The sequence below is a fragment of the Oncorhynchus clarkii genome, chromosome 25 (genome assembly GCF_045791955.1).
Source record: "Oncorhynchus clarkii lewisi isolate Uvic-CL-2024 chromosome 25, UVic_Ocla_1.0, whole genome shotgun sequence".
Taxonomy (NCBI): domain Eukaryota; kingdom Metazoa; phylum Chordata; class Actinopteri; order Salmoniformes; family Salmonidae; genus Oncorhynchus; species Oncorhynchus clarkii.
In genome coordinates, this window is record NC_092171.1 from 45,361,597 (window position 1) to 45,505,775 (window position 144,179).

At 43.7% G+C, this 144,179-nt stretch overlaps 4 protein-coding genes across 4 annotated transcripts; 1 reads left to right on the forward strand and 3 right to left on the reverse strand.

Annotated features, from left to right (window-relative positions):
* Positions 1 to 3,722: 3,722 nt before the first annotated feature.
* Positions 3,723 to 22,462, reverse strand: LOC139383456 (pantothenate kinase 2). The gene is made up of 8 exons (XM_071128003.1): positions 22,001 to 22,462; positions 21,310 to 21,456; positions 14,794 to 14,999; positions 12,993 to 13,243; positions 10,425 to 10,601; positions 9,812 to 9,935; positions 8,631 to 8,756; positions 3,723 to 5,778 (listed from the first exon to the last, which is right to left on the reverse strand). The coding sequence occupies exons 1-8, from the start codon at positions 22,242 to 22,244 to the stop codon at positions 5,728 to 5,730; spliced, it is 1,326 nt and encodes a 441-aa protein (XP_070984104.1). The 5' UTR covers positions 22,245 to 22,462; the 3' UTR covers positions 3,723 to 5,727.
* Positions 22,463 to 27,489: 5,027 nt separating this feature from the next.
* Positions 27,490 to 43,642, reverse strand: LOC139383457 (proline-rich protein 36-like). Its single transcript, XM_071128004.1, has 5 exons — positions 43,498 to 43,642; positions 34,332 to 34,542; positions 30,433 to 31,043; positions 28,038 to 30,320; positions 27,490 to 27,999 (listed from the first exon to the last, which is right to left on the reverse strand). The coding sequence occupies exons 2-4, from the start codon at positions 34,492 to 34,494 to the stop codon at positions 28,758 to 28,760; spliced, it is 2,337 nt and encodes a 778-aa protein (XP_070984105.1). The 5' UTR covers positions 34,495 to 34,542; positions 43,498 to 43,642; the 3' UTR covers positions 27,490 to 27,999; positions 28,038 to 28,757.
* An 11,780-nt stretch (positions 43,643 to 55,422) lies between these two features.
* LOC139383923 (osteoclast stimulatory transmembrane protein-like) lies at positions 55,423 to 82,257 on the forward strand. Its single transcript, XM_071128536.1, has 11 exons — positions 55,423 to 55,471; positions 55,762 to 55,824; positions 60,830 to 61,124; positions 70,018 to 70,130; positions 73,473 to 73,671; positions 74,104 to 74,198; positions 74,381 to 74,479; positions 74,596 to 74,803; positions 80,587 to 80,766; positions 81,042 to 81,173; positions 81,302 to 82,257. The coding sequence occupies exons 2-10, from the start codon at positions 55,781 to 55,783 to the stop codon at positions 81,165 to 81,167; spliced, it is 1,359 nt and encodes a 452-aa protein (XP_070984637.1). The 5' UTR covers positions 55,423 to 55,471; positions 55,762 to 55,780; the 3' UTR covers positions 81,168 to 81,173; positions 81,302 to 82,257.
* Positions 82,258 to 84,399: 2,142 nt separating this feature from the next.
* On the reverse strand, positions 84,400 to 85,608 carry LOC139383356 (G-protein coupled receptor 151-like). Its single transcript, XM_071127862.1, has one exon. It carries the CDS (start codon positions 85,606 to 85,608, stop codon positions 84,400 to 84,402), a length of 1,209 nt encoding a protein of 402 aa, XP_070983963.1.
* Between the last annotated feature and the right edge of the window lie 58,571 nt (positions 85,609 to 144,179).

A 144,179-nucleotide genomic window follows, 5' to 3' on the forward strand; every position in this document is an offset into this window, starting at 1 on the left:
ACACTTTCAATATTTAAATCATATATTGTTCCATTGTGTTTATGTTGGCAGATGGACTGATTTCCACGTTTTTTTTAAAAAATTGAGTGATGAGAAGAGAATCGTCCAACCTATCGAGTATGAATACTTTCTGAAGGCACTGGACCTGACCTCCGGGGGGACCTGACCTTTTGGGGCCCCTAACCTCCGGGGTTCCCTGACCTCCGGGGGGCCCTGACCTCCGGGGGGACCTGACCTTTTGGGGCCCTAACCTCCAGGGGGCCCTCTATAGAGTTACGTATTGATTTGTCCATGCCATTTGACTTTCCACACAAGGTCAGAACAGAATATTGACTGCATGACAACTCATGTATGAAGAACTTTATGTAGATTCAACTCTGATTGTGTAACAGTATAACTTTAAACCGTCCCCTCACCCATACCCGGGCGCGAACATCAACACACATCAACAACAGTCACCCACGAAGCATCGTTACCCATCACTCCACAAAAGCCGCGGCCCTTGCAGAGCAAAGGGGAACTACTACTTCAAGGTCTCAGAGCAAGTGACGTCACCGATTGAAACACTATTTAGCGCGAACACCGTTAACTAAGCTAGCCATTTCACATCCGTTACACTTGCACGGCAAAATGTGTAGAATGGCTGGAAGTTAACTTTAAACTTAAACATTTTGCCGTCAAGAGGGGGCGGGGGGGGGGGTCATGTTTTGCCCGCGAGTTGGGGGGGTCCTCAGCCAAATCTCACTTAGGGCCACCAAAAGGCTAGAACTGGCCCTGCTTTAGATGTTTCTTTGCTGCAAGACTTTATTTCTGACCTATTTCAAAACATCCGAAATTCAATCATAGTTATGTGGAATGTAAAACCACCGAAGAGGGTCTAACAAAACTACTGGGAGATGCTTCCATGTTCTATGTGTGTTGCTACCGAAACTAAACAAAAAAAAGTCAAAAAAAAAAAAAAGTCAAAACAATTTGCCTCACTTTTTGAATGACGTTACTGGGTATAAACATGTCACATCATAACACATTCACTAAATCTGTTAAGAAGAGGTTCGGAGATTAGAGCTGATCTCCTATAGACATTAATGGAGCGTTCAGTACAACTAAAAACTGGGAAATCTCAGACTTCAGTGGGTTCAAGACACTGGGAACTCTGGGGAAAAATAGACTTGCTCCGACTAGGAAGAATCGTTTTGAACGGTCATCCAACTCGGGAAAACTCTGGCATCTTTCTAGAGCTCCGAATACCGACCTGAAGAGCACTGACGTCATTGGTTTTCCAATGGAAAACTCCCGATTGCACATGAAGCCGGAAGTATTTATTGTGTTACTTTTTATTTTCTACTTTCGTTGATTTAGTAAAGATTTTCATAACTCTATTTATTGAACTGCATTGTTGGTTAAGGGCTTGTAAGTAAGCATTCCACGGCAAGGTCTACCTACACCAGCTGTATTCGGCCCATGTAAGAAATAACATCTGATTTGATGGGAGTTGCTTCCTGTCAGATTGACGTGTGCTTACTGTGACCCTGATATTGGCTACTAGGTAGCCCGCGTCGTTGCCGGACAGTAGTGCTTTTCAAACGGGAGCGAAGGGCACTGTGTCCTGGTGTTGTCGCCTTTCACGCCCTCCCCATTGAGTAGTAGACTATGTATCAAGGTGACATCTAAATGGTTATCAATATTAGTTATTTCCTGTATAGGCTATCCTACTTGAAATAAAATAACGTGAGAGAAGAAAATGGCCATGTTAGCTACCGCCGGGGACGACCCTGATACCCAGTATGAAGCGCAGGCATATGTAGCGTGGTTCGTTCTGCGTTGTGTACTTTCAACTAGGATGCTGCCACAACTGGAGGTCTGCTAGTTGAATTATTATTTTATTTTCTCTGCACACGAAGAGACAACACACATTATGTTAACCCTTGGCGCAGTCATAGCTCTCAGGCACCTCGCTATGCCGAAGGTCAGGCAAAAGAGAACTATAAGGGGTTACGGAAATACAGATAACCTGCGATGGGCCAAACCAAAATATACTAAACATGTACAATATTGATATGAAAAAGTGTTTGTACACCAAAGAATAACATTCGCTATGCAGCTGTAATTAAATTTTAAAAACCATACTGAATTATCATCATCCCCTCTTGACCTGGCCTATTTGAATTGATCCTGGTGTGCAACTTGGTGCATAATCTTGGGGAACAACATCACACCGCTACACATACAACGCAAGAAACAACAGAAAACCCATCGGCAATACTTTCAATCAAGAACAAACAACCGTCCCTTTTATACCATAGTCCGGTCGCTATATTTGGATGTAGAAACCCTCCTTATTTGAATGGCACCAAAATAATCGCTAAGGATAATGTTGAAAGTGACCATAACTAACAAACTATTAGCAAAGTATCAAGTCAATTTTAATGTCTATGGAATGAGAGAGGGTGAGCCTGCCGGCCCCTGATTGGTCTGTTTCAACACGTGGTACTGTGTGACGACAAAATGTAGGAGTCAGAATGGGATCACTATTTCGTTTAAATCATTTATTTAAAAAAATACAAAAATCTCTCGATTTGCAGCGAACGTTAAAATAATTCATCGTGGGGATCAAATTTGATCATAAACTAATTTTAAAACCCAAAACAAAACAGCCATCTAATATTTTTTTTGGTGCCTCCGGCAATAGCAATTTATGTAGGCTTTCTTGGACAGACCAGGGTTTTTGGCACCGCTAGGTTGCTATACAGTAACCGACTTCACGCTTGAAACTGGGGGTCTGTTCTCTCCGGTCAAGCTTATTCCGCGTGTGACAGCATGGGCAGCGCCATTGAGGCCATCTCCATTTTAAAGTAGTCAATTTTCTTCTTGATTTCTTCTTGGCTGATTGCTCCCAACTCATAGGAATCCCCGCCCAGTTGACTACTTTAAAATTGTGGAAGCCCTCAATGGCAATTCCGAAGATACTTCCATGAGTCATATATATATATATATATATATATATATATATATATATATATATATATATGACAACAGGCACAACTTCGATAAAAATGTTTTTTTATCTTCTTCAAGTTGCCGAAATGCCACGTTCGTCCACGTGTGTCAGTACATAACCTAGCCACTACGAAACTTATATTTGAAGTTTACATGTTGCAAATGACCAATTACATTTTTGGATTAACAAAATTCAACACGCTCTTATTGACCTCAATACAAAAATACCTCACTTCGTGGACACATTTTGGCCTGAATAAAACCTCTCACTTCGCCTCCTCCTTTCTGGTTTAACCCAAAAGACTCAAGACTTTTCCGTTTCCATCTCCGCAGGCCGGAACTACTCTCTCATTGAGCCATGGCTCCGGCAGACCTGCCCTCCCGTGGGACCAAAGCCAGACGACTGGTACTTATCAACCAGCATTCACACAATGGCCAACTGTAGGAGCTATGGACACAGAATCACATTAGGTTTAACATTAAAATAAAATACATTAACATAAACCACCTGCGAAACTGTTGTGGACGTTAAGTCTCATTGGAAATGCGACATTAGAATTTGTCCGCTTTCTTAGTGCAAACCTAGCACTTATATAATAACGTCAATAAAAATGTAAACAATAATTCAACATAAATAGGATCTAAGTCCTTCTATTTCCAAAAAGATACAGCCCAGAAAAAAAGTATCTGACTCCATGACCAAGTTATAACAGCTTCCAAAATTATTTTTTAAAATACATTTTTATTCCTCTTATTTTATGTCGAAATCTTGCATATCGAAAAACACATATCTTGTAGATTTCCATTGCAGAATTTGCTATTATCAAATAAATAAGCATCACATCAGAAAATGATATTCAAATAATTTATGACAACATTTATTACAAATATTTAGTAATAATACAAAACATAAAGTATATTGTACATCACCAACAGAGAGAGAACTTGGTGTATGGAGTCAAAGACAGGTCTGATTTCTAAAAAAGCATGTCTTCATACAATTGTCTGTATTTCTACCTTTCCTAGACTACAACATACCAGGCACTTAACAGAATTTATTTAGCTGAACGTGAAGCACTAGTATATATACAGCTGATTTGATGAGACTGAACACAACCAACTTGTGTACGTTACTTGCCTTTGGGATAGGACTAAAGCATGTATATGATTACAGGCTGGTGGCGGTGGTGTAATGGTGTGGATAATGTTTTCCTTGATACCAATTAAGCAACGTTTCCATGCCTCGAAGAATTCAGGGTGTTCTGGAGGCAAAGGGGAGTCCGACCCAGGACTCCCCTTTAAAACCCCTATACTGAACAAATACAGCAGATCCAGATCCCTGAAAGTGTTGTGTTGTCTACTACCGTGTCTTATTTAAACTGTAATGTATTTTTAGTTATGTGTATGGACTCCAGGAAGAGTACCTGTTGGCATAGTGATCTGAATAAAAAGTAGTTACAGTAGGCCTAATAATGACAACAGTTGAAACTAGTATGGGGGGGAGAAGAGACAGACAGCAAGACAGAGCGAAACAGCGAGAGACAGACAGAGAGAGAGAGAGACAGAGGGAGAGACAGAGACAGACGGAGAGACAGAGAGAGAGCAAGACAGAGGGAGAGCGAGAGAGACAGAGGGAGACAGAGGGAGAGAGACAGACAGAGAGCAAGACAGAGAGACGGAGAGAGAGAGAGAGCAAGACAGAGACAGACGGAGAGACAGAGAGAGAGCAAGACAGATCCAGACGGAGAGACAGAGAGAGACAGAGACAGAGAGACAGAGCAAGACAGAGCGAAACAGAGACAGAGCGAGAGAGACAGAGGGAGACAGAGGGAGAGAGAGAGAGACAGAGAGAGATGGAGACAGAGAGAGGATAGATTGTCTCAAGGTAGAATAAAGACTAAATGTTTAACTATCATGCAAAGTTGAATAAGAGTCAGATTCGTTGGTAACAGTTCATTCAGGTGAAAAACTTAACATTTATGTCCAAAACAGACCCACAAATATTCCATTTGCCATTATCAGATATCAATCAAAACCTCTTCCATCAATATGTAGCAATTACTTTGCAGCTGAGCTGAAAAACGTCACAGTAAACAATAGTAAAAAATACAAAATAAATTTTACGTAACAGTAAATCAGGGTTGAGATCAATTCCATTACAAATCCTGTCAATTCAGAAAGTAAACCAAATTCCACATTTTCCTAAATGAAAAGCATTGAAGAGAATCGGAACGTCAATGTACTTCCTGTATTGGCTGGAATGAACCCTGACGCGAGTGCCAGTAGAATGCCCATTGGGCCCCAGCCATGGAGCCTTCTATGGAGGTCAACATCTAGAGCTGAGCCATCGGCTGCTGATGGCGACAGAGCAATCAAGCAATTATATTAAACATGTCAAACAGACATGTGATTATCCAGCAGTTAAGGCAACATCGGTGGTCGTTCCTGGTGGGATTCATATTCCTGTCAAACGTATGCAGACGGACCAGGCTACTTGTCTACTATACAGCCCACCTACCTGGCTACCTACCTGGCTACTTGTACAGGCTACCTACCTGGCTACTTGTACAGGCTACCTACCTGGCTACTTGTACAGGCACACCAATAGAGTGTGGATAAAGGTGTAAAGGTCCTGCTGGACGGACGGTCTTTGGTTTAACAGTCTTAGTGCGAGTCTGGCTTTGGGTGAGAGCAGTCCTTGGGTCTTAACCTTCAGGGCCACCGTAGCAATCAGGATGGATCCAGGAGTTCCAGCAAAGCCCCGACTGATCCGAAGTAGCCCTGACGACAACAACAACAACAAAAACTATAATGTTAGTTTAGTTTACTGCAGATCTCTCACTTTCTCACGGTGTTTTGAAATACAAACTGAGCAGATATACAAGAGAATACGTTGTTCCGTTCCATCCTTTTACTTTGTCTGAAGGATTGATCAAGGAAGAGCTTTACCTCGTCTTACTGCGCTACTTTAGTCCCTCTTCCCATGGCGTTTACCAGTATGTGTATCTACAGGGCCTTCACAAAGTATTCACACCCTTTCTACACATTTTGTTGTTACACTGGTCACTGGTTGTGTTACTGGTCTACACTCCTGGACTTTTTACACATTTTGTTGTTATGCACATGGATTTAGTTGTAGATATGCGGTAGTAGAGTAGTGGCCTGAGGGCCTATGTTGTGAAATGTATTGTAATGTTTTTCCAATTGTATAACTATGATTCAAAAAAGGCATTCGATGCCTGAATTTAAAATGTATTAAATTGAGATGTTGTGTCACTGGTCTACACACAATAACCCCATAATGTCCAAGTGGAATTATGTTTGTAGAATTATTTGACAAATTAATAAAAAATGAAAACCTGAAATGTCTCGAGTCTTAAAGAATTCAACCCGTTTGTTTACGGCAAACCTGATTAAAACGTGCTTAACAAGTCACATAATAAGTGCCATGGACTGTCTGCAATAAGTGTTGAGCATTAATTACACTTTGGATGATGTATCAATACACCCAGTCACTACAAAGATACAGGCGTACTTCTTAACTCAGTTGCCGGAGAGGAAGGAAACCGCTCAGGGATTTCACCATGGAGGTCAATGGTGACTTTAAAACAGTTACAGAGTTTAACAGCTGTGATGGGAGAACACTGAGGATGGATCAACAACATGGTAGTTACTCCACAATACTAACCTAAATGACAAGAGTGAAAAGAAGGAAGCCTGTACAGAATAAAAATATTCCTTAAAACGCATCCTGTTTGCAACAAGGCACTAAAGTAAAACTGCTAAAAAAAAATTGGCAAAGAAATTAACTTTGTGTCCTGAATACAAAGTGTTATGTTTGGGGCAAATCTAAGACAACATCACTTAGTACCACTCAATATTTTCAAGCATAGTGGTTGCTGCTATGAAAAGCCAACTGACATTTACTCCTGAGGTGCTGACTTGTTCCTCGACAACCACTGTGATTATTATTATCTGACCATGCTGGTCATTTATGAACATTTTAACATCTTGAAGAACAATCTGGCCTAAATTGCCATGTACTCTTATAAATCTCCACCAATTTGACATTGAAAAACAATGTACTCTTATAAATTTCCACCAGGCACAGCCAATAGCGGACCGGCCACCCCCCAGAGCCTGGTTCCTCTCTAGGTTTCTTCCTAGGTTTTGGCCTTTCAAGGGAGTTTTTTTTCCAAGCCACCGTGCTTCTACACCTGCATTGCTTGGTGTTTGGAGTTTTAGATTGTGTTTCTGTACAGCACTTTGTGACATCTGCAGATGTAAAAAGGGCTCTATGAATACATTTGATTGATTATGTTATGGGTATCCTTGTCATCGGCAAGGATTGGGGAGTTTTTTTAGGATAAAAAGAAATGGACTAGAGCTAAGCACAGCCAAAATCCCAGAGGAAAACCTGGTTCAGTCTGCTTTCCAACAGACACTGGGAAACAAATTCACCTTTCAGCAGGACAATAACCAAAAACACAAAGCCAAATCTACACTGGAGTTGCTTCCCAAGACGACATTGAATGTTCCTGAGTGGCCTAGTTACAGTTTTGACTTAAATTGGCTTGAAAATATATGGCAAGACTTGAAAATGGCTGTCTAGCACTGATCAACAACCAATTTTTAAAATAATAATTTTCAAATATTGTACAATCCAGGTGTGCAAAGCTCTTAAGAGAATTATCCAGAAAGACTCATAGCTCTTAGAGACTTATCCAGAAAGACTCATAGCTCCTAGAGACGTATCCAGAAAGACTCATAGCTCCTAGAGAATTATCCAGAAAGACTCATAGCTCCTAGAGAATTATCCAGAAAGACTCATATCTCCTAGAGAATTATCCAGAAAGACTCATAGCTCCTAGAGAATTATCCAGAAAGATTCATAGCTATAGTTACTGCCAAAAGTGATTCTAATATGTATTGACTCAGGGGGTTGAATACTGATGTAATCAAGATAGTGTTTTATTTTACATTGTTTTACAAATGTTCAAAATGTTCTTAACCTTTGACAAAAGTATTTTGTGTAGAAAATGATTATTAGACCACCTTGTAACGTAACAAAATGTGGAAAAAGTCAAGAGGTGTGAATATTTTCTGAAGGTACTGTACAGACTGAACCAAGCAGATACATCGTCAAGGGACATTTAAAAAATATATATTATACTCCATCACACTAGGGCTTTACTACAGGTTGACTGAATACCTTACCTCGTGTCTGAGGAACAGGGCTTTACTACAGGTTGACTGAATACCTTACCTCGTGTCTGAGGAACAGGGCTTTACTACAGGTTGACTGAATACCTTACCTCGTGTCTGAGGAACAGGGCTTTCAGACCAGTAGACAGTCTTACCTCGTGTCTGAGGAACAGGGCTTTCAGACCAGTAGACAGTCTTACCTCGTGTCTGAGGAACAGGGCTTTCAGCTGGCCTTTAGACCAGTAATCCATGGCGTAGGCCAGTAGACAGTCTTACCTCGTGTCTGAGGAACAGGGCTTTCAGCTGGCCTTTAGACCAGTAATCCATGGCGTAGGCCAGTGGACAGTCTTACCTCGTGTCTGAGGAACAGGGCTTTCAGCTGGCCTTTAGACCAGTAATCCATGGCGTAGGCCAGTAGACAGTCTTACCTCGTGTCTGAGGAACAGGGCTTTCAGCTGGCCTTTAGACCAGTAATCCATGGCGTAGGCCAACAGCTTCATGGACAGGGTGTTCACCCTCAGGAAGTTCCCTACGAACACCACCCTCTCAATGTTCTGAACAGAAACACAAACAGGGGGGGGGGGGGGGGGGGGGGGGGGTACAGGTCATTAGGAACACTTATTTTTCTTATCACCTCATGGTTGTAAAACGGATGATTACAAATGGGTCATTTCAACCTGATATTCATTTAAATATTTTAAGATTAAGTTACATTTCTCAAATCAATAACAGACATGAAAAATAAAACAAGTTCCAATGCAGACTGGAGCAGAGTGGCTGAAGCAGAGCCCAGTGCCTTCATAGCCCTGTACAATGCTGCTTGATCCAGATTCCACAAGGCAGCATCATAAAGAGGCTGAAGGCAAAGAGAGAACATCCAGCTCTCCCCTGAACATCCAGCTCTCCCCTGAACATCCAGCTCTCCCCTGAACACCCAGCTCTCCCCTGAACACCCAGCTCTCCCCTGAACACCCAGCTCTCCCCTGAACACCCAGCTCTCCCCTGAACACCCAGCTCTCCCCTGAACATCTCCCCTGAACATCCAGCTCTCCCCTGAACACCCAGCTCTCCCCTGAACATCTCCCCTGAACATCCAGCTTTCCCCTGAACATCTCCCCTGAACACCCAGCTCTCCCCTGAACATCCAGCTCTCCCCTGAACATCCAGCTCTCCCCTGAACATCCAGCGCCCCCCTGAACATCCAGCGCCCCCCTGAACATCCCCCCTGAACATCCAGCTCTCCCCTGAACATGCAGCTCTCCCCTGAACATGCAGCTCTCCCCTGAACATCCCCCCTGAACACATCTCTGGGTGATGTTTCCTGCCTGAAACGGCAGCCTGTTTGCTGTCTGAAATTGCAGCCTGTTTGCTGTCTGAAACGGCAGCCTGTTTGCTGTCTGAAATTGCAGCCTGTTTGCTGTCTGAAACGGCAGCCTGTTTGCTGTCTGAAACGGCAGCCTGTTTCCTATATTTATTACCGCTATATTTATTCACAATTTCAAATTGTACAAATACACTACGGCAGTTTAGATATAGTGCACTACTATTGACCAGGGCCCTGGTGATGCACTATATAGGGAATAGGGTGCATTGTGAAGTAGTGAAGTACCTCGTTGAGCGCAACCATCCTGGTGATGGAGCCGATGTTGTTGGTGATGGAGACCAGGGTGGCTCTGGCTAGGTCCTCTTTAGAGATGGACTCCCGCTTCTCTTTACACACCATGTTCCCAAAACTACAAGGCAGAAATACATCATGTTCCTAAAACTACATCATGTTCCCAAAACTACAAGACGGAACAACATCATGTTCCTAAAACTACAAGACAGAAATACATCATGTTCCTAAAACTACAAGACAGAAATACATCATGTTCCTAAAACTACAAGGCAGAAATACATCATGTTCCTAAAACTACAAGGCAGAAATACATCATGTTCCCAAAACTACAAGGCAGAAATACATCATGTTCCTAAAACTACATCATGTTCCTAAAACTACAAGGCAGAAATACATGATGTCCAGAGCTACTTACAAGAGCAATTAGGTTTAAGTGCCTTGCTCAACGGCACAGACAGATTCTTCAGTTAGTCGGCTCAGAGATTCGAACCAGCGACCTTTCCATTACTGACCAAACATTCTTAAAACGCTAGGCTACCTGTTGCAAAACATTTTGCTACGATGTGCACTAATGAATACACCCCGGGTATTGCTAACGGTTTACCTGGAGGCCACAGCCCAGCCTGGGAGGCCGAAGCGCTCGTAGTCCCCTCCGTAGATGTCCCGTACTAGCTTATCCACGTGCGTGCTCTCCCCCTGCGACGCCATCTCCAGAGCCTCCTCAAAGCTGGAGCAGCCAGTCAGTAAACAGCACAGCCCCAGGAATGTCCCTCCACCCAGACTGCATGGGGAAACACAGAACACGGTTATAACCTGTAGTAACCTACCACCATATTCTTAGAAATCACTCGAAAATGTTCCAGGCTCCTCCTTCCTAGGCTCCAAGGGGGGGGGGGGGGGGGGGTACAGAGGTACAGGTCTAGGTACAGATCTAGGATCAGCTTCCTGTCTCCAAATCCTAAACCTTAACGAATGGTGGTGGAAATTCAACATCTGTCCTGAGATCAGAATCTAAAGGAAACCGCTCCGTGTCCCCTCCTGCCTCTAGCCATGCAGCACACAGGACCATTATGACAGACAGGGCCCGAGCAGTCATGTGCCAGACCGGAAATCTACCAAGGACAACAAACAGAGGCAAGGGGAGCTCCCAAAGCCTGGCTACCAGTCTGGTTGAGCAACCACGGCCTGGCTACCAGTCTGGTTGAGCAACCACGGCCTGGCTACCAGTCTGGTTGAGCAACCACGGCCTGGCTACCAGTCTGGTTGAGCAACCACGGCCTGGCTACCAGTCTGGTTGAGCAACCACGGCCTGGCTACCAGTCTGGTTGAGCTCCCACGGCCTGGGTACCAGTCTGGTTGAGCTCCCACGGCCTGGGTACCAGTCTGGTTGAGCTCCCACGGCCTGGGTACCAGTCTGGTTGAGCTCCCACGGCCTGGCTACCAGTCTGGTTGAGCTCCCACGGCCTGGCTACCAGTCTGGTTGAGCTCCCACGGCCTGGGTACCAGTCTGGTTGAGCTCCCACGGCCTGGGTACCAGTCTGGTTGAGCTCCCACAGCCTGGGTACCAGTCTGGTTGAGCTCCCATAGCCTGGGTACCAGTCTGGTTGAGCTCCCATAGCCTGGGTACCAGACAGAAATAAATCATTTTCAGCGCAACCTGGGTACCAGTCTGGTTGAGCTCCCATAGCCTGGGTACCAGTTTGGTTGAGCTCCCATAGCCCGGGTACCAGTCTGGTTGAGCTCCCATAGCCCGGGTACCAGTCTGGTTGAGCTCCCATAGCCCGGGTACCAGTCTGGTTGAGCTCCCATAGCCTGGGTACCAGTCTGGTTGAGCAACCATAGCCTGTGTACCAGTCTGGTTGAGCAACCATAGCCTGTGTACCAGTCTGGTTGAGCTCCCATAGCATGGCTACCAGTCTGGCTGAGCTCCCATAGCATGGCTACCAGTCTGGCTGAGCTCCCATAGACTGGCTACCAGTCTGGTTGAGCCACCAAAGCCCGGCTACCAGTCTGGTTGAGCTAGAATTCCATTTCTTGTCAGAACACAAGGAGTGGAATGTAAGCACAAAAACAGGTTCTGGATTTCAGGCTAGGACAACCATCAGTCAGTGGAGGAAAAGCTAGCAGATAATCAGAGATCCTATTAAATTACTAGAGGTTATATGTCATAAAACCCTCAAAGTTCAAAAACAGGGCCAAATGGCAGCCATCTTGGTAATGGAGAAATCCAAAACGAGTCAATTGGAATGAATGGCAGTAGAGGTGATGCATTCCCTGTTTTTACTAATGCAGGAAAACAAAAGTAAAGCATGTGATGTATCAGAAATGTTGCAAAGGAAATAATGTCACCCACAAATATTGTTGAATAATTATAAAAATAGTTTATATGGGTTATATACCAATTTTCTGTATAAATAGCCTCTAAAATATATGCAGGAAATCACGGACTACAAAAAGAAATCCAGACACGTCACGGACACCGACGTCACGCTTCCAGACAAACTAAACACCTTCTTTGCCCACTTTGAGGATAATTCAATGCCACCGTCGCGGCCCGCTAACAAGTACTGCACCCCCCCCACCCCCCCTCTCCTTCTCAGTGGCTGACGTGAGAAAAACATTTAAACGTGTTAACCCTCGCAAGGCTGCTGGCCCAGACAGCATCCCTAGCCGTGTCCTCAGAGCATGCGCAGACCAGCTGGCCGGTGTGTTTACGGACATATTCAATCTCTCTCCCTATCCCAGTCTGCTGTTCCCACATGCCTCAAGATGTCAACCATTGTTCCTGTACTGTACTGAAGCCTGAAATGTGGCAAAAGGTCGCAAAGTTCAAGGGGGCCGAATACTTTCGCAAGGCACTGTACATTGATGTTTTGCTGTGTCGGTAAGTCAGTTCAAAACGCTTAACCATTTCACAGGTTCAAGGTTCAACTTGGCCCCTTTTCAACATGTAGAGAAAACCATCTCTGAAAAGGAAGTGCTTCACTTTTATCCCCCTTCGGCCTAGGCTACATGACACACAAAAAAAAACAGTGAAGTGATGTAAAACAGGAAATTAAATCACAGCAGGAAATAGAACACAAATGTATGTCTACATCTTTTTTTGGAAGGGTGGGGTGGGGGGTTGAATGTGGTTAATAGACTCAGGTGACAGACTCGACCACCCACTGACCTGGTCCCGGTTACTCGTTTGTAGTTGTTCTTGGAGTAGACGGCCAGAATGCTGACGCCAGAGCCGATGTTGACCAGCAGTAGAGGGTAAGGGTTCTCCAGAGTGAAGGGTTTCTGGACACAGTGTTCAGGGTCTGTAGGGTTCTCATAGTAGTAACACTCTGAAGGATTGGACACCACTGAGTCTATGTAGAGTACACCCCGTATCAGACAGTCCAGCTCATCTAGCTTCAGCAGCTGGAGGTCAGCCATCTGAGGGGAGAGGAGAGGAGGTCAGCCATCTGAGGAGAGGACAGGAGGTCAGCCATCTGAGGAGAGGACAGGAGGTCAGCCATCTGAGGAGAGGACAGGAGGTCAGCCATCTGAGGAGAGGAGAGAGGAGAGAAGGTCAGCCATTGAGGAGAAGAGAGGAGGTCAGCCATCTGAGGAGAGAAGAGAGGAGAGAAGGTCAGCCATTGAGGAGAAGAGAGGACAGAAGGTCAGCCATTGAAGAGAAGAGAGAGGACAGGAGGTCAGCCATCTGAGGAGAAGAGAGAGGACAGGAGGTCAGCCATCTGAGGAGAAGAGAGAGGACAGGAGGTCAGCCATCTGAGGAGAGAAGAGAGGAGAGGAGGTTAGCCATCTGAGGAGAAGAGAGGAGGTCAGCCATCTGAGGAGAAGAGAGGAGAGGAGGTCAGCCATCTGAGGAGAAGAGAGAGGACAGGAGGTCAGCCATCTGAGGAGAAGAGAGGAGAGGAGGTCAGCCATCTGAGGAGAAGAGAGAGGACAGGAGGTCAGCCATCTGAGGAGAAGAGAGAGGACAGGAGGTCAGCCATCTGAGGAGAAGAGAGGAGAGGAGGTCAGCCATCTGAGGAGAAGAGAGAGGACAGGAGGTCAGCCATCTGAGGAGAAGAGAGAGGACAGGAGGTCAGCCATCTGAGGAGAAGAGAGAGGACAGGAGGTCAGCCATCTGAGGAGAAGAGAGAGGACAGGAGGTCAGCCATCTGAGGAGAAGAGAGAGGACAGGAGGTCAGCCATCTGAGGAGAAGAGAGAGGACAGGAGGTCAGCCATCTGAGGAGAGAGGACAGGAGGTCAGCCATCTGAGAACGGGAAGTTATTTTCCTCAATTCACCATATAACAGCATTTAAAAAATAGTTGAAATTGTCTAATACATTTACTGACTATACTAAACATTAGGAACACCTTCCCCTTTTGCCCTCGGAACAGCCTTAATTCGTCAGGACATGGACTCTACAAGGTGTCTAAAGCGTTCCACAGGGATTCTGGTCCATGTCGACTCCAAGGCTTCCCACAGTCGTGTCAAATTGGCTGGATGTCCTTTGGGTGGGTGGACCATTCTTGATACACACAGGAAACTGTTGAGTGACCACTCTGAGGAGCTGCCTCCAGAACAACATTCAGGATGAGAAACGCTAGCCTGCTAGTGACCACTCTGAGGAGCTGCCTCCAGAACAACATTCAGGATGAGAAACGCTAACCTGCTAGTGACCACTCTGAGGAGCTGCCTCCAGAACAACATTCAGGATGAGAAACGCTAACCTGCTAGTGACCACTCTGAGGAGCTGCCTCCAGAACAACATTCAGGATGAGAAACGCTAACCTGCTAGTGACCACTCTGAGGAGCTGCCTCCAGAACAACATTCAGGATGAGAAACGCTAGCCTGCTAGTGACCACTCTGAGGAGCTGCCTCCAGAACAACATTCAGGATGAGAAACGCTAACCTGCAAAACATTACAGTAACTAGGAAGGATGGTCGCTCTCTTTCCCGCTAAAATCTTTTCCCGGTTTACTGTACCCACCTGGCGGAAGTCAAACTCAAACTTGTAGGCACCCCCTCCGGTGGCACAGAGGGTGGTGTGGAGGCTGGAGAAGTGTTTGTTGCGTGCCATCTGTAGGAAGGCCGGCAGATCCTGGGTGGGGAAGCGGATGAAGTGGAGGTTCCCTGTGCGTCCGCATATCGTCAGGTCCTTCATCTCCAGGTGAACATCTCTGATCCCCGTCTTACCTAGCAGATTCACCGTCAGAAGGAATACTCGTCTTAGTCCATATTGTTTTTACCCACACACCCCCCCCTCCCTTCAGATACACACACACACCCTCAGATACAGATCCCATGAGCTTAGGGTTAATGAATGTTGCTGCACGGATATCGAGAAGGGTGCAACTGCAGACCGCAATTCAGGGCATTCAAGCATCTGGGCATTCTAGCATCTAACTACTTCTACTGGGGGGGGGGGGTTCCTGGGAATGACCACATGACGGAACGCCCACGAATTGCGGTCTGCAGTTGCACCCTTCTCGATATCCGTGCAGCAACATTCATTAACCCTAAACTCCACCTTGCCGGAAAGGGGGATTGAAAAAGTGACCTTTCTTAGACGCTAGGCTACCAGGATTTGGGATTTTCGTTGAGGTTTGCGTCATATAGAAATGGTAAATATAGCTTTACTGCGTTAGCTAGCTAGCTAGCTAGTTAGTAGTGCATAAGTAAACAACCTTCTCAAAGACAATAAGTTAACTAGCAAGCTAGCTATATGCCTTGCCCTTACTAGCAGGCTAGCTATATGCCTTGCCCTTACTAGCAGGCTAGCTGTATGCCTTGCCCGTACTAGCAGGCTAGCTATATGCCTTGCCCTTACTAGCAGGCTAGCTATATGCCTTGCCCGTACTAGCAGGCTAGCTATATGCCTTGCCCTTACTAGCAGGCTAGCTATATGCCTTGCCCTTACTAGCAGGCTAGCTATATGCCTTGCCCTTACTAGCAGGCTAGCTGTATGCCTTGCCCGTACTAGCAGGCTAGCTATATGCCTTGCCCTTACTAGCAGGCTAGCTGTATGCCTTGCCCTTACTAGCAGGCTAGCTATATGCCTTGCCCTTACTAGCAGGCTAGCTATATGCCTTGCCCTTGCGCTAACTAGCAAGATAGCTATATGCCTTGCCCTATCTAGCTATATGCCTTGTCCTTACTAGCAACAACTATTTTATCTAGAAACACATCCTATTATTAAACTTTTTGATTAAGACTCATTGTTGGATCTTATCTTCTTTCAACCACGAGGGTGCAAAAGAGGAGGCAACCTTCAGAGAGAGGACTCCGATCCATTGCCAAACAGGGTGAGGATCCATTACCAAACAGGGAGAGGATCCATTACCAAACAGGGAGAGGATCCATTACCAAACAGGGAGAGGATCCATTACCAAACAGGGAGATGATCCATTACCAAACAGGGAGAGGGATCCATTACCAAACAGGGAGAGGATCCATTACCAAACAGGGAGAGGATCCATTACCAAACAGGGAGAGGGATCCATTACCAAACAGGGAGAGGGATCCATTACCAAACAGGGAGAGGGATCCATTACCAAACAGGGAGAGGATCCATTACCAAACAGGGAGAGGATCCATTACCAAACAGGGAGAGGATCCATTACCAAACAGGGAGAGGATCCATTACCAAACAGGGAGAGGATCCATTACCAAACAGGGAGAGGATCCATTACCAAACAGGGAGAGGATCCATTGCCAAATTGCCAAACAGGGAGAGGATCCATTACCAAACAGGGAGAGTAAACATGGTCACCGAATGAAACCAGTGCCAGTTCATAGGCCCATAGTCATCAAGCGTCTTACAGTATGAGTTCTTATCAAGGATCAGGTCCCACCTGTTTGTAACGTGCTAAATATGAGCCCTGGTAATGTTCACTTCCTTCTCAACCCTATCCCGTAGCCCTCACATTCAAGTAGGAGGCATAACCCCTGCTGATTGGCCATCACTTAACAGGACATCATCTCTACGTTATGCTGGGTGGAGAGCCTCTGTGAGTGGCATGCAAGAACACAGTCATGTGTAGTTTTGATAGTGTATGCTAATTACCAATATCATACATGCTTCACATACCTCCAACCCTATGTAAAACAACTATTATATCTAGAAACACAGCAGCATTTTTCCACCCCCTTTTTAAACAACTATTATATCTAGAAACAGCAGTGTTCATATAACTGCTTTGTAGACGTCTTCCCGAGTGGCACAGTGCTCTGAAGCACTGCATCACTGGTGTTACGTCACTACAGCCCGGGGTTCGATCCGGGGCTGTATCACAACCAGCCGTGACCGGGAGCCCCATAAGGCGGGGCACAATTGGCCCAGCGTCGTCCGGGTTAGGGGAGGGTTTGGCCAGGGGCGGGCTTTACTTGGCTCGTCGCCCTCTAGCGACCCCTTGTGGCAGGCCGTGCACCTGCAAGCTGACTCCGGTCATCAGTTGACACATTGGTGCTGCTGGCTTCCGGGTTATGCGCGCAGGTGTTAAGAAGCGCGGTTAGGCGGGTTATGTTTCGGGGGACGCATGACTCGACTTTCGCCTCTCCCGAGCTCGTTGGGGAGTTGCAGCGATGAGACAAGATAGTACTTGTCCGGTTTAGGGGAGGGTTCTTTAGGGTGGCTTCCATCCATCACCATCCCCATCCATGGCAGCCTCTCACTCATAATTGGAGTTCATGAAATTGGGGAGAAAAAGGGGGCCAAAAATATAAAAACTGCTTTGTAAATGTTGAGCTGATATTTCCCATTGTAATTGTTCTTTAGGGTGGCTTCCATCCATCCATCACCATCCATCCATCCCCACCCATGGCAGCCTCTCACTCAGCACCACCTTGTCGTCAGAGAACACTCATCCACATCCATCCCCACCCATCCATCCATCACCATCCATCCCCACCCATCCATCCATCCATCCCCACCCATCCATCCATCCATCCCCATCCCATCCATCCATATCCATCCATCCATCCATCCATCACCATCCATCCCCACCCATCCATCACCATCCATCCATCCCCATCAGTCACCATCCATCCATCCCCATCCATCCATCCCCATCAGTCACCATCCATCCATCCCCATCCCCATCCATCCATCCATCCATCCCCATCCATCCCCATCCATCACCATCCACATCCATCCATCCCCATCCATCCATCCACATCCATCCCCATCCATCCACATCCATCCCCATCCATCACCATCCATCCATCCATCCCCATTCATGGCAGCCTCTCACTCAGCACCACCTTGTCGTCAGTGAACACTCATCCCCAGTCTAAGTACTATACATGGAACATCTGTGTCTTCTGGAGCGTTACGGTACATTTTATAGTTATGCTCTGCTACAAACCGATGGAGAATCCTTTAACACTTACATCAAAGTTATAATGTTGCCACCTATAACATTTTATAATAGGTCACTGTTTTTAAATTAGGTTTGATTATGTTCAAATGACAGTTCAATCATTTTTAAAAACACATTTTCACTTAAGTCATTACGGGATATTGTGTGTAGAGTTTTTATTTTTATTTTTTTTAATCCATTTGAATTCAGGCTGTAACAACAAAATGTGGAAAAAAGTCAAGGGGTCTGAAGACTTTCTGAGCTGTATAGAGAGCCTTCGTAAAGTATTCAGACCCCTTGACTTTTCCCCACATTTGGCTACTTCACAGCCTTATTCTAAAATGGATGACATTTCGGTCTCATAGCAAAGGGTCTGAATAGTTACGTAAAATAAGGTATTGTTTTTTAAATATTTTTAATACATTTGCACACATTTCTAAAAACCTGTTTTCACTGTCATTATGGGGTATTGTGTGAAGATTAGAGGATTTTTAATTTAATTTTTAAAATACATTATCGAATGGATATTTTTTTAATTTATTTTTTTACATTTCCATATTGATTAGTACAACCCCCCCCCCTAAAAAAAAAGTAGCCTATGCCTGAAGGGCAGAATCAGGATTATTTGCATCAATCCAGTGGCCATTTTGTTTTGAAACTTCCATCACAAAAGTGCACTACAAAACTGCTACCCAAACACAGTCTGGCTGCGCCGGAATTATTAAAGGGTACTACACTAAAATTATCTACATTTCTCAAATGGTACCCTGATGTGGTTTAAGCACTTGTTGTCGACTTAGAAAATTAACAAAATGGGATGTTCTATGAAAAAAAAAGTGGCTTTTGAGAGCAAAAACCTGGCGAAAAACAAAACAAAAAAATGGGTGAAATCAGTCTGTTTTTTTTTGCCTTGGTATTGTTTTGGTATCAAGTATTGTTTAAAACAAAAGTTATTCTGCCCTCTAGAGGACTTTGCAGAAAAGAACATTCGGCACTTTGAAAATCAGCAATAAACACAGATTTATAACAGTCTATTTTCTTTTTCAGTAAATCTATCCAAATCAGCATAAGAACACAAGGGCAGCTAATTTAAAAAGATGGCTAGTCATTATTAGCCTGCTTCTGTATGGAATGCAGGTGCATTATGGGACACAGGCATTATTGATTAACTTAGGTAGGACCAAATCATGTGCTGGTGCCACCAAGTGAAATAGTTAGTAGCGCCAGTGCCACCAGAGGAAAGAGTTAGAACCCTGCAGGTATGGTTCCAGCCCTACATAGAACATCAGCTCTTACCCAGGTAATGGAATACAGTGCAGGGCCACTGGAGAATGTGACAACACTGGTTACCGGTACTTCTTGACAGACAGCATTTTGTGATTATTATTTTTTGACCCTGTTGGTCATCTATAAACGTTTGAACATCTTGAAGAACGATCTGGCCTTAACTGGCCATGTCCTCTTATAATCTCCACCTGGGACAGTCAGAAGAGGACTGCCCCCCCCCCCCCCCCACACACACACACACACACACACACATCTAAATAGTTGCACTTGGGGGAAAGAACATCTTAAAGTAGAAATATAATGAAAGAAACAGGCTTTCTATTTTTGCTCTATTATAGTGGCCACGACAGACATCGATCAAGTGCACAAGGCTACGTGTGTGCAAAAATAACATTCAATGAGCAACAAAAAGTATCAGCCTTCTAGATGGACTGACTTGTCAGCCTTCTAGATGGACTGACTTGTCAGCCTTCTAGATGGACTGACTTGTCAGCCTTCTAGATGGACTGACTTGTCAGCCTTCTAGATGGACTGACTTGTCAGCCTTCTAGATGGACTGACTTGTCAGCCTTCTAGATGGACTGACTTGTCAGCCTTCTAGATGGACTGACTTGTCAGCCTTCTAGATGGACTGACTTGTCAGCCTTCTAGATGGACTGACTTGTCAGCCTTCTAGATGGACTGTCTGTCAGCCTTCTAGATGGACTGACTGTCAGCCTTCTAGATGGACTGACTGTCAGCCTTCTAGATGGACTGTCTGTCAGCCTTCTAGATGGACTGTCTGTCAGCCTTCTAGATGGACTGTCTGTCCGCCTTCTAGATGGACTGTCTGTCAGCCTTCTAGATGGACTGACTGTCAGCCTTCTAGATGGACTGTCTGTCAGCCTTCTAGATGGACTGACTGTCAGCCTTCTAGATGGACTGACTGTCAGCCTTCTAGATGGACTGACTGTCAGCCTTCTAGATGGACTGACTGTCAGCCTTCTAGATGGACTGACTGTCAGCCTTCTAGATGGACTGACTTGTCAGCCTTCTAGATGGACTGACTTGTCAGCCTTCTAGATGGACTGACTGTCAGCCTTCTAGATGGACTGACTGTCAGCCTTCTAGATGGACTGACTGTCAGCCTTCTAGATGGACTGACTGTCAGCCTGATAATGGAAACCTCATCTATAGGAACTTTTCTCCAGAGGTGTTTTAACATTCTGTAGGCTATACCTGTTCCCTGTGAACACCTGTAATGGACAATCAATACAATTGAAAATTACTGGGCATGTGAGGTCTTACCATAGGCTGTGTTAGGTCTATAGTCTGGGCCAGGTGAGGTCTTACCGTAGGCTGTGTTAGGTCTATAGTCTGGGCCAGGTGAGGTCTTACCGTAGGCTGTGTTAGGTCTATAGTCTGGGCCAGGTGAGGTCTTACCATAGGTAAGCTGGGACCAGGAGACTGAAAAATAGCTTCTATCTCAAGGCCATCAGACTGCTAAACAGCCGTCACTAGCACAGAGAGGCTGCTGCCTACATTGAGACCTAATCACTGGACACTTTAATAAATGGATCACTGGCCACTTTAATAATGTTTACATATCTTACATTACTCATGTCATATGTACATACTGTATTTTATAACATCTACTGCACCTTGCCTATACCGCTCGGACATCGCTCATCCATATACTTATATGCACATCTTCTCATTCACCCCTTTAGATGTGTGTGTATGAGGTGGTTGTTGGGGAATTGTTAGATTACTTGTTAGATATTACTGCAGTGTCGGATCTAGAAGCACAAGCATTATGCTACACTCGCATTAACTAACCATGTGTATATGTGACTAATAAAATGTGATTCGATTCTTACCGTAGGCTATGTTGGAGGTCAGGTAGCGCCGGATGCTCTTTAGGTTCTCTACCTCCTCCTGCTCCTCCTCGGCTGTGATATCTTTGGGCTCAAAGTAGACCAGCTTCACCAGGGTGCCACCGATGTCCATCCCAAACCATGGGAAGGCTGTACAGACACAGAGACCAAACAGAAAGAGGAAACAAGTCTTTGTTAATCAAAATGTCAGCAACAGTACATACAAATAGAGCTGCTGCATAGAGACAGGTCTGGAAGTGATTAGGAGGGACGGTGAACAGCAAATCAAAATGTCAACAACACACTACACAATGAGTTATCATTGACAGCACTGGGGTTACTGCGCAATCCCAACTCATCTGTAAAGTTTGGCATCAAATAACACTACAGTATATATATTAAAAATGTGTCAACTGTTTCTTAAAAATGTCGGGGAATCGTGACACAAAAGCTTATTGAACGATTTTCTTGAAATACAACGCTAATAAATATGAGAATAACAGTAGACCGCTGTGTAAACACGGTGCTCCTCTAGGGCAGTGTGCACTGAGACGCCATCTTGTCTGTCTGCTGGAGAAACATACAGTCACATTGTAGAACTGGAAATGACAGGGTCGCATCTATTATGCTACCGTTAAACTAACATTAACAAAATAGGTTAAAACATTAAATATAATTTACTGGTTCGACATACGTGGCCTGATTTTTCCCAGGGAGTCAATCTTTTGCCTCGACGAATAGTTGGATGTAGATGTGCGTCGTTCGTCGGTAGTGGCACAACCCCCGGTCGTGGTCGTCTCCGTGTTGTTACCGTCTAATATAAAAATATTCGACTCGTCACTCCTTGAACACGACTGTTTCGGTGGAGCAGGCGCCGTTTCTTCGTTTTCCCCGGTCTCCGGTTCATTCTCGCCGTGGTGGCCATTCCGTTTTTCCATTGAATACAATTGAAGAATGACGTCTTGATATACAATTAGTATTAAATTCTGCGTTCCGACTGAGATAATATCTCAAGCTGACAAGATAGTTAAATGAAAATGGATCTGTTTTGGCTATAATTGAGTTAGTTTTTTTGATGTCATTTCGTTTTCACAACAAGATGATGCTGAAGAGTGACAGGAGCTCTGAGCCAATTCCTTCTAACCTAAACGTCCCTTCAACAACATGTTCCAGTCGGTCAAATTAACGTCAAAAAGTATAATTTTTGTTGTTGTTGTTGTTGCATTTAATCTAACTCTAAACCATTGTCATAACATTAACCTAATGATCCTGTTACGATAATTCGAAAAATTAATATGTGACATTTTATTTTTTGTTTTTTTACAAAAGCTGGATCCCTTCTAGCCATGACCGTTCTAGTCATGTCATTGGACAATATTGGTTCCGCGTTCAATAGAAGGTGGGGAGTACAGCGCCAAGAGTTTACGTTTAGGTCATTTAGCACAGTGGTTTACCAACCGTTTTCAGTTAATGTACCACCAAACTGATTTTTGCTTTCCCCTCATGTGCATTTTACCAAAGGGCTCTGGTTTCATCAAGTACCCCCTATAGATAGGCCAAGTACCCCCAGGAGTGCTAGGATCCACTGATTTAGCAGACACTCTTATGCAGAGCAACTTACAGGAGCAATTAGGGTTAAGTACCTTGCTCAAGGGCACAGAGAAATGTTACACCTAGTCAGCTCAGGGATTCGAACCAGCAACCTTTCAGTTATTGGCCCAACCACTAGGTTACCTGCAACCCTCGTAAAGATACATTTACAATGTACATTTATTTTCACAACCTCTTGAGAGGAATTTGGTGAATTGCTCACTGTTTAGACATAATTTATAGAATAGATAATGAAACTCCCATATCTATTGGGTGAAATAACACAGTGTGACATCACAGCAGAAAGATTTCAGGCCTGTTGCCACGAGAAAAGGGCAACCATTGAAGAACGAACACTTATGGAAAATACAATGCATATTTATTTATTTTCCCTTTTGCAGTTTAACTATTTGCACATCGTTACAACACTGTATATGACATTTGAAATGCCTCTATTCCTTTGGAACTTTTGTGAGTGTAATGTTTACTGTTCATTTCACTTGTTCTGGCAATGTTACCATATGTTTTGGCACATATTTTATTTAACTAGGCAAGTAGGTCAAGAACAAAATCTTATTTACAACGATAGCCTAGGAACAGTGGGTTAACTGCCTTGTTCAGGGGCAAAATAAGAGATTTTTACTTTGTCAGCTCAGGGATTGAATCTAGAAACCTTTTGGTTACTGGCCCCACGGTCTAACCACTAGGCTACCTGCCACCCCACAATAAACCCCTTTGAATTGAATTAATCATGAGTGAGCAGCAGAATTGTATTGATTGTCCATTACAGGTGTACACAGGGAACATGTATAGCCTACAGAATGTTAAAACACCTCTGGAGAAAAGTTCCTATAGATGAGGTTTACATTATCAGGCTGACAGTCAGTCCATCTAGAAGGCTGACAGACAGTCCATCTAGAAGGCTGACAGTCAGTCCATTAGAAGGCTGACAGACAGTCCATCTAGAAGGCTGACAGTCAGTCCATTAGAAGGCTGACAGACAGTCCATCTAGAAGGCTGACAGACAGTCCATCTAGAAGGCTGACAGTCAGTCCATTAGAAGGCTGACAGACAGTCCATCTAGAAGGCTGACGGTCAGCCCATCTAGAAGGCTAACAGTCAGTCCATCTAGAAGGCTGACAGACAGTCCATCTAGAAGATTCACTAAAGCCTGGGGTGGCAGGGTAGCCTAGTGGTTAGAGCATTGGACTAGTAACCAAAATGGTTGCAAGTTCATATCCCCAAGCTGACAAGGTACAAATCTGTCGTTCTGCCCCTGAACAACCCACTGTTCCTAGGCCGTCATTGATATATAAGAATATTATTGCCTGCTGGACCCCAAACCATCACACTACCACCACCACGCTGGTCTGTGAGCTGATGCTGAAGCACAGCTGTGTGTCATGCAGCAAGACAACGATCTAAAACAAACAATCAAGCTGTCGTGTCTTTGGCTATACCGGATTAAATGATATGACATGCTATTCTATAAAATCATTTCTCTGTAATTAATATTACCTGATTGAGCTACTCAGGTAAATAATTAAACTAGAAAGTCGGTGCACCATGAAAGAATGTTTATAGAGCTGTTATCTTCCAAGTAAACTCTTAAAGACCTGGTCATCTTTTACATCAGTAGCAGTCAATATTTAATCCTCACCTTATTTAGTCTCAACCAAGAATTTACAACTTTCAGATATCTTCACGAACCCTGGCTAACAAGTTGAATCAGCAATACAACATTTGGTTTAATTATTTATTTACTAAATACCTAACTAATCACGCAGAATTACATATACACAGAATGAATCATACATTGATGGACCTGGTGAACAGAGCCGATATAGAGGCTGGTTACACAAAGAAAACGGGCTGGGTTTGAGTGAAAGAGCGGGAAGACTGAGGAACAAAGGGAGAAGCGATGTCTCTATCATAAATACAGTATCTTATGCATTCTAAATTACCACCCATATGAAAAAGGAGAATGCAATAAATATTTATTCTGAGCTGCGCTTCGGTAGATTGGTCGTCAATGGAAGGCCGGTTTGTCCTTTGAAGAATGTCTCTTGGTGAACTGGAGCGTGGTAGAATGGATACTCTGTCCGTCCTCTCCTAGCCCACATTTAGCGACTGCTGCTAACTCAACGGCTAGGAGGTATCACTTCTGGAGTGAATAAGAGTTCAAAGTTCATACCAAGTTGCCATACTTTTAAGCTCATGGTATATTCTGGCCGGTATAGTCGAAATTCATCCTTTCGGCGTGTAGGTCATCACCTTCACATTGAAATTTGATGCCAATTGCGTTAGGTTCTTGCTGATGTTGGCTTAATTCTGTAGGTGGTGTTTGTCCTTTCAACGTGGAGATGGTAAGTCCTCACGTCCTTAGAACAGGTTATTATCTGAGCCCTTTTAACGTAGGACCGTCGCCCTAACGTCCTCGGAATAGAAAGTTACATTTTCGTCAAGGGGTTTATATAGGATTGGGAGAGAGGGCCGTGTTTCATAGTTGACAACCCAGGTCTGTTCACTTGGGCGGGGCCTCTGAGTGAGCAGAGTGGTGTTCTCCTGACAAACCGTTCTTTCATTAAGAAGCTAAAAATTACATTTAATCTTCTCACAAATAGTTTCATATTGCACAACAATTCCATGTGAATCTGATAACTAGAATGTGTAGATTTTCCGAGATACAGTTTATTTCGTCCTATCATCAGTAATCATGTCTCAGACATCAACTGAACTGACATCATATTCATTAAGTCCCAACGCATATTTTCAACTGGTTGGATTACCCAAATATGGTTCCGTTTCCCACCTTCTGATGTCACCAGACTCTCTACGTTAACAAAATGGATTTTCAATAGTCACATCGGTAGAGTAGAGAGAGGAAAAAGGTATTTATGGGGGTCATAAACCTCCCCCTCAGGCCAACATCATGACAAAGTCTACATGAAAATGTCTAAGAAAGCAACAAATTGGAAGTTTTGGAAAGTCAAAGTTGGTATGTATCGTCAAGTGAACATATATTTACAGTTAAACATAGATGGGGCCTGAGATCCTAGTGAACATATATTTACAGTAAAGATCCTAGTGAACATATATTTACAGTAAAGATCCTAGTGAACCTATATTTACAGTAAACATAGATGGGCCTGAGATCCTAGTGAACATATATTTACAGTTAAACATAGATGGGCCTGAGATCCTAGTGAACATATATTTACAGTAAAGATCCTAGTGAACCTATATTTACAGTAAACATAGATGGGCCTGAGATCCTAGTGAACATATATTTACAGTTAAACATAGATGGAGCCTGAGATCCTAATGAACATATATTGACAGTTAAACATAGATGGAGCCTGAGATCCTAATGAACATATATTTACAGTAAACATAGATGGGCCTGAGATCCTAGTGAACATATATTTACAGTAAAGATCCTAGTGAACCTATATTTACAGTAAACATAGATGGGCCTGAGATCCTAGTGAACATATATTTACAGTTAAACATAGATGGAGCCTGAGATCCTAGTGAACATATATTTACAGTTAAACATAGATGGGCCTGAGATCCTAGTGAACATATATTTACAGTTAAACATAGATGGAGCCTGAGATCCTAATGAACATATATTGACAGTTAAACATAGATGGAGCCTGAGATCCTAGTGAACATATATTTACAGTAAAGATCCTAGTGAACTTGTTCTTTAGGAGTGCACAATACACACTAGTATGGGTAGATTTCCTGGACAGATGAATCAAAGTCCTATTAGTTCATTTGTGTCCAGGAAAACAGGCCTATAAGTATATGGTATCTGTTGCTTTAAGTCATCATGACAGAGAAAGGTATGTCAACTTGGATAGAGACATACTATATCATGCTACTAATGATCCATCGACTTAGACCAGAGGTCGGTCATACTGTTCCTGTAGTGCCTCGGGTACTGCAGGAGTTTGTTCCAACTAGGCAAAACACCTGACCAATAGAGCTAATTGATTGGTTCGGGTGACCGCCTAAACTCAACACATCTACCTGGTCTTCCTGGTTGGTTAAATCAGAAACATGAAGTGGATCCAGGATCAGGTTTGCCTAGCGCTGTTTTCACTGTCTTTTCACTGTTGTTTTTATTTCTTTACTAACCTGTTGTTCCCCTAATACCTTTTTTTTCTCTAGCACTATTGGTTAGAGCCTGTAAGTCAGCATTTCAATGTGAGGTCTACTACACCTGTTGTATTCAGCATTTCACTGTAAGGTCTACTACACCTGTTGTATTCAGCATTTCACTGTCAGGTGTACTACACCTGTTGTATTCAGCATTTCACTGTAAGGTCTACTACACCTGTTGTATTCAGCATTTCACTGTGAGGTCTACTACACCTGTTGTATTCTGCATTTCACTGTGAGGTCTACTACACCTGTTGTATTCAGCATTTCACTGTGAGGTCTACTACACCTGTTATATTCAGCATTTCACTGTGAGGTCTACTACACCTGTTGTATTCTGCATTTCACAGTGAGGTCTAGTACATGTCGTGGAAATTTCCTGTATTTACCAAATCATGAGAGCAAACCACACACAAGTCAGAGTTAGTTATCACAAAGTCCATCTTTAATTATATGAGCTCCATCACAACCCTGTGACTCTCAGATCAATTCAGTGTCTATAAATTAATTCTTTGAGAGTACCTTACACATTGCAACTGAGATCCTTTATAGCAAAGACACACACATAGCCAGACCGCATAGGCCATAATCTATCGTTCAGCTTTGTCTCCTAAACTATGTTATTTTCTCAAACTCAGAACCATAAAACAAAACCTCACCAACAGGCATATATCAAATCCACCCCTCATTGACAAGATCACAGAGACACATTGACTGGCACATAGACATTGTGGAGCCAAGAGATACACGCTTGACCTCTCCCCTCTCTGCGGCCCAAGCAACTTAGTCCTGACAGAGAACAGATGACTGCAACCCGGCCACAGTATTATACAAAAACAAACGTTCTGATGAGAAGTAACTTACACACATATAATGAATATAAAACATCTTACCTATGTTACCAACTAATTCTGATTATTTCCCAACATACACCTGTTATATTCAGCATTTCACTGTAAGGTCTCCTACACCTGTTGTATTCAGCATTTCACTGTAAGGTCTACTACACCTGTTGTATTCAGCATTTCACTGTAAGGTCTACTACACCTGTTGTATTCAGCATTTCACTGTAAGGTCTACTACACCTGTTGTATTCAGCATTTCACTGTAAGGTCTACTACACCTGTTGTATTCAGCATTTCACTGTAAGGTCTACTACACCTGTTGTATTTAGCATTTCACTGTAAGGTCTACTACACCTGTTGTATTCAGCATTTCACTGTAAGGTCTACTACACCTGTTGTATTCAGCATTTCACTGTAAGGTCTACTACACCTGTTGTATTCAGCATTTCACTGTGAGGTCTACTACACCTGTTGTATTCAGTGCATGTGACAAATAAACTTTGATTTGATTTATACTGTCGATCAAAGTCTTGGATAAGTGCTGCTATCGGTCACCTATAAATACTTAATTTCAGCACCTTCATTATTAACAACACAATAAAGCACTGTGCCAATAATCTCTTAAAATCTTGAACCACAATCTTCCCTTCTTTTCACAGCAATTCAGCTATTTCTCCATTAATCTCTCTTTGATTTGCACATCCTCTCTCCTCACCTTCTCAAATCTCATTGCAGAAGAAAATAAGAGGAGAGGGACCTCTCTTCCAATAAGGCTGATCAGGAGGCAAGGAGATAGAATCACAGACAGACTAACTTCAGACACAACATCCTTCTTTCCCAAAACCCTTAATTCTTCCTTCTCCAGGCTACGAACAGGGCCGAGACACCCAGGACAGCAGCCCCCAGGAAGTGGTATCCCCCAGGAAGTGGTATCCCCCAGGAAGTGGTATCCCCCAGGAAGTGGTATCCCCCTCCTCTTCTGGCTCCCTCCCCCTCCTGTTTCTGCTTCAGCTCAGGGACAACGCTAGCCATCATGGCCTTGAGCATGACCTCTGCCTCCACAGCCTCCGGGAGAGGACAGTTATCAGTGGAGGAGCCGTTGACGATGGTGACAGAAGGAGAAGTGGCTGGAGGTGGAGGATCAGGATGTTTGGTTGATGGGCTTGCGGCTTGGCCGTTGATGATGGTGACAGAAGGAGAAGTGGCTGGAGGTGGAGGATCAGGATGTTTGGTTGAGGGGCTGGCGGCTTGGCCGTTGACGATGGTGACAGAAGGAGAAGTGGCTGGAGGTGGAGGATCAGGATGTTTGGTTGAGGGGCTGGCGGCTTGGCCGTTGACGATGGTGACAGAAGGAGAAGTGGCTGGAGGTGGAGGATCAGGATGTTTGGTTGAGGGGCTGGCGGCTTGGCCGTTGACGATGGTGACAGAAGGAGAAGTGGCTGGAGGTGGAGGATCAGGATGTTTGGTTGAGGGGCTGGCGGCTTGGCCGTTAACGATCATAATCAGATCCCGAGAGTCGTCAGACTTACTAACTGCTTTCCCCAGACTGTCCTCAGCTTGGTCGTGCCGGTTCGGACCAGACGACAGCTCAAGTTCTGTAGATCCAGAGAGAGGTGTGATCTGCGATCGGCTGTTGTGGTTCTGAACTGGTGGGAGGGTTTCAGACACACCTGCATCCTTATTACCCAGCATGCTCTGTGTTTGGCCTTCCTGATTCTGGATGTACGCGTCCTCAGACACATGAATTACATTGATCAGCACCTCCTGGTACGTGTCCTCCTCAGGCTCGTTACGGGACACGTGTTCCTCATGCTCCTGACATGGCAGAGGCGTTACACTAGTCAGAGGGCCTGGAACACTAGACAAGTGGTCTAGGACCACAGCAGGACAAGTCACAGCAGCAGGACAAGTCACAGCAGCAGGACAGATCACAGCAGCAGGACTCGTCACAGCAGTAGGACAGGTCACAGCAGCAGGACAGGTCACAGGAGCAGGACTCGTCACAGCAGCAGGACTCGTCACAGCAGTAGGACTTGTCACAGCAGCATGACAGGTCACAGCAGCAGGACAGGTCACAGCAGCAGGACAGGTCACAGCAGCAGGACAGGTCACAGGAGCAGGACTCGTCACAGCAGCCGGCTCAGGGTCCAACACTGACCGGCTATCCATCTGCAGAAGCCATGAGCCTCCTGAGTATGGCTGGTTCTCACTGAGGAGAACGTCAGGCTTGCTGAGCTCCCAGTTATCCTCATCCATGAAGGTATGCCCCGGGGACGAGGCTGGTGTCGTGACCGGGGAGAAGTGACGGCTCTCGGGGGGGCTCTGAGGCGGCACGGCGTGCTGGTCGTCTGCAGTCACCTGGAGGAGAGCTTTAAGTTCCCACTTCCCGTCAATGTTTTCAACTCTTCGCTGAAAATTCAAAACGTAGATGTGGTCAACAGATTTCATTTCATTAGTAAGATAAACTGAATTTAACTCTATCTAGTCAGTAAACATACAAAATCTAAAATCTACTATTCACCTGAGTTGCAGTTGGATCAGAGTCCTCTACTGGCCTCTGGTGGAAGGAGATCACTTTGGCTGTTGGTGGCGTGGCGTCCTGAACTGGACCTTTCTCAGGGGCCTGGACCGAGGCAGGGGCAGCAGCGGTGGGGGTGTATTCAGTTTGGGACAGGGTTGGCTTTAGATCTGACACAGGCAAGGTGAGAGTGGTTTCAGACAGGACTATATGAGATGGGTTATCCTCCAGAGATCCCGTTTCTACAGGACCAGGCTGGGAGGAGGCAGCGTTATCGGAGTGAGAGAGTGGAGGCTGTGGTTCAGAGACCACTGTGGGCTCCACTTTCACTGAGACAGGCAAAGGTGCTGCCTGGGTGGCTGTGACAGGTTTTACTGCTGCTTCGAGAGCCTGTGGAACTGGCTCTGGAGAGGCACCAGCGATGGGAGCCTCAACAACTGAACTTGTGGGGACTATTGGCTGGCCACCATCCTCCGGACAGGCAGCAATCTCAGGGCTGAGTGACTCTGAAGGTGGTGCTGGCTGAGCTGGGAGGACCATAGAAGATGTAGAGTCATCAGAGCTCTCTGAGATGGGCAGAGATGGGCTGGTAGGAGGAGCAGCAGGAGAACGATCTGGAGAAACAAAAGCAGATTGGACTTTTAAAAAGGAAACGAGTTGTGGTATATAAGAATAAGGCACATCAACATCGCCAACAGATTTACCCTCCATGTTATGTCTAAGATTTATCGTAATGGTGAAACCTGGTGGAAAATGTCCTGAGATGAATCAAGTGGACCAGTCGTTTACAGCATTTAATCAATTATATTATTTTAACTAGGCAAGTCAGTTAAAAACAAATTCTTATTTACAATGACGGCCTAGGAACAGTTGGGTAACTGCCTTGTTCAGGGGGCAGAACAATAGATGTTTACCTTGTCAGCTCAGGGATTCGATCTAGCAATCTTTCAGTTACTCTAACCACTAGGCTACCTGCCACCCCTAATAAATTCTGGCTCTGGGGAGCTTATAAAGCCCTTTATCCATCACCCTTATAAAGCCCTTTATACATCACCCTTATAAAGCCCTTTATACATCACCCTTATAAAGCCCTTTATACATCACCCTTATAAAGCCCTTTATACACCACCCTTATAAAGCCCTGTATACATCACCCTTATAAAGCCCTTTATACACCACCCTTATAAAGCCCTTTATACACCACCCTTATAAAGCCCTGTATACATCACCCTTATAAAGCCCTTTATACACCACCCTTATAAAGCCCTTTATACACCACCCTTATAAAGCCCTTTATACACCACCCTTATAAAACCCTTTATACATCACCCTTATAAAGCCCTTTATACACCACCCTTATAAAGCCCTGTATACATCACCCTTATAAAGCCCTTTATACACCACCCTTATAAAACCCTTTATACATCACCCTTATAAAGCCCTTTATACACCACCCTTATAAAGCCCTTTATACATCACCCTTATAAAGCCCTTTATCCATCACCCTTATAAAGCCCTTTATACATCACCCTTATAAAGCCCTTTATCCACCACCCTTATAAACCCCTTTATCCATCACCCTTATAAAGCTCTTTATACACCACCCTTATAAAACCCTTTATACATCACCCTTATAAAGCCCTTTATACATCACCCTTATAAAGCCCTTTATACATCACCCTTATAAAACCCTTTATCCATCACCCTTATAAAGCCCTTTATACACCACCCTTATAAAGCCTTTTATACACCACCCTTATAAAGCCCTTTATACACCACCCTTATAAAGCCCTTTATTCATCACCCTTATAAAGCCCTTTATACACCACCCTTATAAACCCCTTTATCCATCACCTTTATAAAGCCCTTTATCCATCACCCTTATAAAGCCCTTTATACATCACCCTTATAAAGCCCTTTATCCATCACCCTTATAAAGCCCTTTATACATCACCCTTATAAAACCCTTTATACATCACCCTTATAAACCCCTTTATCCATCACCTTTATAAAGCCCTTTATACACCACCCTTATAAAGCCCTTTATTCATCACCCTTATAAAGCCCTTTATACACCACCCTTATAAAGCCTTTTATACACCACCCTTATAAAGCCCTTTATACACCACCCTTATAAAGCCCTTTATTCATCACCCTTATAAAGCCCTTTATACACCACCCTTATAAACCCCTTTATCCATCACCCTTATAAAGCCCTTTATCCATCACCCTTATAAAGCCCTGTATACATCACCCTTATAAAGCCTTTTATACATCACCCTTATAAAGCCCTGTATACATCACCCTTATGAAGCCCTGTATACATCACCCTTATAAAGCCCTTTATCCATCACCCTTATAAAGCCCTGTATACATCACCCTTATAAAGCCCTGTATACACCACCCTTATAAAGCCCTTTATTCATCACCCTTATAAAGCCTTTTATACATCACCTTTATAAAGCCTTTTATACAACACCCTTATAAAGCCCTTTATACAACACCCTTATATAGCCCTTTATTCATCACCCTTATAAAGCCCTTTATACATCACCCTTATAAAGCCTTTTATACAACACCCTTATAAAGCCCTTTATACACCACCCTTATGAAGCCCTTTATTCATCACCCTTATAAAGCCTTTTATACATCACCCTTATGAAGCCCTTTATACATCACCCTTATAAAGCCCTGTATACATCACCCTTATAAAGCCCTGTGTACATCACCCTTATAAAGCCCTTTATACATCACCCTTATAAAGCCCTGTATACATCACCCTTATAAAGCCCTGTGTACATCACCCTTATAAAGCCCTGTATTCAGTGCTGTAAAGAGACCCAGTTTAAAACCCCAAAGAGTGAGAAATGCTGGTGCAGAGGCACAGTGGCTAGGAAAAACTCCCTAGAAAGGCAGGACCCTAGGAAGAAACCTAAAGAGGAACCGGGCTCAGAGAGGTTGAACAGTACCAACAAAAAAAGTAACTTTCACCTCTCGTCATATCCACAATTTTGAACGGAGTCACAGACAAAGGTACTAGTGTCCAGTGATGTTTTATCACAGACAAAGGTACTAGTGTCCAGTGATGTTTTATCACAGACAAAGGTACTAGTGGGGTGTCCTCGGATGGGGCCACAGTGTCTCCTGACCCCTCCTGTCTCAGCCTCCAGTATTTATGCTGCAGTAGTTTATGTGTCGGGGGGCTAGGGTCAGTTTGTTATATCTGGAGTACTTCTCCTGTCCTATTCGGTGTCCTGTGTGAATCTAAGTGTGCGTTCTCTAATTCTCTCCTTCTCTCTTTCTTTCTCTTTCTCGGAGGACCTGAGCCCTAGGACCATGCCTCAGGACTACCTGACATGATGACTCCTTGCTGTCCCCAGTCCACCTGGCCGTGCTGCTGCTCCAGTTTCAACTGTTCTGCCTTATTATTATTCGACCATGCTGGTCATTTATGAACATTTGAACATCTTGGCCATGTTCTGTTATAATCTCCACCCGGCACAGCCAGAAGAGGACTGGCCACCCCACATAGCCTGGTTCCTCTCTAGGTTTCTTCCTAGGTTTTGGCCTTTCTAGGTAGTTTTTCCTAGCCACCGTGCTTCTACACCTGCATTGCTTGCTGTTTGGGGTTTTAGGCTGGGTTTCTGTTCAGCACTTTGAGATATCATCTGATGTACGAAGGGCTATATAAATACATTTGATTTGATTTGATGTTTTATCACAGACAAAGGTACTAGTGTCCAGTGATGTTTTATCACAGACAAAGGTACTAGTGTCCAGTGATGTTTTATCACAGACAAAGGTCAGAGTGTCCAGTGTTGTTTCACTGTAAAGTCTGTTTTTTATTTGATTTTTACAACACACTTTAAAATAAAGTTTGATTTAATTTAATGGTGACTTACTGGTCTGGTTGTGCTTGGTCCACTCTGCCCTCAGTTCATCAGCCAGGTCCTGATGCTCCACCACCTCCAGAGCTAATATCAACTCTTCTGGCCAGTTCATTCTCTTCTGTACATAGTCCAGCAGGATCTGCATTGCAGCTGAGTTACCGACACAATTTTTCATGGCCTGGATCTCCTCCTAAGAATATGATGAATGAGAATATTTGAAAAACTAGAACTGCGCCACCCGGGAGGCTTTTTGTGGTCTTCCAAAAATCGGTATCTGCGTTGAAAAATCGTAATCGGTCGACCTGTAGTCCATACAGAAATGGTTTGTCGAGATCAATATGTAAGAACTTGACTGGCCTGCAAAGAGCCCTGACCTCAACCCCATCAAACTCCTTTGGGATGAATTGGAACGCCAACTGCGAACCAGGCCTAATCGCCCAACATCAGTGTCCGACCTCACTAATGCTTTTGTGGCTGAATGGAAGCAAAACCCTGCAGTAATGTTCCAACATCTAGTGGAAAGCTGTCATAGCAGTGAAGGGGGGACCAACTCCATATTAATCCCCATGATTTTGGAATCAGATATTGTCCACATACTTTTGGTCATGTAGTGTACCTGACTATACACAGCCATAACCAACCCATACCTGACTATACACAGCCATAACCAACCCTAACCCATACCTGACTAGACACAGCCATAACCAACCCTAACCCATACCTGACTATACACAGCCATAACTAACCCACACCCGAATAGACACAGCCATAACCAACCCATACCTGACTAGACACAGCCATAACCAACCCATACCTGACTAGACACAGCCATAACCAACCCATACCTGACTATTCACAGCCATAACCAACCCTAACCCATACCTGACTATACACAGCCATAACTAACCCATACCTGACTATACACAGCCATAACCAACCCTAACCCATACCTGACTAGACACAGCCATAACCAACCCTAACCCATACCTGACTAGACACAGCCATAACCAACCCACACCCGAATAGACACAGCCATAACCAACCCATACCTGACTAGACTCAGCCATAACCAACCCATACCTGACTAGACACAGCCATAACCAACCCATACCTGACTATTCACAGCCATAACCAACCCTAACCCATACCTGACTATACACAGCCATAACTAACCCATACCTGACTATACACAGCCATAACCAACCCTAACCCATACCTGACTATACACAGGCATAACCAACCCTAACCCATACCTGACTAGACACAGCCATAACCAACCCTAACCCATACCTGACTATACACAGCCATAACCAACCCTAACCCATACCTGACTAGACACAGCCATAACCAACCCTAACCCATACCTGACTATACACAGCCATAACTAACCCATACCTGACTATACACAGCCATAACCAACCCTAACCCATACCTGACTATACACAGGCATAACCAACCCTAACCCATACCTGACTAGACACAGCCATAACCAACCCTAACCCATACCTGACTATACACAGCCATAACCAACCCTAACCCATACCTGACTATACACAGGCATAACCAACCCTAACCCATACCTGACTATACACAGCCATAACCAACCCATACCTGACTAGACACAGCCATAACCAACCATTACCATGTATGTTAATAACCTGGTTTGCTAGAGGTTCCCAGGTCATTTGTTTTGGGGGGGGGGGGGTTCTTTAACCTGTATTTCCAGAAAATCATAGGAAATGTTCTTTAGTTGATGCATACAGTCTCTAAACAATCCATGTCTGGTTGGAAAAGTGTTTTTTGGAACGGGAAATCGCCTATTGCAGAGGCATTCAACTTTGACCCTAAGAGGTCCGGAACCAGCTGATTTTCTGTTCTACCTGATAAGTAATTGCACCCACCTGGTGTCCCAGGTCTAAATCAGTCCCTGATTAGAGGGGAATCACCCACCTGGTGTCCCAGGTCTAAATCAGTCCCTGATTAGAGGGGAATCACCCACCTGGTGTCCCAGGTCTAAACCAGTCCCTGATTAGAGGGGAATCACCCACCTGGTGTCCCAGGTCTAAACCAGTCCCTGATTAGAGGGGAATCACCCACCTGGTGTCCCAGGTCTAAATCAGTCCCTGATTAGAGGGGAATCACCCACCTGGTGTCCCAGGTCTAAATCAGTCCCTGATTGGAGGAGGAACACTGAAAAAATGCAGTGGAACTGGCTTCGAGGTCCAGAGTTCAGTTAGAGGGTCCTAAAACTTTGCGTATGCTTCCCAGTCGAAGCAGTTTGCTCATTCACTGAACAAAAATATAAACGCAACATGTAAAGTGTTGTTTCATGAGCTGAAATAAAAGATCCCAGAAATGTTCCATATACATAAAAAGCTTATTTCTCTCAAATGTTGTGCACGGATTTGTCATCCAAAACGACTGGCCCTAATCATGACATCCAAAACAACTGGCCCTAATCATGTCATCCAAAACAACTGGCCCTAATGTCATCCAAACAAGGATAATATCTTGCATTGAAGAAAGGGTAAATGCTAAGTGGGATTATTGGCACGTCAAACTGTGACATCACCCCATTGAAGTTAAAATCTTAAAATGGTTAAAGTAAGAGTTAAGGTCTGTCACGGCTTTCTTCTGTTGAAGGAGAGGCGGACCAAAACGCAGCGTGGTTATTTTGATACATCTTTAATAAAGATGAAAATAGAACAATATACAAAAACAAGAACCGTGAAAAAACAAAAACAGCCCTATCTGGTGTAACAAACACAAAGACAGGAACAATCACCCACAAAACCCAACACAAAACAGGCTACCTAAATATGGCTCCCAATCAGAGACAATGACTAACACCTGCCTCTGATTGAGAACCATATCAGGCCCAAACACAAAAACAGACAAACAAGACATCCAACATAGAATGCCCACTCAGATCACACCCTGACCAAACAAAACATAGAAACATACAAAGCAAACTATGGTCAGGGTGTGACAGTACCCCCCCCCCCCCCCCCCTCCCCAAGGTGCGGACTCCGGCCGCAAAACCTGAACCTATTGGAGAGGGTCTGAGTGGGCATCTGTCCGCGGCGGCGGCTCTGGTGCTGGACGTGGCCCCCACTTCACCATAGTCTTAGTCCGCCCCATTGTCCGCTTCCGTGGCCTCCTAACCACGGCGACCCTTCTAAATGAACCCACTAGACTGAGGGGCAGCTCGGGACAGAGGGGCAGCTCGGGACAGAGGGGCAGCTCGGGACAGAGGGGCAGCTCGGGACAGAGGGGCAGCTCGGGACAGAGGGGCAGCTCGGGACAGAGGGGCGGAAGCTCTGGCGCCTCTGGGCTGAGGGTCAGCTCGGGACAGAGGGGCGGAAGCTCTGGCGCCTCTGGGCTGAGGGGCTCTGGCGCCTCTGGGCTGAGGGGCTCTGGCGCCTCTGGGCTGAGGGGCTCTGGTGCCTCTGGGCTGAGGGGCTCTGGCGCCTCTGGGCTGAGGGGCTCTGGCGCCTCAGACTCCGGCAGTGCCGGACAGGCGGGAGACTCCGGCAGCGCCGGACAGGCGGGAGACTCCGGCAGCGCCGGACAGGCGGGAGACTCCGGCAGCGCCGGACAGGCGGGAGCACCTGTAGGAATGAGACGGAGAGACAGCCTGGTGCGGGGGGCTGCCACCGGAGGGCTGGTGCGTGGAGGTGGTACCGGATAGACTGGACTGTGCAGGCGCACTGGAGCTCTTGAGCACCGAGCCTGCCCAACCTTACCTGGTTGAATGCTCCCGGTCGCCCTGCCAGTGCGGCGAGGTGGAATAGCACGCACTGGGCTATGCAGGCGAACCGGGGACACCATGCACAAGGCTGGTGCCATGTAAGCCGGCCCAAGGAGACGCACTGGAGACCAGATGCGTAGAGCCGGCTTCATGGCACTTGGCTCGATGCCCACTCTAGCCCGGCCGATACGCGGAGCTGGTATGTACCGCACCGGGCTATGCACCCGCACTGGGGACACCGTGCGCTCCACAGCATAACACGGTGCCTGCCCGGTCACTCTCGCCCCCCGGTAAGCACAGGAAGTTGGTGCAGGTCTCCTACCTGGCTTCGCCACACTTCCTGTGTGCCAAACCCCCAATACATTTTTGGGGCTGCCTCTCGGGCTTCCAGCCGCTCTGCCGTGCTAGCTCCTCATAGTGCCGCCTCTCTGCTTTACCTGCCTCCAGCTCGGCTTTGGGGCGGCAATATTCCCCTGGCTCTGCCTTCCTTTCCCGTCTAGGATCTCCTCCCAAGTCCATTTCTCCAAATAGTGCAGCCTCTCCCACTGCTGCACCTGCCTCTGTTGCTTCTCCTGCTGCCTCTGTTTACCACGCCGCTTGGTTCTTGGTTGGTGGGTGATTCTGTCACGGCTTTCTTCTGTTGAAGGAGAGGCGGACCAAAACGCAGCGTGGTTATTTTGATACATCTTTAATAAAGATGAAAATAGAACAATATACAAAAACAAGAACCGTGAAAAAACAAAAACAGCCCTATCTGGTGTAACAAACACAAAGACAGGAACAATCACCCACAAAACCCAACACAAAACAGGCTACCTAAATATGGCTCCCAATCAGAGACAATGACTAACACCTGCCTCTGATTGAGAACCATATCAGGCCCAAACACAAAAACAGACAAACAAGACATCCAACATAGAATGCCCACTCAGATCACACCCTGACCAAACAAAACATAGAAACATACAAAGCAAACTATGGTCAGGGTGTGACAGTACCCCCCCCCCCAAGGTGTGAACTCCGGCCGCAAAACCTGAACCTATTGGGGAGGGTCTGGGTGGGCATCTGTCCGCGGTGGCAGCTCTGGTGCTGGACGTGGCCCCCACTTCACCATAGTCTTAGTCCGCCCCATTGTCCGCTTACGTGGCCTCCTAACCACGGCGACCCTTCTAAATGAACCCACTGGACTGAGTGGCAGCTCGGGACAGAGGGGCAGCTCGGGACAGAGGGGCAGCTCGGGACAGAGGGGCAGCTCGGGACAGAGGGGCAGCTCGGGACAGAGGGGCGGAAGCTCTGGTGCCTCTGGGCTGAGGGGCAGCTCGGGACAGAGGGGCGGAAGCTCTGGCGCCTCTGGGCTGAGGGGCCCTGGCGCCTCTGGGCTGAGGGGCAGCTCGGGACAGAGGGGCGGAAGCTCTGGCGCCTCTGGGCTGAGGGGCCCTGGCGCCTCTGGGCTGAGGGGCCCTGGCGCCTCTGGGCTGAGGGGCTCTGGCGCCTCTGGGCTGAGGGGCTCTGGTGCCTCAGACTCCGGCAGCGCCGGACAGGCGGGAGACTCCGGCAGCGCCGGACAGGCGGGAGACTCCGGCAGCGCCGGACAGGCGGGAGACTCCGGCAGCGCCGGACAGGCGGGAGACTCCGGCAGCGCCGGACAGGCGGGAGCACCTGTAGGGATGAGACGGAGAGACAGCCTGGTGCGGGGGGCTGCCACCGGAGGGCTGGTGCGTGGAGGTGGTACCGGATAGACCGGACTGTGCAGGCGCACTGGAGCTCTTGAGCACCGAGCCTGCCCAACCTTACCTGGTTGAATGCTCCCGGTCGCCCTGCCAGTGCGGCGAGGTGGAATAGCCCGCACTGGGCTATGCAGGCGAACCGGGGACACCATGCGCAAGACTGGTGCCATGTAAGCCGGCCCAAGGAGACGCACTGGAGACCAGATGCGTAGAGCCGGCTTCATGGCACTTGGCTCGATGCCCACTCTAGCCCGGCCGATACGCGGAGCTGGTATGTACCGCACCGGGCTATGCACCCGCACTGCGGACAAAGTGCGCTCCACAGCATAACACGGTGCCTGCCCGTGTACGTACTATTTATGTAGGTCTACATGTCTACGTAGGTCTACGTAGGCTTATAGACTACTAGAGCTATCCTCGTGTTATAGTTGACAGCTGCTATCTGTCTATCTTGTTGTTTGAACTTCAGATCGACCCTTTAAAGTTGACAGTCAAATCTATCTACCAGGTGGATTTAATCCCCAGAGTGTCTGAGCGAGGAGACGCACAAGGGACAGGAGTCCTGAGCAGAAGAAGGAATAGGAGTCCTGAGCAGCAGAATGGACAGGAGTCCTGAGCAGCAGAATGGACAGGAGTCCTGAGCAGCAGAATGGATAGGAGTCCTGAGCAGCAGAATGGATAGGAGTCTCTGCTTAAACTGCCACACACCAGCACTGTCACACACACACACACACACACACACACACACACACACACACACACACACACACACACACACACACACACACACACACACACACACACACACACACACACACACACACACACACACACACACACACACACACACACACACCTCTGTGGCCATTGTTGGGTGGTCAAAACCTTTACAACGTATGTAGAAATACAAGTTTCCAGAGTTAAGAAGCAGGAATGTGTCTGTCAGGAGCAACAAAGGCAGAGTTCTTTCAGGAGAAACAAAGGCAGATTTCTGTCAGGACAAACTAAGGTAGAGCTCTGTCAGGAGAAACAAAGGCAGAGCTCTGTCAGGAGAAACAAAGGCAGAGCTCTGTCAGGAGAAAGGCAGAGCTCTGTCAGGAGAAACAAAGGCTGAGCTCTGTCAGGAGAATGTCCTCTATTCTAAAACACGAGGTCATCACAACCCTGGATCACCTAGTTCCCTGTTCAGGTGTGTAAGGGACATTACTGTTTAGAAGAGCCACAATACATGATTGATAAGGCCTACAATATTGTCTGAGTAAATAGTCATTATGCCAAGTTCCTCGGCGTACACATCACGGACAAACTGAATTGGTCCACCCACACAGACAGCTTTGTGAAGGAGGCGCAGCGGGCGCCTCTTCAACATCAGGAGGCTGAAGAAATTCGGCTGGTCACCAAAAACACTCACAAACTTCTACAGATGCACAATCGAGAGCATCCTGTCGGGCTGTATCACCGCCTGGTACGGCAACTGCTCCGCCCACAACCGTAAGGCTCTCCAGAGGGTAGTGAGGTCTGCACAACGCATCACCGGGGGCAAACTACCTGCCCTCCAGGACACCAACACCACCCGATGTCACAGGAAGGCCATAAAGATCATCAAGGACAACAACCACCCGAGCCACTGCCTGTTCACCCCACTATCATCCAGAAGGCGAGGTCAGTACAGGTGCATCAAAGCTGGGACCGAGAGACTGAAAAACAGCTTCTATCTCAAGGCCATCAGACTGTTAAACAGCCATCACTAACATTGAGTGGCTGCTGCCAACATACAGACGCAACTCCAGCCACTTTAATAATGGAAATTTATATTTAAAAAATTATCACTAGCCACTTTAAACAATGCCACTTAATATAATGTTTACATACCCTACATTACTCATCTCATCTGTATATACTGTACTCTATACCATCTACTGCATCTTGCCTATGTCGTTCTGTACAATCACTCATTCATATATCTGTACATATTCTTTATCCCTTAACACTTGTGTGTATAAGGTAGTAGTTTTGGAATTGTTAGTTAGATTACTTGTTGGTTATTACTGCATTGTCGGAACTAGAAGCACAAGCATTTCGCTACACTCACATTAACATCTGCTAACCATGTGTATGTGACAAATAAAATTGGATTTGATTTGAAAGAGTAGACTAGTCTTATTGAGGTGGCAGGTAGCCTAGTGGTTAGAGTGTAGAGGTGGCAGGTAGTCTAGTGGTTAGAGTGTAGAGAAGGCAGGTAGTCTAGTGGTTAGAGTGTAGAGGAGGCAGGTAGACTAGTGGTTTGAGTGTAGGGGATGCAGGTAGCCTAGTGGTTAGAGTGTAGAGGTGGCAGGTAGCCTAGTGGTTAGAGTGTAGAGGTGGCAGGTAGCCTAGTGGTTAGAGTGTAGAGGTGGCAGGTAGCCTAGTGGTTAGAGTGTAGAGGTGGCAGGTAGCCTAGTGGTTAGAGTGTAGGGGAGGTAGGTAGCCTAGTGGTTAGAGTGTAGAGGAGGCAGGTAGCCTAGTGGTTAGAGTGTAGAGGTGGCAGGGTAGCCTAGTGGTTAGAGTGTAGAGGTGGCAGGTAGCCTAGTGGTTAGAGTGTAGAGGAGGCAGGGTAGCCTAGTGGTTAGAGTGTAGAGGTGGCAGGTAGCCTAGTGGTTAGAGTGTAGAGGAGGCAGGTAGCCTAGTGGTTAGAGTGTAGAGGTGGCAGGTAGCCTAGTGGTTAGAGTGTAGAGGTGGCATGTAGCCTAGTGGTTAGAGTGTAGAGGTGGCAGGTAGCCTAGTGGTTAGAGTGTAGAGGAGGCAGGTAGCCTAGTGGTTAGAGTGTAGAGGAGGCAGGTAGCCTAGTGGTTAGAGTGTAGAGGTGGCAGGTAGCCTAGTGGTTAGAGTGTAGAGGAGGCAGGGTAGCCTAGTGGTTAGAGTGTAGAGGAGGCAGGTAGACTAGTGGTTAGAGCATTGGACTAGGAACCTGAATGGTTGCCAGATCGAATCCCTGAGCTGACACGGTAAAAAGCTGTCGTTCTGCCCCCTGAACAAGGCAGTTAATTTAGATATCTTCTCTACTGTTCCTAGGCCGTCATTGAAAATAAGAATTTGTTCTTAAACGGGTCGGCCCATCTCTGGTCTTTTCAACGAACTCACTGTGAACATGGACTGATTATTATCCTTCAAATCTATGTTTATTATTTAGTCAGGGATATATTGAAAATGTTTCACGACATTTAGGCTGCAATGAATTATCTCTCTGACTGTTACCTTTATGTAATTATGCAAGTCAGTTAATGTGGACTGTTGGTGTATTGGATGTTGTTATTTCATTTTTTTGTCAGTAGCACTTTTGTTAACTGTGGAGCTGAAGAAAAATTAACTGCATTTTATAGTGCCTGAAGATATGCATTTCAGTAAAAAAAAATTAAAAACTAAACGTAAACAAAGCCTAAATTGAGATCGGGTAGATTTCCCGGCAACAATGTATACTTTAGAGGTAATAATGTATTTAGCAGAATTGTAATGAAACAGCAAGGAGCAGGTCGCGAACCCTCAACCTTCTGGCCCGAAGTCCAGCTCGCTATCGACTGTGCCCCAAAAGCATCGAGTCGATACCCCCGCTAAAAATAAACCCAGGGTCGTTACAGTATGTATCCCAGTGACTGACTACTATGGCGTTCTTTTCTCTTGAATTCTTTCCTCGTTCAGCTTTCTGCCCAAATCCAGGAAATACCGTGTCGACAATTGCGCTCCATTCAACGATGGAGAACTGTAAAAACAATGCTGGATATTGTGACAGTGAGAAATATACAACTGTCTTACCTTTCGGTGGCAGAAGTTCGGCATCGGCAAATACTTCTTCTACTTCGGTGGGGTCTATCGGCGGTTGGCATCCAACGTTATGGTGCATGACCGCCACCTACTGTACTGGAGTGTGGGCCAGAGACATGGAGGAACGACATCCTACCTGCCAGCCCCGTGCTCACCTCTTCATCAAACCCTTTTCCTCCCCCAATTATCTCCTAAAATGACATACCCAAATCTAACTACCTGTAGCTCAGGAACAGAAGCAAGGATATGCATGTTTGTGGAAATGTGAAATTAATGTTGGAGAATATTACACAATAGATCTGGTAAAAGATAATGCAAAGAAAAAAACTATTTTTTTTGTTTTGTTCCATCATCCTTGAAATGCCAGAGAAAGGCAATAATGTATTTTAGCAATTTAGGGGCAATTTAGATGTTGGTGTCTAGATGGCAGTAGTGTATGTGCAAAGTTTTAGACTGATCCAATTAACCATTGCATTAATATTCAAAATGTTGTATCAAGTCTGCCCAAATGTGCCTAATTGGTTAATTGATACATGTTCAAGTACATAACTGTGCACTCTCCTCAAACAATAGCATGTTATTATTTCACTGTAATAGCTACTGTAAATTGGACAGTGCAGTTAGATTAACAATAATTGAAGCTCCCAGCCTTAATCTACTGGCTGTGTCCCACCCTTAATCTACTGGCTGTGTATCAGCCCTTAATCTACTGGCTGTGTCCCACCCTTAATCTACTGGCTGTGTCCCAGCCTTAATCTACTGGCTGTGTCCCACCCTTAATCTACTGGATGTGTCCCACCCTTAATCTACTGGCTGTGTCCCACCCTTAATCTACTGGCTGTGTCCCAGCCCTTAATCTACTGGCTGTGTCCCAGCCTTAATCTACTAGCTGTGTCCCACCCTTAATCTACTGGCTGTGTCCCAGCCTTAATCTACTGGCTGTGTCCCACCCTTAATCTACTGGCTGTGTCCCACCCTTAATCTATTGGCTGTGTCCCTACTTGCTGTGTCCCACCCTTAATCTATTGGCTGTGTCCTACCCTTAATCTACTGGCTGTGTCCCAGCCTTAATCTACTGGCTGTAGCCTACCCTTAATCTATTGGCTGTGTCCCTACTGGCTGTGTCCTACCCTTAATCTACTGGCTGTGTCCCAGCCTTAATCTACTGGCTGTGTCCCACCCTTAATATATTGGCTGTGTCCCACCTTTAATCTACTGGCTGTGTCCCACCCTTAATCTACTGGCTGTGTCCCAGCCTTAATCATCTGACTGTGTCCCACCCTTAATCTATTGGCTGTGTCCCTACTGGCTGTGTCCTACCCTTAATCTACAGGCTGTGTCCCACCCTTCATCAACTGGCTGTGTCCCAGCCTTAATCTACTGGCTGTGTCCCACCCTTAATCTACTGGCTGTGTCCCACCCTTAATCTATTGGCTGTGTCCCTACTTGCTGTGTCCCACCCTTAATCTACTGGCTGTGTCCCTATTGGCTGTGTCCTACCCTTAATCTACTGGCTGTGTCCCAGCCTTAATCTACTGGCTGTGTCCCACCCTTAATCTACTGGCTGTGGCCTACCCTTAATATATTGGCTGTGTCCCTACTGGCTGTGTCCTACCCTTAATCTACTGGCTGTGTCCCAGCCTTAATCTACTGCCTGTGTCCCACCCTTAATATATTGGCTGTGTCCCACCTTTAATCTACTGGCTGTGTCCCACCCTTAATCTACTGGCTGTGTCCCAGCCTTAATCATCTGACTGTGTCCCACCCTTAATCTATTGGCTGTGTCCCTACTGGCTGTGTCCTACCCTTAATCTACAGGCTGTGTCCCACCCTTCATCAACTGGCTGTGTCCCACCCTTAATCTACTGGCTGTGTCCCACCCTTAATCTACTGGCTGTGTCCCACCCTTAATCTACTGGCTGTGTCCCACCCTTCATCAACTGGCTGTGTCCCACCCTTAATCTACTGGCTGTGTCCCACCCTTAATCTACTGGCTGTGTCCTAGCCTTAATCTATTGGCTGTGTCCCTACTGGCTGTGTCCCAGCCTTAATCAACTGGCTGTGTCCCACCCTTAATCTACTGGCTGTGTCCCAATCTTAATCTACTGGCTGTGTCCCACCCTTAATCTACTGGCTGTGTCCCACCCTTAATCTACTGGCTGTGTCCCAGCCTTAATCTACTGGCTGTGTCCCACCCTTAATCTACTGGCTGTGTCCCAGCCTTAATCTACTGGCTGTGTCCCAGCCTTAATCTACTGGCTGTGTCCCACCCTTAATCTACTGGCTGTGTCCCAACCTTAATCTACTGGCTGTGTCCCACCCTTAATCTACTGGCTGTGTCCCACCCTTAATCTACTGGCTGTGTCCCACCCTTAATCTACTGGCTGTGTCCCACCCTTAATCTACTGGCTGTGTCCCAACCTTAATCTACTGGCTGTGTCCCAGCCTTAATCTACTGGCTGTGTCCCACCCTTAATCTACTGGCTGTGTTCCACCCTTAATCTACTGGCTGTGTCCCAGCCTTAATCTACTGGCTGTGTCCTAGCCTTAATCTACTGACCGTGTCCCACCCTTAATCTACTGGCTGTGTCCCAACCTTAATCTACTGGCTGTGTCCCACCCTTAATCTACTGGCTGTGCCCTAACCTTAATCTACTGGCTGTGTCCCAGCCTTAATCTACTGACTGTGTCCCACCCTTAATCTACTGTCTGTGTCCCACCCTTAATCTACTGGCTGTGTCCCACCCTTAATCTACTGGCTGTGTCCCAGCCTTAATCTACTGGCTGTGTCCCACCCTTAATCTATTGGCTGTGTCCCACCCTTAATCTACTGGCTGTGTCCCTCCCTTAATCTACTGTCTGTGTCCCACCCTTAATCTACTGGCTGTGTCCTACCCTTAATCTACTGGCTGTGTCCCACCCTTAATCTACTGGCTGTGGCCTACCCTTCATCTTGTAAAAATAGCCTCCTCTCTTCTGTCCCTTCTTGCCATCCTCCCCTCCTTGACTCTCATCTGTACTTCAAAAATAAATGCCTGCCCTTTGTATGTCTGTTCCACTGCTCCTGCCATCTCTGCACCATCACTGTCCATATCAGGCTACTCTGTCTGACTACTCTGTCTACCTTGACTTCCTCGACCCACTGCAAGGCCAACAGTATGGCCATCAACTCCGTCATATATACAGTCAGATGATCTGTACATCAGAGGGATATCACACTTCTGTGAGCTGAAGTAGCTACCTTCTTCTTCTTCTTCTTCTTCTTCTTCTTCTTCTTTTTCTTCTTTTTTAAAGTTTTATTGACCGACTACATCCAACAAATGTGTATTGTCGCCACCTACTGGGTAAAAACGGAGATATAAAAAATAAAAAATCTATAATATTACAAAAAATATTTACAAAAGTCAATGTACTCCTTCACTTGGTCAAATGTACACTTATCTCTACAGACTCTGGGGTCTGATCCCTACAGACTCTGGGGTCTAATCCCTACAGGCTCCTGGGTCTGATCCCTACAGGCTCTGGGGTATGATCCCTACAGGCTCTGGGGCCTCATCCCTACAGGCTCTGGGGTCTGATCTCTACAGGCTCTGGGGTCTGATCCCTACAGGCTATGGGGTCTGATCCCTACAGGCTCTGGGGTCTGATCTCTACAGGTTCTGGGGTCTGATCCCTACAGGCTCTGGGGCCTGATCCCTACAGGCTCTGGGGTCTGATCCCTACAGGCTCTGTGGTCTGATCCCTACAGGCTCTGGGGTATGATCCCTACAGGCTCTGGGGCCTGATCCCTACAGGCTCTGGGGTCTGATCCCTACAGGCTCCTGGGTCTGATCCCTACAGGCTCTGGGGCCTGATCCCTACAGTCTCTGAGGCCTGATCCCTACAGACTCTGGGGCATGATCCATACAGTCTCTGATTCTGGGGTCTGATCCTGACAGGCTCTGGGGTCTGATCCCTACAAGCTCTGGGGTCTGATGCCTACAGGCTCTGGGGTCTGATCCCTACAGTCTCTGATTCCTGACCAATACAGGCTATGGGGTCTAATCCCTACAGACTCTGTGGTTTGGTCCCTAGAGGCTCTGGGGTCTGATCCCTACAGGCACTGTGGTTTGATCCCTACAGGTTCTGGGGTCTGATCCCTACAGTCTCTGATTCCTGACCCCTACAGGCTCTGGGGTCTAATCCCTACAGGCTCCTGGGTCTGATCCCTACAGGCTCTGGGGTATGATCCCTACAGGCTCTGGGGTATGATCCCTAAAGTCTCTGAGGCCTGATCCCTACAGACTCTGGAGCCTGATCCCTACAGACTCTGGGGTCTGATCCCTACAGGCTCTGTGGTTTGATCCCTACAGGCTCTGGGGTCTAATCTCTACAGGCTCTGGGGTCTGATCCCTAAAGTCTCTGATTACTGATCCCTACAGGCTCTGTGATTTGATCCCTACAGGCTCTGAGGCCTGATCCCTACAGTCTCTGGGGTCTGATCCCTACAGATTATGTGGTCTAATCCCTACAGGCTCTGATGTCTGATCCCTACAGGCTCTGGGGTCTGATCCCTACAGTCTCTGATTCCTGATCCCTATTGGCTCAATGGGTTGATCCCTACAGTCTCTGGGGTCTGATCCCTACAGGCTCTGTGGTCTAATCCCTACAGGCTCTGGGGTCTAATCCCTACAGGCTCTGAGGTCTGATCCCTACAGGCTCTGGGGTCTGATCCCTACAGGCTATTGGGCCTGATCCCTACAGGCTCTGGGGTCTGATCCCTACAGGCACTGTGGTCTAATCCCTACAGGCTCTGGGGTCTGATCCCTACAGGCTCTGGGGTCTGATCCTTACAGGCTCTGGGGTCTGATCCTTACAGGCTCTGTGGTCTGATCCGTACAGGCTCTGGGGTCTGATCCCTACAGGCTCTGGGGTCTGATCCATTGAGTGGCTGCTGCCAACAAACTGACTCAACTCCATCCACTTTAATAATGGAAATTGATGGAAATTGATGTAATAAATGTATCACTAGCCACTTTAATTAAACAATGCCACTTAATATAATGTTTACATACCCTACATTACTCATCTCATATGCATATACTGTACTCTATATCATCTACTGCATCTTTATGTAATACATGTATCGCTAGCCACTTTAAACTATGCCACTTTGTTTACATACCCTACATTACTCATCTCATATGTAATACTGTACTCGATACCATCTACTGCATCTTGCCTATGCCGTTCTGTACCATCACTCATTCATATCTTTATGTACATACTCTTCATCCCTTTACACTTGTGTGTACAAGGTAATAGTTTTGGAATTGTTAGGTTAGATTACTTGTTGGTTATTACTGCAAGGAGCTGAGCATGCACCCCTGTGGGACTCCTATGTTGAGGGTCAGCGTAGGGGATGTGCAGTTGCCTACCCTCACCATCTGGGGGTGCCCCATCATGAAGTCCAGGATCCAGTGGCAGGGCAATGGCAATTGTGTTGTCCTTGGATCTGTTGGGTGGTAAGGAAATTGGAATTGGTCTAGGGAGTCAGGTAAGGTGGAGGTGATATGATCCTTAACATGTCTCTCAAAGCACTTCATGATGATAGAAGTGAGTGCTATGGGGTGATAGTCATTTAGTTCAGTTACCTTCACTTTCATGGGTACAGGAGCAATGGTGGACATCTTGGAGCAAGTGGGGACAACAGACTGGGATAGGGAGAGATGAAATATGTCCATAAATACTAAATACTGCAAAGTTAGCTAGGACCTGGAAACAGTGAGACTGTGTCTGTCAGTGCCATCTTGTCACTTCTGCTGCCTGTCAGTGTCAACCATCAAACCAGCTAGCTAGGTAGATAGCTGGTACTAGCTACAGTTGAAGTCAGAAGTTTACATACACCTTAGCCAAATACATTTAAACTCAGTTTTTCACAATTCTTAGGTCAGTTAAGATCACCACTTTATTTTACGAATGTGAAATGTCAGAATAATAGTAGAGAGAATGATTTATTTGAGCTTTTACATCGTTCATCACATTCCCAGTGGGTCAGAAGTTTACAATACACTCAATTAGTATTTGGTAGCGTTGCCTTTAAATTGTCACGAGAATTTTCAATAACTAACAATTATTAAAGCTTTGACTAATCCCCGAGGTTTGTAAGACCCTGGGTTTAAAAATAACTAGGCAAAGACTCAGCTTATGCTGAAAGGTCCGTAGAGTTTATTCACGAGAACGTTATAAAGTCAAAATACAAAGAACATGTCATTTTATTACTTACGTTGGAGTCATTAAAACTCGTTTTTCAACCACTCCACAAATGTTTTGTTAACAAACTATAGTTTTGGCAAGTTGGTTAGGACATCTACTTTGTGCATGAAACAAGTTATTTTTCCAACAATTGTTTACAGACAAGATTATTTCACTTATAATTCGCTGTATCACAATTCGAGTGGGTCAGAGGTTTACATACACTAAGTTGACTGTGCCTTTAAACAGCTTGGAAAATTCCCCAAAATTATGTCATGGCTTCAGAAGCTTCTGATAGGCTAATTGACATCATTTGAGTCAATTGGAGGTGTACCTGTGGATGTATTTCAAGGTCTACCTTCAAACTCAGTGCCTCTTTGCTTGATATCATAGGAAAATCAAAAGAAATAAGCCAAGACCTCAGAAAAAAAATTGTAGACCTCCACAAGTCTGATTCATCCTTGGGAGCAATTTCCAAATGCCTGAAGGTACCACGTTCATCTGTACAAACAATAGTGCGCAAGTATAAACACCATGGGACCACGCAGCCGTCTTACTGCTCAGGAAGGAGATGCGTTCTGTCACCTAGAAATTAACGTACTTTAGTTTGAAAAGTGCGACTCAATCACAGAACAGCAGCAAAGGACCTTGTGAAGATACTGGAGGAAACAGGTACAAAAGTACCTATATCCACAGTAAAATGAGTCCTATATTGACATAACCTGAAAGGCCCCTCAGCAAGGAAGAAGTCACTGCTCCAAAACTGCCATAAAAAGCCAGACTACGGTTTGCAACTGCACATGGGGACAAAGATCGTACTTTTTGGAAACAACAATGAAACAATGAAACAAAAATAGAACTGTTTGGCCAGAACGACCATCGTTATGTTTGGAGGAAGAAGGGGGAGGCTTGCAAGCCGGAAAACATCATCCCAACCTTGAAGCACGGGGGTGGCAGCATCATGTTGTGGGGGTGCTTTAATGCAGGAGGGACTGGTGCACTTCCTAAAACAGATGGCATCATGAGGGTGGAAAATTATGTGGATATATTGAAGCAACATCTCAAGACACCAGTCAGGAAGTTAAAGCTTGGTCACAAAAGGGTCTTCCATTTGACCCCAAGCATACCCCAAGCATACTTACAAAGTTGTGGCAACATGGCTTAAGGACAACAAAGTCAAGGTATTGGAGTGGCCATCACAAAGCCTTGACCTCAATCCTATAGAAAATTTGTGGGCAGAACTGAAAACGTGTTTGCGAGCAAGGATGCCTACAAACCTGACTCAGTTACACCAGCTCTGTCGGGAAGAATGGGCCAACATTCACCCAACATATTGTGGGAAGCTTGTGGAAGGCTACCTGACACGTTTGACCCAAGTTAAACAATTTAAAGGCAATGCTACCAAATACTAATTGATTGTATGGTAAACTTCTAACCCACTGGAAATGTGATGAAAGAAATAAAAGCTGAAATAAATGATTCTCTCTAATACACCTCTATAATACTCTATATAATTAACCTATATAGCACACAATATAATACAATATATAATACATTATCCACTATGTAATATACCTATATAATACACTGTATAATATACTATATAATATACTATATAATATACTATATAATACACTGTATAATATACCTATATAATACACTATATAACACACTATATAATATACTATATAATATACTATATAATACACTATATAATACACCTTTATAATACATTATCCACTATGTAATATACCTATATAATACACTGTATAATATACTATATAATATACTATATAATATACTATATAATACACTGTATAATATACCTATATAATACACTATATAACACACTATATAATATACTATATAATATACTATATAATACACTATATAATACACCTTTATAATACATTATCCACTATGTAATATACCTATATAATACACTGTATAATATACCTATATAATACACTATATAACACACTATATAATATACTATATAATATACTATATAATACACTGTATAATATACCTATATAATACACTATATAACACACTATATAATATACTATATAATATACTATATAATACACTGTATAATATACTATATAATATACTATATAATACACCTTTATAATACATTATCCACTATGTAATATACCTATATAATACACTGTATAATATACCTATATAATACACTATATAACACACTATATAATATACTACATAATATACTATATAATACACTGTATAAAACACCTATATAATACACTGTATAATATACCTATATAATACACTATATAACACACTATATAATATACTATATAATATACTATGTATTACACTACATAATACACCTATATAGTAGATTATATAATACACTATATAACACTATATAATACACCTATATAATACACTATATAACACACTATATAATATACTATATAATATACTATATAATACACTGTATAATATACCTATATAATACATTATCCACTATGTAATATACCTATATAATACACTGTATAATATACCTATATAATACACTATTTAATATACCTTTTTAATACACTATATAACACACTATATAGCACACTATATAATACACCTTTATAATACATTATCCACTATGTAATATACCTATATAATACACTATTTAATATACCTTTTTAATACACTATAAAACACACTATATAACACACTGTATAATATACTATATAATACACTGTATAACACACTATATAATATACTATATAATATACTACGTAATACACCTTTATAATACATTATCCACTATGTAATATACCTATATAATACACTATATAATATACCTTTTTAATACACTATATAACACACTATATAATACACTGTATAATATACCTATATAATACACTATATAACATACTATATAATATACTATAATATACTATGTAATACACTACATAATACACCTATATAGTAGATTATATAATACACCTATATAATACACTATATAATATACTACACAATACACCTATATAATACACTATATAATACACTATATAATACACTATATAACACTATATAATACACCTATATAATACACTATGTAACATACTATATAATATACTATATAATATACTATATAATACACTACATAATACACCTATATAGTAGATTATATAATACACTATATAATATACCTTTTTAATACACTATATAACACACTATATAATACACTGTATAATATACCTATATAATACACTATATAACATACTATATAATATACTATATAATATACTATATAATACACTACATAATACACCTATATAGTAGATTATATAATACACCTATATAATACACTATATAATATACTACACAATACACCTATATAATACACTATATAATACACTATATAATACACTATATAACACTATATAATACACCTATATAATACACTATGTAACACACTATATAATATACTATATAATATACTATATAATACACTACACAATACACCTATATAGTAGATTATATAATACACCTATATAATATACTATATAATATACTACACAATACACCTATATAATACACTATATAATACACTATATAGTAGATTATATAATATACTATATAATACACCAATATAATACACCTATATAATATACTATATAATATACTACACAATACACCTATATAATACACTATATAATACACTATATAGTAGATTATATAATACACCTATATAATACACCTATGTAATAGACTTACAGTTCTGTGAACAAGTATTTTTATGTTTTTGTATATTTCCAACACTGAATGTTTCTAGATCTTCACCTCAAACCTAATATTAGATGAAAGGAACCCGAGGGAACAAATAACACAACATTTTGATAATTATTTCGTTTTATAAACAAAGTTATGCAACACCCAATGCCCCTGTGTGAAAAAGTAATTGGCCCCTTAAGCTCAATAACTGGTTGTGCCACCTTTAGTAATGACCACAACCAAACACTTCCTGCAGTTGTTGATCAGCCTCATGTGGTTTATTCCCCTTCGGCCTGTACAAGTATTGAAAAGAACAACACATTCAGATCTTTCTGCCACAAATAAAAAATACACCGTCAATAGATTCATCGCCTGTGGATCTAACAATGTAGTGCATCTACTGTCTTGCAAAACACACAGACAACTACGGGTTACGCATCAACGAGCATCGCAGTGCCAATCCTCTAGAAAGGCCCTGAAATCACCAGACACTTTCATGAGGCTAATCATACTGTGACTGATCTTAAGTTCTGTGACATTGACCATGTTTTCTCAAACCGCAGATGGTACGGATGAGTTCCTTCTCCATATGGTACGGATGAGTTCCTTCTCCAGATGGTACGGATGAGTTCCTTCTCCGGATGGTACGGATGAGTTCCTTCTCCGGATGGTACGGATGAGTTCCTTCTCCGGATGGTACGGATGAGTTCCTTCTCCGGATGGTACGGATGAGTTCCTTCTCCAGATGGTACGGATGAGTTCCTTCTCCAGATGGTACGGATGAGTTCCTTCTCCAGATGGTACGGATGGCTCTTCCACTTAAAAACTCTACTCCCCCAAGGGGTTAATGAGGAATTGGACTTTGTTGGACTTTGTTTCTTGTAGTGTTGTCCACACACATCAGCTGTCCCTTACACTTTAACGTTTTGTACTGTTTCCTGTCATGGTTTTGAGTGTGAGTACTTTTTGAGCTCTACAGATGTTTTCTCTCCCACGCACCAGCCGCCTTTCATTCTAGCCTGAGCACTAACCCTCATACAGGCTTTCTACGGCTGCCTTTCATTCTAGCCTGAGTGCTAACCCTCATACAGGCTTTCTACGGCTGCCTTTCATTCTAGCCTGAGTGCTAACCCTCATACAGGCTTTCTACGGCCGCCTTTCATTCTAGCCTGAGTGCTAACCCTCGTACTGTCTTTCTACGGCAGTCTTTCATTCTAGCCTGAGTGCTAACCCTCGCACTGGCTTTCTACGGCAGTCTTTCATTCTAGCCTGAGTGCTAACCCTCGTACTGTCTTTCTACGGCAGTCTTTCATTCTAGCCTGAGTGCTAACCCTCGTACTGGCTTTCTACGGCCGCCATTCATTCTAGCCTGAGTGCTAACCCTCGTGCTGGCTTTCTACGGCAGTCTTTCATTCTAGCCTGAGTGCTAACCCTCGTGCTGGCTTTCTACTGCAGTCTTTCATTCTAGCCTGAGTGCTAACCCTCGTACTGGCTTTCTACGGCAGTCTTTCATTCTAGCCTGAGTGCTAACCCTCGTACTGGCTTTCTACGGCCGCCATTCATTCTAGCCTGAGTGCTAACCCTCGTACTGGCTTTCTACGGCAGTCTTTCATTCTAGCCTGAGTGCTAACCCTTATACAGGCTTTCTACTACCGCCTTATTACACAGTAATACCAGTTAATGTCTGACACACAGGACATCTGAAGTTCCATTTCAACACAGTAGAAATGAATTTTTTCAGACCCTGTATTTATCAACATATTACGTAAGTGTTTTCAGCCTGTCCATGGCCAGAAAAGAGGAACCCCTCAGGGCTGTATATAAATCAATCGGTCTCTTGAGTTGGACTACCAAGGGCATTTCTACACTCAACACAGCACTGTGCCAGAGAACTGAAGGTAGGTCATAAACTATGATTCATAAATTCTACACTCAACCCAGCACTGTGCCAGAGAACTGAAGGTAGGTTATAAACTAGAATTTATATGAATATCTGTAGACATAATAGCAGAACTAATTGTTAAAATGTTATATTGGCTGAACCAATTCTGTTTTAATTAAAACACAGAAAACACCATTGTTCAATATTTACGTTTAGATGTTTATTTTTATTTTTTTAATTTAAAAAATAAAATTGTACCAATTTGTGAATATTTCACCCATTATGTTGTTGTTAATTTAATCCCAGTCATTGAAGTCCATACGTCATGGAGGATGTCTCCAGCGGTCCACACCGAGCCTCGGGATTCCTGTGAGTCCAGAGTTAATAATCACACCTAAGTTCAACTACACGTGGATTTGATTATTTGTTATGGAAATAACTACTTTCTGTTTATTTGATTATTAGCAAATAAATGTGGCCAAAATGAACTACTTTTATTGGAGATACTTGAAATTATTTTCAAATTATTTCCTCGAAGTCGTCTACAATTTGAAAATATTTTCAAGTACTTATTTCCAAATACATTATTTTAAATACTCCTAGGACCTGGGTTCCAATGCATGGGGGTATTTATTTGTATTTGAAAATAATCTGTGTATTTGAGTAAATACATCCCAATACTTCCCAAATACATTCCAATATTCAACTGCTTTTATTTTCAAATAGAAAATATCTGATTATTTAATTTAAAATGTATGTGAAAGAAATTGAAATAATTGAAATAGTATTTGAACCCAGGTCTGATATACAGTGTATTAATTATTTACCATTATATAATATGCTTCATGTAATTGTTACAAAACCGATTAACTAGACTGCTAATATTATTGCCCTCGAGTGGTCGAGGGGTCGAGGGGTCTTAGGCCCAGTTCACTGTGTGTAACCTGATTTGACGCATTAAAATGAGAAGTAAGAGTATGCAACCAGGTGTTGAAAGTACATGGATGGACAGAGGAGCGAGCCACCTTACCTTCCAGGGTCACCTTACCTTCCAGGGCCACCTTACCTTCCAGGGCCACCTTACCTTCCAGGGCCACCTTACCTTCCAGGGCCACCTTACCTTCCAGGGCCACCTTACCTTCCAGGGCCACCTTACCTTCCAGGGCCACCTTACCTTCCAGGGCCACCTTACCTTCCAGGGTCACCTTACCTTCCAGGGCCACCTTACCTTCCAGGGCCACCTTACCTTCCAGGGTCACCTTACCTTCCAGGGCCACCTTACCTTCCAGGGTCACCTTACCTTCCAGGGTCACCTTACCTTCCAGGGTCACCTTACCTTCCAGGGCCACCTTACCTTCCAGGGCCACCTTACCTTCCAGGGTCACCTTACCTTCCAGGGCCACCTTACCTTCCAGGGTCACCTTACCTTCCAGGGCCACCTTACCTTCCAGGGCCACCTTACCTTCCAGGGCCATCTTACCTTCCAGGGCCACCTTACCTTCCAGGGTCACCTTACCTTCCAGGGTCACCTTACCTTCCAGGGCCACCTTACCTTCCAGGGCCACCTTACCTTCCAGGGCCACCTTACCTTCCAGGGCCACCTTACCTTCCAGGGTCACCTTACCTTCCAGGGCCACCTTACCTTCCAGGGCCACCATACCTTCCAGGGCCACCTTACCTTCCAGGGCCATCTTACCTTCCAGGGCCACCTTACCTTCCAGGGCCACCATACCTTCCAGGGCCACCTTACCTTCCAGGGCCACCATACCTTCCAGGGCCACCTTACCTTCCAGGGTCACCTTACCTTCCAGGGTCACCTTACCTTCCAGGGCCACCATACCTTCCAGGGCCACCTTACCTTCCAGGGCCACCTTACCTTCCAGGGCCACCTTACCTTCCAGGGCCACCTTACCTTCCAGGGCCACCTTACCTTCCAGGGTCACCTTACCTTCTAGGGCCACCTTACCTTCCAGGGACACCTTACCTTCCAGGGCCACCTTACCTTCCAGGGCCACCTTACCTTCTAGGGCCACCTTACCTTCCAGGGCCACCATACCTTCCAGGGCCACCTTACCTTCCAGGGTCACCTTACCTTCCAGGGTCACCTTACCTTCCAGGGCCACCATACCTTCCAGGGCCACCTTACCTTCCAGGGCCACCTTACCTTCCAGGGCCACCTTACCTTCCAGGGCCACCTTACCTTCCAGGGCCACCTTACCTTCCAGGGTCACCTTACCTTCCAGGGCCACCTTACCTTCCAGGGACACCTTACCTTCCAGGGCCACCTTACCTTCCAGGGACACCTTACCTTCTAGGGCCACCTTACCTTCCAGGGCCACCTTACCTTCCATGGCCACCTTACCTTCCAGGGACACCTTACCTTCCAGGGCCACCTTACCTTCCAGGGCCACCTTACCTTCCAGGGCCACCTTACCTTCCAGGGCCACCTTACCTTCCAGGGCCACCTTACCTTCCAGGGCCACCTTACCTTCCAGGGCCACCTTACCTTCCAGGGCCACCTTACCTTCCAGGGCCACCTTACCTTCCAGGGCCACCTTACCTTCCAGGGTCACCTTACCTTCCAGGGCCAGCTCCTTCTTGACCACTGGGTCGATCAGTCAAAGTGGATTATTATTTGCTCAGATAGTGACGAAACAGAAAAAATACCAAAAGAATGTACAAACTTAAAATTCCTCACCAAACAAAGGGCTTCAAGGCCATCCAAACCAACCAGCAGCCCCACGGCTTGTCAGCTGGGACACTGACTGACCACCACCTTAATGAGTCTATTGACCTTCACCTTAATGAGTCTATTGACCATCACCTTAATGAGTCTATTGACCAGCCAGGACACTGACTGACCATTTCCTTAATGAGTCTATTGACCATCCAGCCGGGACACTGACTGACCATCTCCTTAATGAGTCTATTGACCATCCAGCCGGGACACTGACTGACCATCTCCTTAATGAGTCTATTGACCATCCAGCCGGGACACTGACTGACCATCTCCTTAATGAGTCTATTGACCATCCAGCCGGGACACTGACTGACCATCTCCTTAATGAGTCTATTGACCATCCAGCCGGGACACTGACTGACCATCTCCTTAATGAGTCTATTGACCATCCAGCCGGGACACTGACTGACCATCTCCTTAATGAGTCTATTGACCATCCAGCCGGGACACTGACTGACCATCTCCTTAATCCTTAAGAGTATATTGATGCACCCATGCGTCAATCTAAGTAACATAATAAAAAATCCCCATCAAAATCCGTTGCTTTAAGCTAGAGATATCAGCCTTCTGCATTGGTGGTGGAAAGTGGCTGAGCTACAGCGGTGTTTGTCAGACCACGAGACATCCAGGAAATCTGTCTTCTCAAGAAAACATCTATAGCGTCCGAACGGTTTGAGCTAAAACTAATATGACCCACTATCGAAAGGGCAGACTCATGAACGAAATGGTGTTCTTTTTGCTCCATGACCCCAACAAGTGTCACAGAACTCGTCTGAGGGTAACCAATACAAATGAAGGGGAGGTTTTGTGTCAACAAAATAAAGGACTTAAATACAGTTGAAGTTGGAAGTTTACATACACTTAGGTTCGAGGTATTAAAACTCGTTTTTCAACCACTCCACAAATGATCTTGTTTTAACAAACTATAGTTTTGGCAAGTCGGTCAGGACATCTACTTTCTGCATGACACAAGTCATTTTCACAACAATTGTTTGCAGACAGATTATTTCACTTAGAATTCACTGTATCACAATTCCAGTGGGTCAGAAGTTTACATACACTAAGTTGTCTGTGCCTTTAAACAGCTTGGAAATTTCCAGAAAATGATGTCATGGCTTTAGAAGTTTCAGATGGGCTAATTGACATAATTTGAGTCAATTGGAGGAGTACCTGTGGATGTATTTCAAGGCCTACCTTCAAACTCAGTGCCTCTTTGCTTGACATCATGGGAAAATCGAAAGAAATCAGCCAAGAGAAAAAAAATGGTAGATTTCCACAGGTCTGGTTCATCTTTGGGAGCATTGTCCAAACGCCTGAAGGGACCACGTTCATCTGTAAAAATAATAGTAAGCAAGTATAAACACCATGGGACCACGCAGCCGTCACACCGCTCAGGAAGGAGACTCGTTCTGTCTCCTAAAGATGAACGTACTTTCGTGCGAAAAGTACAAATCAATCCCAGAACAACAGCAAAGGACCTTGTGAAGATGCTGGAGGAAACAGGTACAAAAGTATCTATATCCACAGTAAAACGAGTCCTATATTGACATAACCTGAAAGGCCACTCAACAAGGAAGAAGCCACCGCTCCAAAACCGCCATAAAGACGCCAGACTACAAATTGCAACTGTACATGGGAACAAAGATCGTACCTTTTGGAGAAATGTCCTCTGGTCTGAAAAAATATATAACTGTTTGGCCATCATGACCATCATTGTGTTTGGAGGAAAAAGGGGAAGGCTTGCAAGCCGAAGAACACCATCCCAACCGTGAAGCACGGGGGTGGCTGCATCATATTGTGGGGGTGCTTTGCTGCAGGAGGGACTGGTGCACATCACAAAATAGATGGCATCATGAGGTAGGAAAATTATGTGGATATATTGAAGCAACATCTCAAGACATCAGTCAGGAAGTTAAAGCTTGGTCACAAAAGGGTCTTCCAAATGGACAATGAACCCAAGCATACTTCCAAAGTTGTAACAAAATGGTTTAAGGACAACAAAGTCAAGGTATTGGAGTGGGCCAAAATTCACCCAACTTATTGTGGGAAGCTTGTGGAAGGCTACCCGACACGTTTGACCCAAGTTAAACAATTTAAAGGCAATGCTACAAAATAGTAGGTGAGTGTAAGTAAACTTCTGACCCACTGGGATTGTGATGAAAGAAATACAAGTTTAAATAAATCATTCTCTCTACTATTATTCTGACATTTCACATTCTTAAAATAAACTGGTGATCCTAACTGACCATAAGACAGGGAATTTTTACTAAGATGAAATGTCAGGAGTTGTGGAAAAACTGAGTTTAAATGTATTCGACTGAGGTGTAAAACTTCCCGACTTCAGCTGCATGTGTGCAAAAATTCACAAACAATCTCCTAGATATAGTACAGACACATCAAAACCTTGTTTCATATTATATATCCTAGATTCAGTGCTGCCACCTGGGGCATGGAGTGTGGAAGTATATCCTGGTAGAGTGTGTTTCCTACCCCCCCCCCCACCACAATGTGTTAAGTCGTATCATAATATAACATCTAATTAAAAGACCAGGATGGTAGAACACTGTCCAAGAAGATGATCAACGAAATGACAAAAAATATATACTTTTTTGTTTTTTTGTTTTGAATCTATAGATCATCTTTTAAAAGAAGACTATCTTCCACGTTGACGTTCCAATGGGGTGTATATTCCAAACCTTCCCCGGCGAACACGTTAGAGGTCTTCATCCTCTTCTGTTTCTGTCTCATCATCGGTGCAGCGATAGGAGGTCTTCTACACGTCTGGATGGTCTACAGTCTGAACTACCAGCCCTTTCCGTCAATGGTGGTGTCCAGTACCTGGGGCTGTATAGTAGTCCTGCTGTTGCTCCTCCTCCACCCCGTCCGCTGTGTCCTCTCTATCTCAGTGCCCTCCCTGGGAACCAAACAGGTAGAGTTGTCATTAGGGTTTCATATTAGGGTTTCATATTAGGGTTTCACATTAGGGTTTCATTAGGGTTTCACATTAGGGTTTCATTAGGGTTTCACATTAGGGTTTCATTAGGATTTCACATTAGGGTTTCATTAGGGTTTCATTAGGGTTTCACATTAGGGTTTCATTAGGGTTTCACATTAGGGTTTCACTAGGGTTTCACATTAGGGTTTCACATTAGGGTTTCACATTAGGGTTTCATTAGGGTTTCATTAGGGTTTCACATTAGGGTTTCATTAGGGTTTCACATTAGGGTTTCACATTAGGGTTTCATATTAGGGTTTCACATTAAATCAAATCAAATCAAATCAAATCAAATTTTATTTGTCACATACACATGGTTAGCAGATGTTAATGCGAGTGTAGCGAAATGCTTGTGCTTCTAGTTCCGACAATGCAGTAATAACCAACAAGTAATCTAACTAACAATTCCAAAACTACTGTCTTGTACACAGTGTGAGGGGATAAAGAATATGTACATAAGGATATATGAATGAGTGATGGTACAGAGCAGCATAGGCAGATACAGTAGATGGTATCGAGTACAGTATATACATATGAGATGAGTATGTAAACAAAGTGGCATAGTTAAAGTGGCTAGTGATACATGTATTACATAAGGATACAGTCGATGATATAGAGTACAGTATATACGTATGCATATGAGATGAATAATGTAGGGTAAGTAACATTATATAAGGTAGCATTGTTTAAAGTGGCTAGTGATATATTTACATCATTTCCCATCAATTCCCATTATTAAAGTGGCTGGAGTTGAGTCAGTGTCAGTGTGTTGGCAGCAGCCACTCAATGTTAGTGGTGGCTGTTTAACAGTCTGATAGCCTTGAGATAGAAGCTGTTTTTCAGTCTCTCGGTCCCAGCTTTGATGCACCTGTACTGACCTCGCCTTCTGGATGATAGCGGGGTGAACAGGCAGTGGCTCGGGTGGTTGATGTCCTTGATGATCTTTATGGCCTTCCTGTGACATCGGGTGGTGTAGGTGTCCTGGAGGGCAGGTAGTTTGCCCCCGGTGATGCGTTGTGCAGACCTCACTACCCTCTGGAGAGCCTTACGGTTGAGGGCGGAGCAGTTGCCGTACCAGGCGGTGATACAGCCCGCCAGGATGCTCTCGATTGTGCATCTGTAGAAGTTTGTGAGTGCTTTTGGTGACAAGCCGAATTTCTTCAGCCTCCTGAGGTTGAAGAGGCGCTGCTGCGCCTTCTTCACAATGCTGTCTGTGTGAGTGGACCAATTCAGTTTGTCTGTGATGTGTATGCCGAGGAACTTAAAACTTGCTACCCTCTCCACTACTGTTCCATCGATGTGGATAGGGGGGTGTTCCCTCTGCTGTTTCCTGAAGTCCACAATCATCTCCTTAGTTTTGTTGACGTTGAGTGTGAGGTTATTTTCCTGACACCACACTCCGAGGGCCCTCACCTCCTCCCTGTAGGCCGTCTCGTCGTTGTTGGTAATCAAGCCTACCACTGTTGTGTTGTCCGCAAGGGTTTCACATTAGGGTTTCATATTAGGGTTTCACATTAGGGTTTCACATTAGGGTTTCACATTAGGGTTTCACATTAGGGTTTCATTAGGGTTTCACATTAGGGTTTCACATTAGGGTTTCATTAGGGTTTCATTAGGGTTTCACATTAGGGTTTCATATTAGGGTTTCACATTAGGGTTTCACATTAGGGTTTCACATTAGGGTTTCATTAGGGTTTCACATTAGGGTTTCATATTAGGGTTTCATATTAGGGTTTCACATTAGGGTTTCACATTAGGGTTTCACATTAGGGTTTCACATTAGGGTTTCATATTAGGGTTTCACATTAGGGTTTCATATTAGGGTTTCACATTAGGGTTTCACATTAGGGTTTCACATTAGGGTTTCATTAGGGTTTCATATTAGGGTTTCATTAGGGTTTCACATTAGGGTTTCATTAGGGTTTCACATTAGGGTTTCATTAGGGTTTCATATTAGGGTTTCATTAGGGTTTCATTAGGGTTTCATATTAGGGTTTCACATTAGGGTTTCACATTAGGGTTTCACATTAGGGTTTCATTAGGGTTTCATTAGGCTTTCTTTAGGATTTCACATTAGGGTTTCACATTAGGGTTTCATTAGGGTTTCACATTAGGGTTTCATTAGGGTTTCATATTAGGGTTTCATTAGGGTTTCATTAGGGTTTCATTAGGATTTCACATTAGGGTTTCACATTAGGGTTTCATTAGGGTTTCACATTAGGGTTTCATATTAGGGTTTCATTAGGGTTTCATTAGGGTTTCATATTAGGGTTTCATTAGGGTTTCATTAGGGTTTCATTAGGATTTCACATTAGGGTTTCACATTAGGGTTTCATTAGGGTTTCACATTAGGGTTTCATATTAGGGTTTCATTAGGGTTTCATATTAGGGTTTCACATTAGGGTTTCATTAGGGTTTCACATTAGGGTTTCATATTAGGGTTTCATTAGGGTTTCACATTAGGGTTTCACATTAGGGTTTCACATTAGGGTTTCATTAGGGTTTCACATTAGGGTTTCATATTAGGGTTTCATTAGGGTTTCATATTAGGGTTTCACATTAGGGTTTCATTAGGGTTTCACATTAGGGTTTCATATTAGGGTTTCATTAGGGTTTCATTAGGGTTTCATTAGGGTTTCATATTAGGGTTTCACATTAGGGTTTCACATTAGGGTTTCACATTAGGGTTTCATTAGGGTTTCACATTAGGGTTTCATATTAGGGTTTCATATTAGGGTTTCATATTAGGGTTTCACATTAGGGTTTCATATTAGGGTTTCATTAGGGTTTCACATTAGGGTTTCCTTAGGGTTTCACATTAGGGTTTCATATTAGGGTTTCATTAGGGTTTCATATTAGGGTTTCACATTAGGGTTTCATTAGGGTTTCACATTAGGGTTTCATATTAGGGTTTCATTAGGGTTTCATTAGGGTTTCATATTAGGGTTTCATATTAGGGTTTCACATTAGGGTTTCACATTAGGGTTTCACATTAGGGTTTCATTAGGGTTTCACATTAGGGTTTCATATTAGGGTTTCATATTAGGGTTTCATATTAGGGTTTCACATTAGGGTTTCATATTAGGGTTTCATTAGGGTTTCACATTAGGGTTTCATTAGGGTTTCATATTAGGGTTTCACATTAGGGTTTCACATTAGGGTTTCATTAGGGTTTCATATTAGGGTTTCACATTAGGGTTTCACATTAGGGTTTCATATTAGGGTTTCATATTAGGGTTTCACATTAGGGTTTCATTAGGGTTTCATATTAGGGTTTCACATTAGGGTTTCACATTAGGGTTTCATATTAGGGTTTCACATTAGGGTTTCATTAGGGTTTCATATTAGGGTTTCATTAGGGTTTCATTAGGGTTTCATATTAGGGTTTCACATTAGGGTTTCACATTAGGGTTTCATATTAGGGTTTCACATTAGGGTTTCATATTAGGGTTTCACATTAGGGTTTCACATTAGGGTTTCATATTAGGGTTTCATTAGGGTTTCACATTAGGGTTTCATTAGGGTTTCATATTAGGGTTTCACATTAGGGTTTCATTAGGGTTTCATATTAGGGTTTCACATTAGGGTTTCACATTAGGGTTTCATTAGGGTTTCATATTAGGGTTTCATATTAGGGTTTCATATTAGGGTTTCATTAGGGTTTCACATTAGGGTTTCATATTAGGGTTTCATATTAGGGTTTCATATTAGGGTTTCATATTAGGGTTTCATTAGGGTTTCATATTAGGGTTTCATTAGGGTTTCATTAGGGTTTCATTAGGGTTTCATTAGGGTTTCATTAGGGTTTCACATTAGGGTTTCATATTAGGGTTTCATTAGGGTTTCATATTAGGGTTTCATATTAGGGTTTCATATTAGGGTTTCATATTAGGGTTTCATATTAGGGTTTCATTAGGGTTTCATTAGGGTTTCATATTAGGGTTTCATATTAGGGTTTCATATTAGGGTTTCACATTAGGGTTTCATTAGGGTTTCATTAGGGTTTCATATTAGGGTTTCATTAGGGTTTCATTAGGGTTTCACATTAGGGTTTCATATTAGGGTTTCATATTAGGGTTTCATATTAGGGTTTCATATTAGGGTTTCATTAGGGTTTCATTAGGGTTTCATATTAGGGTTTCATTAGGGTTTCATTAGGGTTTCATTAGGGTTTCACATTAGGGTTTCATTAGGGTTTCATTAGGGTTTCACATTAGGGTTTCATTAGGGTTTCATTAGGGTTTCACATTAGGGTTTCACATTAGGGTTTCACATTAGGGTTTCATATTAGGGTTTCATATTAGGGTTTCATATTAGGGTTTCACATTAGGGTTTCATATTAGGGTTTCACATTAGGGTTTCACATTAGGGTTTCACATTAGGGTTTCATATTAGGGTTTCATATTAGGGTTTCACATTAGGGTTTCATATTAGGGTTTCATATTAGGGTTTCATATTAGGGTTTCACATTAGGGTTTCACATTAGGGTTTCACATTAGGGTTTCACATTAGGGTTTCATATTAGGGTTTCATATTAGGGTTTCACATTAGGGTTTCATATTAGGGTTTCATATTAGGGTTTCATATTAGGGTTTCATTAGGGTTTCACATTAGGGTTTCACATTAGGGTTTCATATTAGGGTTTCATATTAGGGTTTCATATTAGGGTTTCACATTAGGGTTTCATATTAGGGTTTCATATTAGGGTTTCACATTAGGGTTTCATATTAGGGTTTCATATTAGGGTTTCACATTAGGGTTTCACATTAGGGTTTCATATTAGGGTTTCATATTAGGGTTTCACATTAGGGTTTCATATTAGGGTTTCATATTAGGGTTTCACATTAGGGTTTCATATTAGGGTTTCATATTAGGGTTTCACATTAGGGTTTCACATTAGGGTTTCATATTAGGGTTTCATATTAGGGTTTCATATTAGGGTTTCATATTAGGGTTTCATATTAGGGTTTCATATTAGGGTTTCACATTAGGGTTTCACATTAGGGTTTCATATTAGGGTTTCACATTAGGGTTTCATATTAGGGTTTCATATTAGGGTTTCATATTAGGGTTTCATATTAGGGTTTCATATTAGGGTTTCATATTAGGGTTTCATATTAGGGTTTCATATTAGGGTTTCATATTAGGGTTTCATATTAGGGTTTCACATTAGGGTTTCATATTAGGGTTTCATATTAGGGTTTCACATTAGGGTTTCACATTAGGGTTTCATATTAGGGTTTCATATTAGGGTTTCATATTAGGGTTTCATATTAGGGTTTCATATTAGGGTTTCATATTAGGGTTTCATATTAGGGTTTCACATTAGGGTTTCACATTAGGGTTTCATATTAGGGTTTCACATTAGGGTTTCATATTAGGGTTTCATATTAGGGTTTCATATTAGGGTTTCATATTAGGGTTTCATATTAGGGTTTCATATTAGGGTTTCATATTAGGGTTTCATATTAGGGTTTCATATTAGGGTTTCACATTAGGGTTTCATTAGGGTTTCACATTAGGGTTTCATTAGGGTTTCATATTAGGGTTTCACATTAGGGTTTCATTAGGGTTTCATTAGGGTTTCACATTAGGGTTTCATTAGGGTTTCATATTAGGGTTTCACATTAGGGTTTCATTAGGGTTTCACATTAGGGTTTCATTAGGGTTTCATATTAGGGTTTCACATTAGGGTTTCACATTAGGGTTTCACATTAGGGTTTCATTAGGGTTTCATATTAGGGTTTCATATTAGGGTTTCACATTAGGGTTTCACATTAGGGTTTCATTAGGGTTTCATATTAGGGTTTCATTAGGGTTTCATATTAGGGTTTCATATTAGGGTTTCATTAGGGTTTCATATTAGGGTTTCATATTAGGGTTTCATATTAGGGTTTCATATTAGGGTTTCATTAGGGTTTCATATTAGGGTTTCATATTAGGGTTTCATATTAGGGTTTCATTAGGGTTTCATATTAGGGTTTCATATTAGGGTTTCATATTAGGGTTTCATTAGGGTTTCACATTAGGGTTTCATATTAGGGTTTCATTAGGGTTTCATATTAGGGTTTCATATTAGGGTTTCATATTAGGGTTTCATATTAGGGTTTCATTAGGGTTTCATATTAGGGTTTCATTAGGGTTTCATATTAGGGTTTCATATTAGGGTTTCATATTAGGGTTTCATATTAGGGTTTCATATTAGGGTTTCATATTAGGGTTTCATATTAGGGTTTCATTAGGGTTTCATATTAGGGTTTCATATTAGGGTTTCATATTAGGGTTTCATATTAGGGTTTCATATTAGGGTTTCATTAGGGTTTCATATTAGGGTTTCATATTAGGGTTTCATTAGGGTTTCATTAGGGTTTCATATTAGGGTTTCATATTAGGGTTTCATTAGGGTTTCATTAGGGTTTCATATTAGGGTTTCATATTAGGGTTTCATATTAGGGTTTCACATTAGGGTTTCATATTAGGGTTTCATATTAGGGTTTCATATTAGGGTTTCATATTAGGGTTTCATATTTCATGGCAAAAAAAAGAAAGTACGATGCAGAGTAAACTCTTTAGTCCTTTAACCTGTTGCGACGACCAAACCCGGATCCGGGATTCTATTTATAGACCTAAGCTCATTACCATAACGCAACGTTAACTATTCATGAAAATCGCAAATGAAATGAAATAAATATGCTAGCTCTCAAGCTTAGCCTTTTGTTAACAACACTGTCATCTCAGATTTTCAAAATATGCTTTTCAACCATAGGAAAACAATCATTTGTGTAACAGTATCTAGCTAGCGTAGCATTTAGCGTTAGCATTAGCGTTAGCATTAGCGTTAGCATTTAGCAGGCAACTATCACAAAAACAAGTAAAGCCTTCAAATAAAATAACTTACCTTTGAAGAACTTCTGATGTTTTCAATGAGGAGACTCTCAGTTAGATAGCAGATGCTCCGTTTTTCCAAAAAGATTCTTTGTGTATTAGAAATAGCTCCGTTTTGTACATCACATTTGGCTACCAAAAAAAAAAAAAAAAAAAAAAAAAAAAACGAAAATTCAGCTCTCAAAACGCGAACTTTTTTCCAAATTAACTCCATAATATCGACTGAAACATGGCAAACGTGGTTTAGAATCAATCCTCAAGGTGTTTTTCCACATATCTCTTCAATGATATATCCTTCGTGGAAGCCTGGTTTCTCCTTGCTCTCAAATGGAAAAATAATTGCACCTGGCTTTACGCTCCAATTTCGACGCAGGGACACCAGGCGGACACTTGGAAAATGTAGTCTCTTATGGTCAATCTTCCAATGATATGCCTACAAATACGTCACAATGCTGCTAACACTTTGGGGGAACGACAGAAAGTGTAGGCTCATTCCTTGCGCAATCACAGCCATATAAGGAGACAATGGAAAACAGAGCTTCAGAAATTCTGCTCATTTCCTGGTTGATGCATCATCTTGGTTTCGCCTGTAGAATGAGTTCTGGGCACTTACAGACAATATCTTTGCAGATTCTGAAACTTCAGAGTGTTTTCTTTCAAAAACTGTCAAGAATATGCATAGTCGAGCATCTTTTCGTGACAAAATATCGCGCTTAAAACGGGAACGTTTTTTATCCAAAAATGAAATAGCGCCCCTAGAGATCAAAGAGGTTAAGAACCTGCTTTATGTCAAACACTTGGAAAATAAAACCTGTGGCTCATAACAGAACAACATAAGCTAAGGACGACAAGGAAAAGCTCAAACCAAACGTATTCAACTCCACTGGGTCATACAGCTGCAAATATTTGTTTTGCACATGATCAAACAGGCATTTATATGTCAAGATCAGATTAGGGGTGTAATTTCTCAGAACTGTTATCTGTTGCCCGATATACTGCCTAAATTTTGCGGTGTTGTCTTTTGCGGTCATGTACTCTGTTCCCCTTTTCTCTCACAGTAACTTGTAGTCAGTAACTTTCCACACCCCTAGTTCCTCTTTATTCCTTATACACGTGAAGAAAACAATACATTCTAGTATGGTAACATGAATAAGTACATTTCAAGCTAGAATCCAACAGTGTCTAATGGTAGGACTGTCTTCTAATAGTAGGACTGTCTTCATCAGGACTCTGTGATAGACTAGTAGTGTTTCTAATGGTAGGACTGTCTTCATCAGGACTCTGTGATAGACTAGTAGTGTTTCTAATGGTAGGACTGTCTTCATCAGGACTCTGTGATAGACTAGTAGTGTTTCTAATGGTAGGACTGTCTTCATCAGGACTCTGTGATAGACTAGTAGTGTTTCTAATGGTAGGACTGTCTTCCTCAGGAGCCTGTGATAGTCTAGCGTCAAGTCCAGGGGATGTACTGGGACATCAAGCTGTCTAGGCTCCTGCTCCTTATGAGCCGTTGGTTCCTGCTCCTATGAGCCGTTGGTTCCTGCTCCTATGAGCCGTTGGTTCCTGCTCCTATGAGCCGTTGGTTCCTGCTCCTATGAGCCGTCGGTTCCTGCTCCTATGAGCCGTCGGTTCCTGCTCCTATGAGCCGTCGGTTCCTGCTCCTATGAGCCGTCGGTTCCTGCTCCTATGAGCCGTCGGTTCCTGCTCCTATGAGCCGTCGGTTCCTGCTCCTATGAGCCGTCGGTTCCTGCTCCTATGAGCCGTTGGTTCCTGCTCCTATGAGCCGTTGCTGGTTGTGGCTCGAACAAGGCTATTTACTTCTTTCCTCAGGATATTGAATCCAGCTTCATGTTTTGTTTCCTTGCCATGGTACTTCCTGGTACGGCGATACTTCCTGGTACGGTGATACTTCCTGGTGACATCATTGCAACCCTACAAACAGGGCAGGAAGATCCTCATCTCCACTGCCCTGGTTATTGTGGTGACCAGCTGCATCCCCAACATGACCAGGAACTTGAGCCGCTCTGTTGACATGATCAAGTGCTCCTCCCACAGGTGAGCCCCTCCGTTGATATGATCAAGTGCTCCTCCCACAGGTGAGGCCCTCTGTTGATATGATCAAGTGCTCCTCCCACAGCTGCGGTGCCATCGGCCCGTGATAGCCCTCCCAGCTCCATGCACATTCGGGACTCACCCCTGGGAGTCGTGCTACCTTCTCATTTGGAATATCTCATTTGCATACTCCTTGCATCCTCTCTTTCCTCATCTCTGTCTCAATACCCATTGGATGAGAAAGCCAAAGGTCCCTCCCCTCTGACCTTCTCCTCCAATGAGTTTTTGAGAAGGAGACGAGGAGAGAGAGGACACGAGGAGTATGTGTAGGACCTGACTGACTACATATTTTAGTTATAAGACTACAATTACCAATGTTCATATTAAGGTAAGTGTTTTGCAGTCACAAATGCCAAACTCCACACAGTTGTCACTAACAAGTTGGATATTCATTTCCCACTGAGCAAACCATTTCTGTACTTATGGTATTTATATACCGTACCAGTCAACAGTTCGGACACACCTAGTCATTCAAGGGTTTTTCTTTATTTGTACTATTTTCTACATTGTAGAATAATAGTGAAGACATTAAAACTATGATATAACACATATGGAATCATATAGCAAGCAAAAAAGTGTTAAACAAATCAAAATATATTTTAGATTTGAGATTCTTCAAATTGCCATCCTTTGCCTTGATGACAGCTTTGCACACTCTTGGCATTCTCCCAACCAGCTTCATGAGGTAGTCACCTGGAATGCACTTCCATAAACAAGTGGGCCTTCTTAAAAGTTAATTTGTGGAATTTATTTCCTTGTGTGTTTGAGCCAATCAGTTGCGTAAAACGCTCTACATCAAAGCTTTCTCTGCCAAGTACGTGGGAGTATGTCTAGACGGTACACTGTCCTTATCTCAGCACATATCAAAGCTGCAGGCTAAAGTTAAATCTAGACTTGGCTTCCTCTATCGTAATCACTCCTCTTTCACCCCAGCTGCCAAACTAACCCTGATTCAGATGACCATCCTACCCATGCTAGATTACGGAGACCTAATTTATAGATGTTTTTTACCATTCGGCCATCAGATTTGCCACCAATGCTCCTTATAGGACACATCACTGCACTCTATACTCCTCTGTAAACTGCTCATCTCTGTATAGCTGACGCAAGACCCACTGGTTGATGCTTATTCATAAACCTCTCTCATGCCTCACTCCCCCCCATCTGAGATACCTACTGCAGCCCTCATCCTCCACATACAACACCCGTTCCGCCAGTCACATTCTGTTAAAGGTTCCCAAAGCACACACATCCCTGGGTCGCTCTTCTTTTCAGTTCGCTGCAGCTACCGACTGGAACGAGCTGCAACAAACAGTCAAACTGGACCGTTCTATCTCCACACTCTTACTGACGGTTGTGGCTGCTTGGCGTGATGTATTGTTGTCTCTACCTTCTTTCCCCATGTTGTGTTGCTACCATGTTGTGTAGCTGCCATGTTGTGTTGCTACCATATTGTTGTCATGTGGTGTTGCTACCATGTTGTGCTGTCATGTGTTGCTGCCTTGCTATGTTGTTGTCTTAGGTCTCTCTTTATGTAGTGTTGTGCTGTCTCTCTTGTCGTGATGTGTGTTTTGTACTATAATTTTTTTTTTTTTATCCCAGCTACATCCATGCAGGATGACTTTTGTCTTTTGGTAGGCTGTCATTGTAAATAAGAATTTCTCCTTAACTGACTTGCCTAGTTAAATAAAGGCTAAATAAACAAAATGAGTAAAAATTTTAAACGGGAGAAGCTTCCAGAAGGACAACCTTCTCTGCAGCACTCCACCAATCAGGTCTTTGTGGTAGAGTGGCCAGACGGAAGCCACTCATCAGTAAAAGGCACATGACAGCCCGCATGGAGTTTGCCAAAAGGCACCTAAAGACTCTCATACCTTGAGAAAGAATATTCTCTGGTCTGACGAAATCAACATTGAACTCTTTGGCCTGAATGCGAAGCGTCACGTCTGGAGGAAACCTGGCACCATCCCTACGGTGAAGCATGGTGGTGGCAGCATCATGCTGTGGGATGTTTTTCAGTGGCAGAGACTGGGAGACTAGTCAGGATCATGGCAAAGATGAACAGAGCAAAGTACAGAGAGATCCTTAATGAAAACCTGCTCCAGAGCACTCAGGACCTCAGACTGGGGCGAAGGTTCACCTTCCAACAGGACAACGACCCTAAGCACACAGCCAAGACAACGTATGAGTGGCTTTGGGACAAGAATCTGAACGTCCTTGGCTGGCCCCGCCAGAGCCCAGACTTGAACCCGATCGAACATCTCTTAAGAGACCTGGAAATAGCTGTGCAGCAACGCTCACCTTCCAACCTGAATGAGCTTGAGAGAATATGCAGAGAAGAATGGGATTAACTCCCCAAATACAGGTGTGCCAAGCTTGTAGCGTCATACCCAAGAAGACTCGAGGCTGTAATTGCTGCCAAAAGTGCTTTGGTCTAAGGCACTGTGTCTCAGTGCTAGGGGCGTCACTACAGCCACCCTGGTTTGTATCCAGGCTGTATCACAACCGGACGGGATTGGGAGCCCCATATGGCGGTGCACAATTGGCCCTGCGTCGCCCGGGTTTGGCCGGTCTAGGGCCGTCATTGTAAATAAGAACTTGTTAAATAAAGGTAAAAAAAAAAACACAAATAAGTACTGAGTAAAAGGTCTGAATATTCATGTAAATGTGATACTTCAGTTTCTTATTTTAATAAAATCCTGTTTTTGCTTTCTTATTATGCAGTATTGTGTGTAGATTGATGAGGGGGAAAAAGATATGATCAATGTTAGAATATGTCTGTAACCATATTATATATATATATATATATATATATGATATAATATATAATAAGAAAATGTGGAAAAAGGGTTCTGAATACTTTCCGAAGGCAGATCTCTCTGTTCAACATCACTTACCCTTCCATTTCTTGACCAATTTGTTGGCAAGCTCTCTGAGTTGAGTTCATATGCATGACTCATTGCAAGAATCCTATACCTATTACGCATTAAAAACGGAGAACATGTAATCATCATTTGTATGGATATAGTGGCCATTGACTCAACTTAGCCTTTGGCCTTTTGGCTCCAGCCATTAGCACGAGCCCATCCTCCTCAATTAAGGTGCCACCAACCGCCTGTGCTGAACTTACCCCACTCTCCCCTGAAGCATGAAGGAGAGATGTTATTTAATCAAGAAGCAGACTCAACTCTTTAGGAACCAGCTGTATGGAAAAAAGTGTGTGCTATATCATGGAAAATAAATAAATGTGACTCCATGTAACACACTTTTAAATGGGTCCTACAGCACCGCCGAGAGAATCCTGGCCTCCACCAGTCAAGTAAACAACGCCCTACACGACATGAAGAATTTCATCGGAAGCATACCGAGAATTGTGAACAGCAACCAGTTCTTGCAGATCGAGCAGAAAGTGGATGTCGAGGAGATGAAGATGGGTATCAGAAACGCCTCGGCCAGACTGAAGGCTGAGTTCAAAGCCATGCAGGTGAGGTGTATCGTGTTATTGGAAACTCACGTTGTTCTGCGGGGCTGCCGGTTTTGACTAGATGGGGAGTACGGCAGACATAATTCTTTTAAGCAGGTTAGGAGAACTTAATCAGAAGGTTAAAATAATTAACATAGCAGGTTAGGAGAATTAGGTTGAGTTTAGGAAAGGGTTATTGTCGTAGTTTGCAACAAAAAAAAATTCCTGACGCTATTTGAACACAAGCGATAGTCTTTGTTTTCAGCAATTCTGCTTCAGGTGAAACCAACATCATTGTGTTGCTAACAGCTTCACTTCATCAGTCTGATCGCGAACTCCACCGCCCTCTTTGAAAACATACCAAGCAGTTGTGCCACCAAAAAAATTTATATTTTCGATGGCACCATTGGAGAGATTTTCAGCTTAAGGCAAATTCTTAACTCCCTTACACAGGATACTCTGGAGGTCACAGGTCAGGTGGCCCAGAAGGTCATCGCCTCCTCCTTCATCATGCTGCTGCTTGGGAGTTCTGCCAGTTACCTGGTCAGGTAATCTACCCAATACAGCTGAAGAGGACACCCCTCTGAGTTCCTCTCTGGGTTTATTTCTAGGTTCCTGCCTAACTACTGTAGGTCCCCTTCCTCTAGGGAGGCTTGCTCTTTAGGGTGGTTCCAGCCTACCTTTTTATATGTTTAGACTAGAGGAGTTAGAGTTCTCTTCTTTTCCTCAGGTATCTCACAGACCTAAAGCACGACAATGTGTGTCAGACAGGCCGACTACAGGAGTTACTGAGGACCCGGGGGGTGGAGGAGCTCCCAGAGGCCTACAGGTGGGAAACCTGTAGGTCTCTCTCTTCAGATCCAGGCTGGGTATCTGTAGAGCACTTTGTGCCAACTACTGATGTAAAAAGGAATTTATAAAGTACATTTGATTGATTGATTACAGAAAGAGGCTGGTGAGGACCAGGGGCTGGAGGATGACACAGAGGGAGCTGAGACGATGCCTGTGGGGAGGCACCATCCTGGGCTTCTACTGCCTGGTATGTGCCCTGGTCCTAGGGCTCGACCACCTCATCTACTCTGTCCTGCAGACGTCTCTGAGCTGGGCACAGGACATTCCTGAGGTGAAAACTACCATCTCACTCCAAATGAAGGTTAGTATATTCAACAAAGACTTTTCTTTAATGAGTCGGACGGGAAGGATTTACTCCAGACACCCGACGAGGCACCCCCCCCCCCCCAAATAAAAGATGGAGATATCGCGGAAGGAGATTGGGTGCCTTGTAAGGATCCGGTGACGAGTGGAAAATCTGCGGTTATTCATTGACTCTGGTACCCCGTGTATATATTATATATATATCGTTACTCATTGACTCTGGTACCCCGTGTATATATTATATATATATATATATATCGTTACTCATTGACTCTGGTACCCCGTGTATATATTATATATATATCGTTACTCATTGACTCTGGTACCCCGTGTATATATTATATTTATATATCGTTACTCATTGACTCTGGTACCCCGTGTATATATTATATATATATCGTTACTCATTGACTCTGGTACCCTGTGTATATATTATATATATATCGTTACTCATTGACTCTGGTACCCTGTGCATATATTATATACATATATCGTTACTCATTGACTCAGTACTGGTACCCTGTGTATATATTATATATATATCGTTACTCATTGACTCAGTACTGGTACCCGTGTATATATTATATATATATCGTTACTCATTGACTCTGGTACCCTGTGTATATATTATATATATATCATTACTCATTGACTCAGTACTGGTACCCCGTGTATATATTATATATATATCGTTACTCATTGACTCTGGTACCCCGTGTATATATTATATATATATCATTACTCATTGACTCTGGTACCCCGTGTATATATTATATATATATCGTTACTCATTGACTCTGGTACCCCGTGTATACATTATATATATATCATTACTCATTGACTCTGGTACCCCGTGTATATATTATATATATATCGTTACTCATTGACTCTGGTACCCTGTGTATATATTATATATATATCGTTACTCATTGACTCTGGTACCCCGTGTACATATTATATATATATCGTTACTCATTGACTCTGGTACCCTGTGTATATATTATATATATATCGTTACTCATTGACTCTGGTACCCCGTGTATACATTATATATATATCGTTACTCATTGACTCTGGTACCCCGTGTATATATTATATTTATATCGTTACTCATTGACTCTGGTACCCCGTGTATATATTATATATATATCGTTACTCATTGACTCAGTACTGGTACCCCGTGTATATATTATATATATATCGTTACTCATTGACTCTGGTACCCCGTGTATATATTATATTTATATCGTTACTCATTGACTCTGGTACCCCGTGTATATATTATATATATATCGTTACTCATTGACTCAGTACTGGTACCCCGTGTATATATTATATATATATCGTTACTCATTGACTCTGGTACCCCGTGTATACATTATATATATATCGTTACTCAATGACTCTGGTACCCCGTGTATATATTATATATATATCGTTACTCATTGACTCTGGTACCCCGTGTATATATTATATATATATCGTTACTCATTGACTCTGGTACCCCGTGTATACATTATATATATATCGTTACTCATTGACTAAGTACTGGTACCCCGTGTATATATTATATATATATATCGTTACTCATTGACTCAGTACTGTTACCCCGTGTATATATTATATATATATTGTTACTCATTGACTCTGGTACCCCGTGTATACATTATATATATATCGTTACTCATTGACTCTGGTACCCCGTGTATATATTATTTTTATATCATTACTCATTGACTCTGGTACCCCGTGTATATATTATATATATATCGTTACTCATTGACTCTGGTACCCCGTGTATACATTATATATATATATCGTTACTCATTGACTCTGGTACCCCGTGTATATATTATATATATTTCGTTACTCATTGACTCTGGTACCCCGTGTATACATTATATATATATATCATTACTCATTGACTCTGGTACCCCGTGTATATATTATATATATATATCATTACTCATTGACTCTGGTACCCCGTGTATATATTATATATATATATCGTTACTCATTGACTCTGGTACCCCGTGTATATATTATATATATATCGTTACTCATTGACTCTGGTACCCCGTGTATACATTATATATATATCGTTACTCATTGACTCTGGTACCCCGTGTATATATTATATATCGTTACTCATTGACTCTGGTACCCCGTGTATACATTATATATATATCGTTACTCATTGACTCTGGTACCCTGTGTATATATTATATATATATCGTTACTCATTGACTCTGGTACCCCGTGTATACATTATATATATATCGTTACTCATTGACTCTGGTACCCCGTGTATATATTATATATATATCGTTACTAATTGACTCTGGTACCCCGTGTATACATTATATATATATCGTTACTCATTGACTCTGGTACCCTGTGTATATATTATATATATATCGTTACTCATTGACTCTGGTACCCCGTGTATACATTATATATATATCGTTACTCATTGACTCTGGTACCCCGTGTATACATTATATATATATCGTTACTCATTGACTCTGGTACCCTGTGTATATATTATATATATATCGTTACTCATTGACTCTGGTACCCCGTGTATATATTATATATATATCGTTACTCATTGACTCTGGTACCCCGTGTATATATTATATATATATCGTTACTCATTGACTCTGGTACCCCGTGTATATATTATATATATATCATTACTCATTGACTCTGGTACCCCGTGTATACATTATATATATATCATTACTCATTGACTCTGGTACCCCGTGTATATATTATATTATATATCGTTACTCATTGACTCTGGTACCCCGTGTATATATTATATATATATCGTTACTCATTGACTCTGGTACCCCGTGTATACATTATATATATATCGTTACTCATTGACTCTGGTACCCCGTGTATATATTATATATATATCGTTACTCATTGACTCTGGTACCCCGTGTATATATTATATATATATCGTTACTCATTGACTCTGGTACCCCGTGTATATATTATATATATATCGTTACTCATTGACTCTGGTACCCCGTGTATATATTATATATATATATCGTTACTCATTGACTCAGTACTGGTACCCCGTGTATATATTATATATATATCGTTACTCATTGACTCTGGTACCCCGTGTATACATTATATATATATCATTACTCATTGACTCTGGTACCCCGTGTATATATTATATTATATATCGTTACTCATTGACTCTGGTACCCCGTGTATATATTATATATATATCGTTACTCATTGACTCTGGTACCCCGTGTATATATTATATATATATCGTTACTCATTGACTCTGGTACCCCGTGTATATATTATATATATATCGTTACTCATTGACTCTGGTACCCCGTGTATATATTATATATATATCGTTACTCATTGACTCTGGTACCCCGTGTATATATTATATATATATCGTTACTCATTGACTCTGGTACCCCGTGTATACATTATATATATATCATTACTCATTGACTCTGGTACCCCGTGTATACATTATATATATATCGTTACTCATTGACTCTGGTACCCCGTGTATATATTATATATATATCGTTACTCATTGACTCTGGTACCCCGTGTATACATTATATATATATCGTTACTCATTGACTCTGGTACCCCGTGTATATATTATATATATATCGTTACTCATTGACTCTGGTACCCCGTGTATATATTATATATATATCGTTACTCATTGACTCTGGTACCCCGTGTATATATTATATATATATCGTTACTCATTGACTCTGGTACCCCGTGTATATATTATATATATATCGTTACTCATTGACTCTGGTACCCCGTGTATATATTATATATATATCGTTACTCATTGACTCTGGTACCCCGTGTATATATTATATATATATCGTTACTCATTGACTCTGGTACCCCGTGTATATATTATATATATATCGTTACTCATTGACTCTGGTACCCCGTGTATACATTATATATATATCGTTACTCATTGACTCTGGTACCCCGTGTATATATTATATATATATCGTTACTCATTGACTCTGGTACCCCGTGTATACATTATATATATATCGTTACTCATTGACTCTGGTACCCCGTGTATATATTATATATATATCGTGTATATATTATATATATATCATTACTCATTGACTCTGGTACCCCGTGTATATATTATATATATATCGTTACTCATTGACTCTGGTACCCCGTGTATATATTATATATATATCGTTACTCATTGACTCTGGTACCCCGTGTATATATTATATTTATATATCGTTACTCATTGACTCTGGTACCCTGTGTATATATTATATATATATCGTTACTCATTGACTCTGGTACCCTGTGTATATATTATATATATATCGTTACTCATTGACTCTGGTACCCTGTGTATATATTATATATATATCGTTACTCATTGACTCTGGTACCCTGTGTATATATTATATATATATCGTTACTCATTGACTCTGGTACCCTGTGTATATATTATATATATATCGTTACTCATTGACTCTGGTACCCTGTGTATATATTATATATATATCGTTACTCATTGACTCTGGTACCCTGTGTATACATTATATATATATCGTTACTCATTGACTCTGGTACCCCGTGTATACATTATATATATATCGTTACTCATTGACTCTGGTACCCTGTGTATACATTATATATATATCGTTACTCATTGACTCTGGTACCCCGTGTATATATTATATATATATCGTTACTCATTGACTCTGGTACCCTGTGTATACATTATATATATATCGTTACTCATTGACTCTGGTACCCTGTGTATACATTATATATATATCATTACTCATTGACTCTGGTACCCTGTGTATACATTATATATATATCGTTACTCATTGTGTATTTATTCCTTGTGTTATTATTTTTCTTTTGTTTCTCTATTTTCTCTCTGCATTGTTGGCAACGGCCCGTAAGTAAGCATTTCCATGTTAGCACTACAGCTGTTGTTTACAAAACATGTAACAAATACAATTGTATTTTATTTTGATATTCAATCACAACTTGAGAAATATAACAAAACCTTGAAATAGTCTTATGCCTCAATAAAAATGTCTAGGGACTGTACATTACCCGGTTACGTTACCTGGTTACGTTACCTGGATACACTTCCTGGTTACATTACCTGGTTAGATTACCTGGTTACACTTCCTGGTTACATTACCTGGTTAGATTACCTGGTTACATTACCTGGTTACTTTACCTGGTTAGATTACCTGGTTACGTTACCTGGTTACACTTCCTGGTTAGATTACCTGGTTACATTACCTGGTTACTTTACCTGGTTACGTTACCTGGTTACATTACCCGATTACATTAGCCGGTTACATTACCCGGTTACGTTACCCGGTTACGTTACCCGGTTACGTTACCTGGTTACACTTCCTGGTTACATTACCTGGTTACATTACCCGGTTTCGTTACCTGGTTACGTTACCCGGTAACATTACCCGGTTACGTTACCTGGTTACGTTACCTGGTTACACTACTTGGTTACTTTACCCGGTTACGTTATCTGGTTACGTTACCTGGTTACGTTACTTGGTTACGTTACCTGGTTACGTTAGCTGGTTACATTACCTGGTTACGTTACCTGGTTACGTTACCTGGTTACATTACCTTGTTACACTACCTGGTTACGTTACCTGGTTACGTTACCCGTATCAACAGTATCAGCTGTATTACCATCCACAAAGCTCAACCCTCTGTCTCTGTTTTTAGATTACAGCCCTAATCATTGGCTTTGTCCATGAACCTGTGGGAGAAATGAACAAAGAGTATCGCTACAGGATCCTGCTGTTGCCCCCGGACTGCGTACGTCCCCTGTCCCCCCCAGACCCGTCTGTCCTCTCCACCACCGCAGCCCTCTTCCTCACCGCCCTGGTCATGATTCTGGGAGAGGTGAGAGGTGGTTCTGTGTAGCTCATTAGGTATTCTGGGAGAGGTGAGGGGTGGTTCTGTGTAGCTCAGTAGGTATTCTGGGAGAGGTGAGAGGTGGTTCTGTGTAGCTCAGTAGGGATTCGGGGAGAGGTGAGAGGTGGTTCTATGTAGCTCAGTAGGTAGAGTTCGGCACTTTTGTTTGCTGCCACCCATTTGAAACCGTTACTACTCTACGTAACGTTTGGATAAAAGCTTCTGCAAATGCCATGTATCATATTACAATGTTATTATGTCAGGTGTTCTCCAGGAGGATCAGGAGGAAGATCTGCTCGTCCTTCTACAGAGACAGAGAGGAGGAACGAGCCTTGTACCTGCGGGACAAGATTCTATTAAAGCTGGAGGATGAGGGAAATATTTCCTAGATCGGTGTATGGAATTCGTTTTTTTTTTGGTTATTTCATGTCTTCATGATGTCCATTCTTTAGATCAATCAATCATTGAATGAATCAATAATGTGATTATGATACAGGAAGTAAAATTGAAATCTACTTCATAGAAACTGGAAGGCGGATCAGACCATACACCTCGGGAACAAGATTCTACTGCAGACCAACGATGACTGAAAATGAACAAGATTCCACTGCAGACCAACGATGACTGAAAATGAACAAGATTCCACTGCAGACCAACGATGACTGAAAATGAACAAGATTCCACTGCAGACCAACGATGACTGAAAATGAACAAGATTCCACTGCAGACCAACGATGACTGAAAATGAACAAGATTCTACTGCAGACCAACGATGACTGAAAATGAACAAGATTCCACTGCAGACCAACGATGACTGAAAATGAACAAGATTCCACTGCAGACCAACGATGACTGAAAATGAACAAGATTCCACTGCAGACCAACGATGACTGAAAATGAACAAGATTCTACTGCAGACCAACGATGACTGAAAATGAACAAGATTCTACTGCAGACCAACGATGACTGAAAATGAACAAGATTCCACTGCAGACCAACGATGACTAGAAATGAACAAGATTCTACTGCAGACCAACGATGACTAGAAATGAACAAGATTCTACTGCAGACCAACGATGACTGAAAATGAACAAGATTCTACTGCAGACCAACGATGACTAGAAATGAACAAGATTCTACTGCAGACCAACGATGACTAGAAATGAACAAGATTCTACTGCAGACCAACGATGATTAGAAATGAACAAGATTCCACTGCAGACCAACGATGACTAGAAATGAACAAGATTCCACTGCAGACCAACGATGACTAGAAATGAACAAGATTCTACTGCAGACCAACGATGACTGAAAATGAACAAGATTCTACTGCAGACCAACGATGACTAGAAATGAACAAGATTCCACTGCAGACCAACGATGACTAGAAATGAACAAGATTCTACATATACATTAATCAATCAATCATGTCAATAAGATAATTGACTTTAAATCTTATTAAAATCAGCATTACCTGTCCATCTGACTCTGTTTTCAATGTAATCATAGGGAAGCACACTAACTGGAAATACCCTGTCTACCATTACACCAAAACGTGTTGGTTATTTATCAAACATATTAATCACTACACCAAACAGCACCAGTTATTCATAAAACATATTAATGATTACACTGCGGGAGAAAATAATGACAGTTCAGGAACAAGGAGCTTGTTTCAGAGGCTGCCTGTATATGGCCCTGTTGGGTCCCAGTTTATACCAAGCCTACTATATGGCCCTGTTGGGTCCCAGTTTATACCAAGCCTACTATATGGCCCTGTTGGGTCCCAGTTTATATCAAGCCTACTATATGGCCCTGTTGGGTCCCAGGTTATACCAAGCCTACTATATGGCCCTGTTGGGTCCCAGGTTATACCAAGCCTACTATATGGCCCTGTTGGGTCCCAGTTTATACCAAGCCTACTATATGGCCCTGTTGGGTCCCAGTTTATACCAAGCCTACTATATGGCCCTGTTGGGTCCCAGGTTATATCAAGCCTACTATATGGCCCTGTTGGGTCCCAGTTTATATCATATAGTAGGCTTGATATAACCTGATATTGAGTTGCCCCCCCCCCCCCCCCCACACACACACACCACCTCAAACCGGTGTTTCTGGCACCTACTGCCATACCCCATTCAAAGGCGCTTAAAAATTTTGTCTTGCCCATTCACCCTCTGAATGGCTTAAAAATCCTTCTTTAACCACCTGTCTCCTCCCCTTCATCTACAGTGATTTGAAGTGGATTTAACAAGTGACAGCAATAAGGGATCATTGGTTTCACCTGGATTCACCTGGTCAGTCTATGTCATGGAAAGAGCAGATGTTCCTAATGTTTTGTAAATACTCAGTTTACATATTGTAACATACTGTATTCCCCCTATCAGTTATCTGGAAAACAGTAAAATGAATCAACTCAAGGTAGTTTGTAAATACATTTTGATAATATAATTGCACAAACACCAAATAGACATGCAGTTTCAAGAACTTTCCAAATAGTTAGGCTAATACTAACATTAAACATTGTAGAGCATATTATGTTAGGGCATCTAGCTCATTAGGATCATGCAAAGAGGATAACCAGCATCAATGAGTATTAACATGACTGTCATTATAAACATGACTGTCATTATTAACATGACTGTTATTATAAACATTACTGTTATTATAAACATTACTGTTATTATAAACATTACTGTTATTATAAACATTACTGTTATTATAAACATTACTGTTATTACTAAAACATGACTGATATTAAAAATAAGATAAACACAATTGGATCTATTTATAAAATGTACCAGGGGTGCAACTTTCCCTGGGGACGGGGGAGAGGGGGTCATGTCTCCCCAACATTCTGAAATTGCATTTTTGTTGTTGTTGTGTTCAGCCTGCTGGATTTAGGACAATTTGGACACCACAGAGCGGAATAACAGGTTGTGTGAAGCCTACTATATGGCCCCGTTGGGTCCCATTTTACATCAAGTGATCATAGTAGCCTAACCTATGGTCACCATAGTAACCTTACCTATGGTCACCATAGTAACCTAAACTATGGTCACCATAGTAGCCTAACCTATGGTCACCATAGTAACCTAACCTATGGTCACCATAGTAACCTTACCTATGGTCACCATAGTAACCTTACCTATGGTCACCATAGTAGCCTAAACTATGGTCACCATAGTAACCTAACCTATGTGCGAGTTGTGCCTTTTCCCTTTCAATCATAATTACATGTTTTTTATTGACTCACGTTGGTTGAGCACCCTCTTTGTTCCATTATCAATATTTATTTACAGACACTGTAGTAAACTACATTCTAATCATATTTAATGTAATTTCATATTTAAGTTAACTGCGACTTGATTCTCCGCCCATGTACTCTATTTAGTGAGACCACCCACTGAGACCACGCAATTGAACTCTCATGCACAACAAGGAGAGGTAGGCTACTGAAGATGAAGCAGCGAATTCTGAGTGTATGAATAATGCGAAAAATATGTAATTTTAATACAATAGTTAGGCTAACGCATATAAATCAGAAAGAAGACCATTTCCAAATAATCTGTGGGACAAAAAAAATATATATTCATCCCAAAATCGTCTGCTCAGATCAATTCAGGATTTAAAGTATGATTTTTCCTCCTGTGACTCCCACGGAAGTGGATCGTGCGTGTTCACGCGCTCTGTCCAAAAGTGTTCCAAGTCAGGAAAGATCTTCCGCGCTGCAGTGTCTGTGCGCAGATCGCACCCCTCTGGCGTCTCCAAAGACACATGTTTCAAGTCCACGAGCGGATAGATGACAATGGCTCCTCTTCCCTCTGCTCCGTTCTCCTCCATATTTGGACTTGTGCTAATACTGGTGCGTTTCGAGCGTCTGCAAGTTCTGAAAAGCCACAGACTTTTGAGCCCATGACGCACGTCTTCATATGCGGTGAGGAATATGATGGGTGACAGAGAGCTACATGAGTACATGAGGACCTGAGAGAAGATGACGAACCCCACAGGAGGTGTGTAGTTGTTACTGTATCCCAGCCGAGCCCAAGTCCATGAGCTCCATTCAGGCAGTAGCATGAGCGCGTTGGCCACACTGACAGATAACCACACCGCAGTGGCCCCCTTGTCCTGGGGTTGAGCATTGGTCACGTCAAGGTCCCCCTTCGGCTTCGTGTCCAGTAGTGTCTTGGTGTAGTGCACAACGGTAAAGAGAATGGGCACCAGGTAAGTTAGGGTTGGGTAGATCTTGTAGAACACATCCATAAACCCAGATGCGCAAAATGGTATTTCAGTTACGCACAGCTTGACGTCATGGTATGGCTGTAAAGACGTGAATATCGTAAGAGGGGTGGAGGAGACCAGTGATGCTATCCAGATGAAAGCCAGGGCTCCATAGATTTGCATGTGGCTAAAATATTTGCTATCAGAGGAGCCTGAAACAAAGGTACATCTTGCCCCGGTTGTTGCCGCCAGGGTGAACGTTTTGGCGACCAGGCAGGAGTGCTGAAACCAATCCGCTGTTTGGCACAACAAGCTTCCCAAGATCCAGGTCTGTCTGTAGTAGGTGACTGCGCGCACAGGTGCACACAACAGTGTGATCAATAGGTCTGTAGAGCTCAGACCGGCAAGTAGCGATTTGACTTCGGATGCTGTCCCGTTTCTCAGGTCGTGGATGAGACTCAGTAGTACCAGAAGGTTCCCTATGACTCCAGTCCAACAGATCCCTATCAGAATAACAGGGAGGACTGACCTGGCGTTCACACCGTGGAGTAGTTGAACTCCCCCGGCAAAGTCAAAAAATGAAACGTTCCTCGGTCGGTCAAAATCCATATTTTCTGTAATCTGTGTTTAGTTTTTAAAAATATTTTTTATATGCGGTAATCAACTAGTTCAAATGGATTGATCTCTAGATTTCTCCCTTAGAAAGAAAGATCTGTCCCTGAGCTGTGGTGCTGAAATGCTGCTATCTGATAAGACATCTATGTAGTGGTTGAGCGGACTGGCAGGCAAGCTATTTCAAGTGCTGCCGTTTATTGTTGTCGTCGACCACTTTCGTCATTGATGGCTGTGGCTCCAGGGTACTATTCTGAGAGGAAGGGTACTTGAGTGTGCTGTCGGCAAAATCTACACTTACATTTAAAAAAAAAATTGGCTAAAGGCTTATTTTCTAAAAGACATTCAATTCATTCAAACTAAAATAGGCCAAAGTTAGGACCTATGTTCAGTGTTCAGTGGCTTGTGTTGAGTAGCAGCAGCGGCATATGACCCCTGGTCCCGTAGATATCATATGAACACGTCATGAACACGTCATAAGCCTTGGAATTTATTTTTTGAATTGCACGACTTTACTTGTTTTCCTTTAAAAAAAAATACTGCTAGAACCTCATGGAGGAGGAAGGTGTGTGTCTGTCTGTGTGGGTTACAATGGCACCCACACAAGGCTCTCACCTCCTTGTTGAGAAGGCCTGTTAGGAAGATACATGGCCCACCATAGAGCTGTCTGTAAAGGGGAAGCGTTATGAACTACAACACAGAGATTAATAAGGAGACTGAACTTCTACAGGACAGAATAGGGGGACTGTAATGGCAGCGCCTCATTACTAACCCCTCAAATCAAGAGTGTTGGCTGCTGGACAGGAGGGTTGAATCCTCCAGAATCTGTACAGTCCTGTGTGTAGCATCACACATTTAGAGAGCTTCAGTGTTCTCTATTAGGTTATCTTTAGGTATGATTATTCATATTTACCGCCCGTGGTCTTTCCTCTCAGTCTAATAATATCTTTTTGCTTTATCCAGGCAGGCCTTATTGAATTCTGTGGCACATGTGGTGCCTGCTTGCACAAGGGCACTCTGTGTGGTACTCTACTCAGCTAACTGACCTCTATACTCAGCTAACTGACTCCTCTACACTTAGCTAACTGACTCCCTCGTCTACTCAGCTAACAGACTCCCTCCTCTACTCAGCTAACTGACTCCCTCCTCTACTCAGCTAACTGACTCCCTCCTCCACTCAGCTAACAGACTCCCTCCTCTACTCAGCTAACTGACTCCCTCCTCCACTCAGCTAACTGACTCCCTCCTCTACTCAGCTAACAGACTCCCTCCTCTACACTCAGCTAACTGACTCCCTCCTCTACTCAGCTAACTGACTCCCTCCTCTACTCAGCTAACTGACTCCCTCCTCTACTCAGCTAACTGACTCCCTCCTCTACTCAGCTAACTGACTCCCTCCTCTACACTCAGCTAACAGACTCCTCTATACTCAGCTAACAGACTCCCTCCCCTGGGGACCAACAGAGAAAACACAACACAAACAAAAAAGCCAATAACGCTCCACGAGATTGTTAAAGAAATTAAAGGCGGAAATGTTCCCTTTTCAGAGATTCCAAACCCTTCGGTGAAACAGACGGGATGTAAAGTATGTTTTACACCGCAGGAGGAACGGCCATCACCCCACTGAGAATTAAAGGGAATACGTCAAGTAGTAAACAACGTATATTCTCAGAAAGAACACGTCAAGTAGGCCAGACCGTATATTCTCTTATAGAACACATCAAGTAGGCCACAGCGTATATTCTCTAAAAGAACACATCAAGTAGGCCTAGTCATATATTCTCTAAAAGAACACGTCAAGTAGGCCACAGCGTATATTCTCTAAAAGAACATGTCAAGTAGGCGACAGCGTATATTCTCTAAAAGAACATGTCAAGTAGGCCACAGCGTATATTCTCTAAAAGAACACGTCCAGTAGGATTAGTCATATATTCTCTAAAAGAACACGTCAAGTAGGCCACACCGTATATTCTCTTATAGAACACGTCAAGTAGGCCACAACATATATTCTCTTATAGAACACGTCAAGTAGGCCTAGTCATATATTCTCTAAAAGAACACGTCAAGTAGGCCACAGCGTATATTCTCTAAAAGAACACGTCAAGTAGGCCACAGCGTATATTCTCTAAAAGAACAAGTCAAGTAGGCCTAACAATATAATCTCTAAAAGTTGATGTGTGTGTTTACATACAGGGTAGGAATAAATACGTGCTGATGATTTGATTGGCTGCTCCATGCAACACCCTATCTACGTCCCAAATGGACCCATAGTCCCTATATAGTGCACTACTTTAGACCAGGCCCCTATAGAACCCTATTCCCTATATAGTGCACTACTTTAGACCAGGCCCCTATATAACCCTATTCCCTATGTAGTGCACTACTGAGTTGAGTTTGCTACTTAAGCAGAAAAGGGATAGTTGTCAACTGAGGTTTAGCTGTGGCACAGGCATAACATTCTTCTTTAGCTACTGATCTGGCCGTATATTGAATCCATTCCAACCATATGTTGGAATCCCCAAACCCAGTCTCCACCTCTATCACTTCCTTAACGTGGCCTATTTTTAACACTTATCTGGGATGCTTGATTGTTTTTATTGTTTTACTGGGAAGTTTAGCAGAAGTGCTCATGTTATTTATGATAGTGCAGGGTGAGCTGAACACAGTGGACTTCCTGCTAGGCCACACCGCCTCAGTGCCGACAGTATAACACATAGTGGACTTCCTGCTAGGCCACACCGCCTCAGTGCCGACAGTATAACACATAGTGGACTTCCTGCTAGGCCACACCGCCTCAGTGCTGACAGTATAACACATAGTGGACTTCCTGCTAGGCCACACCGCCTCAGTGCTGACAGTATAACACATAGTGGACTTCCTGCTAGGCCACACCGCCTCATTGCTGACAGTATAACATATAGTGGACTTCCTGCTAGGCCACACCACCTCAGTGCTGACAGTATAACACATAGTGGACTTCCTGCTAGGCCACACCGCCTCAGTGCTGACAGTATAACACATAGTGGACTTCCTGCTAGGCCACACCGCCTCAATGCTGACAGTATAACACATAGGCACATGATTACTACATACATTAACTGTAGGATCAGCAGAGGCATTCCTGGTAGTAAGAGGGACATAAAATAGGTTAATTACATTGTGTCTTCCAACGCCCCTGGGATAATGTACACTTTGCTGAAGCATTATGATGACTCAGCAACACAATGGTAGGGATTAAATGAGGTGGGCTTGGGTCATTGGTAAGTCATTGTCTCAACGCAGCCTCATAATGCTGTGAAAGGATCCAGGAACCCAGATGATTTGGGTGGATCCCATCCACCTTACAATGCTGTGAAAGGATCCAGGAACCCAGATGATTTGGGTGGATCCCATCCTCCTTATAATGCTGTGAAAGGATCCAGGAACCCAAATGATTTGGGTGGATCCCATCCTCCTTATAATGCTGTGAAAGGATCCAGGAACCCAGATGATTTAGGTGGATCCCATCCTCCTTATAATGTTGTGAAAGGATCCAGGAACCCAAATGATTTGGGTGGATCCCATCCTCCTTATAATACTGTGAAAGGATCCAGGAACCCAAATGATTTGGGTGGATCCCATCCTCCTTATAATACTGTGAAAGGATCCAGGAACCCAAATGATTTGGGTGGATCCCATCCTCCTTATAATACTGTGAAAGGATCCAGGAACCCAAATGATTTGGGTGGATCCCATCCTCCTTATAATACTGTGAAAGGATCCAGGAACCCAAATGATTTGGGTGGATCCCATCCTCCTTATAATACTGTGAAAGGATCCAGGAACCCAAATGATTTGGGTGGATCCCATCCTCCTTATAAAACATGTTTTGTTTCCAGAAGGTTTCAAAATCGTCAATAAATGTTACACCCACAGAGCTACAATAGATTACCTTCGAACTGCCCAATACAACGAAATTGACACACACAATTCGTTAGCGTGTGCCCGCTACTCCTGGCGATAGATCCAGGACCTCCCACAGCATGTAGTGCATTGTCAGATCCAGAGAAAGGAGGAGAAGGAGCCGCAGCTGGAGTCAGACACAAACGGTCCCGGAGCTGAAGGCAGAGGTAGATTAGGCACCACTGGAGTCAGACACAAACGGTCCCGGAGCTGAAGGCACAGGTAGATTAGGCACCACTGGAGTTAGTACTGCCGTTGCAGACACAGTCACACCATCAATGAAGGCACATTGCAGCGAAAGCTATTCCTTATGTCAATCTGCTCTGAACCTCTCGCAGTCACTCCCGTCCACTTAACATCATGCTGCTGCCTTCGGTTTCCACGACTTGTGACATGGGATCATGTTGTTGTGCTGAATGTATCGTGTGTTTAAAATGTTGTAACATTGTGTTTTGCTGCTGCCTTCTTGGCCAGGGGCCATATCCACAAAGAGTCTCAGAGTATAAATTGGTTGTTAGTTCTGAGAAGAGAGACATTTTACTCTTATGGGTAAAAATTAAATATTTAACCTTTACCCTTATTTTGACAGGAAGTCATACTGAAACCAGGGTCTGTTTTACAGATAAGCCTAAATTTTACATCAAATCAAATCTAATTTTATTGGTCACATACACATATTTCTCAGATTGTATTGTGGGTGTAGCGAAATGCTTGTGTTCCTAGCTCCAACAGCGCAGTAGTATCTAACAATTCACAACAATACACACAAATCTAAAAGTAAAAGAATGGAAATAAGAAAAACATCAATATTAGATTGAGCAATGTCAGAGTGGCATTGACTAAAATACAATAGAATGTCACGCCTGCTCCCGCTCTTCCCCCTGGTGCTCGAGGGTGCCAGGCTCCCCAGAATTACGCACTCCTGCCACCATCATTCCACACACCTGCTTTCCCCCCGTCACGCACATCAGCGATTATTGGACTCACCTGGACTCAATCACCTCTGTCATTACCACCCCTACATCTGTCTGTTCCCCTGCTCTGTTCCCAAACGCAGCATTCATTGTCATATGTCCTTGTGTGTTGACACTGTTCCTGTCTTGTTACGATTAAATGTTTGACTCCCCTGCTTCTCCACTCCAGGGTCTTACAAGAATAGAATACATGTAAACATTGTTTAAACATTATTAGAGTGACTAGTTGTCCATTATTAAGGTGGCCAGTGATACCAAGTCTATGCATATAGGGCAGTAGCCTCTAATGTGCTAGTGATGGCTATTTAACAGTCTGATGGCCTTTAGATAGAACCTGTTTTTCTGTCTCTCGGTCCCAGCTTTGATGCACCTGTACTGACCTCGCCTTCTGGATGATAGCGGGGTGAACAGGCGGTGGTTGTTGTACTTGATGATCTTTTTGGCCCTTCTGTGAAATCGGGTGCTATAGGTGTCCTGGAGGGCAGGTAGTTTGTCCCCGGTAAAATGTTGGGCAGACCGCACCACCCTCTAGAGAGTCTTGCGGTTGCGGGCGGTGCAGTTGCCGTACCAGGTGGTGATATATCCCGACAGGATGCTCTCAATTGTGCATCTGTAAATGTTTGTGAGTGTTTTAGGTGACAAGCCAAATTTATTTAGCCTCCTGAGGTTGAAGAGAAGCTGTTGTGCCTTCTTCACCACACTGTCTGTGTGGGTGGATCATTTCAGATTGTCAGTGATGTGTAGGGTCAAGGAACTTGAAGCTTGCCACCTTCTCCACTACTGTCCCGTCGATGTGGATAGGGGCGTGCTCCTTCTGCTGTTTCCTGAAGTCCACAATCATCTCCAATTCGTTGTTTTGTTGACATTGAGTGAGAGGTTATTTTCCTGGCACCACACTCCCAGGGCCCTCACCTCCTCCCTGTAGGCTGTCTAGTCATTGTTGGTAATCAGGTTGGAGGCGTGCAAGGCCACGTAGTCATGGGTGAACAGGGAGTACAGAAGGGGGCTGAGCACACACCCTTGTGGGGCCCCAGTGTTGATCAGGATCAGCAGAATGGAGGTGTTGCTTCTTACCTTCACCACTCGGGGGCGGCCCGTCAAGAAGTCCAGGACCCAATTGCACAGTGCAGGATTCATACTCAGGGCCTCATTGAATGCTGAACTATAGTCAATGAACAGCCATCTTACAGGAAGCGACGCAGGTACAGAGGACAAAGAGCCGTATGCCTGGTCAGGACACGGAAAAGTCGAGTGGGAAAGCTGCCGTTACCGTCAATAATACTCGCCAACGTGCAATCATCGGACAATAAACTAGACGAGGTACGATGTCATTGAGGAGTACACCACATCGGTCACTGGCTTTATCAATAAGTGCATCGAGGATGTCGTCCCCACAGTGACTATACGGCTCACATCAACACCATTATCCCAGAAACCCTAGACCCACTCCAATTTGCATACCGCCCAAACAGATCCACAGATGATGCAATCTCTATTGCACTCCACACTGCCCTTTCCCACCTGGACAAAAGGAACACTTATGTGAGAATGCTATTCATTGACTACAGCTCAGCGTTCAACACCATGGTACCATCAAAGCTCATCACTAAGCTAAGGATCCTCGGACTAAACACCTCCCTCTGCAACTGGATCCTGGACTTCCTGACGGGCCATCCCAAGGTGGTTAGGGTAGGTAGCAACACATCTGCCACGCTGATTCTCAACACTAGAGCTCCCCAGGGGTGCGTGCTCAGTCCCCTCCTGTACTCCCTGTTCACCCATGACTGCATGGCCAGGCATGACTCCAACACCATCATTAAGTTTGCAGACGACACAACAGTGGTAGGCTTGATCACAGACAACGACGAGACAGCCTACAGGGAGGAGGTCAGAGACCTGGCCGGGTGGTGTCAGAATAACAACCTATCCCTCAACGTAAACAAGACTAAGGAGATTATTGTGGACTACAGGAAAAGGAGGACCAAGCACGGCCCCATTCTCATTGATGGGGCAGTAGTGGAGCAGGTTGAGAGCTTCAAGTTCCTTGGTGTCCACATCAACAACAAAGTAGAATGGTCCAAACACACCAAGACAGTTGTAAAGAGGGCACGACAAAGCCTATTCCCCCTCAGGAAACTAAAAAGATTTGGCATGGGTCCTGAGATCCTCAAAAGGTTCTACAGCTGTAACATCGAGAACATGGTTGCATCACTGCCTGGTACGGCAACTGCTCGGTCTCTGACCGCAAGGCACTACAGAGGGCAGTGCGTACGGCCCAGTACATCACTGGGGCTAAGCTGCGTGCCATCCAGGACCTCTACACCAGGACCTAATATTTGCCATCCAGGACCTCTATCAATATTTGCCATCCAGGACCTCTATCAATATTTGCCATCCAGGACTATCAATATTTGTACATAAAGGCTTTTCCACCGCCATTTCTCTCAAAATGTATTTTATAGGCACAAAAAGATCCCAATGAACAAATGATCTCTCGGCATTTATACAACTTTACCTCAACTTCCTGTTTCCATCAGAGCTGTCATGATTTGTATTATTCTGTATTATTCCATTTTTAAACTAAACGACGGAGGAGTATGGAACAGAACAGTGCATGTCGACGTCCTGAGTCTGAATTTAGAAAAACAAGGCCTCGTCTGCATCATCTGCGGTGTGCCTTGACTGATTTGATAAGAAGATATAGTGGATTCATCCCAAATCGCACCCTATTCCCTATATAGTGCACTACTTTTGACCTGAGCCCTACAGCCCTGGTCAAAAGTAGTGCCCTAAATAAGGAATAGGGTGCGATTTGGGACTTGACTCCAATGACTGAACAGAAACCCCCTGACAAGGGAAGGAGACGAGACACCCAGCTCCCTGAGCCAATGTCTTTACTTATGACTCATTCTGAGAAAGCAAAATGGCACCCTATTCCCTATATAGTGGCGTCTCCAATGGCACCCTATTCCCTATATAGTGGCGTCTCCAATGGCACCCTATTCCCTATATAGTGGCATCTCCAATGGCACCCTATTCCCTATATAGTGGCATCTCCAATGGCACCCTATTCCCTATATAGTGGCGTCTCCAATGGCACCCTATTCCCTATATAGTGGCGTCTCCAATGGCACCCTATTCCCTATATAGTGGCGTCTCCAATGGCACCCTATTCCCTATATAGTGGCGTCTCCAATGACACCCTATTCCCTATATAGTGGCGTCTCCAATGGCACCCTATTCCCTATATAGTGGCATCTCCAATGGCACCCTATTCCCTATATAGTGGCATCTCCAATGGCACCCGATTCCCTATATAGTGGCATCTCCAATGGCACCCTATTCCCTATATAGTGGCATCTCCAATGGCACCCTATTCCCTATATAGTGGCGTCTCCAATGGCACCCTATTCCCTATATAGTGGCGTCTCCAATGGCACCCTATTCCCTATATAGTGGCGTCTCCAATGGCACCCTATTCCCTATATAGTGGCGTCTCCAATGGCACCCTATTCCCTATATAGTGGCGTCTCCAATGGCACCCTATTCCCTATATAGTGGCATCTCCAATGGCACCCTATTCCCTATTTAGTGGCGTCTCCAATGGCACCCTATTCCCTATATAGTGGCGTCTCCAATGGCACCCTATTCCCTATATAGTGGCGTCTCCAATGGCACCCTATTCCCTATATAGTGGCGTCTCCAATGGCACCCTATTCCCTATATAGTGGCGTCTCCAATGGCACCCTATTCCCTATATAGTGGCATCTCCAATGGCACCCTATTCCCTATATAGTGGCGTCTTCAATGACACCCTATTCCCTATATAGTGGCGTCTCCAATGGCACCCTATTCCCTATATAGTGGCGTCTCCAATGGCACCCTATTCCCTATATAGTGGCGTCTCCAATGGCACCCTATTCCCTATATAGTGGCGTCTCTAATGGCACCCTATTCCCTATATAGTGGCATCTTCAATGACACCCTATTCCCTATATAGTGGCATCTCCAATGGCACCCTATTCCCTATATAGTGGCATCTCCAATGGCACCCTATTCCCTATATATAGTGGCGTCTCCAATGGCACCCTATTCCCTATATAGTGGCATCTCCAATGACACCCTATTCCCTATATAGTGGCATCTCCAATGGCACCCTATTCCCTATATAGTGGCGTCTCCAATGGCACCCTATTCCCTATATATAGTGGTGTCTCCAATGGCACCCTATTCCCTATATAGTGGCATCTCCAATGGCACCCTATTCCCTATATAGTGGCATCTCTAATGGCACCCTATTCCCTATATAGTGGCGTCTCCAAACCAAGAAGCCACTTCAACATGTCTGTCTACATTACTCAACAGGAGACTGGCACCTTGTGGTAAACATGACACTCTACACTTCTCATCAGGAGACTGGCAGCTTGTGGTAAACATGACACTCTACACTTCTCATCAGGAGACTGGCAGCTTGTGGTAAACATGACACTCTACACTTCTCATCAGGAGACTGGTAGCTTGTGGTAAACATGACACTCTACACTTCTCATCAGGAGACTGGCACCTTGTGGTAAACATGACACTCTACACTTCTCATCAGGAGACTGGCAGCTTGTGGTAAACATGACACTCTACACTTCTCATCAGGAGACTGGCACCTTGTGGTAAACATGACACTCTACACTTCTCATCAGGAGACTGGCAGCTTGTGGTAAACATGACACTCTACCCTTCTCATCAGGAGACTGGCACCTTGTGGTAAACATGACACTCTACACTTCTCATCAGGAGACTGGTAGCTTGTGGCGGCAGGAAGGAAGAGCAGACAGGGACACAAACACACACAGTGTACAAAACCCTTACGAACACCTGTTCTTTCCATGACATGGACTGACCAGGTGAATCCAGGTGAAAGATATGATCCCTTATTGATGTCACTTGTTAAATCCACTTCAAATCAGTGTAGATGAAAGGGGAGGAGACAGGTTAAAGAAGGATTTTAAAGGCTTGAGATAATTGAGACATGGGTTGTGTATGTGTGCCATTCAGAGGGCGAATGGGCAAGACAGAATATTTAAGTGCCTTTGAACGGGGTTTGGTAGTAGGTGCCAGGAGCACCGGTTTGTGTCAAGAACTGCAACACTGCTTGGTTTTTCACACTCAACAGTTTCCTGTGTGTATCAAGAATGGTCCACCACCCAAAGTACATCCAGCCAACTTGACATAACTGTAGGAAGCATTGGAGTTAACATGGGCCAGCATCCCTGTGGAACGCTTTTGACACCTTGTAGAGTCCATGCCCTAACCAATTGAGGCTGTTCTGAGGAAAAAAGTGTGTGCAACTCAATATTTGGAGTGTTCTTCATGTTTTGTACACTCAATGTACAACCCATAATATGCGACAACAGATGTGAGACTAACAACTAGCAGTAGAGGGCAGCAGAGTCTGCCATATGAACCTACCTGAGTAGCCTTCTGTTATATCAACCTGCCTGAGTAGCATTCTGTTATATCAACCTGCCTGAGTAGCCTTCTGCTTTATCAACCTGCCTGAGTAGTGTTCTGTTATATCAACCTGCCTGAGTAGCATTCTGTTATATCAACCTGCCTGAGTAGCCTTCTGCTTTATCAACCTGCCTGAGTAACATTCTGTTATCTCAACTTGCCTGAGTAGCATTCTGATAAACCTGCCTGAGTAGCCTTCTGTTATATCAACCTGCCTGAGTAACATTCTGTTATCTCAACCTGCCTGAGTAGCATTCTGTTATATCAACCTGCCTGAGTAGCCTTCTGCTTTATCAACCTGCCTGAGTAACATTCTGTTATCTCAACTTGCCTGAGTAGCATTCTGATAAACTTGCCTGAGTAGCCTTCTGTTAAAAAACCTGCCTGAGTAACCTTCTGTTTATACAAACCTAGATGAGTAACATTCTGATAAACCTGCCCGAGTATCATTCTGATAAATCTGCCTGGGTAGCCATCTGTTATATCAACCTGCCTGAGTATCATTCTGATAAATCTGCCTGAGTAGCCTTCTGTTATACAAACCTAGATGAGTAACATTCTGTCATAACAACTGGCCCGAGGAGCCTTCTGTTGTATGTCCTGCTTGATAAGCCTTCTGTTAAATAAACCTGCCTGAGTATCATTCTGTTAAATAAACCTGCCTGAGTATCATTATATTATATAAACATGCCTGAGTAGCCTTAAGTTATATAAACCTGCCTGAGTAGCCTTCTGTTATATAAACCTGCCCGAGTAGCCTTAAGTTATATAAACCTGCCTGAGTAGCCTTCTGTTATATAAACCTGCCTGAGTAGCCTTCTGTTATATAAACCTGCCTGAGTAGCCTTCTGTTATATAAAATTGCCTGAGTAGCCTTAAGTTATATAAACCTGCCTGAGTAGCCTTCTGTTATATAAACCTGCCTGAGTATCATTATGTTATATAAACCTGCCTGAGTAGCCTTCTGTTATATAAACCTGCCTGAGTATCATTATGTTATATAAACCTGCCTGAGTAGCCTTCTGTTATATAAACCTGCCTGAGTAGCCTTAAGTTATATAAACCGGCCTGAGTAGCCTTCTGTTATATAAACCTGCCTGAGTAGCCTTCTGCTATAGAAACCTGCCTGAGTAACCTTACATTATAGAAACCTGCCTGAGTTGCCTTAAGTTATATAAACCTGCCTGAGTAGCCTTAAACTTCAAACGGTGCTCTCTCTCTCTCTCTGTCACACGCACACACGCACGCACGCACACACACACACACACACAGTTAAAGTTGATTCTGGGGTCTCTGCTCTTCATTTGTTTTCTATGTCCGTAGCGAACACGTGGGCGATGCATAAAGGACATACAGTTTATATTTCATCTAGATGAATGGTATATTCTTGCCTTTATGCATATAGGAGCCTGAATAATCGCGTAGCCTATCAGCCGCTGTGCATAATGAAAACATCTTATCGTGATGTTGGCCCCGGGCGTGACGTCGACTTCCTCTATTTCCCCCCGCACTGAATAAAGGGAAAGCCACTTAAACCATGTGACCAGTGGAAATCACCGCGGCCAATGGGTGCCACCGCTCCAGGAACGAGAACAATAATGCAGAGTGAAGAAAATGAAGAGTTCAATTGGGAAGCGATTAAAATGAATAGGAGCCATGGCTAGATAAGAGACATACAATTTCCTCATCTATTTAACATTCATTGAATTGAATAATCCGCCCTTATTATCGTAAATAGTCTGCATATTTACCCTGAATATGTTAATTTATGTTTGCTGCAAGCGCTCTATGACTTCATATTTTTTTCACCACTATATGCATATCTCTTCTGCACCTCGTAGGCACTATTGCTATTTGAAGAGAGGGGGAGTAGAGAGAGAGATTTATTTTATATTTGCTCATTGTTTCTTTAACTTTTCTATTCATTTTTTTCCCCCCCGCAGTTTGCCCGGAGCCAAGCCATGTAACGTTTCAATCAAAAGATTCATTGTAAAGTCATTATCCCAAACTAGGCCCTGATAATTGCCTGTCACTTTGCATAGCGGCCGCTCTCTGCCTCCGGGCCAAACTACTGCGGACTTATCTGACGCTTTTTAAGAAAAAAAAAAAAAAATTATAGACAAATTTATCATTAATCTTCTCAGGGAAATAATAACACGTTAAATGTCATTCCCTGTGTCGTGCCTTACAAATCAAGGCCGTTGCTTAGGGCCTCGACCGTTCGCTGGGTGACTGATTTAGTCTCCTCGTAGCAGGAGGTTTAGATCGCCTGCTTTACTTTCAAACAGCTCGACCACGCTAGATTGAACATTTGGGTGAATGTAGGTTACACTGATGGGGTTGAGAAGGCTTTGCCCATATACACACGTGTAGCCTTACTAAACTGTTTCCATTTAAAGCAAATCATGTAAATTAAGCTGCATTGTAGGCCTAATAGAAAATAAAATGTAATTTAGTTTGATGGAAATAGAGAATAGGCCTGCTGGATTTTCCAAAGGTTTCCTGTCTATTACAAGGCTGTCTGGAGTTTCCTGTCTATATTTACCTTAGTGAAATGTAAATCTAAATGTTGTGATAATAAACTCGACCGTAAAATACAAAAACTAGTTTAGCTCATAACTTGTTTGTAAATTAGATTTTAACGTGCACAATTACGCACAAATTACGTGTGAACTTTTCAGGAACATCAAATAATTTCAGTTCCCTCTAATTCCTTTTCACATCACACAACAAACCCTTAAAGTTTAATTTATTAGACTATATTTGTTCATAAATTGTGAGGAAAATAAAGTTGAAAACCTTTTAACCTTGACGAGAGCCTGGCTATGACCATCATAATGCGGTGACCCTTCTCATTTAGCGTTCTGATCTTACTCCAGTCTATACTGAGTCAATAAGATAAATAGAGAATTAATGTGCGGAGTGAAAGGGGGCATTATCCCGTCTCGGAGAGGACGACGTCCATTCCCATTCGTTTACCGGATTACGTTCAATGCGAAGGACGAGGGCGAATGACTCGTTTGGCATTCAAAAGCAACAGTGGCCACGGCGACCTGTTTGAACAGAGATCAATGATCAATCAGCCTATAGGGGACGACCAGCCACAGGGACGGGGGGAACACGGGGGATACAGAGATTAACGGAGCTATACGAGTTTTGTTGACAAATAACCTCTAAAATCCCGTCGATGAATGCACGCGGCCTCGCGCCTTTGGCTTTGACACTGGCTGTCCGGCGCGGTGACAGTGACCGGTTCCCAGAGCCTCCTGTTGAAATAAGACATAACAATCCGCATTAAAAAAAAATCTAAGTTTATTGATCGTGTACACAGTTTAGCAGATGTTTATAGCCGGTGCAGCGAAATGCATATTAATGCTTAACAACAGCAGTATTTGCGTTAGCCTATTATTATGTGTAGTCGATGGTTGAACACCTCCAGCTTCCAACAATTTAGCCATGTAAATGTTTTATCTACACGACGATAGGACACACATTAAAAGGATTAAAATAAAACATTTATAGGCATTTGGAACCAATTGAGAATGTGATTGAATAGTCAACTAGAGCTCTTTTAAAACGATAACAATTGAAATGCTTTTTTTTGAAGGAATGGTGAGGTCTATTGCAGTAGGTTATAAATTGTTATAGCCAAGGCAAGACCAACTGCAAAATTATTCCCGAAAGGGGCAATATTATAATAGAGCTGTTTAAAGTGACCCCACGATGGCAGATGACAGATGAACGAGAGAAAAAAAATAAGAGAGTTCACACTAAACTGAGATGTATTTATTTATTTATTCATTCGTTTATTGATGCTCTAATGTAATTAAATCTTGCCCTTGGGTGCAGAGTGAACACTGCAGAATTCAATCATTTTGTTGTGTTTTCTGCTGGAACATTCTCTGCTTGTTGTGGAACTGGCCAGGGTTGTATATGACTTCAATGGGAAACCACTGCGGTTTTATAATGGGAATGTTATTATGTTATTACAGTTTATGACCTTCTTAGAAGAAAAACCATAGATTACAACCATAACAGGAACAAATGGATTTTGTTCTGGAGGAGCTAGTTTAGGGATCAAATTGGGATATTTCGTTTTTGGTCTAGTAACTGTTGTTTCTGTTTATAATTATCTGGTTTTAACCAAAAATCACCAGGCTCTTTGTTTTTGCCGATGTCATAATCAGATATCCTAGTTCACTGTAAGTAGGATATATTATAGTTGTGAGTAGGATATACTATAGTTGTGAGTAGGATATATTATAGTTCACTGTGAGTAGGATACATTATAGTTGTGAGTAGGAAATATTATGGTTCACTGTGAGTAGGATACATTATAGTTCACTGTGAGTAGGATATATTATAGTTGTGTCATGTGTAGCGGTTAGGACGGAGTCAGGCGCAGGACACAGAACTGAGTAAAAGACGTACTTTACTCAAAAATAAACCACAACATTTCCACGCAGGGGAAACACACCAGCTCACAGAAGTTTGACACTAAAACAAAGAACAAACACGCACAAAAACATAATGGAGAACCAGAGGGTTAAATAGGGAATAAATGATAAAGTAATGGGAACCAGGTGTGTACAATTAAGACAAAACAAATGGAAAAAGAAAGTGGATCGGTGGCAGCTAGAAAGCCGGTGACGACGACCGCCGAACGCCGCCCGAACAAGGAGAGGCAACAACTTAGGCGGAAGTTGTGACAAGTTCACTGTGAGTAGAATATATTATAGTTCACTGTGAGTAGGATATATTATGGTTCACTGTGAGTAGAATATATTATAGTTCACTGTGAGTAGGATACATTATAGTTCACTGTGAGTAGGATACATTATAGTTCACTGTGAGTGGCTGCTGCCAACACACTGACACTGACTCAACTCCAGCCACTTTAATAATGGGAATTGATGGGAAACACTGAGTGGCTGCTGCCAACACACTGACACTGACTCAACTCCAGCCACTTTAATAATGGGAATTGATGGGAAATGATGTAAATATATCACTAGCCACTTTAAACAATGCTACCTTATATAATGTTACTTACCCTACATTATTCATCTCATATGCATACGTATATACTGTACTCTATATCATCGACTGTATCCTTATGTAATACATGTATCACTAGCCACTTTAACTATGCCACTTTGTTTACATACTCATCTCATTTGTACATACTGTACTCGATACCATCTACTGTATCTTGCCTATGCTGCTCTGTACCATCACTCATTCATATATCCTTATGTACATATTCTTTATCCCCTTACACTGTGTACAAGACAGTAGTTTTGGAATTGTTAGTTAGATTACTTGTTATTACTGCATTGTCGGAACTAGAAGCACAAGCATTTCGCTACACTCGCATTAACATCTGCTAACCATGTGTATGTGACAAATAAAATTTGATTTGATTTGATTTGATTTGAGTAGGATATATTATAGTTGTGAGTAGGATATATTATAGTTGTGAGTAGGATATATTATAGTTCACTGTAAGTAGGATATATTATAGTTCACTGTGAGTAGAATATATTATAGTTGTGAGTAGGATATATTATAGTTGTGAGTAGGATATATTATAGTTCACTGTGTAGGATATATTATAGTTGTGAGTAGGATATATTATAGTTGTGAGTAGGATATATTATAGTTCACTGTAAGTAGGATATATTATAGTTGTGAGTAGGATATATTATAGTTGTGAGTAGGATATATTATAATTCACTGTGAGTAGAATATATTATAGTTCACTGTGAGTAGAATATATTATAGTTCACTGTGAGTAGGATATATTATAGTTCACTGTGAGTAGAATATATTATAGTTCACTGTGAGTAGAATATATTATAATTCACTGTGAGTAGGATATTGTAAGGGCTTTCTTCCGTCGAAGGAGAGGAGGACCAAAATGCAGCGTGGTTAGAGTTCATGTTTTTAATAAGAAAACTAAACTCTGATGGTTCCCAATCAGAGACAATGACTAACACCTGTCTCTGATTGAGAAGCATATCAGGCCAAACATAGAAATAGACAAACTAGACACACAACAGAGAATGCCCACCCAGCTCACGTCCTGACCAACACTAAAACAAGGAAAACACATAAGAACTATGGTCAGAATGTGACAGATATATTATAGTCAGATGTCAAATTATGCAGTGAGTTGATGAGTTCATGTTGATTTTTCTAACCCTAGAAATGGTATCAGGGCGTTCATTCAGTGCTTGTAAAATCCACAAAATGGGACGGTGAGTTTCCTCTGGAGTTCACTGCATATTTACAGTGTAGGCTATATATCACACTGAAGGTCCTTGTTTAACGGTTAAGGTGACACCTGATGACTATCTTATCCCTTGATATCCGTTGCCTTGGAATGTGTGCGTTTCTCTAAACAGCCAATGAATAAGGTTTAATTGGTCTAGGTCATTACCAGTAATTAACTAATTATAGGAATATAAAGAAATGTCAGTCCTGCTAGCTGTAAAATGAGCTGATAAATGAAGAAGAAAACCAGGCAGTATTTGATATTTTGTCAGTGGATAGGCCTATTAGACCATATCTACAATGATTCATAGAAGGGGGTGTGGGAGATTTGTGCTTCTTAAAGAGCAATGCTCGGGGTTCAAGGATCAAAGGGTGACATGAACTGAGGATTACCTCTGCTCTCCTTCAGTACAGAATCAGTAGAAAATAACCTAACTCTCTCTATGTTAGCGATATCTCTCTATGTTAGCTAGATCTCTCTATGTTAACTAGCTGTCTCTATGTTTTCTAGCTTTCTCTATGTTAGCTAGATCTCTCTATGTTAGCTCGATCTCTCTATGTTAGCTCGATCGCTCTATGTTAGCTCGATCGCTCTATGTTAGCTCGATCGCTCTATGTTAGCTCGATCGCTCTATGTTAGCTCGATCGCTCTATGTTAGCTAGATCGCTCTATGTTAGCTAGATCGCTCTATGTTAGCTAGATCGCTCTATGTTAGCTAGATCTCTCTATGTTAGCTAGATCTCTCTATGTTAGCTAGATCTCTCTATGTTAGCTAGATCTCTCTATGTTAGCTAGATCTCTCTATGTTAGCTAGATCGCTCTATGTTAGCTAGATCTCTCTATGTTAGCTAGATCTCTCTATGTTAGCTAGATCTCTCTATGTTAGCTAGATGTCTCTATGTTGCATTGTAACATTGTAACATTTTTGCATCAGTTATCTTCATGACCACAACAATGGTTGACCACCAACGGTCAGTGTGTCCGTTTAGAGGTCAATTGCCATGGTCAGAACAAGGTCAAGGGGTAGATAACCCCTCGGTTCAGAGCTGTCTGAGGGACCAGGGAGATGGGTAGCAGGCCTCGGGGAGGGGGGCAGAGAGGAACATTTGATGGGGCCTCTAGAGCAAATAGACCCTCATAATCCTGACCTTCCCTTTCACAGCAGAGTTGACCGTAACATGATGGTTAAGAACCGTGGTGGCTAGCCAAGCACGTCTGGATGGTGGCTCTAAAACAGGGTAAACAACATCAACACAGGCCTTGGATCCAGGCCACACCCAGAGGCCACAGACACAGACCTGCTGGGGGCAGCGCCAGGCAGGAGTGACCGACAAGGTCCTCTGGGACGAATGGTTGGGCTGGACAGAGACTGGTTTCTGAAGTCTCTGAAAGCCAGGTGATCAGGAGCCATGCTCCCACTGGGCAGATTACACTGCTTTGCTGTCCCATCTGCAAGGGGGGGGTGTCAATGAAAACAGTCTGACTTCATGAAAACACTGCAGAACTCCTTGGGAATTAACCCTAACCTAGCAGCCCAAACAGAGAATTACAGGGGGCTTACGTTGTCCTCACCCTCCCTGGGGATATCAAACAGCAAGTGGCAGTGTCATCCGGGGGTCTGTATTATCTGTATGTACTCCTCCTATGGACCTAATAGTAAGGACTATTTAACATTACATTTTTTTTTAATGAAGAAAGCCAGTCATGATTTTTGTATCTTATTGTCAAAGAAATCAGTGAAAAAACAAGTGTGTTTTACATGTTGATTCACTCCAAGTCCAGCATCCAAACACAGCCCTGTGAGCCCTGTGGACTCGCACCACACAGCCCCGTGGACTCGCACCACACAGCCCCGTGGACTCGCACCACACAGCCCCGTGGACTCGCACCACACAGCCCCGTGGACTCGCACCACACAGCCCCGTGGACTCGCACCACACAGCCCCGTGGACTCGCACCACACAGCTCTGTGGACTCGCACCACACAGCCCTGTGGACTCGCACCACACAGCCCTGTGGACTCGCACCACACAGCTCTGTGGACTCGCACCACACAGCCCTGTGGACTCGCACCACACAGCCCTGTGGACTCGCACCACACAGCCCTGTGGACTCGCACCACACAGCTCTGTGGACTCGCACCACACAGCCCTGTGGACTCGCACCACACAGCCCTGTGGACTCGCACCACACAGCCCTGTGGACTCGCACCACACAGCTCTGTGGACTCGCACCACACAGCCCTGTGGACTCGCACCACACAGCCCTGTGGACTCGCACCACACAGCCCTGTGGACTCGCACCACACAGCCCTGTGGACTCGCACCACACAGCTCTGTGGACTCGCACCACACAGCCCTGTGGACTCGCACCACACAGCCCTGTGGACTCGCACCACACAGCTCTGTGGACTCGCACCAAATAGCCGGAATTAATTTATTCATCTTGCTCACAAAAAACAAAAAATGATATTTTTTGTTGTTGTTGTGTTGAAATAAGATTTGGGACACCTGAAAAATGGAGCTGAGATACGGGACTGGTTCTGGGATGACAAGTGTAGAAACATTGAAACTTTATTATTTTTAAAATCCATAACGTGGGGTTGCTAGTTTAGTTTGGTATAAGCTTTTATTTGAGCATTTACAACTGGTTAAATGGTTAAATTAGTTACATTAATTAATGGTTCAATTAGTATTATTTATAACTAGTTAAATAGTTAAATTAGTTAAATTAATTAAAGGTTAAATTAGTATTATTTATAACTAGTTAAATAGTTAAATTAGTTAAATTAATTAATGGTTAAATTAGTATTATTTATAACTAGTTAAATAGTTAAATTAGTTAAATTAATTAAAGGTTAAATTAGTTACATTAATTAATTGTTTAATTAATTAATTAATGGTTAAATTAGTTAAATTAATTAACGGTTAATGTAGTTAAATTAATTAATGGTTAAATTAATGAATGGTTAAATTACTTAAATTAATGAATGGTTAAATTACTTAAATTAATTAATGGTTAAATTACTTAAATTAATTAATGGTTAAATTAATTAATGGTTAAATTAGTTAAATTAATTAATGGTTAAATGAATTAATGGTTAAATTAGTTAAATTAATTAATGTTTAAATTAATTACTGGTTAAATTAGTATTATTTATAAGCTCTAAGTTTGACTTGGCTGCATTTAGGGGAACCCATGTGTTCCTCGTAACTGTCACTCTGTTGTTCGGTCTAACGGGTCGACTACTCACCTGTCCCAGTATCTGTCAGTTAGAGATCTTCTCTACTCACCTGTCCCAGTATCTGTCAGTTAGAGATCTTCTCTAACCAGAAATGAAGCTCAGATTCACCAGCTCTGCAAGCGTTATGTCAAAATACGTTTGTTACTCATAAAATACGAAGTTTCGCTGAGTAATAATCTTACATTTAGTCAAGTTACAGCTGGTATGTTCTTCCAAAAAACTATCTGTCTACTTCTTCCATCTAAATAAAAATGTACGTGCAACTAAAAAAAATAGTTTTCGGCCTTTTGAGGCCGTGCGTGGGGCAGTAATGAGTACTGAAGAGGCATTTTAACCTGTGTGGGGCAGTAATGAGTACTGAAAAGGCATTTTAACCTGTGTGTGGGGCAGTAATGAGTACCGCAGAGGCATTTTAACCTGTGTGGGGCAGTAATGAGTACTGAAGAGGCATTTTAACCTGTGTGTGGGGCAGTAATGAGTACCGAAGAGGCATTTTAACCTGTGTGTGGGGCAGTAATGAGTACTGAAAAGGCATTTTAACCTGTGTGTGGGGCAGTAATGAGTACCGAAGAGGCATTTTAACCTGTGTGTGGGGCAGTAATGAGTACCGAAGAGACATTTTAACCTGTGTGTGGGGCAGTAATGAATACGGAAAAGGCATTTTGACCTGTGTGTGGGGCAGTAATGAGTACGGAAGAGGCATTTTAACCTGTGTGTGGGGCAGTAATGAATACGGAAAAGGCATTTTGACCTGTGTGTGGCAGTAATGAGTACCGAAGAGGCATTTTAACCTGTGTGTGGGGCAGTAATGAGTACTGAAAAGGCATTTTAACCTGTGTGTGGGGCAGTAATGAGTACCGAAGAGGCATTTTAACCTGTGTGTGGGGCAGTAATGAGTACGGAAGAGGCATTTTGACCTGTGTGTGGGGCAGTAATGAATACGGAAAAGGCATTTTGACCTGTGTGTGGCAGTAATGAGTACCGAAGAGGCATTTTAACCTGTGTGTGGGGCAGTAATGAATACGGAAAAGGCATTTTGACCTGTGTGTGGCAGTAATGAGTACCGAAGAGGCATTTTAACCTGTGTGTGGGGCAGTAATGAGTACTGAAAAGGCATTTTAACCTGTGTGTGGGGCAGTAATGAGTACCGAAGAGGCATTTTAACCTGTGTGTGGGGCAGTAATGAGTACGGAAGAGGCATTTTGACCTGTGTGTGGGGCAGTAATGAATACGGAAAAGGCATTTTGACCTGTGTGTGGCAGTAATGAGTACCGAAGAGGCATTTTAACCTGTGTGTGGGGCTGTAATGAGTACCGAAGAGGCATTTTAACCTGTGTGTGGGGCAGTAATGAGTACCGAAGAGGCATTTTAACCTGTGTGGGGCAGTAATGAGTACCGAAGAGGCATTTTTAGGTTGCTTGTACATTTTTATTTAGGCCTTTTTTGGAAGTGATTACCGGCGTAACGGCAGTATATTATGAGAGTTACCCAGCGAAACTCTGTGTTTTGTGAGTAAGAAACATATTTTGATATTATAACTCTTATAGAGACGGTGAATGGGAGTTTGAATCGGAACATCCTGGGCGTTAGAGGTCTCTAACTCAGATAACTACTAACTGTGACCAGACTCAGGTCTGGGATTGCCATTGATAGGGTCAATTAAGATCCATCCTGTCTGTTCTTCCTCCCTCCCCACCTCTCTGTCTCTGTCTCCCAGTGGGTCCATTGGGATGGTTCAATCTCATTATTGTCCGTCTATGAAAGCAGAGATAATGAAATCAAGTAAAACACCTCAGTCTGAGAACATCTTGTGGTAGTCAGAGGTTAGGGTAAGAGGCAGGTCTGTCTCTGTGTAACTCAGCCTCTCTGGTAAGAAATCTCCTCCCTGGACATTGACAATGGGGCATATGTCTGAGGCGCTGAGGAGTGGGTCACCGTGGTGACTGGATGTCTTAATTCAGGGGATCCCGCCGGGGCCAGATTAGCCTCTCCACGGGGGGCCGCAGCTGAACTGACGCCTGGAGATGAACTATCAGAGTAGAACAAACACTGGATTAAAGGAACAAGGACACCCCTCCTCTCCACTATCCTCCCTCTCTCCATGTCTCCTCTAGCCTCCCTCTCTCCATGTCTCCTCTAACCTCCCTCTCTCCATGTCTCCTCTAGCCTCCCTCTCTCCATGTCTCCTCTATCCTCCCTGTCTCCATGTCTCTAACCTCCCTCTCTCCATGTCTTCTCTCCTCTATCCTCCCTCTCTCCATGTCTCCTCTAACCTCCCTCTCCCCATGTCTCCTCTCCTCTAACCTCCCTCTCTCCATGTCTCCTCTCCTCTAACCTCCCTCTCTCCATGTATCCTCTCCACTAGCCTCCCTCTCTCCATGTCTCCTCTAACCTCCCTCTCTCCATGTCTCCTCTCCTCTAACCTCCATCTCTCCATGTCTCCTATAACCTCCCTCTCTCCATGTCTCTAACCTCCCTCTCTCCATGTCTCCTCTCCACTAACCACCCTCTCTCCACGCCTCCTCTCCACTAACCTCCCCTTCTCCATGTCTCTAACCTCACTCTCTCCATGTCTCCTCTAACCTCCCTCTCTCCATGTCTCTAACCTCCCTCTCTCCACGCCTACTTTCCACTAACCTCCCTCTCTCCATGTCTCTAGCCTCCCTCTCTCCATGTCTCTAACCTCCCTCTCTCCATGTCTCCTCTCCACTAACCTCCCTCTCTCCATGTCTCCTCTAACCTCCCTCTCTCCACGCCTCCTTTCCACTAACCTCCCTCTCTCCATGTCTCCTCTAACCTCCCTCTCTCCATGTCTCTAGCCTCCCCCTCTCCATGTCTCTAACCTCCCTCTCTCCATGTCTCTAACCTCCCTCTCTCCATGCCTCCTCTCCTTTATCCTCCCTCTCTCCATGTCTCCTCTCCTCTATCCTCCCTCTCTACATGTCTCTAACCTCCCTCTCTTCATGCCTCCTCTCCTCTATCCTCCCTCCCTCCATGTCTCCTCTCCACCAACCTCCCTCCCTCCATGTCTCCTCTCCACTAACCTCCCTCCCTCCATGTCTCCTCTCCTCTATCCTCCCTCTCTCCATGTCTCCTCTCCACTAACCTCCCTCTCTCCACTAACCTCCCTCTCTCCATGTCTCTAACCTCCCTCTCTCCATGCCTCTTCTCCTCTATCCTCCCTCTCTCTATGTCACCTCTTCACCAACCTCCCTCTCTCCATGTCTCCTCTTCACTAACCTCCTTCTCTCCATGTCCTCTCTCCACTAATCCCCCTCTCTCCATGTCCTCTCTCCACTAATCCCCTCTCTCCATTTCATCACTCCTTACCACATAATTTTTCATTCATCACATGACAGTTTTTAATAAAGTTTATGTAACCTAAATGAAGATAAATCAGCAAATATAAGATGAATGAACAGACAGTGTGAAGAGAGAGAAAGACAACGTGACAGACAGAAAGAAAGAGAGAGAGAGATAGAGAGAGGGACAGAGAGACAGAGACAGACAGAGAGAGAGACAGAGAGAGAGAAAGGGGGGGACAGAGAGAGAGACAGAGAGACAGACAGAGAGAGAGACAGACAGAGAGACAACGTGACAGAAAGAGAGAGAGAGAGAACACAGAAACATGCTCAGTTTGAAATCAAAGGAGGACATTTTTTTGTCCAGGAAAGTTAATTGTACTTTTGTTTACGTGTTCAATTCTGAAAGGGGATGAAGGGCCCCTAATGAACACGATTGACATCTGATCTAGGTTGATACACACTGGCCATCAGATGGCGTCAGATACAAACTAGTATCACATAGCCGAGAGATTGAAGATTGGCAGGTTGTTAAATCAGAAAGGGAATGAACACAGAGCATATGTCCTGAAGCAGAACATGGTAGAAAATAAAAACAGTATTGGATCGTATAATTAATCATATAGCAGACAGGGATCTCCAAACCCTGTTCCTGGAGAGATACCCTCCTGTGGGTTTTAACTCCAACCCTGTTCCTGGAGAGATACCCTCCTGTAGGTTTTTAACTCCAACCCTGTTCCTGGAGAGAAACCCTCCTGTAGGTTTTAACTCCAACCCTGTTCCTGGAGAGAAACACTCCTGTAGGTTTTATCTCCAACCCTGTTCCTAGAGAGATACCCTCCTGTAGGTTTTAACTCCAACCCTGTTCCTGGAGAGAAACACTCCTGTAGGTTTTATCTCCAACCCTGTTCCTAGAGAGATACCCTCCTGTAGGTTTTAACTCCAACCCTGTTCCTGGAGAGATACCCTAGAAATTTACAGGAGTGTTTCTCTCCAGATTCTACCTCTTTACCCCCAGTGACTGACAGATTCTACCTCTTTACCCCCAGTGACTAACAGATTCCACCTCTTTACCCCCAGTGACTGACAGATTCTACCTCTTTACCCCCAGTGACTGACAGATTCTACCTCTTTACCCCCAGTGACTGACAGATTCTACCTCTTTACCCCCAGTGACTAACAGATTCCACCTCTTTACCCCCAGTGACTGACAGATTCTACCTCTTTACCCCCAGTGACTGACAGATTCTACCTCTTTACCCCCAGTGACTGACAGATCTGGAGGTCATCCCGCCGTGCGCGTTTCCCCCCCAACCACAGTTTAGCGGATAATTAAAATATAAATGGAACCCAGAAGACTAAGTCCTCTGTTAAACGGCACAAAGGATCCCACATCCCCGGGCTGGTAAACCAACACCGACTTTAAGCCCCGAAATAAAAACATGCCGCGTTATGCAGCCAGCTGCTCGGCTGCTCAGGACAAGTGTTCCAGGGTGTAGACGGGTCCCAGTCCGAGAGGCGGCAGGGAGGGGGAGCGGGAAGGGCCGACAGGGCCTCGGCTGCTCCCTCCGTGGGCCATGTCACTCCGATCGCCTCGGCGCTGGATGGGTTTATCCAGTCGTCTTGTTCAGATAGGATAACAGTCTACCGTCAGACAAAAGGTGATTTGTGTCTAAAATGGTACCATATTCCTTTTACAGTGCACTGCTCTATACCAGGGCCCACAAGGCTCTATACCAGGGCCCATAAGGCTCTATACCAGGGCCCATAAGGCTCTATATCAGGGCCCATAAGGCTCTATACCAGGGTCCATAAGGCTCTATATCAGGGCCCATAAGGCTCTATACCAGGGCCCATAAGGCTCTATACCAGGGCCCATAAGGCTCTATACCAGGGCCCATAAGGCTCTATATCAGGGCCCATAAGGCTCTATATCAGGGCCCATAATGCTCTATACCAGGGCCCATAAGGCTCTATGCCAGGGCCCACAAGGCTCTATACCAGGGCCCATAAGGCTCTATACCAGGGCCCATGAGGCTCTATACCAGGGCCCATAAGGCTCTATATCAGGGCCCATAATGCTCTATACCAGGGCCCATAAGGCTCTATATCAGGGCCCATAAGGCTCTATATCAGGGCCCATAAGGCTCTATACCAGGGCCCATAAGGCTCTATACCAGGGCCCATAAGGCTCTATATCAGGGCCCATAATGCTCTATACCAGGGCCCATAAGGCTCTATATCAGGGCCCATAAGGCTCTATATCAGGGCCCATAAGGCTCTATACCAGGGCCCATAAGGCTCTATACCAGGGCCCATAAGGCTCTATATCAGGGCCCATAAGGCTCTATACCAGGGCCCATAAGGCTCTATATCAGGGCCCATAAGGCTCTATACAAGGGCCCATAAGGCTCAATACCGGGGCCCATAAGGCTCTATACCGAAGCCCATAAGGCTCTATATCAGGGCCCATAAGGCTCTATACCGGGGCCCATAAGGCTCTATACCGGGGCCCATAAGGCTCTATACCGAAGCCCATAAGGCTCTATATCAGGGCCCATAAGGCTCTATATCAGGGCCCATAAGGCTGTATAACGAAGCACATAAGGCTCTATACCGAAGCCCATAAGACTCTATATCAGGGCCCATAAGGCTCTATATCAGGGCCCATAAGGCTCTATATCAGGGCCCATAAGGCTCTATACCAGGGCCCATGAGGCTCTATATTAGGGCCCATACGGCTCTATACCGGGGCCCATAAGGCTCTAGATCAGGGCCCATAATGCTCTATACCAGGGCCCATAAGGCTCTATATCAGGGCCCATAAGGCTCTATATCAGGGCCCATAAGGCTCTATACCAGGGCCCATAAGGCTCTATATCAGGGCCCATAATGCTCTATACCAGGGCCCATAAGGCTCTATATCAGGGCCCACAAGGCTCTATATCAGGGCCCACAAGGCTCTATACCAGGGCCCATAAGGCTCTATACCAGGGCCCATAAGGCTTTATACCAGGGCCCATAAGGCTCTATACCAGGGCCCATAAGGCTCTATACCAGGGCCCATAAGGCTCTATACCAGGGCCCATAAGGCTCTATACCAGGGCCCATAAGAATCTATATCAGGGCCCATGAGGCTCTATACAAGGGCCCATAAGGCTCAATACCGGGGCCCATAAGGCTCTATACCGAAGCCCATAAGGCTCTATATCAGGGCCCATAAGGCTCTATACCGAAGCCCATAAGGCTCTATACCGGGACCCATAAGGCTCTATACCGAAGCCCATAAGGCTCTATACAAGGGCCCATAAGGCTCAATACCGGGGCCCATAAGGCTCTATACCGAAGCCCATAAGGCTCTATATCAGGGCCCATAAGGCTCTATACCGGGGCCCATAAGGCTCTATACCGGGGCCCATAAGGCTCTATACCAGGGCCCATGAGGCTCTATATTAGGGCCCATACGGCTCTATACCGGGGCCCATAAGGCTCTATACCGGGGCCCATAAGGCTCTATACCGGGGCCCATGAAGCTCGATACCAGGGCCCATAAGGCTCTATACCGGGCATTATAAGGCTTTATACCGGGGCCCATAAGGCTCTATATCCATAATGCTCTATACCAGGGCCCATAAGGCTCTATATCAGGGCCCATAAGGCTCTATATCAGGGCCCATAAGGCTCTATACCAGGGCCCATAAAGCTCTATATCAGGGCCCATAAGGCTCTATATCAGGGCTCACAAGGCTCTATATCAGGTTCCATAAGACTCTTTATCAGGGCCCATAAGGCTCTATACCAGGGCCCATAAGGCTCTATATCAGGGCACATAAGGCTCTAAATAAGGGCCCATAAGGCTCTATATCAGGGCCAATAAAGCTCTATACCGGGGCCCATAAGGCTTTATACCGGGGCCCATAAGGCTCTATACCCGGGCCCATAAGGCTCTATACCGAGGCCCATAAGGCTCTATATCAGGGCCCATAAGGCTTTCGTCTCCTCGTCCTCCTCATTCGTCTCCTCTTCCTCCTCTTTCATCTCTTTCAACACCCGGGAACTCTATACGGATGTAAATGGATTTATATCAGGCTCTAGATCAGGGCCCATAAGGCTCTATATCAGGGCCCATAAGGCTATATATCAGGGCCCATAAGGCTCTATACCAGGTCCCATGAAGCTCTATATTAGGGCCCATACGGCTCTATACCGGGGCCCATAAGGCTCTGTACCGGGGCCCATAAGGCTCTGTACGGGGCCCATAAGGCTCTATACCAGACTTTATAAGGCTTTATACCGGGGCCCATAAGGCTCTATATCAGGGCCCATAATGCTCTATACCAGGGCCCATAAGGCTCTATATCAGGGCCCATAAGGGTCTATATCAGGGCCCATAAGGGTCTATATCAGGGCCCATAAGGCTCTATATCAGGGCCCATAAGGCTCAATATCGGGGCCCATAAGGCTCTATATCGGGGCCCATAAGGCTCTATACCGGGCCCATAAGGCTCTATACCGGGGCCCATAGGCTCTATACCGGGGCTCATAAGGTTCGATACCAGGGCCCATAAGGCTCTATACCGGGCTTTATAAGGCTTTATACCGGGGCCCATAAGGCTCTATATCAGGGCCCATAATGCTCTTTACCAGGGCCCATAAGGCTCTATATCAGGGCCCATAAGGCTCTATATCAGGGCCCATAAGGCTCTATATCAGGGCCCTTAATGCTCTATATCAGGGCCCATAAGGGTCTATATCAGGGCCCATAAGGCTATATATCGGGGCCCATATGGCTCTATATTGGGGCCTATAAGGCTCTATATCGGGGCCCATAAGGCTCTATACCGGGGCCCATAATGCTCTATACCGGGGCCCATAAGGCTCTATACCGGGGCCCATAAGTTTCGATACCAGGGCCCATAAGGCTCTATACCGGGCTTTATAAGGCTCTATACCGGGGCCCATAAGGTTCGATACCAGGGCCTATAAGGCTCTATACCGGGCTTTATAAGGCTCTATATCAGGGCCCATAAGGCTCTATATCAGGGCCCACATGGCTCTATATCAGGGCCCATAAGGCTCTATACCAGGGCCCATAAGGCTCTATACCAGGGCCCATAAGGCTCTATACCAGGGCCTAAAAGGCTCTATACCGGGACCCAAAATGCTTTATACCAGGGCACATTAAGCTCTATACCAGGGCCCATAAGGCTCTATTCCAGGGCCCGTAAGGCTCTATACCAGGGCCTCTATATGGAGAATAGAGGGCTATTTGGGATACACTAATAACCTACAAAGCCTTCCCCTGGGCTGGCTCTATACCAGGGTCTCTATATAGAGAATAGAGGGCTGTTTGGGATATACCAATAACCTGCGAAGCCTTCCCCTGGGCTGGCTCTATACCAGGGCCTCTATATGGAGAATAGAGGGCTATTTGGGATACACCAATAACCTACGAAGCCTTCCCCTGGGCTGGCTCTATACCAGGGCCTCTATATGGAGAATAGAGGGCTATTTGGGATACACCAATAACCTACGAAGCCTTCCCCTGGGCTGGTATTAACTGGAACAACCTGCCTTTTCTGTGCTTATTAACTGGGCTTAAGTGTTATATACGGCATTTCCTCCCATTTCTGGAAATCCACTGCCTTTGCTTTTATGCAGCATTCATGTCCATGCTAGATTTATCATTTTTAATGTTGTGTAGAGGCCTAATCAGTGGTGAAATATGACATTGCCTTAGAATACCTGGGCAGTTATAGGGGTTTTGGTTCCAGTATAACGTTATATAGTGGACAAAGGGGACACTATGAACAGGAGAGAAGGAGATGGACAATGTAGATAGAAGGAGGGAAATGGAGGGAAAGAGGGATTCCCAACAGCAATGCTTCTTCTTATTTAACCGTAACATTTATCTGAGAATTATAGGTGAAGATGTCAACCTCCAAGGTTTTTGAGAAGTCTGTGTATTACGGTATCTCCTTCTAGACCTCTCCTACATCTGAGTACATGTGAGTTCTCTCTCTCTCTCTCTCTCTCTCTCTCTCTCTCTCTCTCTCTCTCGATAAAATCTCATTAAGGGGACCCAGGGCCCCTAAACTCGTCCCCAGCTGATACCTGATCTCCTCCTCAAAGACGAAACATAAATATTTAGATTCAGGAACACCAGTCAGTCAGAGAATGACCTCTGAACATAAGAGTAGGGATAATCAGCATTGTACTGACCAGTAGGATTTCATGATAGAAACATAGCATACTCTGATAAATACATATCTAGGATTTCTTATTTATCAATGACCGTGTTTCTGCAACTCAAAATGTTTGATATTAACACCAACATATTCCAACCAGGACCTAGTCAACCTCTCTCTCTCTCTCTCTCTCTCTCTCTCTCTCTCTCTCTCTCTCTCTCTCTCTCTCTATGGGGTTTGTAGCAGGACTCAGGGCTGAGTGCTACAGCCGGCCTGAGGTGTGAGTGAGTGGCAGGGAGGCGTCAGGCACAGCTGCTCTAGGCCGTGTGAAAAGGGGGTGGGAAGGATTGGGTGATTGGGTGAGGGAGGGATGAGGGGGGTGAGGAGGGTGGTGAGGAGGGGGGTGAGGAGAGGTGAGGTGAGGAGGGGGGTGAGGAGAGGTGAGGAGGGGGGTGAGAAGAGGTGAGGAGGGTGTTGAGGAGGGTGGGGGAGGTGAGGTGAGGAGGGGGGTGAGGAGAGGTGAGGTGAGGAGATGAGAGGTGAGGTGAGGAGATGTGAGGAGAGGGGTGAGGAGAGGTGAGGAGAGGAGGGGGGTGAGGAGAGGAGGGTGGTGAGGTGAGGAGAGGTGAGGAGGGTGGTGAGGTGAAGTGAGGAGAGGTGAGGAGGGTGGTGAGGTGAAGTGAGGAGAGGTGAGGAGGGTGGTGAGGTGAGGAGGGTGGTGAGGTGAAGTGAGGAGAGGTGAGGAGGGTGGTGAGGTGAAGTGAGGAGAGGTGAGGAGGGTGGTGAGGTGAAGTGAGGAGAGGTGAGGAGGGTGGTGAGGTGAGGTGAGGAGAGGTGAGGAGGGTGGTGAGGTGAAGTGAGGAGAGGTGAGGAGGGTGGTGAGGTGAGGTGAGGAGAGGTGAGGAGGGTGGTGAGGTGAGGAGGGTGGTGAGGTGAAGTGAGGAGAGGTGAGGAGGGTGGTGAGGTGAGGAGGGTGGTGAGGTGAAGTGAGGAGAGGTGAGGAGGGTGGTGAGGTGAAGTGAGGAGAGGTGAGGGGGATGGTGAGGTGAAGTGAGGAGAGGTGAGGAGGGTGGTGAGGTGAGGAGGGTGGTGAGGTGAAGTGAGGAGAGGTGAGGAGGGTGGTGAGGTGAAGTGAGGAGAGGTGAGGAGGGTGGTGAGGTGAGGAGGGTGGTGAGGTGAAGTGAGGAGAGGTGAGGAGGGTGGTGAGGTGAAGTGAGGAGAGGTGAGGAGGGTGGTGAGGTGAGGAGGGTGGTGAGGTGAAGTGAGGAGAGGTGAGGAGAGGTGGTGAGGTGAGGAGGGTGGTGAGGTGAGGAGGGTCGTGAGGTCAAGTGAGGAGAGGTGAGGAGGGTGGTGAGGTGAAGTGAGGAGAGGTGAGGAGGGTGGTGAGGTGAGGTGAGGAGAGGTGAGGAGGGTGGTGAGGTGAGGAGGGTGTTGAGGAGGGTGGGGGAGGTGAGGTGAGGAGGGGGGTGAGGAGAGGTGAGGTGAGGAGATGAGAGGTGAGGTGAGGAGATGTGAGGAGAGGGGTGAGGAGAGGTGAGGAGAGGAGGGGGGTGAGGAGAGGAGGGTGGTGAGGTGAGGAGAGGTGAGGAGGGTGGTGAGGTGAAGTGAGGAGAGGTGAGGAGGGTGGTGAGGTGAAGTGAGGAGAGGTGAGGAGGGTGGTGAGGTGAGGAGGGTGGTGAGGTGAAGTGAGGAGAGGTGAGGAGGGTGGTGAGGTGAAGTGAGGAGAGGTGAGGAGGGTGGTGAGGTGAAGTGAGGAGAGGTGAGGAGGGTGGTGAGGTGAGGTGAGGAGAGGTGAGGAGGGTGGTGAGGTGAAGTGAGGAGAGGTGAGGAGGGTGGTGAGGTGAGGTGAGGAGAGGTGAGGAGGGTGGTGAGGTGAGGAGGGTGGTGAGGTGAAGTGAGGAGAGGTGAGGAGGGTGGTGAGGTGAGGAGGGTGGTGAGGTGAAGTGAGGAGAGGTGAGGAGGGTGGTGAGGTGAAGTGAGGAGAGGTGAGGGGGATGGTGAGGTGAAGTGAGGAGAGGTGAGGAGGGTGGTGAGGTGAGGAGGGTGGTGAGGTGAAGTGAGGAGAGGTGAGGAGGGTGGTGAGGTGAAGTGAGGAGAGGTGAGGAGGGTGGTGAGGTGAGGAGGGTGGTGAGGTGAAGTGAGGAGAGGTGAGGAGGGTGGTGAGGTGAAGTGAGGAGAGGTGAGGAGGGTGGTGAGGTGAGGAGGGTGGTGAGGTGAAGTGAGGAGAGGTGAGGAGAGGTGGTGAGGTGAGGAGGGTGGTGAGGTGAGGAGGGTGGTGAGGTGAAGTGAGGAGAGGTGAGGAGGGTGGTGAGGTGAAGTGAGGAGAGGTGAGGAGGGTGGTGAGGTGAGGTGAGGAGAGGTGAGGAGGGTGGTGAGGTGAGGAGGGTGGTGAGGTGAAGTGAGGAGAGGTGAGGAGGGTGGTGAGGTGAGGAGGGTGGTGAGGTGAAGTGAGGAGAGGTGAGGAGGGTGGTGAGGTGAAGTGAGGAGAGGTGAGGGGGGTGGTGAGGTGAAGTGAGGAGAGGTGAGGAGGGTGGTGAGGTGAGGAGGGTGGTGAGGTGAAGTGAGGAGAGGTGAGGAGGGTGGTGAGGTGAGGAGGGTGGTGAGTGAGGAGAGGTGAGGAGGGTGTGGTGAGGTGAGGAGGGTGGTGAGGTGAGGAGGGTGGTGAGTGAGGAGAGGTGAGGAGGGTGGTGAGGTGAAGTGAGGAGAGGTGAGGAGGGTGGTGAGGTGAGGAGGGTGGTGAGGTGAAGTGAGGAGAGGTGAGGAGGGTGGTGAGGTGAGGTGAGGAGAGGTGAGGAGGGTGGTGAGGTGAGGAGGGTGGTGAGGTGGTGAGGAGAGGTGAGGAGGGTGGTGAGGTGAGGAGGGTGGTGAGGTGAAGTGAGGAGAGGTGAGGAGGGTGGTGAGGTGAAGTGAGGAGAGGTGAGGAGGGTGGTGAGGTGAAGTGAGGAGAGGTGAGGAGGGTGGTGAGGTGAGGTGAGGAGAGGTGAGGAGGGTGGTGAGGTGAAGTGAGGAGAGGTGAGGAGGGTGGTGAGGTGAGGTGAGGAGAGGTGAGGAGGGTGGTGAGGTGAGGAGGGTGGTGAGGTGAAGTGAGGAGAGGTGAGGAGGGTGGTGAGGTGAAGTGAGGAGAGGTGAGGGGGGTGGTGAGGTGAAGTGAGGAGAGGTGAGGAGGGTGGTGAGGTGAGGAGGGTGGTGAGGTGAAGTGAGGAGAGGTGAGGAGGGTGGTGAGGTGAAGTGAGGAGAGGTGAGGAGGGTGGTGAGGTGAGGAGGGTGGTGAGGTGAAGTGAGGAGAGGTGAGGAGGGTGGTGAGGTGAAGTGAGGAGAGGTGAGGAGGGTGGTGAGGTGAGGTGAGGAGAGGTGAAGAGGGTGGTGAGGTGAGGTGAGATGACTGACAAGGCAGCAGAGGTATGTCATTATATTCAACAGGGTTGACAGACTGACCAGGGCAGCAGAGGCATGTCATTATATTCAACAGGGTTGACAGACTGTCCAGGGTAGCAGAGGTATGTCATTATATTCAACAGGGTTGACAGACTGACCAGGGTAGCAGAGGTATGTCATTATATTCAACAGGGTTGACAGACTGACCAGGGCAGCAGAGGTATGTCATTATATTCAACAGGGTTGACAGACTGACCAGGGCAGCAGAGATATGTCATTATATTCAACAGGGTTGACAGACTGACCAGGGCAGCAGAGGTATGTCATTATATTCAACAGGGTTGACAGACTGACCAGGGCAGCAGAGGTATGTCATTATATTCAACAGGGTTGACAGACTGACCAGGGCAGCAGAGGTATGTCATTATATTCAACAGGGTTGACAGACTGACCAGGGTAGCAGAGGTATGTCATTATATTCAACAGGGTTGACAGACTGACCAGGGTAGCAGAGGTATGTCATTATATTCAACAGGGTTGACAGACTGACCAGGGTAGCAGAGGTATGTCATTATATTCAACAGGGTTGACAGACTGACCAGGGCAGCAGAGGTATGTCATTATATTCAACAGGGTTGACAGACTGACCAGGGTAGAAGAGGTATGTCATTATATTCAACAGGGTTGACAGACTGACCAGGGCAGCAGAGGTATGTCATTATATTCAACAGGGTTGACAGACTGACCAGGGTAGCAGAGGTATGTCATTATATTCAACAGGGTTGACAGACTGACCAGGGTAGCAGAGGTATGTCATTATATTCAACAGGGTTGACAGACTGACCAGGGCAGCAGAGGTATGTCATTATATTCAACAGGGTTGACAGACTGACCAGGGCAGCAGAGGTATGTCATTATATTCAACAGTGTTGACGACTGACCAGGGTAGCAGAGGTATGTCATTATATTCAACAGGGTTGACAGACTGACCAGGGTAGCAGAGGCATGTCATTATATTCAACAGGGTTGACAGACTGAGCCCTGATTAAGGATCTAATGAGCCAGTTTAGTAGGACCATTTGCACTGTGGTGATTCATATGTCACCATCTCAGCCTGCTTGGTTCTGCTAAGCCTGCTTCCCTTGGCTGAGGAGAGAGAGGCCTTATAGCAGCAGCTGTGTACTGTGTGTACTGTGTGTGTGTGTGTGTGTGTGTGTGTGTGTGTGTGTGTGTGTGTGTATCCATCCGTACATCCAGTGCTTGTGTGTGTGCCTGTGTGTGTGTGTGTGTGTGTGAGAGTGTGTGCGCTCTTGTGTGTGCGTGTGTCTCATTCAGTCCTAATGGAGTCTCTTACAGGGCAGATTAAGTGTGGTTAAGTAACAGGTGTTGGTGTTAGCATTAGCCTAGTTAGCATAGTATTAGTTCCTGATATGAATGTAACAGGTGTTCGTATTAGCCCAGTTAGCATTTGTTCCTGATATGAATGGAACAGGTGTTAGCATTAGCCTATTTAGCCTGTTAGCCTTTAGCCCACATACACATATTAGCCCCTGATATGAATGTAACAGGTGTTTTTGGATAGCCTAGTTAGCCTGTTAGTTTATTAGCCACAGCTATGGATATATGCATGGGCTGATGAGGTGGTGATTGGCTGCTAGGCTCCAGGTATAGACCGTCTAACTTTAAAGAGGTCCTCCCAGCCTGGTCCTAATCTGGTGTTGATCTGGGCCTGATTATTTTTTTTCAAAATGTTTCCCTTTATTTAACTAGGAAAGTTAGTTAAAGAACCAATTCTTACTTACAATGAAGGCCTGTCACGGCCACCTGGACGACGCTGGGCCAATTGTGCGCCGCCCTATGGGAATCCCAATCACAGCCTGATATGATGCAGCCCGGATTCGAGCCAGGTACTGTAGTAACGCCCCTTGCACTGAGATGCAGTGCCTTAGACCGCTGCCCCACTCGGGAACACAAATCTGGGGGATGGTCAGGGGTTGATCTGGTCCTGATCTGGGGTTGATCTTGTAAGGACCGACGCTGGAGTGGAGAAGTAGGTACGGGGAGTCAAACATTTAATCAGGAACAGACACGGAACAAGACAGGAACAGCTTCAACACACTGGTATACAAGGACATATGACAACCAACTCTGAAGCAGGGAACAGACAGATGTAGGGGTGGTAATGACAGAGGTGATTGAGTCCAGATGAGTCCAATAATCGCTGATGCACGTGCCGGGGGAAGGCAGGTGTGCGTAATGATGGTGGCAGGAGAGCGTAATGCTGGGGAGCCTGGCGAATCCGACCACCAGCCCTGGTGAGACAAAACTGCGACTCGTCAGTGAAGAGCACTTTTTGCCAGTCCTGTCTGGTCCAGCGATGGTGGGTTTGTGCTCATAGGCGACGTTGTTGCCGGTGATTTCTGGTGAGGACCTGCCTTACAACATGCCTACAAGCCGTCAGTCCAGCCTCTCTCAGCCTGTTGCGGACAGCCTGAGCACTGATGGAGGGATTGTGCATTCCTGGTGTAATTCGGGCAGTTGTTGTTGTCATCCCGTACCTCTCTTTTAGTGTCCCAAATTTTCATAACTGTGACCTTAATTGCCTACCGTTTGTAAGCTGTTAGTGTCTTAACTCTGATATGGACCCACTGGTTACTGGGATGGAACATATTGTCACTGCCGTCGTCAGAAGGAGACCTGTAGCGTGTAGCGTGTAGCGTGTAGCGTGATGAGCGTACATTTTCCTTTTCTTATTGTAAATGTCGCCGACAAGAAACGAAGAAACAACCGTGCCACTAACAAAAGTAACAACCCACAACTACAACAGGGAATAAAAAGGCTGCCTAATGTATGATTCCCAATCAGAGAAAACGATAGACTTGATGGAGGAGATGGATTTGATGGATTTGACATAAACCACTCTTCGGGTTTAACAAAAAAAAATATGTTAACTGTCCTAAAATTCCCAGGTTTTCCGGTTAGAGGATTCCTGTAATTCATGCTAATTTCCCTGAATCTGGTAGATACATCAGGTTAGGCAGATATAACTGGTCAGGTAGAAATATCTGGTCAGGTAGAAATATCTGGTCAGGTAGATTTAGGCAGATATATCTGGTCAGGTAGAAATATCTGGTCAGGTAGAAATATCTGGTCAGGTAGATTTAGGCAGATATATCTGGTCAGGTAGAAATATCTGTTCAGGTAGATATCCGTAGATATAACTGGTCAGGTAGAAATATCTGGTCAGGTAGAAATATCTGGTGAGGTAGATATTATTATTTTTTTTTAATTTATTTATTTTTTTTATTTTATTTTTTTTACCTTTATTTAACCAGTTAATGACAGTTAAGTTAAGAACAAATTCTTATTTTCAATGACGGCCTGGGAACAGTGGGTTAACTGCCTGTTCAGGGGCAGAACGACAGATTTGTACCTTGTCAGCTCGGGGGTTTGAACTCGCAACCTTCCGGTTACTAGTCCAACGCTCTAACCACTAGGCTACCCTGCCGCCCCTTCAGAGTTGGTTGTCATATATCTGGTCAGGTAAATATTGTTAGATATATCTGGTCAGGTAGAAATATCTGTTCAGGTAGATATCCGTAGATATAACTGGTCAGTTAGAAATATATGGTCAGGTAAAAATATCTGGTCAGGTAGAAATAGGCAGATATATCTGGTCAGGTAGATATAGGGAGATATATCTGTCAGGTAGAAATAGGTAGATATATCTGGTCAGGTAGATATAGATAGATATATCTGGTCAGGTAGAAATAGGTAGATATATCTGGTCAGGTAGATATCGGTAGATATATCTGGTCAGGTAGATATCGGTAGATATATCTGGTCAGGTAGATATCGGTAGATATATCTGGTCAGGTAGAAACATCTGGTCAGGTAGAAATATCTGGTCAGGTCGAAATATCTGGTCAGGTAGATATAGGCAGATATAACTGGTCAGGGAGATGTATCTGGTCAGGCAGATATATCTGGTCAGACAAATATATCTGGTCAGGTAGACATATCTGGTCAGGTAGAAATATCTGGTCAGGTAGATTTTGGTAGATATAATTGGTCAGGTAGATTTAGGCAGATAAAACTGGTCAGGTAGAAATAACTGGTCAGGTAGAACTAGCTGGTCAGCAGATGTATCTGGTCAGGCAGATGTATCTGGTCAGGTAGATATCGTTAGATATATCTGGTCAGGTACATATTGGTAGATATTACTGGTCAGGTAGATATTACTGGTCAGGTAGAAATATCTGGTCAGGTAGAAATATCTGGTCAGGTAGAAAAAGGTAGATGTATCTGGTCAGGTAGAAATAACTGGTCAGGTAGAAATATCTGGTCAGGTAGATATCGGTAGATAAAACTGCTCAGGTAGAAATATCTGGTCAGGTAGATATTATATGGTCAAGTAGATATATCTGGTCAGGTATAAATAGCTGGTCAGCTAGAAATATCTGCTCAGGTGGAAAAGTGTGGTCTGCTAGATATCGGTAGATATATCTGGTCAGATAGATATCAGTAGATATATCTGGGCAGGTAGAATAAAGGTAGATGTATCTGGTCAGCTAGATATCGGTAGATATTTCTGGAGAGATAGAAATATCTGGTCAGGTAGAAATATCTTGTCAGGTAGAGAATATGGTCAGGCAGATATATCTGGTAGAAATATCTTGTCAGGTAGATATAGGCAGATATAACTGATCAAGGAAGATATAACTGGTCAGGCAGACATCTTGTCAGGTAGAAATATCTGGTCAGGTAGAAAAAGGTAGATGTAGCTGGTCAGGTATATATAGGCAGATATAACTGTTCAGGTAGATATGTCTGGTCAGGTAGATATAGGCAGATATAACTAGTCAGGTAATATAACTGGTCAGGTAGTTTTATCTGGACAGGTATAAATATCTGGTCAGCTAGAAATATCTGGTCAGGTAGGTATATATATCTGCCCAGGTAGAAAAGTCTGGTCTGGTAGATATCGGTAGATATATATGGTCAGGTAGATATCGGTAGATATGTCTGGCCAGGCAGACATATCTGGTCAGGCAGACATATCTGGTCAGGTAGAAATATTTGATCAGGTAGATCTATCTGGTCAGGTAGATAGATCTGGTCAGGTAGATAGATCTGGTCAGGTAGATAGATCTGGTCAGGTAGATAGATCTGGTCAGGTAGATAGATCTGGTCAGGTAGATATTTCTGGTCAGGTAGATAGATCTGGTCAGGTAGATAGATCTGGTCAGGTAGATAGATCTGGTCAGGTAGATAGATCTGGTCAGGTAGATAGATCTGGTCAGGTAGATAGATTTGGTCAGGTAGATAGATCTGGTCAGGTAGATATCTCTGGTCAGATAGATATCAGTAGATATATTTGGTCAGATAGATATCAGTAGATATATTTGGTCAGGTAGATATAGGTAGAAATATCTGGTCAGGTAGAAAAAGGTAGATGTATCTGGTCAGGCCGATATAACTGGTCAAATCAAATCAAATTTATTTATATAGCCCTTCGTACATCAGCTGATATCTCAAAGTGCTGTACAGAAACCCAGCCTAAAACCCCAAACAGCAAGCAATGCAGGTGTAGAAGCACGGTGGCTCGGAAAAACTCCATAAAAAGGCCAAAACCTAGAAAGAAACCTAGAGAGGAACCAGGCTATGTGGGGTGGCCAGTCCTCTTCTGGCTGTGCCGAGTGGAGATTATAACAGAACTTGGCCAAGATGTTCAAATGTTCATAAATTACCAGCATGGTCAAATAATAATAATCACAGGCAGAACAGTTGAAACTGGAGCAGCAGCACAGCCAGGTGGACAGGGGACAGCAAGGAGTCATCATGTCAGGAAGTCATGAGGCATGGTCCTAGGGCTCAGGTCCTCCGAGAGAGAGAAAGAAAGAGAGAAAGAGAGAATTAGAGAGAGCATACTTAAATTCAGACAGGACACCGAATAGGACAGGAGAAGTACTCCAGATATAACAAACTGACCCTAGCCCCCCGACACATAAACTACTGCAGCATAAATACTGGAGGCTGAGACAGGAGGGGTCAGGAGACACAGGAGACACTGTGGCCCCATCTGAGGACACCCCCAGACAGGGCCAAACAGGAAGGATATAACCCCACCAACTTTGCCAAAGCACAGCCCCCACACCACTAGAGGGATATCTTCAACCACCAACTTACCGTCCTGAGACAAGGCCGAGTATAGCCCACAAAGATCTCCGCCACGGCACAACCAAAGGGGAGGTAGATATATCTGGTCAGGTAGATATGTCTGGTCAGGTAGATATATCTGGTCAGGTAGATATGTCTGGTCAGGTAGAAATATTTGGTCAAGGAGATCTATCTGGTTAGGTAGAAATATCTGGTCAGTAGATATATCTGGTCAGATAGATATCAGTAGATATATCTGGTCAGATAGATATCAGTAGATATATCTGGGCAGGTAGAATAAAGGTAGATGTATCTGGTCAGCTAGATATCGGTAGATATTTCTGGAGAGATAGAAATATCTGGTCAGGTAGAAATATCTTGTCAGGTAGAGAATATGGTCAGGCAGATATATCTGGTAGAAATATCTTGTCAGGTAGATATAGGCAGATATAACTGATCAAGGAAGATATAACTGGTCAGTCAGACATCTTGTCAGGTAGAAATATCTGGTCAGGTAGAAAAAGGTAGATGTAGCTGGTCAGGTATATATAGGCAGATATAACTGTTCAGGTAGATATGTCTGGTCAGGTAGATATAGGCAGATATAACTAGTCAGGTAATATAACTGGTCAGATAGTTTTATCTGGACAGGTATAAATATCTGGTCAGCTAGAAATATCTGCCCAGGTAGAAAAGTCTGGTCTGGTAGATATCGGTAGATATATATGGTCAGGTAGATATCGGTAGATATATATGGTCAGGTAGATATCGGTAGAACTATCTGGTCAGGTAGAAATATTTGGTCAGGTAGATCTATCTGGTCAGGTAGAAATATCTGGTCAGGCAGAAATAACTGGGTAGGTAGATATTTCTGGTCAGGTAGATAGATCTGGTCAGGTAGATAGATCTGGTCCGATAGATAGATCTGGTCAGGTAGATAGATCTGGTCAGGTAGATAGATCTGGTCAGGTAGATAGATTTGGTCAGGTAGATATATCTGGTCAGGTAGGTATATATATCTGCCCAGGTAGAAAAGTCTGGTCTGGTAGATATCGGTAGATATATATGGTCAGGTAGATATCGGTAGATATGTCTGGTCAGGTAGAGAATATGGTCAGGCAGATATATCTGGTAGAAATATCTTGTCAGGTAGATAGGCAGATATAACTGATCAAGGAAGATATAACTGGTCTGGTAGATATATCTGGTCAGGCAGATATATCTGGTCAGGCAGATGTATCTGGTCAGGTAGAAATATCTGGTCTGGTAGATATAGGCAAATATAACTTGTAAGGTATATATCGGAAGATTTATCTGGTCAGGTAGAAATATCTGGTCAGGTAGATGTATCTGGTCAGGTAGAAATATCTGGTCAGGTAGACATATCTGTATATCTATCTGGTCAGGTAGATATAGGCAGATATATCTGCTCAGGTAGACATATCTGTAGATATATCTGCTCAGGTAGATATAGGCAGATATAACTGGTCAGGTAGAAATATCTGGTCGGGTAGACATATCTGTATATCTATCTGGTCAGGTAGATATAGGCAGATATATCTGCTCAGGTAGACATATCTGTAGATATATCTGCTCAGGTAGATATAGGCAGATATAACTGGTCAGGTAGAAATATCTGGTCAGGTAGAAATATCTGGTCAGGTATATAAGGGTAGAAATAACTGGTCAGGTAGATATGGGTAGAAATAACTGTTCAGGTAGAAATATCTGGTCAGGTAGATATCGGTAGATGTGTCTGGTCAGGTAGATCTATCTGGTCAGGTAGATCTATCTGGTCAGGTAGATATGGGTAGACATATCTGGTCAGGTATATATGGGTAGAATAACTGGTCAGGTAGATATGGGTAGAAATAACTGGTCAGGTAGAAATATCTGGCCAGGTAGATATCGGTAGATATATCTGGTCAGGTAGATATAGACAGATATATCTGGTCAGGTAGATATCGGTAGATATATCTGGTCAGGTAGAAATATCTGGACAGGTAGAAATATCTGGTCAGGTAGAAAAAAGTAGATGTATCTGGTCAAGTAGATATCGGTAGATAAATCTGGTCAGGTCGAATTATCTAGTCAGGTAGATTTCGGTAGATATATCTGGTCAGCTAGAAATATCTGCTCAGGTAGAAATATATGGTCAGGTAGAAATATCTGGTCTGGTAGAAATCGGTAGATATATCTGGTCAGGTCGATATATCTGGTCAAGTAGAAATATCTGGTCAGGTAGATATCGGTAGATATAACTGGTCAGATAGAAATATCTGGTCAGGTATAAATATCTGGTCAGGTGTAGAAATCGGTAGATATTTCTGGTCAGGTAGATATTGGTAGATATGTCTGGTCAGGTAGAAATATCTGGTTCAGGTAGATATCGGTAGATATATCTGGTCAAGTAGAAATATCTGGTCAGGTCGATATATCTGGTCAGGTAGAAATATCTGGTCAGGTATAAATATCTGGTCAGGTAGATATCGGTAAATATAACTGGTCAGGTAGAAATATCTGGTCAGGTAGAAATATCTGGTCAGGTAGAAATATCTGGTCACGTAGATCTATCTAGTCAGGTAGATATGGGTAGAAATAACTGGTCAGGTAGATATGGGTAGATATAACTGGTCAGGTAGAAATATCTGGTCAGATATAAATATCTGGTCAGGTAGAAATATCTGGTCAGGTAGATCTATCTGGTCAGGTAGATATGGGTAGAAATATTTGGTCAGGTAGATCAATCTGGTCAGGTATATATGGGTAAAATAACTGTTCAGGTAGAAATATCTGGTGAGGTATGAATATGTCTGGTCAGGTAGAAATATCTTTTCATGTAGATATGGGTAGAAATAACTGGTCAGGTCGATATATCTGGTCAGGTAGAAATATCTGGTCAGGTATATAAGGGTAGAAATAACTGGTCAGGTAGATATGGGTAGAAATAACTGTTCAGGTAGAAATATCTGGTCAGGTAGATATCGGTAGATGTGTCTGGTCAGGTAGATCTATCTGGTCAGGTAGATCTATCTGGTCAGGTAGATATGGGTAGACATATCTGGTCAGGTATATATGGGTAGAATAACTGGTCAGGTAGATATGGGTAGAAATAACTGGTCAGGTAGAAATATCTGGCCAGGTAGATATCGGTAGATATATCTGGTCAGGTAGATATAGACAGATATATCTGGTCAGGTAGATATCGGTAGATATATCTGGTCAGGTAGAAATATCTGGACAGGTAGAAATATCTGGTCAGGTAGAAAAAAGTAGATGTATCTGGTCAGGTAGATATCGGTAGATAAATCTGGTCAGGTCGAATTATCTAGTCAGGTAGATTTCGGTAGATATATCTGGTCAGCTAGAAATATCTGCTCAGGTAGAAATATCTGGTCAGGTAGAAATATCTGGTCTGGTAGAAATCGGTAGATATATCTGGTCAGGTCGATATATCTGGTCAAGTAGAAATATCTGGTCAGGTAGATATCGGTAGATATAACTGGTCAGATAGAAATATCTGGTCAGGTATAAATATCTGGTCAGGTGTAGAAATCGGTAGATATTTCTGGTCAGGTAGATATTGGTAGATATGTCTGGTCAGGTAGAAATATCTGGTTCAGGTAGATATCGGTAGATATATCTGGTCAAGTAGAAATATCTGGTCAGGTCGATATATCTGGTCAGGTAGAAATATCTGGTCAGGTATAAATATCTGGTCAGGTAGATATCGGTAAATATAACTGGTCAGGTAGAAATATCTGGTCAGGTAGAAATATCTGGTCAGGTAGAAATATCTGGTCACGTAGATCTATTTAGTCAGGTAGATATGGGTAGAAATAACTGGTCAGGTAGATATGGGTAGATATAACTGGTCAGGTAGAAATATCTGGTCAGATATAAATATCTGGTCAGGTAGAAATATCTGGTCAGGTAGATATCGGTAGATGTGTCTGGTCAGGTAGATCTATCTGGTCAGGCAGATCTATCTGGTCAGGTAGATATGGGTAGACATATCTGGTCAGGTATATATGGGTAGAATAACTGGTCAGGTAGATATGGGTAGAAATAACTGGTCAGGTAGAAATATCTGGCCAGGTAGATATCGGTAGATATATCTGGTCAGGTAGATATAGACAGATATATCTGGTCAGGTAGATATCGGTAGATATATCTGGTCAGGTAGAAATATCTGGACAGGTAGAAATATCTGGTCAGGTAGAAAAAAGTAGATGTATCTGGTCAGGTAGATATCGGTAGATAAATCTGGTCAGGTCGAATTATCTAGTCAGGTAGATTTCGGTAGATATATCTGGTCAGCTAGAAATATCTGCTCAGGTAGAAATATCTGGTCAGGTAGAAATATCTGGTCTGGTAGAAATCGGTAGATATATCTGGTCAGGTCGATATATCTGGTCAAGTAGAAATATCTGGTCAGGTAGATATCGGTAGATATAACTGGTCAGATAGAAATATCTGGTCAGGTATAAATATCTGGTCAGGTGTAGAAATCGGTAGATATTTCTGGTCAGGTAGATATTGGTAGATATGTCTGGTCAGGTAGAAATATCTGGTTCAGGTAGATATCGGTAGATATATCTGGTCAAGTAGAAATATCTGGTCAGGTCGATATATCTGGTCAGGTAGAAATATCTGGTCAGGTATAAATATCTGGTCAGGTAGATATCGGTAAATATAACTGGTCAGGTAGAAATATCTGGTCAGGTAGAAATATCTGGTCAGGTAGAAATATCTGGTCACGTAGATCTATTTAGTCAGGTAGATATGGGTAGAAATAACTGGTCAGGTAGATATGGGTAGATATAACTGGTCAGGTAGAAATATCTGGTCAGATATAAATATCTGGTCAGGTAGAAATATCTGGTCAGGTAGATCTATCTGGTCAGGTAGATATGGGTAGAAATATTTGGTCAGGTAGATCAATCTGGTCAGGTATATATGGGTAAAATAACTGTTCAGGTAGAAATATCTGGTGAGGTATGAATATGTCTGGTCAGGTAGAAATATCTGGTCAGGTAGATATGGGTAGAAATAACTGGTCAGGTCGATATATCTGGTCAGGTAGAAATATCTGGTCAGGTATAAATATCTGGTCAGGTAGAAATATCTGGTCACGTAGATCTATCTAGTCAGGTAGACATGGGTAGAAATAACTGGTCAGGTAGATATGGGTAGAAATAACTGTTCAGGTAGAAATATCTGGTCAGGTGGATCTATCTGGTCAGGTGGATCTATCTGGTCAGGTAGAAATATCTGGTCAGGTAGAAATATCTGGTCAGGTAGATATAGGGAGATATGTCTGGTCAAGTAGATATATCTGGTCAGGTCGATATATCTGGTCAAGTAGATCTATCTAGTCAGGTAGATATGGGTAGAAATAACTGGTGAGGTAGATATGGGTAGATATATCTGGTCAAGTAGATCTATCTAGTCAGGTAGATATGGGTAGAAATAACTGGTGAGGTAGATATGGGTAGATATATCTGGTCAAGTAGATATATCTGGTCAGGTAGAAATATCTGGTCAGGTAGATATCGGCAGATTTAACTGGTCAGGTAGAAATATCTGGCCAGATAGAAATATCTGGTCAGGTAGAAATATCTGGTCAGGTAGATCTATCTGGTCAGGTAGATATGGGTAGAAATATCTGGTCAGGTAGATCAATCTGGTCAGGTATATATGGGTAAAATAACTGGTCAGGTAGTTATGGGTAGAAATAACTGTTCAGGTAGAAATATCTGGTGAGGTATATATGGGTAGAAATAACTGGTCAGGTAGATATGGGTAGAAATAACTGTTCAGGTAGAAATATCTGGTCCGGAAGATCTATCTGGTCAGGTAAAAATATTTGGTCAGGTAGAAACATCTGGTCAGGTAGATTTATCTGGTCAGGTAGAAATATCTGGTCAGGTATTTAAGGGTAGAAATAACTGGTCAGGTAGAAATAACTAGTCAGGTAGAAATATCTGGTCAGGTAGAAATATCTGGTCAGGTATATAAGGGTAGAAATAACTGGTCAGGTAGATATGGGTAGAAATATCTGGTCAGGTAGAAATATCTGTTCAGGTAGAAATATCTGGTCAGGTAGATCTACCTGGTCAGGTAGATATGGGTAGAAATAACTGGTGAGGTAGATATGGGTAGAAATAACTGTTCAGGTGAAAATATCTGGTCAGGTAGATATAGCAAGATATATCTGGTCAGGTAGATATCGGTAGATATGTCTGGTCAGGTAGAAATATCTGGTCAGGTAGAAATATCTGGTCAGGTAGAAATATTTGGTCAGGTAGAAATATCTGGTCAGTTAGATATCGGTAGATTTAACTGGTCAGGTAGAAATATCTGGTCAGGTAGAAATACCTGGTCAGGTAGATATCGGTAGATATGTCTGGTCAGGTAGATATCGGTAGATTTAACTGGTCAGGTAGAAATATCTGGTCAGGTAGAAATATCTGGTCAGGTAGATATCGGCAGATTTAACTGGTCAGGTAGAAATATCTGGTCAGGTAGATATGGGTAGAAATATCTGTTTAGGTGGATCTATCTGGTCAGGTATATATGGGTAGAAATAACTGGTCAGGTAGATATGGGTAGAAATAACTGTTCAGGTAGAAATATCTGGTCAGGTAGAAATATCTGGTCAGGTAGATATGGGTAGAAATAACTGTTCAGGTAGAAATATCTGGTCAGGTAGAAATATCTGGTCAGGTAGAAATATCTGGTCAGGTAGAAATATCTGGTCAGGTAGATATGGGTAGAAATAACAGTTCAGGTAGAAATATCTGGTCAGGTAGAAATATCTGGTCAGGTAGAAATATCTGGTCAGGTAGATATGGGTAGAAATAACTGTTCAGGTAGATATATCTGGTCAGGTAGAAATATCTGGTCAGGTAGAAATATCTGGTCAGGTAGAAATACCTGGTCAGGTAGATATCGGTAGATATGTCTGGTCAGGTAGATATCGGTAGATTTAACTGGTCAGGTAGAAATATCTGGTCAGGTAGAAATATCTGGTCAGGTAGATATCGGTAGATTTAACTGGTCAGGTAGAAATATCTGGTCAGGTAGATATGGGTAGAAATATCTGTTTAGGTGGATCTATCTGGTCAGGTATATATGGGTAGAAATAACTGGTCAGGTAGATATGGGTAGAAATAACTGTTCAGGTAGAAATATCTGGTCAGGTAGAAATATCTGGTCAGGTAGATATGGGTAGAAATAACTGTTCAGGTAGAAATATCTGGTCAGGTAGAAATATCTGGTCAGGTAGAAATATCTGGTCAGGTAGATATGGGTAGAAATAACTGTTCAGGTAGAAATATCTGGTCAGTTAGAAATATCTGGTCAGGTAGAAATATCTGGTCAGGTAGATATGGGTAGAAATAACTGTTCAGGTAGATATATCTGGTCAGGTAGAAATATCTGGTCAGGTAGAAATATCTGGTCAGGTAGACATTGGTAGATTTATCTGGCCAGGTAGATATAGGCAGATATAACTGGTCAGATGGAAATATCTGTTCAGGTATAAATATCTGGTCAGGTAGAAATATCTGGTCAGGTAGAAATATCTGGTCTGGTAGAAATCGGTAGATATATCTGGTCAGGTAGATACAGGCAGATATGTCTGGTCAGGTCGATATATCTGGTCAGGTATAAATATCTGGTCAGGTAGAAATAACTGGTCAGGTAGAAATATCTGGCCAGGTAGATATGGGTAGAAATATCTGTTTAGGTGGATCTATCTGGTCAGGTATATATGGGTAGAAATAACTGGTCAGGTAGATATGGGTAGAAATAACTGTTCAGGTAGAAATATCTGGTCAGGTAGAAATATCTGGTCAGGTAGAAATATCTGGTCAGGTAGAAATATCTGGTCAGGTAGATATCGGTAGATATAACTGGTCAGGTATAAATATCTGGTCAGGTATAAATATCTGGTCAGGTAGAAATATCTGGTCAGGTAGAAATATCTGGTCAGGTATAAATATCTGGTCAGGTAGATATCGGTAGATATAACTGGTCAGGTAGAAATATCTGGTCAGGTATAAATATCTGGTCAGGTATAAATATCTGGTCAGGTAGATATCGGTAGATATAACTGTTCAGGTAGAAATATCTGGTCAGGTAGATTTATCTGGTCAGGTAGAAATATCTGGTCAGGTATATAAGGGTAGAAATAACTGGTCAGGTAGATATGGGTAGAAATATCTGGTCAGGTAGATTTATCTGGTCAGGTAGAAATATCTGGTCAGGTATATAAGGGTAGAAATAACTGGTCAGGTAGAAATATCTGGTCAGGTATATAAGGGTAGAAATAACTGGTCAGGTAGATATGGGTAGAAATATCTGGTCAGGTAGAAATATCTGGTCAGGTATATAAGGGTAGAAATATCTGGTCAGGTATATATGGGTAGAAATAACTGTTCAGGTAGAAATATCTGGTCAGGTAGATATCGGTAGATGTGTCTGGTCAGGTAGATCTATCTGGTCAGGTAGATCTATCTGGTCAGGTAGAAATATCTGGTCAGGTATATAAGGGTAGAAATAACTGGTCAGGTAGATATGGGTAGAAATATCTGGTCAGGTAGAAATATCTGGTCAGGTAGATTTATCTGGTCAGGTAGAAATATCTGGTCAGGTATATAAGGGTAGAAATAACTGTTCATGTAGAAATATCTGGTCAGGCAGATATAACTGGTCAGGTAGACATATCTGGTCCGGTAGATCTATCTGGTCAGGTGGAAATATCTGGTCAGGTCAGGTATATAAGGGTTGAAATAACTGGTCAGGTAGATTTATCTGGTCAGGTAGAAATATCTGGTCAGGTATATAAGGGTAGAAATAACTGGTCAGGTAGAAATAACTGGTCAGGTATATAAGGGTAGAAATAACTGGGCAGGTAGATATGGGTAGAAATAACTGTTCAGGTAGAAATATCTGGTCAGGTAGATTTATCTGGTCAGGTAGAAATATCTGGTCAGGTATATAAGGGTAGAAATAACTGGTCAGGTAGAAATAACTGGTCAGGTATATAAGGGTAGAAATAACTGGTCAGGTAGATATGGGTAGAAATAACTGTTCAGGTAGAAATATCTGGTCAGGTAGATATCGGTAGATGTGTCTGGTCAGGTAGATCTATCTGGTCAGGTAGATCTATCTGGTCAGGTAGATCTATCTGGTCAGGTAGATATGGGTAGACATATCTGGTCAGGTATATATGGGTAGAATAACTGTTCAGGTAGATATGGGTAGAAATAACTGTTCAGGTAGAAATATCTGGTCAGGTAGATATAGCAAGATATATCTGGTCAGGTAGATATCGGTAGATATATCTGGTCAGGTAGAAATATCTGGTCACGTAGAAATATCTGGTCAGGTATATAAGGGTAGAAATAACTGGTCAGGTAGATATGGGTAGAAATAACTGTTCAGGTAGAAATATCTGGTCAGGTAGATATCGGTAGATGTGTCTGGTCAGGTAGATCTATCTGGTCAGGTAGATCTATCTGGTCAGGTAGATATGGGTAGACATATCTGGTCAGGTATATATGGGTAGAATAACTGTTCAGGTAGATATGGGTAGAAATAACTGTTCAGGTAGAAATATCTGGTCAGGTAGATATAGCAAGATATATCTGGTCAGGTAGATATCGGTAGATATATCTGGTCAGGTAGAAATATCTGGTCAGGTAGAAATATCTGGTCAGGTATATAAGGGTAGAAATAACTGGTCAGGTAGATATGGGTAGAAATAACTGTTCAGGTAGAAATATCTGGTCAGGTAGATATCGGTAGATGTGTCTGGTCAGGTAGATCTATCTGGTCAGGTAGATCTATCTGGTCAGGTAGAAATATCTGGTCAGGTATATAAGGGTAGAAATAACTGGTCAGGTAGATATGGGTAGAAATATCTGGTCATGTAGAAATATCTGGTCAGGTAGATTAATCTGGTCAGGTAGAAATATCTGGTCAGGTATATAAGGGTAGAAATAACTGTTCATGTAGAAATATCTGGTCAGGCAGATATAACTGGTCAGGTAGACATATCTGGTCCGGTAGATCTATCTGGTCAGGTAGAAATATCTGGTCAGGTAGATTTATCTGGTCAGGTATATAAGGGTAGAAATAACTGGTCAGGTAGAAATAACTGGTCAGGTATATAAGGGTAGAAATAACTGGTCAGGTAGATATCGGTAGAAATAACTGTTCAGGTAGAAATATCTGGTCAGGTAGATATCGGTAGATGTGTCTGGTCAGGTAGATCTATCTGGTCAGGTAGATCTATCTGGTCAGGTAGATATGGGTAGACATATCTGGTCAGGTATATATGGGTAGAATAACTGTTCAGGTAGATATGGGTAGAAATAACTGTTCAGGTAGAAATATCTGGTCAGGTAGATATAGCAAGATATATCTGGTCAGGTAGATATCGGTAGATATATCTGGTCAGGTAGAAATATCTGGTCAGGTAGAAATATCTGGTCAGGTAGAAATATCTGGTCAGGTAGATCTATCTGGTCAGGTAGATCTATCTGGTCAGGTAGATATGGGTAGAAATAACTGGTCAGGTAGATATGGGTAGAAATAACTGTTCAGGTAGAAATATCTGGTCAGGTAGATATAGCAAGATATATCTGGTCAGGTAGATATCGGTAGATATATCTGGTCAGGTAGAAATATCTGGTCAGGTAGATATGGGTAGAAATAACTGTTCATGTAGAAATATCTGGTCAGGCAGATATAACTGGTCAGGTAGACATATCTGGTCCGGTAGATCTATCTGGTCAGGTAGAAATATCTGGTCAGGTAGATTTATCTGGTCAGGTATATAAGGGTAGAAATAACTGGTCAGGTAGAAATAACTGGTCAGGTATATAAGGGTAGAAATAACTGGTCAGGTAGATATCGGTAGAAATAACTGTTCAGGTAGAAATATCTGGTCAGGTAGATATCGGTAGATGTGTCTGGTCAGGTAGATCTATCTGGTCAGGTAGATCTATCTGGTCAGGTAGATATGGGTAGACATATCTGGTCAGGTATATATGGGTAGAATAACTGTTCAGGTAGATATGGGTAGAAATAACTGTTCAGGTAGAAATATCTGGTCAGGTAGATATAGCAAGATATATCTGGTCAGGTAGATATCGGTAGATATATCTGGTCAGGTAGAAATATCTGGTCAGGTAGAAATATCTGGTCAGGTAGAAATATCTGGTCAGGTAGATCTATCTGGTCAGGTAGATCTATCTGGTCAGGTAGATCTATCTGGTCAGGTAGATATGGGTAGAAATAACTGGTCAGGTAGATATGGGTAGAAATAACTGTTCAGGTAGAAATATCTGGTCAGGTAGATATAGCAAGATATATCTGGTCAGGTAGATATCGGTAGATATATCTGGTCAGGTAGAAATATCTGGTCAGGTAGATATGGGTAGAAATAACTGGTCAGGTAGAAATATATGGTCAAGTAGATATCGGTAGATTTAACTGGTCAGGTAGAAATATCTGGTCAGGTAGATCTATCTGGTCAGGTATATATCGGTAGAAATAACTGGTCAGGTAGATATGGGTAGAAATAACTGTTCAGGTAGAAATATCTGGTCAGTTAGAAATATCTGGTCAGGTAGAAATATCTGGTCAGGTAGAAATATCTGGTCAGGTAGAAATATCTGGTCAGGTAGATATGGGTAGATATGTCTGGTCAGGTATAAATATCTGGTCAGGTAGAAATATCTGGTCAGGTAGAAATATCTGGTCAGGTAGAAATATCTGGTCAGGTAGACATCGGTAGATTTATCTGGTCAGGTATAAATATCTGGTCAGGTATAAATATCTGGTCAGGTAGAAATATCTGGTCTGGTAGAAATCGGTAGACATATCTGGTCAGGTATATATGGGTAGAAATAACTGGTCAGGTAGATATGGGTAGAAATAACTGTTCAGGTAGAAATATCTGGTCAGGTAGATATAGCAAGATATATCTGGTCAGGTAGATATAGCAAGATATATCTGGTCAGGTAGATATCGGTAGATATATCTGGTCAGGTAGAAATATCTGGTCAGGTAGAAATATCTGGTCAGGTAGATATGGGTAGACATATCTGGTCAGGTATATATGGGTAGAAATAACTGGTCAGGTAGATATGGGTAGAAATAACTGTTCAGGTAGAAATATCTGGTCAGGTAGAAATATCTGGTCAGGTAGATATGGGTAGACATATCTGGTCAGGTATATATGGGTAGAAATAACTGGTCAGGTAGATATGGGTAGAAATAACTGTTCAGGTAGAAATATCTGGTCAGGTAGATATAGCAAGATATATCTGGACAGGTAGATATCGGTAGATATATCTGGTCAGGTAGAAATATCTGGTCAGGTAGATATGGGTAGAAATAACTGGTCAGGTAGAAATATCTGGTCAAGTAGATATCGGTAGATTTAACTGGTCAGGTAGAAATATCTGGTCAGGTAGATCTATCTGGTCAGGTAGATATGGGTAGAAATATCTGTTTAGGTGGATCTATCTGGTCAGGTATATATGGGTAGAAATAACTGGTCAGGTAGATATGGGTAGAAATAACTGTTCAGGTAGAAATATCTGGTCAGGTAGATGTCGGAAGATATGTCTGGTCAGGTAGAAATATCTGGTCAGGTAGATCTATCTGGTCAGGTAGATATGGGTAGAAATAAATGTTTAGGTGGATCTATCTGGTCAGGTAGATATGGGTAGAAATATCTGTTTAGGTGGATCTATCTGGTCTTGTATATATGGGTAGAAATAACTGGTCAGGTAGATATGGGTAGAAATAACTGTTCAGGTAGAAATATCTGGTCAGGTAGACATCGGTAGATTTATCTGGTCAGGTATAAATATCTGGTCAGGTAGAAATATATGGTCAGGTAGAAATATCTGGTCAGGTAGATATCGGTAGATATATCTGGTCAGGTATATATCGGTAGATATGTCTGGTCAGGTAGATCTATCTGGTCAGGTAGATATGGGTAGAAATATCTGTTTAGGTGGATCTATCTGGTCAGGTATATATGGGTAGAAATAACTGGTCAGGTAGATATGGGTAGAAATATCTGGTCAGGTAGAAATATCTGGTCAGGTAGATTTATCTGATCAGGTAGAAATATCTGGTCAGGTATATAAGGGTAGAAATAACTGGTCAGGTAGATATGGGTAGAAATATCTGGTCAGGTAGAAATATCTGGTCAGGTAGAAATATCTGGTCAGGTAGACATCGGTAGATTTATCTGATCAGGTATAACTATCTGGTCAGGTATATAAGGGTAGAAATAACTGTTCATGTAGAAATATCTGGTCAGGCAGATATAACTGGTCAGGTAGACATATCTGGTCCGGTAGATCTATCTGGTCAGGTAGAAATATCTGGTCAGGTCAGGTATATAAGGGTTGAAATAACTGGTCAGGTAGATTTATCTGGTCAGGTAGAAATATCTGGTCAGGTATATAAGGGTAGAAATAACTGGTCAGGTAGAAATAACTGGTCAGGTATATAAGGGTAGAAATAACTGGGCAGGTAGATATGGGTAGAAATATCTGGTCAGGTAGATCTATCTGGTCAGGTAGAAATATCTGGTCAGGTATATAAGGGTAGAAATAACTGGTCAGGTAGATATGGGTAGAAATATCTGGTCAGGTAGAAATATCTGGTCAGGTAGATTAATCTGGTCAGGTAGAAATATCTGGTCAGGTATATAAGGGTAGAAATAACTGTTCATGTAGAAATATCTGGTCAGGCAGATATAACTGGTCAGGTAGACACATCTGGTCCGGTAGATCTATCTGGTCAGGTAGAAATATCTGGTCAGGTAGATTTATCTGGTCAGGTAGAAATATCTGGTCAGGTATATAAGGGTAGAAATAACTGGTCAGGTAGAAATAACTGGTCAGGTATATAAGGGTAGAAATAACTGGTCAGGTAGATATCGGTAGAAATAACTGTTCAGGTAGAAATATCTGGTCAGGTAGATATCGGTAGATGTGTCTGGTCAGGTAGATCTATCTGGTCAGGTAGATCTATCTGGTCAGGTAGATATGGGTAGACATATCTGGTCAGGTATATATGGGTAGAATAACTGTTCAGGTAGATATGGGTAGAAATAACTGTTCAGGTAGAAATATCTGGTCAGGAAGTTATAGCAAGATATATCTGGTCAGGTAGAAATATCTGGTCAGGTAGAAATATCTGGTCAGGTAGAAATATCTGGTCAGGTAGATATGGGTAGAAATAACTGGTCAGGTAGATATGGGTAGAAATAACTGTTCAGGTAGAAATATCTGGTCAGGTAGATATCGGTAGATATATCTGGTCAGGTAGAAATATCTGGTCAGGTAGATATGGGTAGAAATAACTGGTCAGGTAGAAATATCTGGTCAAGTAGATATCGGTAGATATATCTGGTCAGGTAGAAATATCTGGTCAGGTAGATATGGGTAGAAATAACTGGTCAGGTAGAAATATCTGGTCAAGTAGATATCGGTAGATTTAACTGGTCAGGTAGAAATATCTGGTCAGGTAGATCTATCTGGTCAGGTAGATATGGGTAGAAATATATGTTTAGGTGGATCTATCTGGTCAGGTATATATGGGTAGAAATAACTGGTCAGGTAGATATGGGTAGAAATAACTGTTCAGGTAGAAATATCTGGTCAGTTAGAAATATCTGGTCAGGTAGAAATATCTGGTCAGGTAGATATCGGTAGATATGTCTGGTCAGGTATAAATATCTGGTCAGGTAGAAATATCTGGTCAGGTAGAAATATCTGGTCAGGTAGACATCGGTAGATTTATCTGGTCAGGTATAAATATCTGGTCAGGTATAAATATCTGGTCAGGTAGAAATATCTGGTCTGGTAGAAATCGGTAGAAATATCTGGTCAGGTAGATATAGCAAGATATATCTGGTCAGGTAGATATCGGTAGATATATCTGGTCAGGTAGAAATATCTGGTCAGGTAGAAATATCTGGTCAGGTAGAAATATCTGGTCAGGTAGATATGGGTAGACATATCTGGTCAGGTATATATGGGTAGAAATAACTGGTCAGGTAGATATGGGTAGAAATAACTGTTCAGGTAGAAATATCTGGTCAGGTAGATATAGCAAGATATATCTGGTCAGGTAGATATCGGTAGATATATCTGGTCAGGTAGAAATATCTGGTCAGGTAGATATGGGTAGAAATAACTGGTCAGGTAGAAATATCTGGTCAAGTAGATATCGGTAGATTTAACTGGTCAGGTAGAAATATCTGGTCAGGTAGATCTATCTGGTCAGGTAGATATGGGTAGAAATAAATGTTTAGGTGGATCTATCTGGTCAGGTAGATATGGGTAGAAATATCTGTTTAGGTGGATCTATCTGGTCTTGTATATATGGGTAGAAATAACTGGTCAGGTAGATATGGGTAGAAATAACTGTTCAGGTAGAAATATCTGGTCAGGTAGACATCGGTAGATTTATCTGGTCAGGTATAAATATCTGGTCAGGTAGAAATATCTGGTCAGGTAGAAATATCTGGTCAGGTAGATATCGGTAGATATATCTGGTCAGGTATATATCGGTAGATATGTCTGGTCAGGTAGATCTATCTGGTCAGGTAGATATGGGTAGAAATATCTGTTTAGGTGGATCTATCTGGTCAGGTATATATGGGTAGAAATAACTGGTCAGGTAGATATGGGTAGAAATATCTGGTCAGGTAGAAATATCTGGTCAGGTAGATTTATCTGATCAGGTAGAAATATCTGGTCAGGTATATAAGGGTAGAAATAACTGGTCAGGTAGATATGGGTAGAAATATCTGGTCAGGTAGAAATATCTGGTCAGGTAGAAATATCTGGTCAGGTAGATATCGGTAGATATAACTGGTCAGGTAGAAATATCTGGTCACGTAGATCTATCTAGTCAGGTAGATATGGGTAGAAATAACTGGTCAGGTAGATATGGGTAGAAATAACTGGTCAGGTAGATATGGGTAGAAATAACTGTTCAGGTAGAAATATCTGGTCTGGCAGATATAACTGGTCAGGTAGACATTCTGGTCCGGTAGATCTATCTGGTCAGGTATATAAGGGTAGAAATAACTGGTCAGGTAGATATGGGTAGAAATATCTGGTCAGGTAGAAATATCTGGTCAGGTAGATTTATCTGGTCAGGTAGAAATATCTGGTCAGGTATATAAGGGTAGAAATAACTGGTCAGGTAGATATGGTTAGAAATATCTGGTCAGGTAGATTTATCTGGTCAGGTAGAAATATCTGGTCAGGTAGATTTATCTGGTCAGGTAGAAATATCTGGTCAGGTATATAAGGGTAGAAATAACTGGTCAGGTAGATATGGGTAGAAATAACTGTTCAGGTAGAAATATCTGGTCAGGTAGATATCGGTAGAGGTGTCTGGTCAGGTAGATCTATCTGGTCAGGTAGATCTATCTGGTCAGGTAGATCTATCTGGTCAGGTAGATATGGGTAGACATATCTGGTCAGGTATATATGGGTAGAATAACTGGTCAGGTAGATATGGGTAGAAATAACTGTTCAGGTAGAAATATCTGGTCAGGTAGAAATATCTGGTCAGGTAGATATAGCTAGATATGTCTGGTCAGGTAGAAATATCTGGTCAGGTAGAAATATCTGGTCAGGTAGATTTGGGTAGAAATAACTGTTCATGTAGAAATATCTGGTCAGGTAGATATCGGTAGATATGTCTGGTCAGGTATAAATATCTGGTCAGGTAGAAATATCTGGTCAGGTAGAAATATCTGGTCAGGTAGACATCGGTAGATTTATCTGGTCAGGTATAAATATCTGGTCAGGTAGAAATATCTGTTCAGGTAGAAATATCTGGTCTGGTAGAAATCGGTAGATATATCTGGTCAGGTAGATACAGGCAGATATGTCTGGTCAGGTATAAATATCTGGTCAGGTAGAAATATCTGGTCAGGTAGAAATATCTGGTCAGGTAGACATCGGTAGATTTATCTGGTCAGGTATAAATATCTGGTCAGGTAGAAATATCTGGTCAGGTTGATATATCTGGTCAGGTAGATATCGGTAGATATAACTGGTCAGGTAGAAATATCTGGTCAGGTATAAATATCTGGTCAGGTATAAATATCTGGTCAGGTAGATATCGGTAGATATAACTTTTCAGGTAGAAATATCTGGTCACGTAGATCTATCTAGTCAGGTAGATATGGGTAGAAATAACTGGTCAGGTAGATATGGGTAGAAATAACTGGTCAGGTAGATATGGGTAGAAATAACTGTTCAGGTAGAAATATCTGGTCTGGCAGATATAACTGGTCAGGTAGACATATCTGGTCCGGTAGATCTATCTGGTCAGGTATATAAGGGTAGAAATAACTGGTCAGGTAGATATGGGTTGTAACGAGTTTCGTCTTCATACGAAGAAGAGTCGGACCAAAATGCAGCGTGTGGTTTACGATCCATGTTTATTAATAATACGAAACACGAATCTCCAATACAATACTACAAAACCAAAACGTAACGAAACCCTAACAGCCTATATAGTGTGAACACAGGGACACATAGGACAGGAACAATCACCCACAAACACACAGTGAAACCCAGGCTACCTAAATATGGTTCCCAATCAGAGACAATGACGAACACCTGCCTCTGACTGAGAACCATATCAGGCTGAACATAGAAATAGACAAACAAGACATGAAACATAGAATACCCACTCAGATCACACCCTGACCAATCAAAACATAGAAAATACAAAGTAAACTATGGTCAGGGCGTGACAGTACCCCCCCCCCAAGGTGCGGACTCCGGCCGCAAAACCTGAACCTATAGGGGAGGGTCTGGGTGGGCATCTGTCCGCGGTGGCGGCTCTGGCGCTGGACGTGGACCCCACTCCATGACAGTTTTAATCCCCCTCCTAAACGTCCCTAAATAGGTTACCCACCACAATGAAAACATGGGACAGAGGGACAGCTCGGGACAGAGGTAACTCGGGACAGATGGGTAGCTCAGCACTGAGAGGAAGCTCAGCACTGAGAGGAAGCTCAGCACTGAGAGGAAGCCCAGGCAGGTAGTAGAAACTACCAGAACCTGGCTGGCTGGCGGTTTCAGCAGATCCTGGTCGACTAGCAGATCTGGGAGAATCTGGTCGACTGGCGGATCTGGGAGAATCTGGTCGACTGGCGGATCTGGGAGAATCTGGTCGACTGGCGGATCTGGGAGAATCTGGTCGACTGGCGGATCTGGGAGAATCTGGTCGACTGGCGGATCTGGGAGAATCTGGTCGACTGGCAGATCTGGGAGAATCTGGACGACTGGCAGATCTGAGAGAGTCTGGACGACTGGCAGATCTGGAAGAGTCTGGACGACTGGCAGATCTGGAAGAGTCTGGTCGACTGGCAGATCTGGAAGAGTCTGGACGACTGGCAGATCTGGAAGAGTCTGGACGACTGGCAGATCTGGAAGAGTCTGGTCGACTGGCAGCTCTGGAAGAGTCTGGTCGACTGGCAGCTCTGGAAGAGTCTGGTCGACTGGCAGCTCTGGCTGCTCCATGCTGACTGGCTGCTCCATGATGACTGGTAGCTCTGGCTGCTCCATGCTGACTGGCTGCTCCATGCTGACTGGCAGCTCTGGCTGCTCCATGCTGACTGGCTGCTCCATGCTGACTGGCAGCTCTGGCTGCTCCATGCTGACTGGCTGCTCTGGCTGCTCCATGCTGACTGGCTGCTCCATGCTGACTGGCTGCTCCATGCTGACTGGCGGCCCTGGCTGCTCCATGCTGACTGGCGGCCCTGGCTGCTCCATGCTGACTGGCGGCCCTGGCTGCTCCATGCTGACTGGCGGCCCTGGCTGCTCCATGCTAACTGGCAGCTCTGGCGGCTCCTTGCAGACTGGCAGCTCTGGCGGCTCCTTGCAGACTGGCAGCTTTGGCGGCATCCTGCAGACAGGCAGCTCTGGCGGCTCCTTGCAGACTGGCAGCTCCATGCAGACTGGCAGCTCTATGCAGACTGGCAGCTCCATGCAGACTGGCAGCTCCTTGCAGACTGGCAGCTCCTTGCAGACTGGCAGCTCCTTGCAGACTGGCAGCTCTAAGCTAACTGGCAGCTCTATGCTAACTGGCAGCTCTATGCTAACTGGCAGTTCTGAACAGGCGGGAGACTCCGGCAGCGCTGTAGAGGCGGAAAGCTCTGACAGCGCTAAACAGGCGGGAGACTCCGACAGCGCTGGAGAGGAGGAGGGCTCCGACAGCGCTGGACAGGCGAGGCGCACTGTAGGCCTGATGCGTGGTACTGGCACTGGTGGTACTGGGCCAAGGACACGCACAGGAAGCCTGGTGCGGGGAGCTGCTACCGGAGGGCTGGGGTGTGGAGGTGGTACTGGAAAAACCGGACCGTGCAGGCGCACTGGAGCTCTTGAGCACCGAGCCTGCCCAACCTTACCTGGTTGAATGCTCACGGTCGCCCTGCCAGTGCGGCGAGGTGGAATAGCCCGCACTGGGCTATGCAGGCGAACCGGAGACACCGAGCGCAAGGCTGGTGCCATGTAAGCCGGCCCA

Coding starts and splice junctions, on each gene's coding strand:
- LOC139383456 (XM_071128003.1), bottom strand. CDS start 22,244: ATGGAAAAACGGAATGGCCACCACGGCGAGAATGAACCGGAGACCGGG. Junction 10,602..12,992: donor AAACGAGTAACCGGGACCAG/GTCAGTGGGTGG, acceptor TTCCCCATGCAG/TCTGGGTGGAGGGACATTCC. Junction 9,936..10,424: donor GGCTGGGCTGTGGCCTCCAG/GTAAACCGTTAG, acceptor TCTGCCTTGTAG/TTTTGGGAACATGGTGTGTA.
- LOC139383457 (XM_071128004.1), bottom strand. CDS start 34,494: ATGAAAAATTGTGTCGGTAACTCAGCTGCAATGCAGATCCTGCTGGAC. Junction 31,044..34,331: donor GACCAAGCACAACCAGACCA/GTAAGTCACCAT, acceptor TTGTTTCTCCAG/ATCGTTCTCCTGCTGCTCCT. Junction 30,321..30,432: donor CTGATCCAACTGCAACTCAG/GTGAATAGTAGA, acceptor TTGAATTTTCAG/CGAAGAGTTGAAAACATTGA.
- LOC139383923 (XM_071128536.1), top strand. CDS start 55,781: ATGGAGGATGTCTCCAGCGGTCCACACCGAGCCTCGGGATTCCT. Junction 73,672..74,103: donor CTGAGTTCAAAGCCATGCAG/GTGAGGTGTATC, acceptor TCCCTTACACAG/GATACTCTGGAGGTCACAGG. Junction 74,804..80,586: donor CCATCTCACTCCAAATGAAG/GTTAGTATATTC, acceptor CTCTGTTTTTAG/ATTACAGCCCTAATCATTGG.
- LOC139383356 (XM_071127862.1), bottom strand. CDS start 85,608: ATGGATTTTGACCGACCGAGGAACGTTTCATTTTTTGACTTTGCCGGG.